General features: G+C 32.1%; 1 protein-coding gene across 1 annotated transcript; it reads left to right on the forward strand.

The window, feature by feature from the left end:
* The first annotated feature begins 124,642 nt into the window (after window positions 1-124,642).
* Window positions 124,643-125,170, forward strand: LOC145276637 (uncharacterized). The gene has a single exon (XM_080127827.1). The coding sequence runs from the start codon at window positions 124,643-124,645 to the stop codon at window positions 125,168-125,170; it is 528 nt and encodes a 175-aa protein (XP_079983953.1).
* The last annotated feature ends 19,009 nt before the right edge of the window (window positions 125,171-144,179 follow it).

Raw genomic sequence — 144,179 nt, forward strand, 5'->3', positions numbered from 1 at the left:
AATTGTTACTTCTTTATATTTTATTATGACGCCTTCTGAATTCCATTTTCCACGAGCGACTTAGTAATTTTGTGGTATGTTTTTTTTTTAAATAACCAGTTAAGTCATGGCCTGTGGTCATAATAACTACAAAACAAAATTTTACGAATAAGTTAAAGAGTTAGGCCGATTTAAGTGAGTATATAAAATATATAGGGTAAATGGTATGGGAAATGTAAACATTTTCAAGGAAGGAAAACATGATCGATGTGTTTTTGCCCGCGTCTCTGTATCTCGGGAGTGCGATGAGAGTATATGATACAAACAGGTACAAGGAATATACGTGTATATATATATATATATATATATAATTTAAAGGAGATTAGAATAATAGTCTAAAGAGCTAAGTGTATTTTAATGTAATAGTGAAATTACTAGTTTAATTAAAATACAGGAAATGCTCGTTGTAATTTAGATATATAATAAGCTCTATAGTTAAATTTCCTAGAGCTAATTCAATATTAAGTAATGTGATTTATAATTTAAAAATTTTTAAATTTTTTTTTTAAATTTAAAAATCAAAATTTAATTAAATTAAAAATCAGTTTCATAAGAAGGAACAACAACAAAGTCAATTATCTGTACGATCGTTTCGGAAATCCGTGCTTTTTATTTGTGGTATACATGAAGTCACGTAGAACAATTATACATAGTTTTTTTGGTAAGCACGGTCTCCTCATCAGCAAATTTAGGAGGATTTCTATTGAATTGAAAAGACACCAATTCAATAGAAATCCTCCTAAATTTGCTGATGAGGAGACCGTGCTTACCAAAAAACTATGTATAATTGTTCTACGTGACTTTATGTATACCACAAATAAAAAGCACGGATTTCCGAAACGATCGTACAGATAATTGACTTTGTTGTTGTTCCTTCTTATGAAACTGATTTTTAATTTAATAAAATTTTGATTTTTAAATTGTAAAAAATGTTAAAAAAAATTTTAAATTATAAATCACATTACTTAATATATATATATATATATATATATATATATATATATATAAATCCCAAAACATAACAAACAATAAAATGGTGAAGTATATAAGAAAAAGCCACAATTAAAATAATAGAGATAAAAACGAAAGTAAGGTAAACACAAAACTGGTTGTCTCTCTATTACACATATATAAATAATTGCTATACATTATCTACCAAGACAAAAATAAATATAAAAAAGGTTTGATAGTATTGCAACGAAATGTTTAAAAAGGAGATTAGACTAATGTCTTCACAAATGTTGCTTTAAAGATAAAATGTAAATCCGTCATCAATTCGGTAATTAAACTCAAATAAGAAGACAGCAATAGTTAACAAATTATATAATTACAAAAATAAAAATTACAAATTTCTAAAGTCCTTCTTTTAGAGTTCATGTAAATTCGCAAACAATTAAATATAATAAAACAAATAAACATTAGGAATTCTGATAAATAGTCACGTAAAATGACATACGCACACTTAATAGTTTACCTCATTATCCTTTTGCTTGTTAACAACTTACATAAACACAACAAATTATATAAATACTAGCAGACACTTTCCCGTTTCTATTACAGAGATGGTTTTCTGTTTACTACGTTATATGCTGTTTATATTTAAATTGTTTTGCTTATGGCAAATACATGTTTCATTACATATTTGTTCATTAACATACCAGTATATGTACTCTTAATATATATATATATATATATATATATATATATATATATATATATATGATGAAAATAATAGAAATAGTATTCCGACAGAATAAGGAGATACAAAAGAACAAACCAATTATGTGTTGATCATTGGAACTTTCTTATTTAATACAGAGAAAATCTCAAAATATAGACGTAACTTTGATGAACACATAACTTACTTTTTCCATATATATATATATATATATATATATATATATATATATATATATATATTAACATTATAGACGCTTTGTCTATAAATTCTCTTTTTTTATTTTTTTATCTTAATTGTTGAACACCACTTTTATTCCTCCATCCCTGACGATGAATAAATATATGACTGGATAGTAGTATGGCTTACGACAAATATAGCGATTACCCAAACAAATTCCTGCAATAAGTTCAGCCCATTAAAAAGAAAACAAATAGAATTAATAGATTTAAACGTCTATTAAATTAAATTCACGGTCTACACGCATATACATATATATATATATATATATATATATATATATATATATATATATATTAGAGATAAGAATATATAATTATAATAATTAATATATATATATATATATATATATATATATAATTTGTCATGTTTCATTAGAATATCAAACAAGCACATATATTTTCGCAAAGTTGTCTTGATTATTAATGTACAAGATCCAATAATTTTAGTATTTTAACTCACGGAATGTCTTTATTTTTATGAATTTGTGAATTAAAGATGTAATTTATTTGATAACTGTTATTAATAAATTACGTCTATTCAATTTATTCTTTGTTATATATTAGAAGTTGTATATTAATTTGATAATATTTTATTAATTAAAGATGTATTGTTAGTTTAGTTAATTAAAGATGTATTGTTTTTCAATACATGTTTATAATTAAAGAACACCCTTAATTTATAAACATGTTTATAATTAAAGATATCTATGAATTGTATAGTAATGGCTTAATTAAAGATGGCTGTTTATTTTACTACATGTTATTAATTAAATATGTTTTTAGATAGCATCTTATTATTTAAAGATGCATTTTTATTTGATTACATGTTATTAATAAAATGGGTCATTTATTTAGCAGCGTTTTATTAATTAATGAGGTTTTTCCATTTGGTAACATATTAATTTTTATATATGTATTTTTTTATTTTACTACATGTATCTTACTTGGTGACATGTTATTTGTTAAAAGTTCTTATACTTTGACCCCATGTTATTATTTAAAGAGGTCTAGTTATTTGATAAAATTTATTTTAACTTAATATATCTTTTTTATTTGATAACATGCCATTAAGTACAACTATTTCTGTTTGGTGTCATGTTAGTAATTGCAGATTTCTTTTTATTTTATTACATGCTATTCATGTAACATGTATTTAGTTTTATTACATGTTATTTATAAAAGATATGTTAATAGATACCATATTAATAATTAAAGATGTGTATATTTGTTAACATGTTTTTAATGAATAATGTGTTTATTTCATAACAGGTTAATAACAAAATATGTATTTTATTTGATAACATGTTCACAATTAGAGATGTCTTTTAATTTGATTGCATGTTTATAATTTAATATGTCTTTTTTGGTTAGATATCATGTTATCAATTCAGAGGTCTTTTTATTTCATAACATGTTATTTATAAAAGGTAGCATCTTATGTAAAGACATGTTATTAATCAACGATTTCTCTCTATTTGATTACATGTTATTTATTAAAATCCCCTTCGTATTTGATGATATGATCAAAATTTATGATATATTTTTCTTGGATGAAATGTGATTATTTAACGATTCCTTATAATTTGATAATATGTTATAGATTAAAGATGTCCTTTGATTTGATAACCTATTATTTGAAGATAGTTTTTATTTTATAACATGTTTATAATAAAAAAGTATATTTTAATTAACGTGTTATTTATAACTTATGCCATTTTATAAGATATTATTAATAAAAAAATCGTTTTATTGTATAACATGTCATTACTTAAAGATGTCGTTTCATCTGTTTGCATGTTATAAATAAATTAATATAAATAAAATATATATTTCATTTGTAATGACACTCTATAATAAAATGTGTTTTTGTTACATAAGATGTTATTAATAAAACGTGTCTTTTTTTAATAATATGATATTAATCATTGATTTCCTATAATTAAATTACATATTATTTATTAAAGATGCATTTCTATTTGATAACGTTTCTTATTAAAAATATCAGTTTCTTTGAAAACTTGTTATTTTTGTAAGATGTCTTTTATGTGATAACATGATATACATTTAAATTGGGTTTTATTGGATTTAATGCAATCTAGCATAAATGTATTACGTTTGATTACTTGGTATTAATAAAAATGTCTTTCTGTTCGATATTCTATTATCATATTGAGATGCATGTTTGTTAGATTACATGTTATTAATTAAAACTGTGTCTGAATTTGATAACATGTTAGTACTAAAAGATACATTTTTATTTAGAAACGTGTTTATTATTTAAAATGTGTTTTTTAATTTAAAACATGTTCTGTATAAAGGATTTATTTTTATTTGGTGACATACTATTAAAATATGCTTTTTGATTTGATAACGTGTTATTACTTACAAGTCTATTTTAATTTAGTAACATGTCATTGATTAAAGATGTATTTTATTTCATAACATGTTTATCATTATAATTGACATTTTATTTAACTACATGTTATTAATTTAAGACGTCTTTTTATTTGATTACATATTATTAATTCAAGATTTTTTCATTATTTGATGACATGTTTTTATAAAATACTTTCAATAAAAAATATGCAATATTTTTTTAATCATAAGCATGTTATCAAATTTTAAGGCATCTTGGATGAAATAAATCGAAGATATTTTTAATTTGATGATATGTTTATAATTAAAATGTATTTTTATTTAAAAATCATTATTTTAATTTGAATCTCTTTTTATTCGATAACATGTTATAAATAAAATGTGTTTTTTTTCTATTTTATAACATTTTATTAATATAAGATGTAATTCACTTTGATACAATTTTCTTTATTAAAGGGGTATTTTATTTCATAACATATTATTCATATAAAATGTATTTTGATGGCATCTTTTTAATGCAACGTGCATTTTTATTTGACTATATGTAATTAATATCGATATCTTTATATTTGATAAAATATAATAATTTATAATCCTCATAATTTGATAAGATGTGTTTAATTAAAGATATATTTTTAGTTGATAAATGGTTATTAATTTTTTAAATAACATGACATGATGAAAGGTGTTTTTTGATTTGTATTACACGGCATTAAGCATGTCAGTTTTGAGAAAAGCCATCTATTTAATATGTGGTTTTGTTGATAAAATATTTATTATTAAATGTGAACTTTTTAATGAAATGCTTTTACAAAAGAGTATATTTTGTTTGATAACATGTTAATAATTTAGAAATATTTTTACTTGAAATAATATTAACTTAATAACACGTTGTAAATGAAGGGTGCTTTATAACATGTTAGTAATTAAATATGTATTTATTAGATTACATGTTATCAAGTAAAGATGTTTATATATTTGATAAGAGGTTTCTAATTATATGTGTATTTTATTTGGATTACATTATATAGTATAGTATTCATGGAGGAGAATTTAGTCACAACAACGATTATTTATTTCATCATTTGTTCAAAACTGACTCTAGCGGATTGTTAATAGTTTTAAATTATATTTGGAGTGAATGTGAGTAAATTTGAGCATAATTTGCCATAGAGAAGTGGGGACTGCTGCATGTTATGGGACCTGTTGCACAACCTTTAATGTTTGTAATAAAGGCTCTAAAAGGTAGTTTATTATGGTGCAAAGAGTAACCCCATCTGTAGAAAACATATATCCTAAAATTGCAACTATTTACCCTCCATATTCTGCATTCGCATTAGTCTTGTCAACAAGTATACCCCTGGCAGTGTTCCTATTGTTAGAATACATACAGAACAGTCATTTCTCTTGTGGAACAGACACTCTTGCACCACTACAATGCTGAGGTATATGTTTCAGATATTCACTTTATATGTGATTTCTTCTTTATAAATAAAATTGAGTACGGTCTCTTAATTTTTGCATAATTTCTGTTCCTTTCCTCCACATACGTCTAAAAATTCAGTGTGTCCATATCACTTCCGCCATCAACTCTAATACATATAAGATGTTCAACAATCGTACCATGTTTTTATTTGGCAGTTGTTTACACTTAAGATTTTGCTCTTTCAATTTATAATTTATTAAAAATAATATCGCTTATATTAATATTAGGTATAACAAAACGCGAGCCATTCAAACCCAAGAGGAAGGCATTTTTATTTAATAGTGAACATCGACCGGATAATATTATTACATTTTTACTGCGAGTTTGAATTGCTGATTTTCTTGATATTTTTTAATATTTTTAAAAATAAAATACATGAACTAACATCTACTAACAATAAGTAAATTACACATTGTTTTTAACCCTCAGGTTACCCTAATTAATACAAATTTATCTTTTACAACATCCTTTTCATAAGATTTTTAAATGTCAGTACAGCGTAGTTACAAAAAATATTCTCCTCCTCATGTAAGTAAGGGGCTTAATTTAATAACATTAATATTCAGCGCGGTAACATAAGCGCAGAAGATAGCATATTTTAAAAATATTCTTCAGTACATTTGATAAAATTTCAAATAAATATATGAATTTAAAATAATGTATACTATAATTACGATATTAACACGCAAACTATTTTAATGGGTGAACACTTTACTGTTATATATAACACTATCTAAGGGCATTTATTATAAATATATAAATAATGAGAATAATAATTTAAATTGTCTGTTGAATATTTAAGTCTATGTTAAACACACTATATATTCTTGAGAATAAAAAGGCGGACTTAAGATAAACACAATTGTTTCGTTCGTAAACATTTTGTAATAAATAAACACTTACTTAAGAATATAATCAATCACAAAACTGAATTTATTTGTATTTGTAAAAGGTAAGTCTATTCCTCTAAATTGGTATGCATTTTTGAATAATCTTTTTATGGTGTTATTCTTTTTAATGCTCTTTTGTAAGATATCGACAGACATTTCTGCTCGTCCGTTAGATTGATGGTTATAAGTTGGTGTTGTGATAGTCTAATGAAAAACCCAGCCATTATTCGTGATAATTAAAAAGTAATCAATAGATACATAATAGAAGCGCTTGGTTAAATTGATATCTACGAAATAAATTGACGTTTGTAAATAGTTATTTGCATATAAATATAATACAGATTTTATTCTCTTTTAATTTTATATTTTCATTTAATTTCTTAGGAAGAGTAATAATAACGGAATTAATATCTATTGTAATGTAATGTATTATTTGATTTTTTTATTAAAACTGGCTTTTATCTAAGCCGCATGTGTCGCCGGTGACACGTATACCGTAATAAGGATCTCGATGCATTTCTTATGTATTATGTTATCAAATTAGATTGGCAAATAAATACATCGTTTTTAAGATAAATACTTTTTGTATCACTTTACCTTATTTTAAAACTTTTATTAAATGCCATTATTTAGAGATTTCAAAACGAAATACTCTATTATATTGTTATAGTGGAATGAACTAGCCCCCCCTCCGGACAATAAGATAGACATTGTAGATATATTCCTCCGGTATTAGAGAGTTCAGCCTCTCGTATTGTACCATTTATAAATACACCTTTGAATTTACGCTATGCTGATAACCTTTGTTGTGATTATCTTATAACGATATATCATTTCGGGAAAGGTGAGCGTGTAATATTTTGGCGACAAAAAATGTTCTTTCTTAGAACTCAAAAAGAAAATAAAAAAGTAAAACTGCCTTCCGGAACGCACGCGCTCGAATGGAAAAAACACGGAAATCTGAAAAGAAATTAGCCCTAAAACTTAAATGATAAAATAATTCAACCAACTTAAAATAATTTTTTTAGAGAATACGACACGAAAAGACAACACAAAGCCAGGACACACAAAAAGTAAATAAAATTTTTTCCAAAAGACAAAAAAACGTAACTCAGAAGAAACAGAAAGAAAAATATTTGTATATATATATATATATATATATATATATATATATATATATATATATATTTATATATATATATATATTTATATATATACATATATATATGCATATATATATAGAAAGAGCGATATAGATAGATAGATAGATAGATAGATAGAGAGAGAGAGAGAGAGAGAGAGAGAGAGAGAGAGAGAGAGAGAGAGAGAGAGAGAACGCGTATGCAGGACAACGGATACCCCATAGCTACAAACACTAAACGGCATGAGGCGAGGTATTTGGTCGTTTTGGAGAAACAAAAACAATAATTAGTGACAATTTTACAATTTTTACAGGACAATAATTTAAGGACTACTGTGAGTCACTTGCCATGAAGCATATCACAACACCAACTTATAACCATCAATCTAACGGGCGAGCAGAAATGTCTGTCGATATCTTACAAAAGAGCATTAAAAAAGAATAACACCACGAAAAGATTATTGAAAAATGCATACCAATTTAGAGGATACCACTAAACCAGAATAATAATGTACATTTTTCATCAGCTAAAGCAATGTTTGCCAGAAAAGGACGTTTGTGTACGACATATTAATTACAAGAAAAAAAGAAAAAGAACTTTATTAAAGATAATTCAAAGTACAGGACGGTGATGAAGTTTTCTTTAAAAACTATCGGACAGGAAAGAATTTTGGGAAAGATGAAATTGTCTAAAATGAGGCGGAAACTCGAGTTTTAGACTTCCGGTTCGTTGAATGTTATTGCTCTTGTGGGCTGCGACGTTGTTTGGATGTACACTTTATTATATATAATTACTTAAATTCTTAAAATCCTATCATTAATTGCTCGCTAGGTTAGGATTGATGGGTTGCATCGTGCTTTTGTGTAGAAACACCTACTTGTGGGACATCAACTTGTGATTATTAGCTGGTTGGATGACCGCGCTCCTTATCGAGACGAATTAGGTCCATTTCACAATCAAATCTAAGCGTGCCTTGCTTGATCTTAGTTGGTTAATAGAATTTCTTGTAGGCGGGTTGTTTCAAATATAAAATGGAAAGTCTTTGTTATTGTTATTCTAGTATTATTATTATTATTATTATTATTATTATTATTATTATTATTATTATTTAAAACATTTTATGTCCTGCTCTTTCGCGTGAGGACTAATATATATATATATATATATATATATATATATATATATATATGTGTGTATATATATATATATATATATATATATATATATATGGAAAGTGCGTCGATAAATATCAAAAACAAAAGGCGTCTTAGAAAATACTGACAGTTCAATAAAAATCTTCGTACAAATAAATATACACTGTATGTATATATATATATATATATATATATATATATACATATGTATGTGTGCGTGTGTGTGTGTGTGTATTATAAAGGGAGCAATCACTTGTACTACCCCGGACACAACTGGAGGTTAAAAGTTAAGGACTGTACCGTAGTGAACGGGATAACAGAGTGTTAAGCCTTAATAATGGAAAACAAATTAAATTTGAATATTTATGGCGATAACTCAGCAATTTGTTGAATATGAGCTTAGAGACAACCATATGTAATCAGCTTGAAAGCAGTCCAGCAGAACAGAATATAACGGGGAGCAGTCTTAGGAAAAAGCTTGAATTTGCGTTTAAATTAAGATGCAGGGAGAGATTAATGAGATTGTTAATCGTGGCTGTAGCTAGACGAGTATCTCTTTAAAAAACGAGGGCATAGATGAAATCTCAGATAAGTAGTTGTAATGAAAATTACGATCGAGCAGATACAAGCTTGCAAACGACTCTGTGAGAAAGAGGTAAGCAGGAGGAAATTGGTCTGCACTTACAGAGTTTTGAAAGCTTTTTTTAGTTTGCCAAGGCGGGATAGGGCGCATTGACCATTACGTGTGATTATGTGGCTTTAATACTAAATTTTGCGACATATTTATCTCCTTATATATAGATTAAATGTGTCGGTAATAAGATTATCTCTAGAGTGTTCGAATGACGTAATTATTTTTTCGGCGACATTTGATATAAGTTTGATGTAAGTTTTCTACTTCTGTTCGGGATTCAATGTCAGACAAAAAAATCATAGAAAAGCGGAGATATAGTGCCAGAAGAACCACATTTATATCTAAGGGTCTAAGCATTCATATGGAAAATATAAAAACTTGATTTTGAATGCGTTAAAACAGACCAAATATGTTTGGCCCATTGCACCAAGTCTTTAAAGTCGATGGAGAGAGGCTAAGAGAGATATTTATCGTTGTTTGCTTATGGAGTTTTAGCATAAATTATAGCGTCATTTGCGTATGTCTCGACAAATAAACTTAGAATGCCATTTGAGAAGTCATTGATAATAATTTGGATGAAATTCCGGCCGAGAATGGATGATTGTGGTATGTAAGTGTTGAAAGTTTTAGCTTGCGACTTATGTCCATCGGTGAATAAAAATAAATCTTTAAAGAGAGGAACGATTTTATTGTTGTGAAGGAATTTCAAGATATTCCATTCCTTTTGGAATTTCATAAAGTAAACCATTAAGCTAAACTCTATTAATTTTCTTTGATAGTTCAAGGGGTATATTTCTGGAGAGTGAATTTTGGTCGACAGATGCATTCATCTTTTATAGACTCCCAGTCTGTACAGTAGCTGGTGATTTCTGGCTGCAAAGGTCTCTTTTGGCTGAGTTAGTTGTAAATTTTCTGTTTAAACTTGATACAAACCTTTCATTCATAACGCACACAGTATTAGTTTATCTGGATGGAGATGTAAAAGTCTTCATTTAAATACAAGGGAAACTATAAAAGCTTTTCAAGTGTTTTGGAAGAATGTGTGTTAAATATAGTAACAGATTTTGCGTACATGAATACTATCAGGGCAAGCATTTTTTTTTTAATTCGTGGTTGTTTAAGCATGAGACACACATAAAAACAAACATATATACATATATATATGCATATATATATAATTATATGTATATGTACTACATATATACATACAATATATAAATATATGTACTAGCAATAGTACTCGTCGTTGACTGGGTTCAAAAGCAGCCTGCAGAAAATGGACTCCGATTTTTGAAAGTATGATAGGTTATGAAAAGGAAGGGCTGTAAAGAGATAGCTTCGAATTTTGGGGTATCAAAACAAAAGCAAAATATGATGAAAGTAAAAATAAAATAGATAAACCCCATAATTTATTATACCATACCTGTTCACACTGAAACACTTATCACAATATTCTGTGGATTTATATTAAAACACCTTGTTAAACTTTGTTAAATATTTCCATTCTATTGTGGTCAGGCGCGAACGAACATCCCATAATTGTATTATACCATATTTCTTCAGACCGAAACATAAATATCAAAGTATACTTACGCAGATAGATATAAAAAAGTCTTTATTAAAGTATGTGCCTATTTCCATTCTATGGAGGCCAGGCGCGAACGCAGACCCCACAATCTTATTATACCATTCCTATTTAGGTTGAAACATACTTATCAAAGTATTATTATGTACATCTATATCAAAAACAATTGTAAACGTTTTTTTTTTTATTTAATATTATATTTCCATACTTTGTGGACAAGGCGCGAACGCAGATTCCACAATTTGAATGAACCACCGTTCTGCCAGATCAAATATACGCCTTCCTGTGTCTCGACGCATCTTCTATCATTATATGTAATAAGTTTTTTTTAATAGTCACCCATATAGGAACCTATTCGTGACAAGACACACACACAGATAAGCACACTTATATATATATATATATATATATATATATATATATATATGTATATATGTGTGTATATATATAAAGACGTTCAAGAAAGAGAATAAAATATATTATTTAAGAGGAGATTTGTCGGTATAATCAAAGTTCAAATTGTTTCGGAGCTTATATATAAGTGAATAAAGAGAGAAAATGAAGGTATGATATATACGTCTCATACATATATATATATATATATATATATATATATGTATGTATAATATATATACATGTATGATATATATATATATATGTGTCTCATATATATAATATATGCATGTATGATATATATATATATATATATATTAAGTAATGTGATTGATAATTTAAAATTTGAAAAGCAAATTATAATTAAATTAAAAATCCGTTTCATAAAAAGGAACAACAACAAAATCAATTATCTGTACGATCGTTTCGGAAAAACATGCTTTTTATTGTGGTAGACATCAAGTTACGTACAATAATTACATATAGTTTTTTTATAAGCAAGGTCTCCTCGTCAGCAAATTTTGAAGGGTTTTTATTAAATTTAAAAGACACCATAAATAAACCTAGCATTAAAAGTAAGGCAGATGTACCTGAAAAAAATTGAAATAAAAGGTCTGGATTTAAAATTTATAAGAAAATTAATATGGGTTAGATATAGAAAAGAAATAGAGTGAAATATAGATTTAAATTTAAATTATAAGTTTGCTTCAAGTACCACATTTCAAATATATATATGCATATATATGAAAAAATAGACACACATATATATATATATATATATATATATATATATATATATATATATATATAAATAGGCATACAGGTATATATAAATATAGAGAGAAATTTTCCTTTTAATTTTTCGCTTTTTGATATCAGGAACTATGGTTAAAATACTCATTTAGAGCTTTGCTATAGCTTTTTACCTTATTGAATGATGAATTTTAAACGGGGGGGGGACGCTCGTACAATAAATTATTTCCGTTAGCGTACTTTTGATTTAAAGACGCTACGGTTTATATTTCGAATGTTGTTTATGTAATCACATGTTGTAAGGGGAGATAATTCCATATTTTCTTTACTTTTATATTGAATTAGCTCTAGGATATTTACCTATCGAGCTTATTATATATCTAAATTACAACGAGCACTTTCTCTTTCCTGTATTTTAATTAAACTAGTAATTTCACTGTTACATTGAAATTCACTCAGCTCTTTAGAATATTGTTCTAATCTCCTTTAAATTATATATATATATATATATATATAATGGATGTATGTGTAAACATATGTATGTATTTAACTTATCATTCCTCTCGATATCTTAGCTTCCTTTAATGAATTATGCAGATAATGTAATTCTTAAGTATTAAATTGTATATTACAGTTAACCCTTTTTTTGCTTTTAATTTGGAACCATTTCAACGTCATCCTATCTCGGTCATTTTGACATTGTCTTTCCTATTTTACAATTTACTCAATCAACATTCAATTTCTTTTTTCATCTTCACTCATTTTTCTTAAATTGCTCCAGCCTTGACACTCGTGTTTTAAAGTCTCCCATGTCTTTTTCTATGCTCCTCTTATCTTTCTTTTAATAGTATTATTTGAACACATTCCCTTTTTCCTTGTGAATTTGTGAATTATTCCATGGATTCTGCCTTTTGGATTATTTGGGACCATCTCTCAATTACGCGATTCCCTTGGATTATACTTGTTGAAATGGAAATTAAATCGACTTTTCTGGATTTTAGCGCTATTGGCTATTTTACCTTCACCAGACTGTTCATTCACGGGAAATCACCATTTTCTTCACCCTATTCCCTCTGTTGTACTAATTGTCTCTAAGTAAGCTAATTAATTGTAGCTTTATTAAATACTTTTGTTAAGCACAATCCGACCCCGCATTGTTCTAAATCCTCACCTCTGATGAGAAGGAAAATATTTTTTCGAACCTTCGCTGATTAAAGACTATCCACTTATTTTGTGCTTCCATTTTTAAAATTAAATATGTTTTTAACTCTTTTTAAAAGTGTTGTTTAACATGTTTTATAAACTACTTGTTCGTATATATATATATATATATATATATATATATATATATATATAGTGATTATTCAATATATAAGCACACTGAATATTCCGCGTTTCAGCAACTCTAGTACACATCATGCTTATACGCGAATTTTGTGGTTGTCTGTCGTTTTTATATAAGCACCTTCTATTGAGATTTTAGTTAGCCAATCAACTTTCTAGTATCCACTGGGCCTTCCTATCCGCCAATGTACATGCACTTACCGGACAACGTCTATTTGATCTCTGGTTGACCTGTTCCTTTGTGTGTGCTTGATTTAGCTTAGATATCTAGTTTCTTGAACTGTTTTAAATCTAGGTTAGGGTGTCTTTATGTTAGTTTATATATATATATATACACACACACACACATATATATATATGTACATATGTATACATACATACATACATATATGTGTGATAGTTTATGTATATTGATGTTTATTTAATTCATTTATTTGTTTTTTTTTTCTATTGTTTGACAAATGACAAATTCGTTTGATTTGGCGATGCGTCCAAGGGATTCTGCAGAGGCATCAGATCTTGTGGGATTATACATTCTATATATCCTCACAAGCATATTTGATACTACAGATATCAGCATATAGAGATGATGGACTGGCTATAAATAAAGACTCCGACAAAGTCAAGGTAGATAACTTTAAGGAAATCATACACAAGGAAATGAAAGAAATAGGCCTAAAAGCAGACGTATCAGCTAACATAAAAATAATAAACTTCCTGAACGTCACGTTAATTTTAGATAAAATTCATGGTGGATGATTGAACTTAAAGTCTACGTGTATTGGAGTAGCGGTGTCTTTTAAGTAGGGTTTATATGATAAAAAGGCATATGAACCCTACTTAAAAGACACCGCTAGTCCAATACACGTAAACCCTAAGTTCAATCACCCACCATCAATTATAAAACAGATTCCTAACTCGGTCGTAAGTAGACTCAGCAATAACTCACGCGATGAAAATGCATTTAACAGGTCAACCAATATCTATGAAACAGCCCTAAAAAATAGTGGATACAAAAATATCGATATCAAATATAAGCAAAAAAACACCAATAACTATAATACAATTTAAAATTGAAGAAACAGAACTATAATTTTACATATGACCCCATACAATCAAATGTTAAATACAAAACTTGGCAAGAAATTCCTAGATCTTATTGAAAAACATTTTCCAGGAACCACCCCTTACACAAATGTTTCAATAAAAATGCATTAAAGTTATCCTACAGCTACTGCGAAAATTTAGAGATGATAATTAAAGCACATAATAACAAAATATGAAATAAAAGCAATGTAAACAACAACAAAATAAAAAATAGACACCATATAAAAAATAAAACCAACACGAGCAAGACTAATAATAATAATAATAATAATAATAATAATAATAATAATAATAATAATAATAATAATAATAATAATAAACCAACCCCGGACAATAACAACCATACATGAAATAAAAATAAAAATACTAATAACGAACAAGATAAATGCAACTGTAGACACCGCACACTTTGCCCAGTTCAAAATAAATGTCTAACCAAAAGCGTAGTTTACCAGGCCACAATATTTACGAAAGAAAACGCGAATAGCAAGAAATATTACGTAGGTATGACTTCCTTAGATTTCAAAACTCGAAATTATGACAACAAAAGTACATTCAACAATAAAACACTTTATGAAAACAACGGTAGCAAATAAATATTGTGGGCCCAAGGGAAGGGAACTTTCGCCGGTAGTCGAATGAAAAATAATAAGACGAGCTACGACATGTATAGACCTAGACAACCCATGTAGATTATGACTTCATGAAAAATTTGCTATCCTGTACTTTAAAGAACCCCAACATCTATTAAACTGTAGAAGAGAAATAGCGAACAACTGTGTTTACAGGATAAAATTTACTCTAGGATAGCGATACAAAATAATTTTAAAACTAAAAAAAAACAATAGAAACAATACAAATAAATAAATAAATGAATTAAACATGAATATCCATAAACTATCACACATATATGTATGTATATATATATATGTATATATATACATATATATATATATATACATATATATAAACTAACATATAAAAACACCTAACCTAGATTTAAAACCAGATATCCAGGCTAACTAGAGCACACACAAAGAAACAGGTCAACCAGATGTCAAAGAGGCCTTTGTCCGGTAAGTGAATGCACATTGGATGTTAGGAAGGGCGCGGTGGCTACTAGAAAGTTGATTGGCTAACTGAAATCTCAATAGAAGGTGCGTATATAAAAACGACAGACAACCACATAATTTGCGCATAAGCCTGAAGAGTCCTACAGTTGATGAAACGCGGCCTATTCAGTTTAGCTCAATCGCCATATATATTTTATAACTTACTAACTAGCTATACTTACGTATTGAGCACATTAGAAGTAAATACTTAAAGTTTACTCATAAATTTAAACGTTCGTATAATGATTTTTTTGTGAGTAAATGAAGTTGGTATATATATATATATACATATACATATACATATATATATATATATATATATATATATATATATATATATATATATATATATATATATGCATATATATATTAGTAATGCGACGATGCCAATATTTTTCCCGATACAGGTACAATTACCGATTCGGATTTGTTATAAATCTTAAAATATTTAACTATAAATGTTTTTTTTTTTGTTGTCTAGATTACCGTAAAACACATAATAAATGTGCCTCTATTTTCTCAAACGTAAAAACACACTTGTTAGTGTTTGATCACCAGATGTTAGTCTTAATGAAAAGTAAATCAATGAATATTTATTGTTTTATTAATAAACAAAATTTAAATTTAAAAAAAGATAATTAAATGAATCCGTTTAGGCATCGGAAAATAGGCTTAAAAGTTTTGGATTCCGATACCCCCAAAAGCTCCGAAATTTCCGTTTCAAGATTCCGATTCTGATTAATTCTCACAACATATATATATATATATATATATATATATATATATAGAGAGAGAGAGAGAGAGAGAGAGAAAGGGAGAGAAAGACAGAGACAGAGACAGAGGCAGAGAGATAAATATTTACTCATTTATATAGATTTATTAATTTTTATAATAAGTGTTTACCGCTATAAGGGGTGTTGGATAGATAGGAACTCTTTAAACCATAGTATTTCAAATGCTTATGCTTCTCATCAGACGAATAAAGAAGATGGCAGGTAACAATATAGGCGTCCGACGTCTAGCTATAGTTACATTAGGAGCGTAATTAGTTACTGGGACAGTTTAGTGTGAACTATATTAGTCTCTGTCGTTTAAGATGAGTGCAGTTTTTATTATATAATGCAGGTTGATATATAACTATCCTGTCATAGCTGATTTAATTGTATGTTGACACTATGATTTTTAAACCCCCGCGGAGAATATACAGAGAGTGGAATAAGGAGGTTAATTGCAATGTGTTGAGTGCAATGTGAAAAAATGGATAATTAATCTTACGATTCGAAAGGTAAGCTTATATGTTTTACAAGGAAACGCTCTGATTCCCATTAAATACAACTGATACTAATGGCCCTTGTCTCAAGAATGTCCTTGCTTTGAAAAGCTTGTGGCTCTGAACTTTACTTTTGAGGCGAAATGAAAGATTTACATCAAATCACTTGCCATCTTCGTTTGAAAACTACTTGCGACATTTTACCGCTCTACTCTCACTCTCGACGCGATCCTGCGCAGGGAGAAGAGCGTAATACGTCTTAAAATAGAGTACTATTGATACATCTCAGGTAGAACTGCTCGGAAAGCCGTACCCGATCTTGACATCTTCCAAAACCGGCTTAAAAACTTAGTAGTTTATGAACGTTTCTCTTACACGCTTACCTCTTCTCCACTGGAGAGACGCATGAACTGTTCTCTGCTCTATCGTTTCTTTCACGATCAATTTTCATCTGAGATTTAATTTATGGCAACCACTTTGCCAAAAACTCGTCTAACTAAAACAACTATGAATACTTACCCCACTCGCTATGTATATACTTTAATCTAAAGGCAAATTCTATAAACAACACTTTCTTAACCAGTCCGCCTGATGTAATCTGTTCGGTTCGCCTGTATCTCAACCTTATTATAATACATTGTTCTTCATGTCAAGGTAAACAAGGTTTTGTGGATCCGCCACCGACAATTATCTAGCATACTTTACGACTTCTATGTTGCTTACTTACTGCCCAGCAATCACTCATTAACACTTATCCTCAAGTGATCTTCGCACCTAAATAAGTGGTACTTTCTTTATTTAAAAAATACAAACAAAATGACTGATCCTATAATAGAAATCGCACTTCCTACTGTGTTTATATGGTATGGCTTACGAATATGTTCTTTCATACATCAAGAGGATTACAGCATTTTATTATACAATCGATTAATTTCGTTATCATCTTATCTATTTCTCGTTTCCTTATTAAAACCTTATTATTAGTTATCACAATAACTGCAAAGATTAATTGCTTATTAACAAGTATATTTTATAATTAAGTAATCTTTATCACGTAATCAACTCATTTTGACGGATAACAGTTGAATCAGGAGCATCTAATAAGCATTCTATAAGCATTCATGTGTATTATTATTCATGGGCAATATTATTCATGTATAATCCTAATTTTATTGATTTCTGGTGGTAATTCTCTTTAATAATGATTTGTTGATATCGACAAGATGATAAGTAGAGTTGTGAGAGTTAATGAATTGACCACACTTTATTAATATTTATATCGTTTCGGTATGTTGTCTATGTCGAAGGTCTAACTTTCAGAATATAATTAATCTTCTTAAGTTACAGATTTGTAAAATATATGTAACCCTGAAATTTTACTTTGAAACGCATGAAATATATAGAGGTAATAATATAGTTTATTATCGTTCTTACTTTTTAGCATGTTGTCGCTTCGCTGATTTCATGACAATAAGTAGATAGATTGTTCAAGTCAGGTTTTAGGTTGAGTTTATTGAGAACACTGACGGACGGAGTATTAATAAACACGAAAAATTGTTGTTTTAATAATATTAAAATTAATACGTTGTAATGTATTTATTGTTTTGTAAACGGAAATAAGCCAAGAAGCATTAGACTAGTTGCTATGAATAATTTAAATAATTAAAGTTGAGAAACAAGTGTTAGTTAGATATTATAATTAGATATTAATACGAGAGCGTGTGTGTTATTTTCTGTGTGACACTTACACCCGAGTGGTTAAATTATTACGTACTTCTACTTCTTGTCATAATTAATTTTAGCAAGAATTCTTCATAAGTTTCGGTTTCGATTACAGATGATGGCACTTATGTCATCTATTTTTTTTTTTGTTTTATGAGCAGGATTAGTTTTTTTTTTGCCGCATGATCAGAATAGCCATATAAAATCTACATGAGGATCTTATATAAGACAGCAGCAGGTTCGAAAAAAGTTTACATTTAGAGTACGATTTAACCATTATACTTCATTTTTAATTTTTTATATTTAACTAAATCCATTATAACAAATGATTTTATGAAGTTAGCAGTAGATTCTTTACGGTGTAATGTAGAATGTATTTTGGAGTAAGACCTTACGCAAAGGCATATGAAGTCTACTTTGATTGCACCTCCTTTTTCACGATCAAAGCAGAAAATTAATCGATGGTAGTGATAGATTTAACGATCGTGATTACAAATAAAACACTAAAAGTGTGGACGCAATATATAAAATCTTACTACATCCTTAAATCTTAATAGGTGTTATCCTCTCAATATTTCGGCTGATGTAACCTCGACTAATTTTCAAATGTATTTTCTCTGATTTTGAAGACTTTTCCCACTCCGTAATATGCATTGAATTCTGGACAAAACACGTTTCTTTACTGACGGGACAATACTAAGAATACAATTGCGATTTACATAAAATATCTACACGCTTATATTTGGCGAATGGGGACACGATACAGTTGGCGATCAAATAGTGAGTTTTATCATAATTTTGTACTGGTTTATAAATTCCGAAAGATCCTCATCTTTGGCCACATACATTTTAAATGATTGATGTTTACATCGGTCAAACGTTTATAGGGGTATGCTGTATATAAAACAATAATTAAAACAGTGCAAATAAGAGCAATAGTAAAGCTTGTCTTAAAAAATAAGTAAATACTGCTTGACACAGATTAAACGTTTGAACGAATGAGCTTTTAATTCGTATTAAATTGTTTCATAGACATGCAATCTCGTTACTTGTATAATACGTCATAATTTTTGAAGTTAACAAATAAACATTCTCATTGATAGTAAAACATCAAAAACGTTTCGGTGATCAAATCCACGTACATTAAAACCTCTTATATATCTCATGTCTTATATATTAGGGGGTGCGACTGCAGAAGGCAAAACATGTTAAGATGTAAATATTTATACCTAAAATAATAAACCATGAATCATGTGATACTCTACTTGCATACGACAATAGAATACGATTATATCTATTGTAGCACGTTTTTTTTCTGAAAATAATTGATCATCTTAACTTCCAGTATCATAACTCACTAGTGTCGACACCCCCTGACATTTAATAATACTTATGTTCGAACGAGAATTATGGCATAAAATTGATTTATCTCAATTTTGAAAAAAAAATGAAAGTAAGCTTCAAGTGGCCTTATTACTCTTGTAAGAAATAAAATTGTCAAATATAAACAAGCTGACTTCCAATCATGTAGTGCTTTATAGCATACCATTTGTAAAACGAACGCTACAGTCTATTTTCTAAATGCTGAGAAGCAATCAAATACTTTATATGCCAATAACATTGATAGTAACCATTCTTCCGGTCACACTCACTCGTCTTTTTTTTGCGGCATTTTTCCCATCAATTCATTCTCGTAGAAGTGAAAACGAATTTTCCCGGTTTTATCACGATCCTTCTTTGACACGCGTTTCACGAGTTGACGGCTGAGGGTCAGAACATGAAACACTAATAAGCCACCCATGAAACGTCGAATGTCATCAATTCACTTAATATGCTTCTTCAATGACTGCTTCATTCATTTACTCTTTTTGTCCTCTGCCAAAGCTTACCAAAGAGAACATGCCAAGTAATCGTGAAACGAGAAGAAAGACATTTCAATTCATCGTGCTTTATTAAATGCAACTTCTTCTTATGCAAAGGAGCTTCGTCGGTCGATTGAAAGATCGGTCTTATTATAATTGGTTAATAACATATTCATTGCTATTTCACCGAATAAATAAACATGTGTTATACATTATATCATTTCGTGAAAGCAATTTGTCAATCGTTCGGTTAAGCACGCATCATTGTTACATTGTTTGATTATGAAAGCAACAAATATAAATTGGACGTATATCATTTTAGATATCAAGGTGTCGCTACACTAAGTTTGTTATGACATTATCGTTGACAGATATATTTTAATAGCAATTATTTAGTGTGTCACTGTAAAGTTTAAAATAGTATTTGTACTGACTTGAACACGTTATGCAAAAAACTCCAAAGAAAATACTCGTCTACGTCTGACAATAATCAATATTCCGATTTACTCTCTACATGCGATGCAACAAAACAGAAAGTTCCATAAGCAAATTCTTTCTTAGAACTGTCTGTCTGTGCAAGACAATACTTTATGACTACTACAAAGATAACTGTAATATGTTCATTCTCAAGTGTAATATAAACCAGTTCATGTTGAGCTGTTCTCTTAAATAAGTAAACTCTCCCAAAGTAAAAATGCTACCGATAATAATGATGTTGTCTCTATAAGATATCCCTTAAACTTTTTTACTGGGGTTGATACTCGACCTTTATATATAGTAACCCCTCTAGTTACAAATATGAATGCATGCCTTTAAATAGCTATGCCGAATTCTTGTTTATGCATGTGTCAATTTTATATACTATTTTACTAAATAGCAACTTTGTGAAATATGCGCATACTATTTTAGATCGCGATGCGTGTCTGAAAAAATAATTACCATCGATGGATATATACTTGAAATAACAATTTTGTTGTTCGGCCACTGCAAAGTTTCAAATCACATTTTAATTTATCTGTCGCGCTAAATTTACGAACCGCATATCTGCCGCTAATTGAATACATGTATCACAAGAATAACCGTCCTCGTAGACCTTTAACCTCAATATAATTTTCGTGATAACAATTTATTCATCGTGTTATGCTACTAAGCATGGTCGACCGTTTCTCTATTTTAAATTTCGAACGCCGATTATTTCCTCGAAGAAGGCGAGCACGACTTTTCAATGCTGGAAAATCTGATTATGGCCGCGCTAGTAATAACACAATTTAATAACTCAGTATAGAATTACTCAATGTAGGTGAAAGGTTAGCGAACAGTATTGCCCAGTCTAAATAAGCGACGTTTATTAACAACGGAATATGCTTCAGCTAATATTGATTAACAGACTGATTATAAAAGCGTCAGTACCTAATGTTCTTAAATTGAAAACGCGATTTTAGATGAAGCTATTATAATCCTAGTAAACATAGTACTTATTGCATTAAATGTCTTCATAAAAATTGCTTACTGCCAACAGGTAGTAGTGTTCCCTGGATTCTATATGTAAATATGTCCCCTAAGATGCCCAGTGCCCCATTGTTCCCTGATCAATATGCATGATTATACTTGTTTTCTGCCGTTAAATACATTAAATATTGATGTTATCTTTTGTTTTTCCTTTGAAAAAAAACCTATCATGTTTTGTAAAGTAATAAAGAAAAAAAATACGTTTGACTTACAGAACAATCAAAACAAGCAGCATTAGTAGATGCTTGAAAATATAAGGTATGAAGTATTTTTTTATAGCAGTGTCTTCAGAATAAGATATACTGAAAAGGATTGATATGCTGCAAAATAATACAAAAAAAACAATAAAAAGGGTAGATATTTTGTTTACATCAGCAGAGACGGTTGCTTAACTCTTCGATATAAGAATACACTTCGCATCTTTTCAGCGCTCCGTACTTCTAATATATATTTCAATAATAATAATAATAATAATAATAATAATAATAATAATAATAATAGGTATTTTTATTATTATTATTATTATTATTATTATTATTATTATTATTATTATTATTATTATTATTATTGGCTCACATGCAGCTTTCACACAGGTCATACAATATCTCAACTTGAAAACAGGCTGTGGTGTAACTTGGAAGCTGAGTGACACAATGCCTCCCCAAATTTTCAGTACTCTTCACCGCTATCGAAAACATTTACAAACAAATTTACATTATCGCAACAGCAACTTACCATTGATTTCCCGCTCGCAGCGGCCTTTGGTCTTCACTGGACTTGAGTAACAATAAGTATTCCCAATTGTCCCAGTTCTCTTGGCACTTGTCCAGAGGAGGTGTGGTCTACACTGTCTCCTCGGTCTTTTAATCCTTCTTGATCCTTCTCAGCTATTTGGCATCATTCTTTTTTGAAAGGTGGTGATCGGGTAATGAGATAGGATGGGGGAGGCGACAGAAGACACATAGATACACAGCTTCGATGTTCTTCGTTCCAAGTAACGCTTTACCTGTTTTGTCTCTGCAGATGCCTGTCTAGCCAGCGCATGTTGCTAATTTGTATTCATCTCCGCATTCAAGTGCTTTCCTTTATAGTTTATCTGCTCTCATTGTTGTCATTCGTCGTATCTTTCCAGCCCTTCGTTTGATTCAAACGTCTCCCATTATTTTGTCAAAGTTTTTAAGAAAATTTCCTAGTGCTCCTATCACTACAGGTAATATCGTTATATTTTTATTGCCATTAATATTCCTTTTCAGTTCTCTGGCTAGCTCGGTGTATTCGCTCAGTTTCTCTTTGTCTTTCATAATTATTCTGTGGTTGGAAAAGCAAACTTTACGATTTAGCAGGACTTTTATTTCTTATTAATTATTACGCCATCTGGTCTTCTTGCTTGGGTGGGTTTATCCGTTTGTCTGTAACAATATTGTATGTAACAATTCACACATTCAAGGGGTTCTTTAATATTTCGCTTGCCAGCCGTCTCTTTTGAAACCAACAACTCCCATTTTTTTCAAATTTTGTTGGTATTGTTCCTAGCGCTTCTGCTCTTATTAGTGTTATCCTTACACTTGCATCTTCCATAATCATTTGAGTTCTCTAACCAGTCCAGTTTATTTGCTGGAACAGTAAAATCTACAATCTGACAGGTCTTTTATTTCTTGTTAATTACTATAACATTCCTTCGTCTTGCTTGGATGGATTTTCCGTTTGTCTATTAATATTCCGTAGGATTATTATTATTATTATTATTATTATTATTATTATTATTATTATTATTATTATTATTATTATTATTATTATTATTATTGTTGTTGTTGTTGTTGTTGTTATTATTATTATTATTATTATTATTATTATATTATTATTAGCAGCTGACATGGAGCTTTCACACAAGTCAACAGACGATCTGATTAGAAACCTGTGGTGTTCTCTGGAGGCTGAGTGACAACAAGTCTCCCCAGACGTCCAGTTCTCTCCACCTCCTCCGATAGCAATTGCAAATGAATTTGCATCATCGCAACAACCTCTTACCATTGATTTCTCACCGGCAGTGGCCATTGGTTAATACTGGAATTTGAGTGGCACTCAGCCTCCCCAAAGTCCAAGTTCTCTTTGTGCTTGTCCAACCGAGGTCTGGCTGGCGCTCTCTCCTCGGTCTTTCAATCCTTCTTGACCCTTCTCAACTCTTTGGTGTCACTTTTTTATTGGGAGGAGCGGTGGGGAAACTATGGGGGGATGAATGATGGGGGTGTAGAACTCGTAGGTATGCAGCTTCGGTGTTCTTCATTTCCTGTAACGCTTATTCGTTATATTGTCTTCTTGTATTATTCTCCACATTCTAGGGTTTTCCTTAATATTCAGTCGTTTTCAGTATCGTTAGTCGTTGTACCTCTGATTCCAATTTGTGACATTCTTTTTTCGAAGTTTTTCGGAATTGTTCCTAGTGCTCCTACTATTATCGGTACTATTTTGATTTTCTTCATCATCCAAATCCGTTTTAACTCTCTGGATATCTCTGTGTATTTGTTTCGTTTATCCTTTTCTGTCATACTCAACCTGTGGTCAGCTGGGGCAGCAAAGTCTACGATTTGACAGGCTTTTTTTTTTCTTGTTAATTATTACGACATCTGGTCTTCTTGCTTGGATGGGGTTTCCGTCTGTATGTCCATGTCCCATAGGATTTTGTGGTTCTGGTTCTCGAGTGCTGTTGCGGGTTTATGCTTGTACCATTAATCTGTACGTTCCAAATGCAGTCGTTTTCACAATTCCCAGTGCACCGCCCTCCACACTTGGTCATGATGCTTTTTGTATCCCTTTTGGGCCAGTTTGCTGCATTCACTCTCTATATGGTTTATCGTTACGTCTCTTTGTCTTATCGAGTTATCTTGTGATGCAGTTATTAGAGATTAAGTTTCTCGGTTTATATGTCCTTTTCGCATTCATGTCCAAGTGTTTTTGTTATTCTCATCTTTTGTCATTCTTATGAATCTTTTGTGGAGTTGTTTCTCTTCCCACTTCTCTTTTCTCGTTTTGTCATTTGTCTCTCCGTTTTCTATTTATTTTTTTTGTTGCTCTCGCTGCCATTCAGTCTTTTGCATTATGCATTTTTCTAGTTCTTTTTTCGTGTCCGTCACACAATCTTCTATACAGATCAGTCCTCTCCCGCCGTCTTTCCTTTTCACGTAGTGCTTGTCAATATCGTTTTTTCGGTGTAGTGCATTATGCATAGTAATGAGTTTCCTGGTTTTCTGGTCGAGTTGTCTCAGTTCTTCTTTTGTCTACCCTATAAACGGTCCAGAGTATCTTACTAGTGATACTGCCCATGCATTTATACCCTTTATTAGGTTTCTGCTATATATTTTTGTTTCGAGGAGTTTTCTTGTTCTACTGAGGTATTCATTTCCATTTTTTCTTTTATTTCTGTTGCTCTGATTGTGTCCGCTTCCAGAATCCCCAAGTATTTATAGCCACTTGTTCCTCTAGTGCCCTCATTTCTGTTTGGTTGGGTGGTTCCATACCTTCTGTCGTTTCCAGTTTTCCCTTTTTATAACTAGTTTTGCGCACTTTTCCATTCCAAATTCCATTTGGATATCTTGGCTGAAGATCCAGGTAGTGTTTATTAGTGTCTCTAGATCCTTTTCGGTCCTTGCAAAAAGTTTCAGATCGTCCATGCACATCAGGTGGTTCATTTTTTCCTCTGTATTGGAGAACTTGTATCTGGCTTAGCACTTTCTCAGAATACTATTCAAGGGCATCATGGCTATGATGAACACTAGTGGTGATAATGAGTCTCCTTGGAAGATGCCTCTTTGTATGTTAATTTCTGTTACGTGTTGTCCATCAGCTGTCGATTCTAGTCTACATGTTTTCATTGCATTTTCTATTACGTTGGTGATCCTGCTTGGTATGTTATACATTTGTAGGCATTCTATTATCCATGCTTGGGGGATCCTGTCGTGCGCTTTTTTGTAGTCGATCCATGCCATGGCTAAATTCTTTTTCCTCCTTTTTACCTCCTTTAGGATCTTTTGATCTATACATAGCAGGTCATGCGTTCCTCTTTTTTCGTTTTTGTATCATTTCTGTTCCTCGGGGATGAGTCCAGGGTTATTCAGGGAGTGGTAGATTTGTTCCCTCAGTTGTGTGTCAGTATTTCCACATAGTTGGTAAGCACGTGATTAGCTTATAGTTGCTAGGGACGGTTCCTTACTCCGTGTCCTTTTGTAGCAGTGTGGGTCTACCTTTTGTCATCCAATCTGGTACGCTTGCTTCCTGTATACATCTTCTCAGGTTTTGGACTAGTCTTTCGTGTAAGGTTGTTAATTTTTTTAAGCAGTATGCATGTATCCTGTTGTGCCCTGGTGCTCTAGAGTTTGCTATTTTTCCTATGGTTTTCTTTAGGGTTTCCTTGCTGATTTCCTTCACTGTTCCTTCTTCTATTTGTTGTAACTCTTTCATGTATTTCAGCCATTCGGAATTTCTATTGTGATCTCGTCGCTCTTCCCATATTTTACTCCAGTAGAATTTTGTTTTTGTTTCTGTCGGATTTGGTTCTTCTGTTTTTGTTTTTCCTCTGGTCACATTTTGGTGATTTGGCTTTCATTAGTTTTAAATGTTCTGTTTTGTTTGCAATGTCCAGATTTATATCTATATCGCCTCAATCTCGATTCTTTTGCTTTTATTTTTGTGTCCACATCTTCATGTTTCTTGTTTAGCCTCTCCCTGCCAGTTATATTTCCAATATTCCGTTTTCTCCACATTGCTTTCTTCCTGTTCATAATTTTGGTTTCTTTTTTATGCTTGTTTATTTGATTTTCTAGGCTTATTTCCCATCCAGGTTTTGTAAGTTCGCTTGTCCTCGGTTGTTTTTCTAATTTGAGATTCATACTTACCATTTTGGCGCCTGCATAAATGAGGTTGTTTAAGTCTGTGATTGTATTTGTTATGAGGAGTTTGTTAACCTTCTCTGTTTCTGTTTTTAGTTTTTCTGCTCTTGGTTCCTTAACGATGGGAGCTTTGTTTTTTCTCATTCATCAGCTGTATTATTGTATTTATTTCATTTGCTTAATTTTCTGTTAATTCTGTTTCATTGTTCTCGGTGTCCACACTTGTAGACTTCGTTCCTTGTTGGTTCTCGGCCTTTGGTGTTTTTACTTGTGAGGCTTCAACTTGTGAGTTTCTCTACGTGCGATTTCGTTGGGGGATGCTTCTTGTTCAGTTTCGATATTTTTTTTCGCTGAATTTCTATCAGTTAAAGTTTAGAGAGCCAACATTTCTTGAGTATCAGTCTTGCTTGGTCCGCAATTCTTTATTCCGTCGTATGCTAGTCACTGGATAGGCCCCATAGTTCTTTCATTCGTTTCCGATAACCTCCATATCTATATTTAGGATGATATCTATAATAGCATTCCATTACGCGTCTATTCTCTTTTGTTGTCCATTTCTTTCTTCGTTTTTTTTCATTTTGATGATTATCATGGTTATGCTGTGTTTGTTCGGTATCATTTGGTTCCCTGAAATTAGAGTTTATACTTACCTGTTAAGCGTCCATATTATTTGAGTTTCTGAAACTAGAAAGTTGGCCAACATTCGCAGGATGACGACCGGGTCCCCTATGCTGGCTACCGAAGGAGCACCTGCTATCATGACACCCAGATCTTTCTTCTGGGTCCCATGGTTTGGATAATTTGTAATTTACATTTTTCATATTTTTGTTGTTTGTGGCAGCACCGGGCCCAGACGCAGGGATAGTGTAAAGCTCCCATGCATACAAGAAGTATTGTGCACTATCACACATACATATGGAACATGAACAAAAAATATTTTTATTATTATTATTATTATTATTATTATTATTATTATTATTATTTTTATTAACAATTTTATAATTAATTAGGCGTTCACACAGAGACCAAAGAACCCTTTTTGAGATCAACGCGAGGTGTTCCCTGAAGTATCGGTGACAAACGGCCTCCCCAGATTTCAAATATTTGCCACCTCATTCGATATTCTGCTATTTTCCGTATTGTTATACATCGCCTTTCCTCAATCATCGTTTTGATTTCAATCTTTAACGGATTTTTCATAGAGCTAAATTACTATTAGTGACCTTATCTTGATTTTCTTCATATCTGATACTCTTTTTAGTTCTCTGGCAGTTCCCTGTATTTGCTGTGCTTCTCTGGCTCCTTTGTATTCACTTGGTATTCACTGTGTGGTTTGATGGAACGGCTAAACATACGAACTTGCATGAGATTCTGTTTGTTAACTATTAAGGCATATGATATACTTGCTTGATAGTTAAAATGTGTGTATATTCATGCTTATATGAGTTTGGACTTCTGTTTTCAAGTACTGCTATCGGTTAGTGATTGTAATAATTGTCCGTGCATTCAAGATGCAGTTTTTTTGCCTGATCTCTAGAATACAGTCATCGTTTGTATAATTATATTCTTGTTTTGTTTTGTGCTATATTTTTAAAAATCATTTTGTTCATTTTCTTGTCTTGTCCCTTGCGTGTGTTGATTTAGTCTTCTTTGTTTTTGCAGCAGATCTGACTATTTTTTATTTCGCTGCTCAAATTATGCATTTTTATTATTTTGTTGCGTGTTATTTACAATCTTTTATACAAACGAATACTTTTCTCCCGACTTTCTTTTTCACATAAACACAATCAGAATCATCATATACCAGTGTAGTGTGCATAATAATGCGTTTGTTGGTCTCTTTGTCGAGATGCCTGTTCGTCTTTGCTCAAATCTATATACGGCATGGAGTGTCTTGCTATGCGCATTATTATTATTTTTTTTCTTACTCACTAAAAGGAGTTCCGCAGGCTATCATCGAAAATGTCTTTGCGAGAACAGCTTGCAGCGATCTCCGGAGTGTTAATATCAACAAGTCTCCCTAAATATTAAGTGCATTCCACCTCTTTCGATAAACTTTGCCGATAAATTAGCGTTATTACATCAGCAGTTTACTATTGGATGCTCGTAGGTAGCGACCATTGGTCTTCACTGGAATTTTGATGGCAATAAGCCTCTTTAAGTTCCTTAAGTTCCCAGTTCTCTTTGCACTCATACGGCGGGTGTCTGGCTAGTGCTTTCTTTCTTTATTCTTTCCACTCTCACTTATTTGGTGTGGCGCTAGTTTATGGTAACACACACGCGCGAGCGCACACGTGCGCGCGCACCCACACACACACACAGCAAAATACCTAGTGGCACGGAGGGGCTAATTTACAACCATACACTTCCTTCATTCATGATTACACGAGATGCTATTTTTCGTTGCACATCTGTAGAAGTTTCTATATGTCCGGCTTCTGCCTGTGGTTTGTGTGTTGCTCTCTGCATCCAAGACTTTTCTTTAATATTTCAGTTGTTTTTCTTATTGTTATCCGTTGTATATTTTCAGTTATTCCTCTGATTCCAATCTCTTCCATTCGTTTTTCAGCATTTTCTTGGATTGTACCTAGTTCTACTATTCCCGCTCTCATCTTAATTTTTCATATCTTACATATCCTGTTAGGCGATCTGGCCAGCTCAGTGCATTTGCATCAATTCTCTGTATCTTTGATCGTCCCTCAGTGTCTGCTGGAACGGCAAAATATACAATTTGGAAGGACTTTCCTTTTTCTTATCTATTATGATATTCCTTCAGTTTGCTTTAAAGGATTTATCCATTCGTATATACATGTACCGTTGAGTTTGTAACTTTCAATTTCAAACATTGCTGCTGGTTTGTGTTTGTATCATTTGTCAGAGTTTTTTAAGATGCAGTTGTCTGCATAATTAACAGTGTAGTGCCTTTCATTGTTGATCAGACCTAATTTTATGTGTTTCAGCTAGTTTGCTTAATTCACTGATTACGTGGTTTATTGTTTCGTCTTTTTATTTCTGTTTTCTCGTGTCTTGCCAATCCTTCCTTTGATGGTGTTTGCTCTATTTGGGTTATGTTGTGTGGCTCTTATAAGCGATTCAGTTTCTCTGCTTAGGTTGCCTTTCTATAGTTATGTCAGAGTGTTTTCGTTAGTCTCATCTTTTATCATGTTTATTAATCGTTCATGTAACTCTTTCTCTTCCTATTTTTCTGTTATCATTTTTGCTTCGTTTCATTTTTTTGTTTTACGACCATTAATTTTAATAAAATGCTGGGGCAGATAACTTTCAGGATTCAAACATTTTATATACAGATGCAATGGCGTTGTAAGTAGTGAGCTGTTTTTCATGCACTTTAACGTATTATGTTTTGTACCTAAATTTTTCGCTGTTACTTCCTGTGATTTGGTTTTACAATTCTGTGTTCTTATATGGACTTTAGTACACTTTCCTAACTATCGTTACGTGCATTTTAAATAAAATAAAATACCTCCCCTAAAAATCTCTGCATATATCTTAAATACTATTCTGGAATTAGATTGACTCTCTTTATGTTCCCTAACAGCTCATTACTAGACATGTATTGGTGCAATGAAACGTTTTACCAGTGATGTTATTATTCTTTTCATCAATCAATCGCAATATTTACATAAATTTAAATTTTTATGAATTGTATTTCCCTGTTAAACTTTGTTTAAAAGATAGCTATTATTTTCGTAGTTGTATGTCAAGTTCAAGAGTGTGTTTGTAAAATCCATGAATAATTTGTCGGAATAAAAAGAGCATAACATACTTTCACGTCTTATAATGATAATTTGTAGTTATTTCTTTCCAAGGTTGATGTTTCTGACAAAAGAAAAATTATTGGTCTTTACTAAGCCAGAATTTAACCATAGAAAATTATATGTTTACTTTGAAGTAGTATTTTAATTCCTTATACTAAGTGTTAGTATGATTTTTCTGGGGTGATTTCTATAAACATACAACGGTATGTATTCCGTCAATTATTTTTCAATTATTTTAGTCTCCGTATATTTATATTTATGAAGTATTTTATAACTTAGTTGTGGCATAATTGTATCATCACTTATTATTACTAACTGTAGAAACTTAATCTTCTATGCGGGCATCAGTTTAATGATAGAGCTGTTACCTTGAGACTCGTCCCTTTTTTGTAATCAGTATAAAAATATATATGTCTATTCACATCACTCAGTTTTCTTCGAATTTCTGCTTGACAATTTTTGCTTAAAGTTGTTTATATCTTCAAATATATATTCCTAGTGTTTTGTGAAAAAGTTTTTCAGCTTTAGCAAAGTATGGTTGATTTGTGCACACCGAAAGGAAAAACAATGGAATAAATATTTAATCGATTAAAGTGAGTTATTAGCTGTCTTTAAATAGTTTCATCAAGTATGAGCAGGCACTAACTAGCGGCTGATCATGAGCATATAGAAAATCTGAGAAAGCACCTGTTCATTTTTATTTATTCTTTTTATAAGGTGGTCACCGCTTGTCAACGCCCGGAAGCCACTCGGGGATAAGGGTTATTGCGTGTACAGTACGTTAGTATTGGTGATATGATAAAGAGTCTTACTTAAGGAGGCAGCTCATCAGGATTATTTTTATGTTGGACGTGAAGATATCCAGGTTGTAGTCAGGTGGGAACCAGGCAAACGGAACAGAGTTCCACAAGCGTGCGCTTCTAAGAAAGAAACTTTGTTCATGGAATCTACGTTTCGGTTTTGACACAGATAAAGATCATTATAAGGCTAGAATCATCTTAAATGTTCTTGTAATGAAACAAGAATTGTGACATGAATATTGCCAACCGATAAGCAGCATTTTATATAAATGGATATATAAATGAAATGAATAAAACATCTGTTCTGATTTATCTTGCTTATATAATTAAGTGCAACTTGAATTAAAAAATGCCTCATTTCTTTCAAAGTTTTGTCGGTCCAATTTCGGTTCGTGTATTTTCCTGCTGTAGACTTTATATTTAGTGTATTGACACTAGTGTCATTTAAGTTCTTTAAATCTGTAATAGTCTCTACTTGAATATATAACATTTGTTTCATCTTTTTTTTCTTTGAATTTCTTAAACCATTTGTTATTTAAAGATCAGAGATTTATTTTCGCTTCGTTTATAAGTCGTATGATGCTTTATACTTCAGGGATTTATCTCGTTAAGTTCCTTTGTTTCATATATTTCGGTCTGGGTGTTGCTTTTGTCTGAGTTAGCAGGTATTTTATGTCTGACTGTCAATGAGAGTGGTTTCTGTGGAGGGCGGTTATTCGTTTGTTGCATCATTAGTCTGCTATTTACATTAAATTAGTTTTTCATCTGTAAGATAACCTCTCTTGAGAATAAGTTTCACTTGGTCCACAATAGATGGTTCCGCGTATAATGTTCGCTGCGATTTTCCCATAACTTTTCATCCGTTTCTCATACCGTTGTTTCGGGTGGCTTCCCTCATAGCGTTCCTTTACTAGCCTATTCGCATGTGTTTTTAAGACAATTTGCACTTAATTATATAAACAGGAAAATATTGAAAAAAGGTGTATAAATTAATGAATATATGCATTCAGTGTACAAAAGATGTTTAAAATATTGACAGTTGGGCAACACATGAAAGAGATTGAATGTCATTTAACAACATAAAGAAACCACATGTTTTTTTGCATTATTTCAATATGTACAAATATGCATTTTTATATTTTAACATTTCTCAAATTATTTTTTATTTCCTTTGCCTAGCGATGCATCGATTCTCCTTTTGATACAGTTGTAAACTTATAAGGCTAGTTTTTATCATGGGGTAGAAATGAAAGACTTCCAGGAAAGCTGTTGTAAATATAACTGGGTAAAGTCTGAGTTACTTTCAAATTATAATGATATCGAATTTGAAGTTTGAGAGTTAGCCTTACTAAACATTGTGTAGCGATGTAATTACTACAGACATCTGAATACTACAACATCCTTTCTTGCATTTAACATTCGAGCGGGGACGGGTTACCACTTTTATTTCTCTACTATATCTTTATTTTAATATTTACAACCAGAGACTAGTGTGCGCGTACGTTACCGTGGTTATCTTTCTAATTAGTAAAACTGTACTAGCAATGGAAAGAAAGGTTAGGTGTTGTGTGCAGGTAACACATATATTATTTAGGATGAGTTATGACTTTATTTTAGATAGCAGATTTGAACTTCCGTCAGTTTGTCTGAGGTCACGTTTTCAAAAAGTTTATTTCATTTATTTTTATCTATATTTTGAAATTTTTACTTTATATTACTTTTAGTATTTTTGAAATTATATTAATCTGACATTTAATAATTTCGCCATTCATGAAGTGTATAAAAGAGCACTAGCATCACTGAAACATAAATACATCTCCGTGGATATTTTATGTTCAAAAAAGTTTACACAATAAGTATGTTTGTTTGTGTCGGTTATTATGTGTGTGTCTGTGTGTGTTCGTTTTCTACTCATACATGTTTGATCATAGAAGAATTACAATAATTTAATCATTTGTTGATCCAGTCGACACACCAATTAATGTGAGGTTTTAGTTATTCCGACATACTTGCAAACGCTTTTCTGGAACATGAGTTGTAGTTAGGAACGGAATTATATTAAAATCTCGCCGAACGCGTAAGCAGGCGTTGCCCGGTTGAAACCTGCTCCCCCTCGCAAAAACCTAAACAACGGTTGAAATAATCTGGTTTTCATTGGAGATAAGTGCTTGTTTGGGAGGATAACATGCAGGAACTGAATGAATTAAAAACAAAACAATTAATGGAACGCGTTAATTGGTATGAATGTATAAAATTACGAAAAAATAGTCAATTAGATTAATAAAAGTAAAAACAGAAATTTTAGAATGCAGGAGTTCTCATTATATATGAACTGTTTAGATTAATCGAAATCAGCGACAACAATTCTTGATGGTTCCGTTTATTGTTCAGAGCCTTTTCTTCTTTTCAACTCTTTTCCTCAATACCTCGTCATTTTTTAACGTGTAAAACAAAACAATTTTGACTTTTTCACTTTACTTCTTTGAGTATTGTCTGTTAGGAACGGCGCTTGTAATATACCTCCGAAACTCCCCATGTTAAGAAAAGCTTTCGGAATAGACACCACCAGCCTCCCCAACTTAATAACGGCTTTCTGGGAAGACACCCCTTTTTCGGGATGTGGAATAATAATTTCCCCAACGTACACCATGATAATCTTTGTCAGCATCCTTACACGCAAATGTTAAAAGAAAATTACTGCTTGCCAGTGTCGGTAGGAGAGAAGTTGATCGGTTCATCGCACGTGCGTACAAATCTGGTAGCAAGTGAATTACAGTGCATAATACGTTACTTTATATTTCTATAAGGACGAATCCCCGAAATATTTGAATAATATTTTCTTTTTCAGCATAGTCGAAAATCTTAAAAGGTAATTCTTAAATGAATTGTGGGGGGGGGTAATTTAATAGACAAATTTATCCCCCGCCCAAATTACCAAAACGTTAACGTGTGCGCAATCTCGAGAATAAGTTTAGAAAATAAAATTAAATAAAATGAAATGAAATACTCCACAGAATTCAAAATAGGTGAAAACATTAGTATATAACAAAGAATTGTTTGTCTATGTAATAACATTTACGTATAAAATATAGCGTAACTAATCGGTGTAAAACTTCGGTAATTTTGCAGAAAGCCAGACTCTAAATTTCAACCACGCCAACAGGTCTGACAATTGAGGTATGGCAGCACGAAATTGATACAATACTTTAGCTATTCTACAAAACTGCTTAATTATATATTTGGACAAAAGATTAAGATTTTACATATATATTTTCAAATATATTTACGTTTTTTTTGTTCTAGTTTTTTTATTAAAATATAATTACTGTTTTGTAAAAGTTACATTATTTAAATATAATTTATTTAAATATACTTTATTTATATCTGCTCAATCTGTTACGATCGTTGCCGATTAAAAAATTAAAGTTTCAGCAATATAACTACCAAATTGATATTTATTATGTTGTTTGAATTTGTGTTTAATGAAAAAATGTAAAATGTGAGCGAGAGAGCAAGAAAAAGAGAGGGTTGGGAATAATTGATAGAGAGAAATAGCGAGGTAGAGAGACAGAGCGAATACAAACTAGAGCAGATATCATTGATGCCGTAAAATGTAAGAAAATGAACGCAGCAAATTACTCAGAGAACAAAACTAGGTAATATTGCGACACCATATCTGAATGAAACATGAGCGTTCGTTTTGCATGCACATGCCGTTAATCCGAAATGTAGGAATTATCAGAACTCAGTTATCAGAATGAGCCAAATTAGTCTGAGGATTCTATATTATTTTTGAACCGGAAAAAAGGTAAGATTATGTTATGTTTATGGGTTTATTATCCAGTTACGATGCTTGCTAGAACAATATATGTGAAATATGTATATTTTCTAGCGGTGTTGATTGCGGCGGTAAGAAGACTTGATATTTACAGGGAAATTATGAACTATTTTCTCTAAAGATGGTTGCGATTGTGATGCTGCCGCTGCTATTAGGAAATGTATAATTTTATTATAATGACTAATTGCCTAAAATGGCGCTGTTTAGTTACATATAACAGTGGCTACTAGTCCAAATATAATACAGTTGTATGTGGCATCTGTTGTTGAAACAAATGCTACTTTGGTCCAGAAAGGAATTTCTTCAATCAAACTATTATATATGAAGATAAAAATTGTTAAATTTATTTATACACTAAAATAATGGTTTTTAAATCATTTTAATCTTTTTCATCATCCTCTACGTATGACTTTTACAAGATTAATTATATCCCAACGGAACACATTGATATACATTTTCGTAAAAATGTAGACTTCATTCCTGCTCGTTGACACGTGACTTATTGGCCAACTTAAACATTTACCGCTCAACTTGATATAAGTGAGAAACGGAATACTAAAATGGTTATGAAGCGTTTATGACCGACATTTTTAAAAAAAATCCATCAATATTTCTACATAACATCATTACGTGCCTGGGAACCATGCACCAGACTCAATCGCATTTGAAATTATTGCGAGTTCGTTTTTGGAGAAGAACCATCGGGTTGTTGTGTTTCCAATAGGAAACAATGAGAATAATGGAATTAGCAGAGGATTTTGCCTTTGTTTTTGATAATAGCATCAATCAATATCATAAAATACTGTAGATACTTCAGGCGTGTAACTAACTAATAGTGTTTATCACTATATGGTTTTCTCTCTTCTCTCTCAACTGTTCTCTTTCTCTTTATATATATATATATATATATATATATATATATATATATATATATATATATATATGTATAAAGAGAAAGAGAACAGTAGAAAGAGACTAGAGCTTTCTGGATAAAGATTAAACACAAAGAAGACCGTAGTGTCCATAGAATTACAAGTGCAGTCCTAAGCGATTCAACACGACCATTTACGAAACTCTTGCGACAGTCTTAGCCGTTTTCTCGAAGACAGGGTTAAAATGACTCGGGGTTCATAAGTTTGACAGTTAACCCTCTCATCTTCTCTCGCTGAAAAAGATAGTTCAACTTGGTTGTTTCTCTTTAAATTCACTTTCAAATGATAATAATAATAATAATAATAATAATAATAATAATAATAATAATAAAAATAAAAATAATAATAGCAATCGACGCTAACGCTTATTGTATTTTTCATATAAAATACATTTTTCCCACGAAGAGAAAAACAATAATGTACATTTTTCCACAGGAGCAACAAAATCAAAAGAATAAATATGCCCATTATAATTTATATTTCTGGAAGTTCCATTGTATTAAAACGGAGTTCTTTTTTATGTTTCACAGTCGATTCCTTTCTTATCTGACGGATGCTTTTACTGGTGTAGTGTGGGTCGTGGACAGTATATCTACGTACTCAGCAGACTGCGAAACTTGAACTCCAAACTTTTTTTTTCTGCCACACATCACCTTTATATATGAATGGGTAGTGTACTTCGAAAAGTACACGGAGTTTTCATTCAACCAATCCTTGCCCGCCAGTCACACTCTAGGTAGTCCTGATTTTATAATCAACCCCTACCCCATACTTATACAGGTAACTTTCCACAGAACAAAAAAGGTTCTCAACAACAACTTTATCATGTATATGATTATTTCCGCCTTGACCCCAGGTCCAATATTTTGCCCAAACAATCGACTAGATAGATACAAATAATCACTTTTACAGCAATATTGTTTCAATTTTCGATTTTGTTTTTTTTCTGTTACAAAGAAAATACAACCTTTGTTTCTAGCTACTTAGGGTTACCTGCTGTCCTCAGGGATCTGCCATTAAAATAAAAAGGCTCTCAGTGGCCCTATTAATTACACTATCAACCATAGTTCTAATTCAGCACTCTTAATTTTCCTCTGGGTTAATCTATTATCATCGTGGCTGGTTCGATCAGATTCCTCTACTTAGCTCATCCAGCTTGCAAATGAAATGGTTGAGTCTAACTCGTCTACACGCCTCTCATCCGTCCTTAACTGACCGGTTATCGGTTTCAAATCTTATTATGCCCCCGATATTCAATGTGTAGCGATACTTCATACTAGCTGGTTCGTACAAACGATCCTTTTAAGAAACAGTTCACTTCCAATAGAATCCAAATTATGCCACAGGCCCTCATTCTACTTCATGCAAGAAAGTTGATATACGTCCTTGGGTAGAATTCAGTAACAAAGCACAAAAAGATATGTCCATTTTTACAAACCGGAAAAGTTATGTGTCCTATAACGTTCATCATAAAGCTGAATAAAAAAATTCAGTTCTAATAAAAGCCTTCTACTATGTTTATAGATTATTTCCCCATGGACCAGTGCCGCTTTTGAAGTTGACACGGTTTCATTATCAAAAGTTCTTCCAATTTATATTCCCCAAAAAGGGAATATGCAATCTGATTAACTATATTTATTCAATTATCTCCCCTGAATTATTGTCTCCTATAGAGTTAACACACTTTTTTCAAATCTTAAAAGTTTTAAATAATTAATTTATATTGAAAACAATCATGCAACTTGACTAACTATATATTTTTATTTAGTTATCTCCCCTAGACCATTACTTTCTAATTGGTTTTCACACATTATTTTCAAATCAAAAAGTTCTAATTAATTTATTCACTATGGAGTCGTGTATTCGCCTTGTCTTTATATTTTATTATCTTTATTTTTTGTCTTTGTTTTAATTTCCTTAAATTGGTTCTATGTTCGCCTTCTGTAGTCACGGATCACGCCGGACTGGCTCTCGATTTCTTCGCTTATTAAAGAAATCATGAAGATTTTAAAGTCAATTACATCATAAATTCATCTCTAAGTCTTCGTTCATCAGCGTACCTTCTTCCACTTGGGTGGCATTACCGTCCGCACATCATTAACATTGTTCCCATCGATTTAAGGTAAGATTTGACGATAGTCCCCACCCTCATCATCGGTACGGGCAACCTTCATATGTTTTTTATTAACAAACCTTCTCATTCGCTACTTTACACACCACACCACTGCTACCAACATCGCGATCAGAACTGTTACATGTTTATCCAACTTCCCACCATGATTTTACTTATGGAAGTTGGCTTCCGATTTCTTGTCGGCCAGGCCTTCCAACCGGGTCTGCAATTACCTCAGGTCCACCTTAGGCACGTTATGTAAATCTAGGTTTGCTCGGAGAGAATGTCGTCGAACAATTGGGCCTCTACGTCCAATGTGGTTACTCCAATTCAGACGTCTTCAATAAATGCCTTTCCTCGGATTGATAGTTCGCTGGGAGTCCTATAGTCTTCCCACACGCCCTGAAACACGCATCCATCTCCCCCAGGGTCAAAAGTGGCGTCAAACTGATAGTATAGACGGCAGTATCACCGCAGGTTCACAACAATTCTTGTTCGCTTTGAGCAGATATTATCCAAGTAACCTTCGCCACATGCACAACCAGAGGTAGCACCCCCCTACATGGTACTTCCATTCGATACAATTTGTTTGCTATTTTCTCGTCCTGTCGTTGTGGATCTAATATGCACAGATCGTGATCTCCTGTCACATTCATTATGCTTTCGGATCGACAGATCTCCATACAACTGCTCCGTCTTTTCTTTGTCTCTCACCGGCTTACTAATATAAACCTACCCCTAGCAATGTTAAAGGTTATATTGCCCGCTGCTTCCTGATACGTGGCCATCACACCCAATTTAGATGTATCCAATGGGTAGAGGACCGGTATTGTAATACCCTGATTCACTTCGTAACAGCTCCACGGATCCTAGAAGCGTACAGACAGAAATACCAATATTTTCCAACTGTCTAGCTACAAGCTACGCCCGAATGTGTTATAGTACTTATGTTACAGTAGTTTTTTTTTTCAAAATACATTGCAAGCTGAAAATGCGACGCAGTTTCCACTTTACGCCCTCTTACACTTCCCCTAACTGATTGGGATGTATTACAATTAAAGACAAGTGCCCCAACGCTAAGGCATCCAGTTGCGCCCTAATATATTCAGTCTACATAACCGACAATTGCTCTGTCTGTCTCAACCGGCTTAAAATATGTAGTACAAGATGTGTAATTATACAATTATAGAACTAACACTTTATTGAATTCCCTCTGTAAAATAAAATAGTAAAATTTAATATCTAGTAAAATTAAAAAAAAATAATCTAGTAAAATTTAATATCGAAATGCCTTCCTCGCTTTCTTGGACCCAGGTTTTCTGTCTCCTTTCTAATTCGTTTACTCGTTGTTTAATTAATTCAATATTTTCTTTGGCTACCACGCCTAACAGAGCTCCCAAGGCTTTGCCTGTGATAAGAATTATTGCCCTTTTAAGTCTGCCTTCCAACTCTTACAACCTCTTTTTATGATTACGTTGTTTGGGCAATCGGTGTCGGAATAACTGCAACTCATCGTCTAGTGGTTTAATATTAACGCGGATTCCTCTACATTCGTAGAAGTTCTCGTAAAATCCTGCCTCATTGAACTAATCGATTTCTTTCCAATAGCCTACCAAGATTCCAAACAGTTACTGAGGTCCCTAACCGATTTGACTACATGATTAGAACTTAATTGGTTTTCTTAAAGACAGCACCTATTCCCATTCGTAGGGCTCTCCTTATCTGGACGAGCCCCATTAGGTGCACCAGCAGGACCAGGTCCATATCTGCAATTACATGAGAAAATAACTCAATTAACTTCATAATTTATCCGTGTATATCACAAGTAAACAATCACTTTTTATTCTTCACGTAAGGGTACACGAACAGCTCAAAAGTTTTTACCTCTGTCTCGATTCCGAGAAAATGTTTTTAGCGACATTCCTCCAGCCAAGAACTACTTAGAAGTTGATTAACTTACACACCTCAGGGATGCTCGACAGTAGAGACCTCCAGAATTCGACTCGCCCCGACACCAGCGTTGGCGGCACAATCGAACAGGGACCTTGCCCGAAAATGCTCCAATCGGCCGACGCAAGGGACCGCCCAAACTCCAGCCTTCCAACGAGCAAGCATTGATCCGATCGTATGCCATTCTCCTTAGTATATAATGATACCTATACACTTAGAGTTTGAACTCATCGAAACTCACTTACTTTCGCTTAAAACTTATTTAACTGACGGTACCCAGTTTCTCCTAATATATATGTAACCCTTCTTTAAAATGAGCCAAAACTCAAAATATAGTACGAACACAACAGAATTCGCTATAATTCGCACTATCGGAGCTAGGCAACACCGTATGGTCTGTTTTCCACTGCTGTCCCGTATAATTGACCGGGTAAAAGCGATTCTTGACGAGCGTACAGAACAGCGATTATTGACTTGGTGCCAACAGGTGCTTGCCCATTCTGATTTATTCTTTATTTCGTCCTCTGTTTTATAAGCAAACATGTCCAGCTTAATCGCGTCAGTGTTTTCAAAGACAGATTTCACGACTCCTCTGACAGTAAGAGTATACTCTTTTTTATTAAAATCCGTAATTTTTTTGTTTTTTTCCAGAGGAGCCACCACTTATTAGGCCCGGAGGCCCGGCGGCCACTCGGTGTTAAGGGTTTATGGGTATACATAAGCAGTGGAAATTTTGTAAATTCGATTAATTAGAGGGATTGTTAATCAAGAACTTGTTTACGTTGGGCTTGAAGACAAACAAACTGTAGTCAGCTGGAAAGCAAGCAAGTGGAAGAGAGTTCCACAGACGTGCAGTTCTAAGAAAGAAGCTTTGATCGTGGAATCAAAGTTTAGGTTTGGGCACAGATAAAGAGTGTGAGAAATTCTTGATAGGGGTTTGGCTAAACGAGTGTTTTCCGTGAAAGTTTGACGAGGGACGGCCAGAGATTGAAGCTCAGACAAGCACTTACCGTGAAAATAACGATACAATAGGGACATGCTCGCAACTCTCTTTTGTGGGAAAGAGATTGCGGGGAGGAGAACATCGTACCCCCACTAAGCTACGAAGTCTATTTTGAACTCTCTCAAGGTAGGATGAGCTGTTTCTAGTAGCTCCTGCACAGATGGGGCAACAGTATTCCATCATTGGCCATAGCTGGATATTATATAGGCAGGAGTGAGATATCTACAGGAGTGGTAGAAGGATCCCACAATTTTTGCAGGAGCATTGGAAACAGATTTAATGTATATGTTCCATTTCAGATCAGGAATAAAGGTAAAGCCAAAAAGTTTGTCCAAACATGCAGCCTTTTTTAAACGAGATCTATGCCAGATGAGGATCAGAGCGGTGATGATGTAAAGATAGGAGCTTGGTTTTAGATGCATTAAAATTAACCAGCCACCGTTTTCCCCATTGTACAACGTACTCAAGATCAGAGAGGAGAGTGAGTCAGAGAGAATTTTGTCATTTACGGTCTTTGATGTGTTGCCATACATGGTAGTCTCGTCAGCATAAATGTCAACAAATGATCTAACATGTTATTTACAAGATTATTGAGGCAGATCAGGAACAGAATTGGGTGCAGGATTGACCCCTGAGGGACTCCCTCATTAATACTAGGAGCTTCTGCTTTCTGCATATCAACTACTACTCTTATGAATCTATCTGACAGAAATGATTTAATAATTGAGAAAACATTTCCAGCTATACCTTTGCTGGGTATCAAAGTACAATTGATGCCGGCACTTGAAGTTCACTACAGACCCGTTTAATCATTTCTCTTACATTTTTCTATTTAAAGTCCATTGAATTATCAATTTTAAATTTTCAACATTCTTTAATCAATTTAAAAATAATTTTACAGAACACACATTTAAAATTCTCAATTTTTCTTCACAGTACATGAGGGCACAATGTTTGCCCCTAAGTATCGATTTGAATTTCTCTATCTCCTTTAAACATTATTTTCACTTTAATTCACAGAATATAAATCTGAAATGTCCAATTCCTGTTTTAACAACATCAGTACGCATTTTTCCTGCAGAAGTATCGATTGAAATCTTTCAAAGAAAATTTTAATTTTAATATTCAAGTAAATTCACAGAAATATCAGTTAAAATTTCACCTAGTTTTCAAATAATTGCTAAGAGCGGAATGGCTAAGGACGTGTCTATTATATATTCATCAATATATATATATATATATATATATATATATATATATATATTGATATATATATATATATATATATGTGTGTGTGTGTGTGTCTGTGTGTGTGTGTGTGTGTAGATAAATAGATGGATAGATGTATCATTTTATTCCTGTTTTCTTTTCTTTCTGAAGAGGACACGATTTGTCAGCCATCCAATTAATGTTTAATATTAGCACACTCACACAAGTACTATTTTTTTGCTCAATAAAATTATTTAAGTTCACGGTAGCGTTACTATAAAAAAAAATTAATCGAAAACTAAATTTAACTCCTTTTAACGATGTAAATATCAAACCATTTGTTTTAAATGCGTACACTATATTCTTAAGCATAATCTAAAAAATTACAAATACACACTTCAAATGGATTTAATTTATTATCGAACACATGTTTTAAATAAGAATTATTTACCTGAAATCTTCCGAACACAATTTCAAAACTAAGAGCATTCTTTTAAATATCGTGTTAATTATCAAACGCAATCTGTACTTCAGAAATATTCACTTAAATCTTTCGAACACAACTTCAAAATCGAAAACATACATCTTAAACTCTTGTAAATCATCGTACATAAATTACACGGTTGGCAGTTTAACTCACTCTACCTCCCTGCTCTTTTTCTGTCGCCCCCAATCTCAATACTCCTTATAATATATGAGTCTTACCTCGTTTTTTCGAGTTTTACTATTTGGAGGATAATGGGGAACCATGTCATTCCATTTTCCCAATCCTCAGTAAGCAACCTGTTACATTAATGAACCGCTCAAATTTTTGTGTAGAATTGCCACACTTCAGACAGATTGCTCTCAGGCTCCCAGGAATTTTCTCTCAATTTCCTTCTGGTTTCGATGGAGTGTAATGCTGAATTTTTCTGACTCGTGTCGATTGGATCCATGTTAGCGATGTTTCGCAACATTCACCGGGGCCAATCAAGCGGTTGAGCTTCTTGCCATTTCAGCGGACTGCGCTAAGCGAAATCTGCTCCAATTTTTCCGTCTATTAACAGCATATTTAACGCCAGAAGAGGTCATCACTGCTAACATCGCAATCCTTATTGCCAGTACGGCCATCTCCTCTCCAACTAGCTGTCCGACTCCGCATAAGTCTTTCGCGGCGCCCAAATCTTTTTCCCCACTGGGCAATTATTCTACCAGTGACGAGCAGAGCTACTTTCAGAAAAATCGAGAATTTTCCTTTAGTCTTCAATTGATATATCGTGATTTCTCTTGATATATCGTCATCGCTGCGTATGCAAATAAAACAACCCGAATTTATCTGCGCCTTTGGGACTTTCATCTTACTCTCTCGAACTTGTGTCGAAAAACCATGTCCCCTCTTGAGACTCATTCCTATCTTATTCTATTACCTTTTAACAAACATTTCATCCCTCAAGCCGATTGCATTAATTTCTTATTTCTTATTTCTGTTTAGTCTGTATTTAATCTCTTAAAATTATTTTTGTTCACCTTTGGATAACAATAATAATTAAAACAAGAAAATTAACAGTTAATCACCAACCACTTCTCAATGGACTTTTGCAACACGTTACAATACTCAGCTCGAAATTCAATCTACGTAACAACCGTTTCTTCACAAAACAACGTTTAACGAATTTCAATATCCTCTCGCATCCTTGCTGTATTCAAGAATCTACATTTTCTCTTGCTTGTGTGCTCGCACACGAAGATAATTCGTTAGAAGTCGGGGCCTGTTTGGAAAGCAACCATATTTCTCTCGTTATTTTGTTTCAGCCTCGTTCTCTTTTCTCTCTTACTATTGACACAAATGCGATTCTGACAATTAACGACAAATTAACCCGTTTCTCTTTTTTGTTTATCTTTAACATAAACAATGTATTCAATTCAACTCTCCCTTTTCTTTTTATCAAAACTCGCACGAGTTTCAAAGCTGCCCCACCGGGGAAAATAACTCAAGCCCCCCACAAAAAAAAATCCGACCTGTAGTGATATTATCTCGGGATACAAAATCTTACGTCACTGGGTCAGTCACAATAGGCGCAACTTGACGTGTCTCAGCAGGTAAAATCGAACCACAATTGATGTACGGGTTACCCAATAGCGACCAAAAATGTCGTAAGTTCAAAGAAGGAATGTCTTTGTTGTGTCCATAATTTTTGTTCTTTCAGTATATTTTCCTGGGTGATTTTTCTTTATTTTTTCACTTAACTTAGAACACACTTTCTTAAGCAAAATAACCAATCTGAGATTTTGTTAACTCTGGAAATAATTATATTCTCTAAAATTCTGAACATTCTATTACTGATTGCTCGCTAGATAAGCGTGTCGTGATGTCATCGTCTTTACGAGTATAAAATGCCTACTTTTGAGACGTCAGCTTGGATTATAGCTGGTTGGATGACCACGTCCTTTGTTCAGTATTAGGTAGGTTGATTCCAATGTCGGATCTAGGCTCGCGCGATCTGTGTAAGTAAATAGGTATTTTGTGTGTGTGTGTGTGTGTGTGTGTGTGTGTGTGTGTGTGTGTGTGTGTGGTGTGTTTGCACAGTTCGCAGAATCCTCGCCTAGCATGAAAGAGGCTCGAGTTTAAAATCCTGAGTTCGGATGTGTCTAACTGATAAGCCCAGATGAGCGCGAAACTCGAATATTGGACTTCCGGTTTGTTGGCTTTTCTTTTTACCTCTTCTTAGGTTCGACGTTGTCTGGCCGTGGAAAATATTATAGTCTTTCACATTCTGAATATATATATATATATATATATATATATACATATATACATATATATATATACATATATATACATACACACACACACACACACACATATATATATATATATATATATTAGCAAAATACCCGTCGTTGACTGGGTTAAAAAAGAGTCTACAGAAAATGGACTCTGATTTATGAAAGTGTGATAGGTTATGAAAAGGAAGGGTTGTAAAGAGATAGCTTCGAATTTGGGTGTATCAAAACCAAAGCAAAATATAATGAAAGTAAAAATAAAATAGATAAACCCCATAATTTATTATACCATACCTGTTCACACTGAAACACTTATCACAATATTCTGTGGATCTATATTAAAAAAAAAAAAACTTGTAAAACTTTGTGTTTTTTTTTAAATTTTTAAATTCTTTATTTCCATACTTTGTGGATCAGGCGCATACGCATACTCCACAATTTTAATGAATCATCATCATGCAAGATCAAACATACCCATTCTTGCGTCTCGATACATCATCTATCATTATATGTGATCAGTTTTCTATAATATATATATATATATATATATATATATATATATATATATATATATAACTTACATCCTAAATTATATTTGGGATTAAGTTCTCGAAATGAATGCTAGTATACATTTGAGTCATAAAGCATGCACACATATTTTAACACTTTTAGACTTTACAATCCAAGCTAGTATTTCAATAAGATATATATGACGCACCGGTTCCCACCAGAAAACCGAAGTTAAGCAACATTGAGCCTGCTCATTACTAAAATGGGTGAACAATTTGGGAATTCCAGGTGCTGTATGTAGGAGGACGTCGACATCTACCTGCAAAAAAGTGAAAACATCTAAAGTTGGCATCTCCCCTAACGGGGGTATACATGCGACTGGGGACCGCTTGTGAGTTTCATACTCTCATGAAACTTCCTCCTTCGGAGAAAGCCGGCTAAACCTTGAATAGAGTTGGTGCTGACTGCACACACAGTATTTCATGAAGTGAATTCGGATACTGAGCAATAATATCGGGATCTGTGAATCTTTCTCTAACAACCACGATATGGGTAATTGATCTTGTATGCAGTAATCATTTACTTGTAATTTTTACTACATATTTAGTTATATAATACTAATTAGCTCATCGGCAATGTGTATTCTAGCATTTTGCAGGACGAGTTTGCCGCACTCGACTTTTCCACACTCGATGCGGTATAATTTTGAACGGCATAATTTATTTATATTACATTTATATTTTGGAGGTTATTCAGATGATGTTGCCCTATGGTATACGTAATAATCATATAAGAATACGTAGGGTCTAAATCATAGCGTTTAGTAGTTAGATTGTACATACAAAAATATGATTATGCGACCCTAAACTCATATCAACGTTGCCTGAATCGTGAAATGAAGTTGTAACTTAGACTCTACTAGAGGGAGAAAAGGTTCACTCTTAAATGTGGAGGATATTAAAAATGTAACTTCTATTTACATGAGATTTCATCTCGGTTATAGCAGTCCCGATGACAACACGCTATTCAATTAATGAAATAAAGATTCTTGTTCGAGTTCTATGCGAATTTCGGGGTTCGAAACAAAGATCGAAAGGACTAATTTGAAAACAATTCGAGAATACTTCAGATAACAGTACTTTTAATAAAATGTATACTACAAATCGCAACGGACAATTTGCAATAAACGAGTTGGGATACACATTATGACATTATTACATCCATTAGAAAAGCTAAAGCTTTAAAAACATCCAAAAGTTGTAGTACGTGGAGAGACTGAAAGTTAGGTATAGCTGACCGTATGTGGAAGAAAAGGGGAAACGATCTACCATTATGGGACGAAGTAAAAATTGTAGACAGAGAGGAATGGTGGAGAGTAAGACGACTGAAAGATGCAGCACATAAGCTGGGAAATACCAACTATTATGTAGACCTGGTTTAGAATTTAATACGATATGGGAACCAGTAATTATATACAATTATATACAATACAATCGATAAAATATACACATAATAAGTATTAAAAATATATATTAATATATATATATATATATATATATATATATATATATAGCCAAAATTGGTATGAGAAAATTTACTGAATTACACGAACTCAGTATATTACATATATGTCTCTCTCTCTCTCTCTCTCTCTCTCTCTCTCTCTCTCTCTCTCTGTATATATATATATATATATATATATACAGAGAAGGAGAGAGAGAATGAGAGAGGGCAAGAGAGAGAAAGAGAGAATAATACGTCAATATATAGTAATAATTAATAGGAAAATAGTGATATTTATAACTAAACATAAGAAAACAGGTTTAAACCTCATAAAATTCATACTAGAATTGTCCGCAAGGACTCGTGGCGTGTTCTTGGAAAAATAAATGGCAAAAAGTGATATTCTCATAAAGGTTAAAGGTTCAAACCTCAGTCTGGCTGGCCGGAGAAATACAATTGCGAATTACTTAGGACCTCTGCACAGTCCTGGCTGACAGAACAAGAGCACGCTCCCCCATTGATGAAATAAAGAGTTCAGCCAGAAATTCCGTCCAAATTCCCGAATTCGATAGAAACAAACCCGAGTTCGACAAGATACACTTGAAGAAGGTCAGAGGTTACATCGAACAAAACGTTGTGAAAATCACACTCAAGAAAAGAACAGTAATCCCATGAATCGAAAGATTACGAATAACTAATCCTCATCTCAATAATTAAGAAACGCTAAAACTTTACGAATATTCAAAAACGACCTTCATCCTAACTTATTTCCATTTAGTGGGAAGTTTTGCTTGTTGTAAGAAAATATGTCGGAACGTTATTTATTTAATATTACCCGCACTCTTTTTCTCCTCGGTTTCATTTCTCTCCTCTTGTCTACAATCAAATTCCCCCATATGTATATATATATATATATATATATATATATATATATATATATATATATATATATATATATATATATATATATATAATATTTACATACTTACAGTCACAACTGTTTCATCCTTTTGGGAATCTTCAGTGCAGGGTGTCACGATTCACACCAATCGATAGATTCGAACCCTGCAACAAAAGCCATATGTAGATTGATTAGCAAAGACCCTACCTTTCGGCTATCATTGACCGCGTGAAATAACGTTAAATTTAAACATTATATTTTAAAATGTTTTTTTACATCAGTTCAGTGATCTAATCGTTCTACGATATTCCATGCATAATATATATATATATATACATATTTATATATATATATATATATATATATATATATATATATATATATATATATATATAAGACATATCTTATTCGTCATCTCGACAAACCAACGATATTTTCTCATCTATAAATTAAATTCCTAATTATTCGTCTGTCAGTATCTTTAATAAACAAGTTATATGTTCTAATTGGTTTGATAACATCCCGAATATGTTATTTTTCATGATTAAACTCTTTTCTCTCATCTTTCCTTCCATTTTAACAGGTGAAAAAACAAACAATTAAAATTTGTACCTAGGATGACCAACGGAAATTATACACATATACCAATGCAATCGAAATTCCTGATCAAATCCGAAATCGACATATAAAATAACAGCTGGAAAACAACCACTAAAACAAAACCAGGACTCCATCGATTAAACAATGGCACACCCTTTAAAATTTTGAAATATTGACAATAGAATTATTTTTGATCTTCACCATAAAATTCTCCAAAAATAATTTTAATTCACTGTTTATTAATGCAAATATAAATTGGTTATCTTTATGTTTTAATCTGATTTTTATTAATTTGTTGAAGTACTGCTGCCTGTAAAAATTGAAAAAAAAAACATAATCTGATGAAACCAATTCCAAATGTCCATTAAAAACTATATTCGTTGTATACAATCGTTTGTTTGTACTATTGTTTGTCTAAGTATATACAATGACACTTGAATCAATGTTGCAATTGTTAATGTACCATGCGAAATAAATATATGCTATTAACATTAATATCAGCTTGATAATATATATATATATATATATATATAACTAATGAAAAACTTGCAAATATATTCATATATATAATATAAAGAAAAACAATGCGCATAAAAGTAAACGCTGATGATGTGTAATTATTTCCCATCATAAAAAATAAAACAAAATCAGTTAACACTGCTTATATATGGGAGAGCTATTTAAACAAATCAAGACAAAATGAAACGAACATCGCGCATTTTAGAGTAAATGCGCAAGTAAGAAGCATTTCCCAACATATAAGAAGATTTTAAAATACCTGAGAAGATAAGAGCTAAAAACAATGAATACATAAGCTAATGAATGTAATATTTGCGAGAAACGCATCTATTCGAAGAGAAGCGATTGTAATACTATTACATTGATAACATCTTTATAACAAATGCTTACATTACAGTTTAGCTTACTGACATATAATGATCGTTTTTATCAACAATTTCAGTTCATTTAAAATGATCGATTTTATTTGCGTCTTACCCTGCTTCTGAAACACTCTCGCGATCGATCAGAGAATTGTACTTTAAATTTAGATATTTTTCCATCTCTAAACGCGCACTTAAATTGAGTCTCTGTCTGTCTGTCTGTCTGTCTTTCTCTATCTCTCTCTCTATATATATATATGTATATATATGTATACATATATATGATTTATATATATATATACATGTGCGCATCGTATATATGTATATGTATATATATATAAACAATGCATATATATATATATATATATATATATATATATATATATATATATATATATATATATATATATATATATAATGGATCCGCTCGTCTCAGTTCGTCAGTAAGTCTCTCATATTTAGTTTAAAATGGGACAATAATTTATGTGCACCAACTAAAGTTTGAATAAGGCGTCCATTACAAACGACACAGATCTAATGCCTGGCTCCTTTAAATAGGTGACCCAAAATCTAAAACTCTACGCACAGTTTAAAGAGTATGAGCTGGTTTTGTATCATAATGCTGATCAATATGGAAATATGCAAACATGATTCTTGATTTATAGATGTATTCTGTATCCCATATTTCACTCTATGGGCATGAATAAGTATTCGCAAGTGTAAGTAAATCTGGAGACCTGTAATATGCGCAGAATATCTATTGTCTGCCAGTCATTATTAATTTTAAATGTGGCCATAGTTTAAAACAGTTATTTTGTGATTCTACATTAAAAAAAAAATATTGCTATATCACTTATCTTAGACTCAGATACTTGAGTATGAAATTGAGTTTCGGTGTTCTACTACGCTTAAGCTAAAAGTATAACTTTAGTTGGCTTGTCAGGATTCATTTCAACAGAGGATGTTATAGAAATGTGTATAAATCGACACATACATTTGTTTTTGTTACTCACATTTTCCCACATTGTTTTAGTTCTCCCTTCTCTCAGCATCGTGTAATTCTAGACATGTAAAAACAATGGTATTCACAAGAATCTTATAAATCAATAGACGATTATATATAAACATGTTATGATAGGAAAGAGTGGATGCGATTAGAGTTTCTTTTTCCTTATTGGAAACTCGCATTTTACCTGCATCGTAAAACACTGTAAAGAACAATAAATAACCTATCAGTATAGAAGACCCAGGTATGAACTTCATAATTTGTCAGGATACATATTCTTAGAGAGTTCAATGAGGGTACATCCAGAAAATATGTTCGAACGTAAAAAAAAAAAAAATATTACATTATGGCAGTCAATCTTAATATCCGACTCCATCTTATTTTTACATGCAAACTGTTTGGTAAATATCATGAACTCTCATATAAAGAAGACATATTCTTTTGGTAGAATGTAAGAATTTGAGCTAGATGTGATATATATTTTAGGGCCTATCTCAGACCTTTATTTAGCCTCAAAGAATTTAACTTAAATAAAAATTAAGTTATTCAGGAGAACAGCTCACATAATCTTGCATAGCTCCATGCATGTAATTCTATGCACTTTACATATATCTACTTTAATCTCGCTTAGGTTAAAGGGGGCAATGACTGTAATATGTAAATTCGAATAAGCAATCGTATGAAATATATATATATATATATATATATATATATATATATATATATATATATATAATATACAAGGTGACCCAAAAAACCGGGCCCCAAATCTAATTAGGACCTGTTTTTAGTGCTTTGTCCCAATGAAATTAAACTTTGGGCATAACTAGTTTATATTCAACACATCACATAAAACCACTAGGAGTTTTGCCTTTTTTTCACTGTTCTACAGCATATTTTCTAGATGACCTCCAATTAGCTTTTGTTTTTTAGGGGTCACCCTGTATATCTATCTATATATCTATAAAAGTGAACGTGTCTGTGTGTCTGTGTGTGTGTCTGTCTGGCTGTGTGGCTTTGTACATTTTCCCTCGCAATAACTCTGTTAATTTTCAGTCTACAAATTCGAAAATTGATATGACGGGTACTGAGATTTGGGCAAATCTATGTGATCGGTTTTCGGCCAGAAATTTGGCTATTAATAGGTCAAAGTTCAACGATTTGACCTTTGAGAACTCTATCAAACTTCTCCGACAATTTTGGGTCTAAGCACTTAAAATTTTGGATATAAGTTCCTTGGACATAGATCTAACTTAAGAACTCGATTTTAACCCAAAACAATGAATGTTAAGGGTTCATAATAGGGGTCGAATTAAAAAAATATATATATACCTTTTTTTCTCAGCATACACCTCCAAACACCCGGCAGCTCCGGGCTGAAATACTAGTATATATATATATATTTATATATATATATATATATATATATATATATATATATATATATATATATATGAAGTTATAAAAATATATATAGCAATTACGCTACGCATAATATGTCCCGTTTCATTCTTGTGAAAATTCGTCAGACATAAGCAGGCGAATGTTTGTACCGGTATTACAATGTGTTATTTTTTTAATTAAATATTAGCGTATATATGTTGGTAAATTTTATTAGAAGTTATATGTTTACAATTACATGATTTCCACGACAATACGCCTGCCTAGAACAGAAAAGTGGGCAATAGTTTTTGTATGAGGAAAATAACCAAACTCTTTTTATATATCGCCGTTTAACAGTCATTCGTGCAGTCGGGTGCAAACTGGGAAAGCTAATAGAAAATATTTAAGTGGGGGGTTACCATCCTACAACATTTCGCAATAAAATGTTTTGAAAAAAGTAGCAATTTGTAATAGTGAATGCAATTATATAGTAAAAGCCGCAAAATATGCATCGAGTACTGTCATATTGTGTTAACTGTAGCAGCGTTTGTAAGGCTAAAGGCGATAAATCATGTAATTTTATTATATATATATATATATATATATACATACACGAGGGGCGTGCAATAAGTAACGCCCCTTGCCCACCTCCAGTTGTCTGATCTAGTTGAAATTTTGCATGTGCTATTATTTGTATCTCTACAGGTTATGAGGCAAATTACAGCACTGAACTGATTGTGATTTCTGTTTTACAGATGTTTGAACTGAGTCAGGTGTGAAATGGAGACTGTTGAATGTCGAGTATTGATCCGGTGTTTGTATTTGAAAGGACGTACACCACAGGAGACTTTTGATGAAATGAAAGAAACTTATGGTGATAATGCCCCATCATGTGACCTTGTAAAACGCTGGCATCGTGAATTCAAACATGGCCGAAAGTTTGTGGAAACAGCTCCCAGACCTGGCCGACCCCTTTCTGCCATTGATGAGGCATCTGTCCGTCAAGGTGAGGCTGCCATTTTGGAAGATCGGCGCATTACTATTCGCCAAATAGCCCAAGATGTCAAGATTAGTACAGGGTGTGTGGAAACTATAATTCATGACCATTTGCATATGAATAAGGTGTCTGTCAGATGGATTCCTCGGTAGCTCACACCATTGCAGAAGCGAGAACGCGTCGAGTGCTCGAGGAGAGATTTGGAGATGTGCCAAGAAGATGAGTCAAAGTTTTTCAAAATACTGATTACACAGGATGAAACCTGGGTCCATCACTATGATCCAGAGACAAAATCCCAATCAATGCAGTGGAAGCACGTGGACTCACCACCCCCAAAGGGTGCAGCCCTCCGCTGGCAAGATCATGCTCACAGTCTTCTGGGACCAGGACGGAGTTATGATGGGAGATGTCCTGGCAAAGGTTACCACGATTACAGGAGCCCATTATGCTTCACTTTTGAGGAAATTAAGGGAGGCTATCAAAATCAAGAGGCGGAGTAAGCGCAGTAAAGGTACCCTCCTCCTGCAGGAAAACGCCCCGGTCCATAACTCGCATGTCGCCAGATCAGAAGCACGGACGTGTGGTTATGAAATTCTCCCCATCCTCCCTACTCTCCTGACTTCGCCCCCTATGACTTTCACCTCTTCCCAGCCATGAAGTTGTTTTTGAAAGGAAAGGGTTTCCCAGATGATGCAGCCTTGATTTCTGAAGTCACGTCGTGGTTTGAGGACCAACCTGGTGTGTTCTCCAAAAACGATCTCCAGAGCTGCATCAAACGATTGGAGAAATGTATTACTCTGGGTGGTTCCTACGCAGAGAAAGACTAATAACTGTGCCAAGTTTTGTTGCTCTACTTCTATGTGAAGTGGATCAGGGGCGTTACTTATTGCACGCCCCTTGTATATATGGTTGGTTAAAAAACAATATCATTGTCTAAATATGTTTATTTTATATGTGATTTTTTTAATTCATTCGTTAATATATGTATATAACTATGCTATATATCATTTTGTAAACGCGTTTTTCTTTCTATCGATTCCGTGCTGTTACCATTATCAATCTCTTCATTCATTTCTGAAGGGTTTTTGACAGTACTGGCAAAATTCAAATTCTCGCGATTTTTTTTCTTCCAATTACAACTAGGCCGAAAAGCTGCCGAGACACCTCGTAATATCAATGTTTGACGAAAGAACAACTAATCAACGTGTTGCATAACGTTTGTTCAAGAAATAACGCTTTGGAAACGAGGACCTCGAAAATGATGAGGGCCGCGGTCGGCCCGTTGCGTTAGATAACGAACACTGGAAAGCTTTAATTAAAGTAACTCATCGCAAAACCACACGAGAATTGCTGTTGAACTCGAGGTCGTCCACTCAACAATCGTTCGCCATTTAAAGAAAATAGGTAAGTCAAAATGTTGGATAAATTGGTGCCGCATAAACCGAAAAACATTTTTTTTTAATAGTCTTTTGATGTGACATCTACGCTCCGTCTAAAAAAATGTAATGGAGATTGTTTGGTCTGCGCCCAGTCTTATTCATCACAGCTTCTTGAATCCGGGCGAAACTATTACGTCGGAAAAGTACTATCGGCAAATTGACGAAATGAACCAGAATCTTCAACGTATGTGCCCGAGATTGGTTAATATGAAAAGACAACTTCTTCTCTATGAACACGCTCGCCTGCATGTTATCAATTCACCCTGCGGAAGCTGCACTAATTGGACTACGAGACATATTGGGCATCCAGAATATTCACCGGCTATGTCGCCCAACGCTGATCACTTCTGAAGCATCTCGACAACCCCCTACGAGAAAAATGCTTCAAAAATCCTGATGAGGCTGAATCGGCCTTCAATGACTTCATCGCTTCCAGAAATTCGGATTACTATGCTAAATGAATAAATAAACTTTCCCGTTGGTAAAAATGTGTCTATTCTAACGATTCTTATTTCGATTAATAAAGTTTATTATGAAAGGAGTTATGATCTTTTGAAGTTGAATGTCAAGCAACGACACTGATTTCACCGATGCGTCTGTGTATTTGTACATAATTTTATACTATACCTTAGCATTTTTAAATCTTATATAAAGGAAACATTGAATCAATTGAAAATGTAATAATGTAATATAATTTTTCGTTGATTGCATGACAGAAAATCTACGAGAAACTAAAGTAATACTGTTCTTCGTATATAGTTTTTTAACAATCTATCTTGGAAGCGCTAACACCAATTATACTTAAAGAATCACTCTAATTTTAAAAGCTTACGGTAAATGTGAGAAACACAATATGAAGGCAGGTAGATATGTTTAAATGGAATTGAGGAAAATAATGAGTAAAAAGAATAATAGTAAAACAAAAAGACGACGGATCAAAAATCAACTGGATTTTCGATTAATTGCAATCATGAATAAGGGATTTTCCCCATTGTCCTAGTCATTTGTGCATTCCTTTGTAAGCTTCATTATTCGAGATACTGTCAGCACTTTTTCGTTAAATAGGCTGAGTGTGAAATCGCTTAAAAGCTTCTTTACAGAATTGTAATGAAACATAAATGTGATTAAACATAACATCCCATTTGTTTTAAAATAGAGAATCCTACAAAAATATAACAGAAGCAATATGTTCCCGTTACACACCTTAACTTACATTCAGAATTAAGTATAATAAATGATATTAGTGTTTTGTTTACTATTGATTTAAAGGATGTTAGCGTTTTGCATAGTATAGTTTTTTTTTTAACTGGCATCTAAGCTTCAGCCTCTGCTCCATCGACGAAGCGTTGCATCCCTCTGTCTGTTCTACAAGTATTTTAATAGTTAATGCTCTAACGAACTGCAAGCACTTGTGCCCCCACGACGTGAACACCCTCGACAGACCCGACAGGCTGCAAAATCCCACCCCCACACAGTAGAGATCCCTAGATGTAAAAGATCTTTCTACTCCAGTAGTTTCTTCCCCAGAACTGTTAGACTTTGGAATTCCATTCCAGGTCCCTGCTTCCCCAACTTTACTGACGTGCAGAACTTCAAGTGCAACGTGAACATAGATCTTGCTGCCTAAATCCCTACTTAGTGCCCCAGTAGTTGTTACCCCTGATAGTAGCCCCCTACACCAAAGTTGCAATGTGCCTTGTTTGGGGTGAAAATGTAATTAAAAAAACATTGCTGAATAGGGCTGTATGTTATCCATTCCATTTTTTTTCTTAGTCTTTTTTGTTGGGGAAAAGATAATGTATATTAATACGTTTCGAATAACAACTCAACGTACGTTCCCATTTATTTTACTGAATCTTACTTTAACTTAACATAAAAATGTTTAATTAACGAATATTTTATTATATCTCTAACTATATGCATATATTAACATGCAGCATACAATTAATGTATACAGATTTACCAATATGTGTAGCTACATAATGATAATAATATATCTCCCTAATCGTTAAGATGCATATGTTTTTCGACTGAGATTGTTGTATCATAAATATGAAAGTTACGGAGCCGCCGTCGTTCTCTTATTTAATAGAATAGATCATGACTGAGCATCGTATCCTAAATTATAAAAAAAAAAACAGATACGACATTACCCCTCGTGTTACAAATGTAAATTAATAGGATTATATACCGTGATTTTCAATCATGATTACAGTATAATACAATGATATAATTACCAGAATAATATTATTGTAACTATACATTAGCTTTCTACTATGAGCAAATAGAAACCAAAATCTTATCCTTATGTTCAGATCAACTAATAAATAACATGGAAGTAAGAGAAGTGGAGAAGTTTAAAATTCACCCCAAAATAAAATCAATTTATATTTGGAACGAAAAATGTAGTATTTTACGAAATATATGTAATATTACAGTCACGGCGTCAGAATCGGAAATAAAAATATCATTTAGTAATATCTATTCATTATAAAATGCATATTCTTTATATTAGGTATTTTTGTGTTACGTTCAATACTATTATTATAGTTTACAATTCCTTATATCATTATGGTGTTATTTTGCTCATTAACATTTATATGTTATGATATATTTTGTTCCTTTATTCTTCAACAAACACAGGCAAACATAAATCGAAGTGGCGATGTGGACGATCAAATTGTATTTTATGCAAACAAGGTATTAAACTTTTTCGTGAAATTTGCGAAATAAATTCTGACCTGCATTTCAAAATGTTGCTGCCAAACACATTGAATTGGATCTTAATAATCAATTCTCCTTTTTTTTTGTTTTATTTTAATCGTAATAGTTTCCCAACATTTCATCATATGAACCTTATTGTAAATTTCCTTTCATTATTGTTATTGCATTTTTTCATTTTTAGTCCACAAGCAAAACAATACCATGGAATAAATGTTTACAGGAACAGTGCATGCTGTTTCTATCATTGGCATAAACAAACTGATTGCGTATAACGAGTCAAATAAGCTAACAACTTTCAAAAGCACGATTTATAAACAAACAAATCGATATAATTTGCTTTAGTATAAATTCAATTTCTACATACAATTATAAGTTTATATACACTAGCGTTCATAGAATATGCAGCAGGCAAAGCATGGGTGATCTGAATATCACGCTTATAATAAATAAATATATCCCAACAGAATATTAAACACAACTATCTATAGCAAACAAATGTAATATTTTTCGACGAACTAATATATTCCATATACTAGATTAAGACATAGGGCAAACCTGGTTTTATTGGATACACTGCATACAGCATTATGATATATATATATATATATATATATATATATATATATATATATATATATATATGCGTGGGGGGTTGTGTGTGGGTGTGTATACTATTATATTAAAATGTTCAGACATTATAATATTATTTATGCAAATGGAATACAGGCTTGGTTGGTTGGTTGTTTTGTTTTACGGCATATCAACCATTTTCAGGTTATTTAATGCCGAATCTGGTGATTTTGAAGAACGATTTTTTAATATAGTGTATTTGTTTTTTAAGTCGTATTCTATTTTACCCATAGTAGGGGCCCTAACAGGTGCTACCACTCCGGGTCAGAGTGGACCTGGGAGCAATGGCAATTAAAGGGTGGCTCAACACTCCCTAAGGCCTGCAAGCTGGGGCCCTCACCATCGGATATAGTTTAAGGTCATATCCAGGACCGGAATACAGGCTATTTATAAAAACTCCAGTAAGAATATTGTGTTGCTCACTGCAAACGCATGTGTGTTTACAACTGCAATATTAATTGGTTTATTTCCGATCTGGGACGACATATTTGACTAAAAACAGAATTCGATGTTTTTAAATCGGGGACTTAGGTTTGCAGACTTTAAATGTTTACGGCTATCTTTCTCTTTTCTCATACTAACGAGCAATTCAACACTCTTACGGGATAAATGTGTGTTTTTTTCTATCCAGGATCTGGTTATACACATATGATTTACACGTACCCGTAGGTAATAATGCCACATTTCTGAAAGGGGTTCCACGCTATCACGCAAATATTTCCTTAATCTATTTTAGGGGCTAGCTTATATCAATACGTTTCGAATTACAACCTAATAATCTAATTTATTGAATCTGACTTTAATTTAAAATTAAAATGGTTAAATTAACGAATACTTTATTATGTCTCTAACTATAGGCATATATGAACATGCATCATACGATTAATATTTGAAGATTTACCAATGTGTGTAGCTAGGTAATCATAAAATATATCTACCAAATACTCAAGACGAGTAGGCAACCCCACTATCAATGCTCCTCTCTCTCTCTCTCTCTCTCTCTCTCTCTCTCTCTATATATATATATATATATATATATATATATATACATATATATACATATATATATAGAGAGAGATATGCATTGCTTACTAATCTTTATATTACTTACAAGCTATACCCACTTACCGTCGTTGCCTAGTGGAAGCGTGCCGCCTGGAAAATAAATTAAAGTACAGTTGTTGTTGCTGCCCAACCTCCAACCGCTTCATATTACGATCGGCTTTAGAAACAAATCCTTACTAAAATGGCTATCATCATGGTTACTCCCATCCTTCCCTCGATCAAGTACGGGTAAAGATAGGTGGTGTAGTAAGGATATTAAGCAAACCCCTAGCCGTAAATAAAAAAAAAATAAAATTTGACAGCGAAGAGGACAATGAAAAAAATTAGCAGTAGAAATGGGTAGAGAGGGGTAAGAACATGAAGTAGGCATGCAGGAGGGCAGGCATGTCAACCTGTAAAGCAAAGGTATAAAAGAAGATGAAAAATGCCATCTATTTAGCCGTAGCGGCCACGGCGACTTCGCCATCGATGGAGGTCAAAATAAGGCTAGTCATCGCCAGGCTTGTGATGACTTTGGAGAAGGATCTAGTGAGTAGGCGAGGAAGAGATAGATAGATATATAGATATATAGATAGATAGATAGATAGATAGATAGATAAAGAGAGAGAGAGACTTAATTTTGACGGACTGAATTCGTTGTGTTTTCCATTAAAAATAGGAACCACTTGACTGGACGGTGTTTAATATAGAAACCCCTCTATTAAAAGAAAATGTGGTTCATTAATTTTGTCTTGTGACGTAGTTTTAATGCTTTTTAGTTGATAAAAACAAGTTACGCGAGCGGTTCACAGAAACATTTTTAATGTTTTCTTTCACACTTGTTTGATTTTTGGTAGGTGTTAATCAACTATAGAACGGGTATTGTTTAATAGGTGTTTCTGCAATTTTAGTAACTTTTGTTTCGCTATTGACGCGCTGACATTTACTGTTTAACATTTAAAAAGTTGTGTTTATATTTTGCGAATGATTGGCAGCGAACATAACACCCAATTGAAACTGTGGTAATTTTTATTGGATACTCACAGGCCTCCCCGACTAAAACTACTTTGTCTCAAATTTGTACTAGGGAGCAGAAATTTATTTAAGAACGAAAACATGGAATCCTATCCGAAAGAAATGAAACGAAACTTCTTCCGAGTATTTATTTATTATTAATAGTAGTATATTATTATTAAATATTTTACTCTTCACTGCAATAATAAATAACGTAGGAAAATAAATTGTAATATAAGAAGTTAGCTGCATTCAAAATAATGAAAAATGGCATCGTTTTAGTGAGGTCTGTTAAACGAAACCAACAAACAAAAACGTGATAAAGTCAATATTCTTCTACGTATCCGGTATAGTTTTGTGTTTTGAACATTTATAACCTTATAACATGTAACATTTGCATTGCTTAATATCCGAAAAACTGCTTATTTGGGAAAAGTTTAAATGCGGTATGGTTGCAACATAGCCGACAATCTTTAAAGGTCGCTAAGTTGGAAACCAAGTAAGATTTTTTTTTAATGTCGACAACTATTTCTGCCTGTTGGTTGGTGTTGTGTTGGTCTATACTAATGACTAAATAAACCACCCTATAAAAATTACTAGCCCTCCCTAAAAATGTTTCCATTAATTGGGTACTCATTTCACATTAAATTAATATAGAAAAGTGTCCCCCACTTTCTAAAACTACAATTTCTTCATATCTTAGAAACTATATGTATCCTGTAATTTTAAGAGTTAATATTGTTTTCAGCGCCCCTAATAGTAATAATTTAAAGACTGCTCCTAAAAAGTAAAATAAACGAAATAAAACAAAAACAAGCAAAAAAAACCAAAACAAACAAAAGAAAACACTTCAAAGATGAAGCCTTTCATTTAATTTCGATAATAAAAAAAAAACAAATAAGAAGGAAAAACAAACAAATATGTTTGAATTTTATAAACAGAGAATAATAAAAAGAAACGTAAGGCATATGATTATTTTTGACAGGTAAGGGAGAGTGTATGTGTATAAGTTGTGACAGGCTGGGTTCGTTGTGTTTTCAATAATGAAAATTACGAAACCAGTCATCGGGCATTTATAAATATAGAATCCCTCCTAAAAATCTAAAAATAAAAGAAATGTAGATTCTGTTTTTTGTTGTACATAATTTTAAATGATTTTTAGTTGATAAAAAAGAGTGAGGTTATCACCGGCGATTCACAGAAACAATTTTTCATGTTTTCTTACTTCTTTATTGTTGTTTTTTTTTGTGGTCAGGTGTATTCCATTATAGGATTTGTATATTTTACGCACTGATATTTACCGTTTAATATTTCACATATATTATTTACTATTTTGTTTGAGGGAGGTACGACAGTGTGGCAAAAAAATAGAAGGATGTGCGCTTCATAACGATAATATTCCTGTGAAAATCTGCATTAAAATATAAATATATGGGCGCTGAATATGGTAGTATTTAGTTACATTTCTCTAGTGGTAAGCGAAGACAATAATTTAAAGTTTTGGAATTGTTCGTTTAATACCAGTATTAGTTTCATTCTGGTATATGAGTATGTGAAGTATACTCCAATTAGAAAGGCAGGAACATGTCTAGGATGATAAATTTTGAAAAGTGAACGCTATGTCTAAGAGTAAACGGATAAGTTACGAAGGGTGGGGGTCTCAGTATTATTACACTGTGTGTTAATTTACGCGGTGGAGAAGAGGGAGAGTAGGAGGACTTATTAGTTAGAAGGAAAATTGGGAACTGTATAGTCTGTAAATGATTGCGATTATATCACTCCTAAGATAAAATCCAGGGTGGCGTCTGTCAAGTAAGTATGCCATTATTTTTACTCATTAGTAGCTATTTTGTCAGAATAAATACACAAAAATAATGTCCACAAAGATAAATCATAAGACCCGTTTCACACCGTATTTCTATTTAGTGCCTCTAGGGATATGTTGTTTGAACAAAAGGGGAAAGGTAGTATTATGAGTTTATATATATATATATATATATATATATATATATATATATATATATATATATATATATATAAGATAAAGCTGAATGTGCGTGTGTTTGTGTGTGTGTGTGTGTGTGGGTGGGTCTGGTCACGAATAGGTTCCTATATAGTTGACTATTTTAAAAAACTGATTACATATAATGATAGAAAATGTATCGGCACACTGGAATGGGTATGTTTGATCTGGCAGAACGGTGGTTAAGATAAATTGTGGGGTCTGCGTTCGCGCCTGGTCCGCAAAGTATGAAAATTAAAAAAAATTAAAAATTGGAAAAAAAAACGTTTACAAGTGTTTACGATAAAGATGAACATAAGAATACTTTCATAAGTATGTTTTAACTTAAAAAGTGTACAATAAAATTTTGGGGTGTGCGTTCGCGCCTGGCCCCCATAGAATGGAAATATGTCACAATGTTTAACAAGTTTTTTTAATATAGAGCCACAGATATTGTGATCAGTGTTTTAGTGTTAACAGGTATGGTATAATAAATTATGGGGTTTATATATTTTATTTTTACATTCATCATATTTTGCTTTGCTTTTGATACCTCCAAATTCAACTCAAATTTACAACCATATCTTTTCATAACCTATCAAACTTTCATAAATGTAGGCTGTTTTGAACCCAGTCAACGAAGGGTACTTTTGCTAGTATATATATATATATATATATATATATATATATATATATATATATATAAACTCATACATATATATGTGTGTAGAGCGAGAGAGAAAGAAAAACATAGATGCATGCATATATATAATGTAAACCTTTCATAAAAATAAGAAAAGATATGCCTAAATACTATCCACTAGGAATATTTATATAATAAAACACTTCTTAACGATTATTTATATCATAAGAAATTCTTAATCAATTAAGTTAAAAAATACAGACCAAATAATTATATGTCTAAAAAGAAAAAGGAAGATTACTAAAAGTACGCAACATCTAATTATTAAAAATAGTATGAAGGATTTATTTCCGAATTCATTTCCGATGTCACGGGTTATCTGAAATGTCTATTCACTTTCTTCATTTTTATAAATATTTTTTATTATATAAGGCGCTAAGTTTTCAATCAGGTGAGGCGAATAAAGTACATTTATCAATATTTGTACTGATATATATATATATATGTATATATATATATATATATGTATATATATTTATATATACATATATATATAAATATATATATATATATATTTATATATATATATATATATATATATATATATATATATATATATATATATATATACATATCTCATATAGCGGGGCATCAAGACGGTTTTATATATCATAAAGGAGATTTGAAATGGTACTTAACGGTTATATGTAATATATTTGGTATGTATGTTAACAGCGTAGCTTTATAACAAGCGTGAATACGTTTGCCCGGTATATATATATATATATATATATATATATATATATATATATATATATATATATATATATATGTGTGTGTGTGTGTGTGTGTGTGTGTGCATCTGTATATATATGTATATATGCATACATATATATATATATATATATAAGAGAAAACAGTTAATAAAACATGTTAAAAACACTTTGAGAAAGAGTTAAAAGCATTTAATCTGAAAAAGGAAACAGTTGATAAGTGGATTGCCCTTAAGCCGCGGAGTTTCGAAGAAATGCTTTACTATCCACTATTTGGTATTATCGAGCTTTTACATCTGGTTGAGATTACTTATAAATATTAATTCTTTAATATTTATAATATACTTTAGTTTTACCATCTTGGATCATTTAGGTGAATTTAATGATAATTTTTATTTTTATTTTATATATATACTAGCATCGGTGCCCGGCGTTGCCCGGGTGATTTGAGGTGTATGCTGAGCAAAACAAACAAACAAAATACGGTCACTTTTTTTACTTTGACCCCCCATTATGACCCCTGAAAAATTATTGTTCAAATAAAGTTATTAAGTTAAATCCACCTCCAAGGAATCTATAACTAAAATTTCGCCTGTTTAGACCCAAAATTGTAGGAGTTTTGTAGAGTTCTCAAAAGTCAAATCGTTGCAGTTTGACGCTTTAATCACCAAATTTCTGTCCTATAACCAATCACATCGATTTTACCAAATCTCAATAACCTGTGTATCAAATTTCGAATCTGTAGGCTTAAAATTGACAGAGTTATTGCGTAGGGAAATGTACAGAGACACACAAACACAGACCCTTTCACTTTTATATATATATATATATATATATATATATATATATATATATATATATATATATATATATATTCGCTGATGAGCCAGAGATGTGTGGGGTGGCGGGGTTCGAATCGTCCGACTGGTGTTAATCGTGGCACCCTGTACTGAAGATTCCCGAAAGGATGACCCACTAGTGTCTGTAGGTATTTATTTATTCTAGTAAAAAATAATTATGACAGCCCCTTTAAGAAATTCGTTAGATTCAGATCAAGTTTTCTATCCCTTTTTGTAAACCGTTTTTTTTTTGTAGTTTGGGTCCTCGTTCTTTTTATACTTTCGTATCTACAATACGAGAGACGTTCCAACATTTTTCGGATACTTTCGTCACTACAATACCAAAGACGTTAGAACATTTACTTCAGTTTGTAGAGTACCGTAGACGTTTCGACATTTCTTTTGATATTTCCCTTTTTCCGGTGGCGGAGACGTTCCAGATTTCTTCACATTGAACTTCTTCAACGATATTCTTCTCTGAATATATCTGTCTCTACCTTGCAAGAGAAGTTTCGTATTTCTATACGGATTTTTTACAAGAATACTCCTCTACTTTACAGTAGACGTTCCGTATTGCTTCATAATGGATTTCCTCGACGATACTTTTCTGAATAGTTCCCCATGAAGGACCTGGAAAGGGCAAATGATAGAATCAACAGTCTCCGACTTTTCATGCATTCAAACCTCGCACTTTTCTAGCAACGAGCAGCCCTCACTCTTGTAGTATTAAATATCGAGAACCTCAAAGGTCTTCCTCATTATATGGATCAACGCCCACTCCGGTCTGTTTTCCAAACTTTCCAAACTACGTAGACAATTACGTTGTACGACCCACCGATGTCATAATAACCGCAAATCCTCCTCCTACCAGTTTAATATTCAGGCATATTCCTCTAAACTCTTGATTACTAGTTTAATGTTGTCTAGCCTCACCGAACTTGATTCTTTCTTGATATTCTCTGATCAATATTTCACAGATCAAAAATCACTCACTTAGGCCACTAACTGGTGGGACTGCGTGATTATCACCTCGCTGGTTTTCTGTGAGAACAACCTCATTTTAATTCCCAGGGCTCCGGTAACTTTTATGAGCTTTATTAGGTACACTAGCGTGATATGAATTATTTCTTTTATTATCTTCATGCGTTACTGTTTCATTTCAATACTTAACAGTCAATTGCCATTACCTAGATTGTCTTATGAATAAAAAATTAAAGACTTCAAGATATCATTTCTAATTTATCGACAGCATTTCAACTAACGACGAACAGAATGAATGTGGTACTCTCGCGATAACAGTGGTTTCCAACGGTACGTGACACTGTTAGGATTATCCTCTCCCTAATCATACAGTACCGCACGCCATATCTGCTTCTTCTTATCTCTTTCACTACGGTTAAATGTCCTTAGTTTATGGTCTCTACTTCACACACATTTACTGGAGACACATCTACTACAAGGATGATCGTCTGCGGAACATTCAGATTACGAATCACTTCCTATCACCGGAGGCGACTGGGATGGACTAGGACCCTTTTCCGAGCATGTTACCTCGGCAAATGCAGGCAGACTGCCTAACTCTATAACCTCAAGCCTCGACCAACGTTCTAGCCTTGTCGTTAGCGTGTAGTGCTATCTTTCCAATTAAAACTTCGAAACTAATTCATGAAATGATTTCTCTTAATAATCAATAACACGCACAACCCGGAGATCAAAACAAAGCGGAATTCGCTATAATCATCGTTATCGGAATCCGAAAACCTTGAGTCACTACCCGCTGCGAATTCCTGAAAATAACGCTGCTTACAAATTGACAGGGTTATGTGAGATTTGACTTGCACTACTGTTTTAAACAGCGACTAATACTGACGTTTGCTCATGCACCTCAGGACACTATGCCTATCATGTCTCCCTTTGTTCCGCTGCCTTTTTTTCTATTTTAATCGGATAATAACGGCGTGTATCGCTTACATTTTTAAATTACAAATCATAACAATCTCCTACCTTTATGTTTTTTTCTTATTATCATTAAATCCATTCCTTACAAAGCATTAAATACAATGCCCATCCATAACGGCAGTTTTATTTTTCGAATAATTGACTAATTGATGTATTTATTTATTCTATCTTTTATTAGATTCTTTTCGTTTTAGTGTACATCGACAATCTAATCATATATAATATACCACTCACGTGCCCTCCGTACGGGCGGTTTCTAATCAAGCCATGCGCTGAGTACATCTACGTTTAGATCAGAGCTCAGTGTACGGACTTGTCTCCAAAAAATCCAACAAAATTAAAGTTCTAACCTTAACTCGATGCGTTATATAAAAAAAAAACCCAGAACAACATTCGTATCAGGGTTTTTCTTTGTTCTAATTATCAATGTAAAGTATCTTCTCCTTTGTATGCGTATGATAAAAATCTCTTTACCAACTCTTTATTTAGAGTTCAAAATATGTATATCCCTCAATTTAAATGACTGCTGATGATCTACGATAAATCCTCATTTTAATTTCTAAGAAAACTGGTGTGAATTTTTCACATTTCTTTCAACGTTCTTGAATTTAATTTTCAACGTATCAGGTTAAATACTTGAAAATTGAACTTGTAATTTAATTTTTCTTTGTATCAGTGTTAACACCTTCAATTAAGCGCCCACACCGAAACAGCATGAGAACGCATCATAACTATGTAGCTTTATTTACTACTAGCAGTTCAGCCCGCCTTACCTCAAACCTTATATATTGGTCATAATTTTATGTGCTTATATATATATATATATATATATATATATATATATATATATATATATATATACACGAGCAAATATTTAATAAAACATGTTAAAAAACACTTTGAAAAAGAGTTAAAAACATATTTAATCTGAAATTAATCGTATTATAAGCTCTATCTCCTATTTGCTTTTATCGAGCTTTTACATCTGGCTGAGATAACTTTATAAATATTAATTCTTTAATATTTTTAGTAAACTTAAATTTTACCATCTTGGATCATTTTGGTAAATTTAATTGTAATTTTTATTATATATGTATGTATATATATATATATATATATATATATATATATATATATATATATATAATTTGGACTCATATCCAGGAAACCTAAATCTAAAATTTAAAGTTTTTAGACCCAGCATTAGAGGAGAAGTTTAGGTCAACTTCTTCCGTATTGGATTTCTTGGCAGCCAAATTTGCGCCCCAAAACTGAGTAAAAAGGTTGCTGCATGTCTGGATACCTTTTATGTAAAATTTCAAATGTGTAGACTTAAAATCAGTTGAAAAGTTTGTTAGAGACCACAAAGGGTAAATCTCAAGAGCTTTGGTATATTACAAGTCAGATTTCAGGTTAAAAATAGATTAAAATATTGCTCTATACGTAATTAACTTTATGTAAAATTTCAAATTTTTAGACAAAAAATTCGCTTATGGATTTGGTAGAGACCGCAGATGTAAATTTTTTAACTTTGTTTCCAATCTTGACCCTCTAAAATGTATGGTTTATGGTCAAATCAAATTAGTAAGTCTGATCCATGTCCACGTAACCTATATCTATAATTTGAAATGTTTAGACCGAAAATTAGCTGAGGAGTTTTGTCGAGTTTTAAAGGCTAAATCGTTTAAGTTTGACCCCTAGTTTCTCACCAAAAACCGATTAAAAAGATTTACCCAAATATCAATAACCCTTATGTGAAATATCCAGTCTGTAGACTGAAAATTGATTAAGAAGTTTGATAGGAAAATATGCACACACAGAGAGGATCTTTACTTTTCTAGATATGTAGATGATGTTTCCTCTCTAGAGGAGTCAATTTGTCGACCAACAAATTATGGTTCCAAATCAGAACAATATTAACGCAAGGCGACTACATTTTTTTTTTAAATCAGAATAATTAGTTTGTAGACTTCCTGGTGAGCGTTAAGAATGAAATTAAAATACAACATGATGAATACTCATTTTATATGCTTGCAAGTTATCAAACGCGATTTCTAAACCCACAACAATTCCGTTAAACGCTTACAAGTTATTATTAAACACAACCTCAAAATGAGAAATTATCATTTTAAATGCATACCAGTTATTATTAAACACAACCTCCAAATGAAAAATTATCATTTTAAATGCTTACCAGTTATTATTAAACAAAACCGCAAAATGAGAAATTGTCATTTTAAATGCTTACCAGTTATTATGAAACAAAACCGCAAAATGAGAAATGATCATTTATAATGCATACAAGTTATTATGAAACACAACCTCAAAATGAGAAATTATCATTTTAAATACATACAAGTTATTATTAAACACAACCTCAAAATGAGAAATTATCATTAAAATGCATACAAGTTATTATCGAACACAGATTCAAAATCAGAAATAGTCACTTCAAATTCTTACAAGTTATTATCAAATACATCTCGAAATCTGAAATAATCATTTAAAATGCTTACTAGATATTATAAAACATAAATTACAGGGTCGGCAGTTTTACTAATTCTCGTCCCCTGCTCCATCAATCTCTCCTCCAGTATCAATATCTCCTTTCTAGGACAGGACCTTTAACAGAACATCCTTGTCTCTTTATATCTTTGTACCGGGAACTGACCTGGGCCACTGCATATTGTGTTTTCCCCGGGTATCTTGGTATTACATATTTTAACCTCCAGTCGGAAGCTTGTGGCAGCATTAAACCACTTAGATTTCTGGCAATTCGCTTGCCATTTTATGGGGAAGTATTTGGCACGATTCCGCTCACACTAACAATTAAGCCCATCAGACCTGGTCTCCCCGGGAATTTAATTCGCAGACTTCTCATTCTGTCTGATTTTTCTCAAGAGTCTTCTGCACGTTCTGCTTGCCGACGCGGCGGTGTCCTCCTAACGGGCCTAGGTCGATGCCCTCCGATAGATTACTGATTTCACACAGCATCTTCCTGCAACCGCGAGCTCCGGATTCACATCCATACCCGGTTGCTTCCTTGAGCTAAATCTAAATCCTCCTGTAATTTAACCGGGTTGCGCTTAAGGACATCTGACCGGATGTCTTTGTTCACCTGCGCTTCTCCAACACATCTGCCACAGGGCTTGGATGGCTCTACTGTCACTTACCGTACTGTCAGAGAGAACCTTTATAGCTAACACTGAAATTCGCTCTGCAAGTGCGGTTATCTCCCCTGAGTGTTTTTCTGAGTCGGAACAGCTGTTTCATGGCGTCGATGGCTGTCCTATTACTGAAATGTTCCCTTACCAGCGCCAATCGCGGCTGGCTCCATGTTAGTCAGGTGTGTTTCTTTTAACTGCCACCCGATTAATTACAACAACGGCCACAATGCAGTCTTATAGGTTAGCAGGATCACCTTCGCATCCTATAATCCACACACTACTTCTTTGTGGTCACTTCCCGCATTCAATGATCCAACTCTCCAGACGAGCCCTTAAATCTATAAATTCTTGAAATCTTCTGGAGCATTAAGAAGGCGTCGGTCATCTTCGGCTACCCCAATTCAACCTCCATCCTCTCTTGATCCGTTCTTGCATTCTGCCCACCTAGTCCCAGGGACATTTCAACGGCTTACCGCTCTCTATTTTCACCACCCCGCCATTCAGTTTTATCTTCCCTCGTATAACTTATTTCATTTTCTCTTTGGATTTAATCTAAACAAATTAACAACAATGAACGACTAAAAAGCAACGTTTCAACGGTTCACTTGTGTAAAACAATAATAATTAAAAGAAACGTTAAGCACTAACCACTACACAATGTGCCTCCCTAATTTTACAAAACCTTACCATTCTTATATTCGAAAATACGATTCACGTTAGCCGACCGTCTCTGTTTTCTATTAATTAGTCTCTGTCCCTATTTTGTTCAGCCCTTTAGTTTTAAAATACGATCCACGCTTAAAATAAAAAAAAATCGTCACAGCTTGTATCAATATTTATCTTTAATGCCCAACTATCGTCCAGAAATGCAAGGGCATCAATCAAACAAAGACAAAAATAATATACGACAAATTACGTCCATTTTCTTTTTCAAAATATGATTGACACTTTAAAATTGTAATGACAAAAATTAATAGTTTATATTTCATACATAAATTATATCGTTCAATCGTTCAAGGGCAATTACAAACACTAATCATTTATCTTTAATATATGACTGGTATCATTCAGCAATTCAAATGCATCAACATTATCCACTTAAAGCACAATTCCCATTCAACCACCTCCACTAGTGATCAGGGAAATATATAACTCAAGCTGAGGAAAGACTTTAACTCGCCGAAGCCTATAGTTTAACACAATTTTCAGAGGCGAAATCTTGAAGGATTGACGCCAACAACTTCTGTATCAATGGATACAATCGAACCGCTATTCTGTGTACCAAGAGTTCGCGATCTTTCAAAACATAAATATGTTTTTCTGGGGATTTTTTTTCTACTAAAGATATTTCCTAATCAATTTTAGGTTTGTTTTTAATTTTTATTCATTAATTTCGGAAGATCATTCCTAACAGGGCGAGACCAGAAGTTACACAGTTTTGTTTTTACTTTACAAACCGTTGCATCAATATTTTGATTTCAGGAATTCAAAGGCATGTACACAACAAAAACAATGATATAACTGACGTATTCTTTTTGGATTACTAAGAATATGAATCACAATTGGATTTCGATTGGATGAAATTGAAATCATTATTTCATTTTTTAAATTTACATAAATAACTAAAACTTGTATGCCCATAGCAATACTAGGGAATGAGAAAAATCTTTAGTCAACAAACATTTTTGGATAAAGCTTACAATTTTCTTGGATAGCGCAGAAAGTATTTTTGGGGAAAAAATATCTTGCGGCAAATATGAGTTTTTTACTAATTCTATGAAAATATTATCCAATGTATTTAAACATAAAACTTACCCACATAATCGGAATTAATAAGAACTAATAAAAACCCAGAAAGTCGTATTGTATTACACTTTCAATACTCATAATATCATATTGTGCTACATTGTTCAATACAGTCACATTGTAAAAGACAATGTGTAATTTACTCGTTTCAGTCTAGCTCCTATAAAAAATAAAATGTTCTTATTTTGGCCCTGTTTCTTTAGATTAGTCGATCTTTTTATTTAACGTTTCGCTTATATACTCGGTGTAGAATTTGCACGAGTTTCTGTCTAAAACTATTACAACAATAATTGTATATTATAATTAGTATATCGAAAATGAGGTTACACCCAAGGAAGGTCAACCTTTTAATGAAAACTGTCAGATTAGTCAGATTAATTAGAATCAAATCCAAATATCCGCATTTTTATATTGGCATGCAAAAATTGTATTTAGTCTATTAAAAGCGAACAATACGAACTAACTAAGTAGAAAAGAAGCAACATATTATATCGATAAAATAATATATAATGTTGGATTCTAAATCAAGTAGCACAAGAACAGGAAATTTATAATGAAACTGGATACTCTACTGAAACAATTGCGCTAGGAGAAACGAGTATAGATTAAAACGTATGAGGAAAATGTAAGGTATATTAGTGATAAATATACATGAATAAAACAGAATTTGCTTTTTCTGCTTGTCACATGCTAACAGTTTACAGTGCATCGTCGCCAATAGATATATAACTGGTGGATATTCCTCTCACCGAGAATATAACCTTACTACAATCATAGAAATTAATATTGACATAGGTGACCAATCGTTGATAAATGTTTAAAGAATATTACATATACTAGATGTCTTGATTGTTTAACCCCGGTAAGAGTCAAAGAATAAACATGAAAACATATATATTGTATGTATGGCTTTATCATTTAGTATTTGGTTCAGTTTTCTCATTACAAGAGCGATCTAAATGTACATTCAGTACTTGAGAAAATTCAACTATACACGAAGTAATAAATTAACAGTCTTCAATTATTACGGAATCACATGTTTCTGAATTCATATTAAGGCATCAAAGTGTTTCTGTGTGGTTTATATTATTACGAATAACTGTCAGCTATATAAAAATGTTGATGAGATCCTCATTATTATCTCATCAGATATATTTATGCGTTGATAATCAATGGGATTTGATAATGGTTTGTTAAGCAATACAATATTTATCATGCGATCGGACAGAAGTAAAAGCAAAAGGCCTCGACCAGTTAAAATATATGTTAAGTTTTGTTAAATTTTTAGATCTTTAGTATTACACCTCCTTCAGTTAACGTTTACTCCACTCTGTATTCTTAATACTTACATAATACAGGCTCTCTTCTTGATCACTGAAAATCGGAAATGATTTAAGAAGTATATTTAAATCGCTATCAAAATATGTATAAAATAAGTTTAAGATCTCTGGATACCACCTGATTAAATAAGTATAATATATATATATATATATATATATATATATATATATATATATATATTGTGCATATGCATATATACGTATATGATATTTAGTGTATATAAAATATTTATATATGAATCTAAATGCAGATTCACATATATCAATATATAAAATTATGCATTTATATATGTGAATATGAATATGTATTGCTTTTTAGTATGTATATACATAAACACACACATATATATATTTGTATATATATATATATATATATATATATATATATATATATATATATATATATAAAGCAAGGAAATATAATCGATCTGCCCTGTATGTTGTTTATCATTGTATATTGCAAGCAGATAAGATTGATGAAATTTTGGCCTGCGTACTATTGATGTCAAATATTTGTATATCGGTAGGGCCAAATTATGGCTTTAAAAGAACCGGTAAATGCCGTCCTAAGACTGGTTTTCAAACGGTGTCTACATCGAATCATGAATAAAACTCTTAAAATAAGTCTAGTTTCCGATAAAGCTATCGCTTATTCAACGGAAAATGTCCGGGCTCTTAAATATGAATATAAATCGTGCTTTTTTTACATGCGAATCTATTGCAGCAAAGGAGATTAATGTCGTTGGCAGATTTATTATTCAGGCTATTATTTATGCTTACATAAAAGCTAGTGGCAATTCTAAAAACATCAGTAACGTATTTTAATGATACTATTTTTTCTGTATTATTAACAGACGGAAAAACACACACACACAAAAAAAAAACAGAAATGTAAATGTTCAGTTTATTGAGCATAACGACAAGTTTTATTTGAGAATTAATCTGGCACCGTCTTAAGAAATAAACCAACAATCCATATATTTTGTTGGAGTATAAATGTCTATCAGAGTGGAATTCACTAGCAGCTACGACATGCTTGCCTTAGAGTATATAAAGAAGATATTAAATTGGATGTCGCCGATTATATTAACAAATCAATTTATTATATGTCAGCAACAAAAAATAAAAAAAAACTATTAACACATAACAAATTAGTTTGCAGATGGCGAATTGTAAACAAACATGTTGTATTGAAGTTGGTTGGTTGGTTGTTTTGTTTTACGGCATATCAACCCTTTTTAGGATATTTAATTCCGAATCTGGTGATTTTGAAGAACGATTTTTTAATATAGTATATTTGTTTTTAAGTCGTATTCTATTTAACCCATAGTTGGGACCCTAACAGGTGCTACCACTCCGGGTCAGAGTGGACCTGGGAGCAATGGCAATTAAAGGGTGGATCAACACTCCCTAAGGCCTGCAAGCTGGGGCCCTCACCATCGGATTTAGTTTTAGGTCATATCCAGGACCGTTGTATTGAAGTAAATCCTAGTTGTAGAAAAAAGTGTAAAATATTTGTCCTACATAGTCCTAGTCAAGTTCTATTTTGTAATTGTGTACCTTATTCTCTATGTTATTACTTTTGTTTACAAGGAAATCACCACTGCCCAAGGCCCGGAGGCCACTAGGGGATAAGGCTTATTGCGTGTACAGTAATCAATGGGATAATATTGTAGTAATCGCTAGTAATGGAGATCTGATAAAGTGTCTTACTTAAGGGGGCGGTTCAACAGGAACTTGTTTATGTTGGACTTGAATACATCCAAGTTGTAGTCAGTTGGGAAACAGGCAAACGGAACAGAGTTCCACAGGCGTCCACTTCTAAGAAAGAAGTTTTGTTCATGGAATCTACGTTTTGATTTAGGCATAAATAAAGAGTGGGGAGAATTACTTATAGAGGTTTCAGCTATTGGCGAGGGGGGACCAGAGATTGGAGCTCAAACGAGAACTTGCCATGGAAATAACGATAAAACAAGGATAGGCTCGCAACGTCCCTACTGTGGGAGAGAGGTTGCCGGGAAGAGAAAAGGGCATCCCCCACTAGGCTACGAAGTCTATTTTGTAATGTCAAGGCAGGATAGGCTGTTTTTAGCAGCTCCTGCCCAGATATGGCAGTACTCCATTCTTGGACGTACTTAGCTTTTACATAGATAGAGAATTGCATCATCAGTGAGATATCTACTGGAGTGATAGAAGGATCCCACAAGTGCTCCAGCGACCTTGGCAACAGTTTTGATGTCCGTGTTTTATTTCCCGCCTGTCGATCGATGAGCCCGTCTTTTCCATTACTGTTAAAGTTAACATTTTCTGAAAGTCCATTACAATTATTTCTGTAATAGTTCATAACCATCTTTTAAGATTTTTTCTGGCTTACCTTGCTCAGCACGAAGACAAAGTTAGACACATGGTCGCTTTTTTACGTGGGCGAGAAAACCAGCTCCCCAAGCACTGGCATTCTGATAAGTAACCAAACTAAAAAAATGTATCAGTCATGAAGGAGGTTTTCTCCACTAAACCAGACTAAAAAAGTGAAGTGAAAAAAGTTAATTACAGCAGCAGAAAATATACTACATTTTGAGTAATAAGTAAGAAATAAAAACCATTGGCACCAGGCCACTCAAATATTTGGGGAGGGGGGTCTATGGTCATCCTCCGCACTGTAACTTTGCTAATGTATACTTGATTCTACTTTAGTTGTCATTAACCACAATACATGAAGCACCCCGGCGATCGTCTTACCTAAGATTCCCAAATAATTTGGTGTGGGTTTTATTATTTTTTTTGTAATTTTATTTTATTTTATTATTTTGAATAAGCAAATAAATAAATAAATTGGTAAACATAAAATTTTATTTAAAAAATCGTTCGTTTAATGTTATTACATTGGATTTGCATGGGGAAAAAGTCCATAAATTATAAAAATATTAGTGAGACCTTCCCAACCCTCCCCAGATGGTAGACTGTCGACTGTTTCGTGCATGGTGTTGGCCGTAACCAAACAATTCGTTCTCTATATGGGACTGAAATTCTAGGCAGGATAAAAAACCCAAAAAACTGGGGTTTGGTGAGGCGTATGTGAAGTTTTTCCAAGATTGCTTATTGAGCTAGCCGTGAACGAAAAAGAAAGGATCGAGCTATAGGCATCTTGGAGTTTTCATCTCGGGATGGGGGGTATTCAGTCGTTTAGTTAATCCCCTACTCTAGCCAATTGTTTTAGGGGTCTGTCGTCCTACAGAATCTGGAACCGTGTGCGCCATCCTTAGGCGGGGAGGACGAACTCCAACTTGGCACCTCTACGCATGCACATACTCACTATCTTTATACACAGAGCTTCCAATATCTAAGGAAACACATATAAGACGTACTAGATAAACATATAAGTAAAATAATATGATATTGAAATAAGTATATAATTTGGAAATTATAACTGATCATATCACGAATTACATAAAATAGGCATTTGGTATGTTCGGGTGTTCGTTTCCATTTGTGTTTGTATATGTCAGTTAATTCCCTTGTAGACTAAGGAACGGTTGGGCCAATTTTAATGGAAGTTCACACAACTATCTAGGAGTGATTTTACATGGGTTTGTTATCAGATTATCTATACATCTATAAAAGTGAACACGTCTGTGCGTCTCTGTGTCTGTGTGTGTACAATTTCCTACACAATAACTGTCAATTACAAGTCTACTAACTCGAAATTTGATATACAGGGGTCTAAGATTTGGGAAAATCTATGTAATCCGTTTTCGGCCAGAAATTTGGCTGTTAAGGGGTCAAAGTTCAACGATGTTACATTTGGGTATACACAATTGAAATTTTAGATATAGGTGTATTGGACATGCATCGAACTTAATAACTTTATTTGAGCCCAAAACAATAAATGTATGTATGTTTCCATGTCTGCTTAAGACTTTCGGCAGAGGCGACAGATTTTTACAAGATCAGTATTGTTTTAAAGTTCGACCTTTCAGAAGACAAATATCGAAAAATTGGCTAAAAGCATTTATATCTTCATCTTAAACCGGCCACTTTTCTAAAGGGGTGTTGCTTTTTTTCGCCGATATTTTTAAAAGTAATCCTCTCCTTTCGATTGTCTAGCCTTAATAAAAACCTACGCCACTTCCGGTTTGGCGGTGGTCGTAACAACAAAGACGTCAGGTTTTCCCCCCTTCCTTTCCTCCTTTGCGTTACGGGTTCGAGCATGTCATCCTATCACCATTTTTTTATTTTTGCTCAAAACACACATCCAAACACCCAGGCAACGCCGGGCTGAAATGCTAGGGTTAGATGAGAAGAGAAAATCAATCTTTGAAAAAATTCTATTAACGCTGGAAAATTTGGAATTTGAGAAAAGTTTACACGTTTATACAGACTAACATTATGTAAGAGAAGTAAGTAAGAGAGGCTTTATCGCCTACAAAGGCAAACTGTTTAAAATCAACAGTAGGAGTTTTCGTAAGGTAGAAGCGCGTTCGAAATGAATGTTTACTTTTTTAAGTACCATCCGACAATAGAAATTTTCTTTTACATTTTAAATCTTTCTTCAAATAATTTTACATTTTTCTTCAAATAATGACACACACAATTAATAACATAGACAAGGATTTCTCCAGAGTGCAATTTATATTTGATTATGTCATTGCATAGAGACGCGTAGGCTTGTTCCCGGTTCAAAGCGATGGGTTGCTAACTACTGTAGGCTATCAATCAATTTGAATAACGAATAAGCGACTCTTCTGATTCCTATGATAATAAAAGTATTGAAAACGTGAAACATCAGTTGATTAAAATTTAATCATTGAAAACATTAGGTGTACCTCCTAGTATATATATATATATATATATATATATATATATATATATATATATATATATATACTAGCAAAAGTACCCTTCGTTGATTGGGTTCAAAAACAGCCTATAGAAAATTGACTCCCATTTATGAAGTTATGATAGGTTATGAAAAGGAAGGGTTGTAAAGAGATAGCTTCGAATTTGGGGGTATCAAAACCAAAGCAAAATACGATGAAAGGGAAAATAAAATAAATAAACCCCATAATTTATTATAATATACCTGTTCACACTGAAACACTTATCACAACACCTTGTGGATCTATCTTAAAAAAAAAAACTTGTTAAACTTTGTGACATATTTCCATTCTATGGAGGTAAGATTCGAACAAACCTCCCATAATTTTATTATACCATATTTCATCAAACTGAAACATAATTATCAAAGTATACTAACGTAGATAGATATGAAACGTATATATAAAAGTATGTGCCTATTTCCTGTCTATGGAGGCCAGGCGCGAACGCAGACCACACACTTATCTATACCATCGCTATTAAAGTTAAAACCTACTTATCAAAGTATTATTATGTACATCTATATAAAAACACTTGCAAACGTTTTTTTTATTTTTTTATTTTCATACTTTGTGGACCAGGTACGTACACAGACCCCATAATTTGAATGAATCATCATTATGCCAGATAAACCATACCAATTCTTGTATCTTGATACATCTTCTATCATTATATGTGATCAGTTTTCTATAATAATTAACCATATAGGAACCTATTCCTGACGAGACACACAACAGACTATAGAACTATATATATATATATATATATATATATATATATATATATATATATATTGCATTTTTTATACAGAAATAAAATGTTTCAACCACAGCCATCTGTTTCACTAGTTTTGCATATGAATAAAACATAACGATATTTCAACCAAACCTCAGGCCTTAATGGATGGAAGACTAAAACTTATTGCTATATTTTCAAATGATCTGAAATAACATCAAGGGGGAAGTTCATTCCAAATATTTTTCACTATCTTAGATTAAGCATATTCGGAAGTAATATGTAAATTACCATTAACATGTTAAGCGATGGTATTTGTGTAAAAAAATGAGCTTAGGTATATGGACAGATTCACTAGTACGTATAGCCCAATGGTTAGAAGCTCCAACTATCGTTTGGGCGCTGAGGTTTCGATCCTGGTTTGAGGTAGTTGCTTGTCTAGCCGAGCTGAAAGAGCGAAACAGTACTGTACGTTGATGAATCTATATATCTATAAAAGTGAATATGTTTGTATGTCTGTCTGTTTGTGTCTACATTTCACTACGCAATAAATCTGTGAAATTTTAGTCTACAGACTCGAAATTTGATATACAGGGTACTGAGATGTGAGAAAATTTTTGTGATCCTTTTTCGGCCAGAAATTTGGCTGTTACGTAGTCAAAGTTCAACGAGTTGCCATTTGAGAGCCTTACCAAAATCCTCCAACAATTTTGAGTGTAAACACTTAAAATTTATATATAGGTTCCTGGGACATGGATCTAACTTGACTTGATTTGAGCCCAGACTCGGAATTTAATATACGGGGTACTGAGATTTGAGAAAATCTTTGTAATCGGTTGTCGGCCAGACATTTGGCTGGTAAGGGATCAAAGTTCAACGGGTTACCTTTAAAGACTCTACCAAGCTCCTACGACAATTTTGAGTCCGAACACTTGAAATCTTAGATATAGGTTCATTAAACATGGATCTAACTTAATAACTTGATTTGAGCCGCAAATATTTAATGGTAAGGGGCCATAATAGGGGTCAAATTAAAAAAAAATGTCCTCTTTTTTATTTTGCTCACCATACACCTCCGAACACCCGGGCCACGCCTGGCTAAATGCTAGTATACATATATATATATATATATATATATATATATATATATATATATATATATATATATATATATATATATATATATATATATAGTACTATTGGATAATATATATTTCAATTGTAATATCTAGTTTAATAGCTGTCTACCTCGCTGTGTTGAAGTATCGAACATTGTCGAAGTAATACTGTACGCATTAAATTAGGACGTATTTTGGCTTAAAATAATACAATGCCGTCGTCCAAGTTGACTACTTTGTTTGGTTAAACAGCATTAATATTGGATTTTAAACATTCCGGAAGAAAAAAAACAACACTAATAACTGTTTATAGTCCAGACGAGGAGGCCAATTGACAGATTGATTTTGAGAAAAGAGAACAGATGAAATTATACGGTCATCAAATGTTACTTCCAGTAAATATATTATGTTTTTCCTTGTAATCATATAACAAAAAAAAAAACTAATAATATTTACAACAAAACTACTTTCCTAAAGTTTATAGAAACTTTGAATGGCATCCTATTTTTAAATGATGTCTCACTTTAGTTTAAATTAAAAATAATCAAATTAAAACATATGTTGACATCAATTGACTACCATTTGTTTACGTTCTTTCATTAGTTTTGACATACTTCCTCTTTGGTTTTAATGCATAATGGTCACAGTGCATAAGAATAATGTCATACTGGAAATATTCATAATCCTACCCACTCCCCCCCCAAAAAAAAGGATATATAACTCATAAAGAATAGTTGGAAACAAATCTCGCTATTACTGTATTTCAGTTCATGTGAATCCATGGCAATAAGACTCCCATCAATTAAGACCACAGGTATTGAGGAAATATCAGATATTTTGTAATTCATATGCAAAACTAGTGAAACAAAGTCTATGATTGAAACATTTTATTGCTGTAAAAAAGTGTCAAAATTAGGGGCTGGATGATAGATGATCCCATTAATGCATGAGCTTTACGTGTGTATACACCCCCCCACATATATATATATATATATATATATATATATATATATATATATATGTATATATATACCGTGTATGTGGCGCAAGAAAGTGAAGTCCCTAGAGAGACAGGAGTTAAACTTTACTGAGAATCGCGGCTCGTAAAGAATGCGAGTTAACACAGATGTGTATTAAAGCGAAAACAGGTAGAGAAAGATAACCACGCACAAGAACCAACACATTGACTCAGATATAGAATTACATGAAATGGCATAGCATCACTTATAGCTAACGTCATACACGTAGATAATTTTGAAAATAAATGAACACTTAAAATAACTGAATAAATTACACTCGGATTATTGGTAATGTAAAGTGAGTACAATATCCATAGTTCTTCATAAGTGGGCAATAGGGAAAAAATTGGAAGAAGCTCGAAATATTTTTTTTACAGCCAGAGGCAAATAAAAATGATTAGTTTCATAAGAGGAGTACATGCCCTACAGCAGGAAATGCTGAATCACTCGAGCAAAATTATTTTATTCGAGCGCAATCGAAAAATTGGCAAAAATATGTGTCTATGAAATAAATTGCAGATATGAGTACAAACATACATACATGAACATGTTATGTTTAAATATGTATATATTGTATTGGATTACATTATATTATATTGCTCATATACAAAAATGTTTCATTACATTATATTTTTTATGCATAATAGCAAGCAACTCAGCGATGCCCGGACGAAAAATACTGCGCCCTGCGACTTGTATCACATAAAAATATATACATATTAGATACCATGGAGCAGGCTGTGAAGACAATTGAATTACCTACGTCGTCTCAAACAAGACATGTAGTCATTCAAGTATTCCAATCCGATATCTAAAAAATGAAAAAGGATATTTACGCGGGCAGGAGGATATAATTCAATAAGCTACCTAGCAGATAATTATTATTAAGATTTTTTTAATGTGAAAGTTGATATAAGTATTTCCACTGTAAAAAATAATTATAAAATCTCGGACATAATATATATATATATATATATATATATATATATATATATATATGCATATATATATGTATATATATATATATAACTATATATATTTATATATATATATATATATATATATATATAGTTAGACAAATATTATTGAATAGCATGGAATTTTTCTGTTTTACAATTTTCCTTTTTATATATTTTTTTCTAGTCACGTGATAATTTGTTACAAGTTAAGTGGGCGATTTGTTTTTGCATATATTAAACAGATTTACATATATAAAAACACATATATACATTAATAAACATTTATGCCAAAAATGTCAAAATGTTCCGGCTGCACTCATAATTAATATTATTTATTTGAGGCTTCTTTGTTCTAATGTACAATTCTTCGAGTATTCTTAGCCTATTTACATTTCTCTCACTCTGCAATACTCTTGTATTTTCTACCATAATTCTTCGAAATTCCGAATGTTGGTAGCCATGTCCCTTCAAATGTTGTGATATGGAGCTAGAGTCAGAGAGGTGGAAGGTCAATCTTCGCGACAATGTGTTAGTTGTTGAACCAACATAGCTACTAATATTGGAGATACACAGAATAATTCCGTGCTCTTCAATAATATTTTTCTAAATGAGAAAATGCTGCCTAAATATACACAATATATATATATATATACATATATATATACATATATATATATATATATATATATATATATAACTATGTATGAATAAGAAATCAGTACGATAAAATATATGAATGATTTTATCTTTTCTGTATTTATTTCCTGTGTGTTGACGTGTAGGAATATAAAAAGTATTTGAAAAAAAACTAGAATGTTTCCTTCAAAAGCCTATAATTTTCGACCGATGATTCGATTTTCCTCAGTGTGAATGATAGAAAACATGAGTGAGCGGGCAGAGTTAACAGCGGGGGGAGGGGCACGGGTATAACCATTAAGGTAAAGATCCATCTGAATATGACCCTTCCAGCATTTTCGACTTGGAATGGTAACCAACTGGTGTGGCATGTATTCATAATCAAGTCCTATATATATATATATATATATATATATATATATATATATATATATATGTATATATATATATATATATATACACGAGCAAACAGTTAATAAAACATGTTAAAAACACTTTGAAATGAGTTAAAAACATATTTAATCTGAAAAGGAACCACTAGATAAGTGGATAGTCCTTAATCCGCGGAGTTTCGAAGAAATTCTTTCCTTCTCAGCAGAGGGTAGGAATTAGCAAAAGTATTTGATGAAACAACAAATAAGTCAAAGATCTTACTTGATAAGAAAAAAGTGAAGCAGAGGGAATATGGTGAAGAAAAGGTGATTACACGTGAATGGATTGTATGGTGGAAGATAAATAATCCAGTGAGGTAAAATCCAAATATATAACTTCAAGAAAGTTAATTGAATTTCCATTTTCACAAGTAAAATCTAAGGAAATCCAGTAATTGGAAGATGGTCCAAAATAATCTAAAGACAACAATCACTGGAATCAATCACAAAAATGTGTACAAGTGAAGAAAAAACGAAAAAATTCCAGTAATATTAATAAAAGAAAGATAAGAGATGCTTTTCACTCTAGTGCCGAGACATAAATATAAATAAGAAAGATCTGGGAAGAAAAAGAGGAGAAAAAATAAATCGTGATAAAGTTTAATATAAAATAGAGAAACTAATGTCAAAATAACCCAGACAGGAAATGTTAAAGGCGCGAAAATATATATGGGGCAAAATAATATAGGCCAACTGAAATGTACAGGTCATCACTTAAAAATGTCAGCAAGAGTTGTTAGAAGACACCAAATGGAAAATAAATAAGCAAATAGAAAATAAATAATAAATAAACAATAAATAAATATATAAATAAAAAATAAAATATGAAATAAAAATAAAAATTATTTAAAGGGAAACGATGGCCAGTATCTGCAAATTTAGAAAATAGCAAGAAAAAAAGAAAGTAAATGCATATAGTAAAATATAAGTAAATTTACAAACAAGATATGAAAGTGTAGGTAGATTGATATATTAGATAGTTAGGAAAGTTTAAAGAATAAAGCAGAAAATGCAGATAAAAAACCGGCCATGCATAGAAGAAATAAAGAATTAAAATAAAGGATTATTAAATTATAAAGTATTAAGATGTATGTAGAATAAACGATAAAATGAAAGAAAAAAATTATATATATATATATATATATATATATATATATATAAGTTAAAAGTAATAACTATGTAATTTCAAAATTGTAAGAATTAAATTTGGAATTATGTTTACAGAAAGAGATCTGTTCATTTTTAGAATTTATTATATTGTTACTTTGAGGCGAAGTAATTATAGTTATAGATTGGGTTGTGAAGAGGCGACATGACTTAGAGCCTGGAGTATAAAACTTAACTTTTTATGATAGTCCATTTGATTGAGAAGGGGGTATTGTTAGAGTAATTTTTAAATTAAAGTGGTTAGAGAAGTTCATTGGTTATTATTAGAATTATGGTTGGTAAAAGAAGAAATGTGGTTTGATATTCTTTTCTTAATTAATGTTGAAGCAGCGCTGATATATGTACGCACTTTATTAAAAGCTCGAGGTCAGGTATTAGTATTAATTTGTTGATTTGTATTAGGTAAATGGTTTGAATATTGTTCATAGTGTTCAACAAATGGTGGGACAATGTCTGTATGAGGACTATTTTGGAGGGGATAATGAGTGTTGCTAGTGTTAGGATGTCTGTTAGGAGAAATATTATTATTTCCATTATTATTATTATTGTTATTATTATTATTATTATTCCTACTACTAGTTGTATGATTGTAGATGGAGGGGCGGCACGAGTGGTGTATTGGATTAGTAACTATATCAGATGGAGGATGGGAAGAAGAATAACTTAAAGACAAAATATTAGTGTCTGTTATGGGAGGATTGCGTGGGAGCTCAGTAATAATGCAAGAATATATAACATCTTTATGGATGCAATCATAATTGAGTGGGCATGGATGTTTGTTATTACAATTACAGTTAGTTTTGTGTTTAATTGGGAAAGCGACTTTTTGAACTGGTTTAATTTTTTGTTATTAGATGTTAAAATTCTTTGTGTTTAATTAGACATTGTTGAATAAGAAATCCTGATTGATTTTTTTATTGAAAATAGAACTATATATGTGTGGGTATTTGAAAGACTTGTGTACAATGTTGAAGAATTCCTTAGGTATATTAGTTATATACCTATATATATATATATATATATATATATATATATATATATATATATAGGTATATATATATATATTCATGCGTGTGTGTGTGTTTATGTGTGTGTGTATACATTACACTGAGTGGGTCAAAAGTGTTTTCAAAACGTTTATACTAATAAATTTATGCTTCAATATTTTCCAATATAATAGCTATGTTACGCATTGTGTGTGTGTGTTTTTTTGCAAGTATATGAAGTAAATTACTGAAAACGGAAATCAAATTATGTTATTCTCGGGGAAAATATGTATTAAAAAAATCAGGAAGAGATCCTGGCCATAAGAATCTGCAAGACTCATTTATTTCCAAATAAATAACTTTTTCAACATAATTTTATTTGAAATATTATGTTACTATGGTAATAGTAGCGTATAACATATTACAAGAAAACACAGTTTTCACTCAAATAGAAATCAACAAAATAATAAAATTCTTAAAACAGTGTTATTTCTGTATGAACTTTCTTCCAGTCTTAATCACATCCACCAACCTCCTATCAACAGAGGATAATAATGTACGCACTTGTTGAGGTGTGATTTCAGAAGATATCGCTTAACCCTCTCCTAAATGTCTTTTTTACTGCTTAATTGATGCCCGTTTTCGTAAACTTTCTTCTTCAGAATCGAATAAAATTCTCTATCGGATTCAAATCTGGGCTCTTAGGTGACCAATCCATCGGATGTTTACCAGAGATCACCTGGGCTGAACGCCAAGCTTTTGTTAACCGGGAAGCCTAGCTTGCACCTTTTTTTTGTTGAACACTGATATTCTGGTTAATAGCATCATTTTGTGATTTCAACCAGGGCAGTAAACGCTGTTCCAAAAACATGCAGTTGTTCACATAATTCATTTTGACACCTTCAGGGGGTAGATAATGGTCAAGAATAGCACTAACAATAATTTCAGTCCAAATCATCATTCCCCTCCTCCCTGTTGACGTCGCAATCAAAAGCGTAGGTTTTTGCCTTAAAGAGGTCTCTCTTGATGCAACCGGCGGGGCCGTCGAGAGTTGGCTTAGCCCTGTCAATCCAGAGAACATTTTGAAAATTGCTAGTCGCTTCTGACAGTTGATATCATTCAAACAAACGAATTTTTTTCGGTGTTCCTCGGTCCGCTATCTGTTTCAGAATCCAGTTTCGAATCCTTTTAGAGATACCAAATACTCCTGCATGGTCGAAAATAGCTTTGCTTTTACTGTGGGGTTTTCCTAGCAGACGCCTCTTGATTTTTCTCAAATCTCGTGGTAAAGTCAGATTTTGTCTACAACTTTTCTGCTTTTTTTCTTTCATCTTTTACGTCAATGACGAAACGTTTCATAGTTCGATGTTCTCGCTTTCAAATTTTTAAAATTTCTAATGTACACTCCTTTGCAGCAACTAATTAAACAATTTCACCTTTCTCACTATTTTTCAACATCTTTCCTTTAGCTATTATTAATAATTAAGGTTACCTGCAGTTATTCGTGAAGCACCCGGCTTTAATCACAAGTCAGAAACCGGTCAAGAAACTGCTCGTTCTTGTTATTATTAAGATTTAAAATGTTAAAAGAAGAGAAGATGGCACTTTAAAACGGCGTTTTTTTTTTTTTTTTTTTTGTTTAATTCGTGAGGCACCCAATAATCATTTTTTTTCTTCACAAGCTTTATCAAATTGTTGGAAAGCGCTGTATACATTTCGTCTTTTTTTACATAAAAACCACCACTCATCAATGCTCAGATGCCACTCGAGGATAAGGGTTAATGAGTGTGCAGTATCAGAATCATAGTAATCGGCTGTAGTGGAAATACGGTAATTTTTTTAACTTAAGTGGAACGGCTCATCAAGAACTTGTTTACAATTTACTTGAGGACGGTCATATTGTAGTCAGCTGGAAAGCAAGAAAACGGGAGACAGAACTGCACGCTTGTGGAACTAAGAAAGAAACGTTGTTCATGAAATGCACATTTAGGTTTAGGTAACGATAAAGAGTAAGAGAAATTATTAAGAATATTTTCAGCTAGACGAGTATTTCTCGTGAATGGTTGGCGAGGGGGGAACCATAGATTGGGGCTAAGACAACCACTTGCCATAAAAATGATAAATCAGAGACAAGCTCGCAACGTCTCTTATGTGAGAAAGAGGTTGCAGGGAAGAAGAAAGGGCATCTCCATTAGGCAACGAAGTCTATTTTGAGCACTATCAAGACAAGATAAGCTTTTTTCTAGTGACTCCTGCCCAGATGTGGATACTGGCATCCATCCTTAGACGTATCTGGCTCTTATATATGTAGAGAATTGCATCAGCAATGAGATATCTACTGGATCGATAGAACGAATATTTTTTTCAGCGATCTTGGCAACAGATTTTAATAACGAGTTCTATTTCAAATCAGGAGTAAAGATCAAGCCAGAAGCGTGATGATGTAAAGATAGAAGTTTGGTTTTTGATGCATTAAATGTATCCAGCCACTCCCCCCCATTGTAACGCTGAAGATCAGAGGAGATATTATAACAAGAACTTATTGAAAATGAATCATCTGACATAAAAATTAAATATTTCGCAAGTACCTACATGACACATTAAAAGCTGAATCTATTAAAATGTTTATGAGTTAATGCGCGTGCATGGTATTCAATAGGAATCTTAAAATTAAAGAAACGATTAACAGAAAATTTAAATCAAATTGAGATAAAAATAAATTATTAGTGATATTTAGATTTTTTTTTAGTGCAGTCTCATATAAATGTGATCGCACAAATACATGAGTCATACTCCTGAATAATTAAGAGTAAAGTTTTTTTTATTTAAAATGAAATATATATTTATGAGCATATATATGTTCAATTTGCGAGATACTGTCATATAAATTATATAAAATTCTATTCCTTTATAGCCGTCCGAGATTCATCATTACTATTGTTTTGTAAACATTTAAATGATTACGTATAGTGTGTGAATATACAGAGACAAAAAGGAGCAATGGGCATTAAAAGTTCTTATTAATATCATTTGGCCTGGATTAGTGTTTACCTTTGAAGCTATCAAGTGATACATACAACTAAAAAGATTCATAAAATTACATAAAATGAATATACTTACAATATTTCATATTAGTAATTATAAGACTAGTAGAACAGACATATGCTTACAGTTTTGTATAAAGAACAGAATATAGCAAATCTCTGATAAAACCGCATACTCCATAATTGAAATCAAATAATATTGACTAAGGTTAATATAAGAAAATATAAAATGGAAACTGTTCTTAATGTTTAAATGCTAAAATATGAATAGTCTACAAAATTAATAGATGTACTGTTGTTAGATTTCTTATTAAGGATAGGGAGTACATTAGAAATTCTACGCTTGAAGCGGCGTCTAAAATGCTAGAGATAGAATGTTCTAGCTTATAAGATAGTATGATGATTAAAGACACAATCCTGTATCAATAACTTATTACTCAGTTGAAGTGTACTTTATACCTATTAATATTAACGTAATTTTAATTCGAGTGGAAATATGTTTGAATTGCTTTTAACCTTAATTTTCATTCTGCGGATGAGGATAGGTTATATATATATATATGCATATATCTATGAATTGAAATTGTGAATATCTGTGTGTATATTTCCCTTCCAAACAATTTGTCAATTTTTAGTCTAAAGACCTGAAATTGTAAATAAGAGGTATTGAGATTTGGAAAAATAATTTTAGTTGGTTTTCGGTAAGATATTTGATTGTCAAGAGGTCAAAGTTCAACGATCGGACCTTGGAAAACTCATCCGTTAATTTCAGGTCTTAAAACTTGAAATTTAAGATGTAGGTTACTTGGACATGCACCAAACTTTAATTTTATTTGAGCCCGAAACAATAAATATTAGGGGTCCATATTAGTGTCAAAGTTGATAAAGTTGACTTCTGCAGTCCTTACCAAATTGTTGGTCTAAACATGTGAAATTTTACATAAAGTGTATTCAGACATACAGAATATTTGACCTTTGCGGTCTCTAGCAAACTATTCAGCCAATTTGGGGTTCAAAATTTTTCAATTTTACATAAACGGTATTCAGACGTGCAGCAAGCTTTTTAATCAGTGTTTGGGCGAGAATTTGTTTGCCAATATGGCAAAGATGAAAGTGTCGCCACTTACAGCTTTTAACAAACACCTTCGCCTATTTTGGATCAAACCACTTGAAATGCAGGTTACATGGAAATGAGTAACACTTTTTAATATATATATATATATATATATATATATATATATATATATATATATATATATATATATATATATATATACACACATGCACGTATATAAAGTTGTGAACAGTACATATGGCCCGAGCAAATCCGGACTGAACTGCTAGTATATATATATATATATATATATATATATATATATATATATATATATAACCTTGGATTGTCCATTGATGCCGATGTATGAGGGTCTTATAACTTTGTGGATTTATACTTATGTATGAGTAGCAGTTAACAGTTCAGTCCTACCAATGATCTACAAAGCATTGCACAAATTGTTGGAGTGTGTGACGGCGGACGGTACTTTAATCGTTTCAACTTGTTTGATGCAGTTTGATAATGTTTGTTTTTGCTGCCAAGTTTATAATGTCATTAAAGCTTGTAGACCTCCATTCATTATGCTCCAGCACAGAGTCTTTGAGAGCAGCAGGCTTTATTTAAACAGGTATGAGAGTGCTTGTTAATTTTCATTGTACGTAAGTAATGGTCGGTCTACCGTCCTTTGATCACTGTGAATTTGAATGTACGTACATATTTTTTTATTGTACGTAAGTAATGGTCGGTCTACATATATATATGGCGATTAAGTTACACTGAATATTCCGCGTTCATCCACTCAAGACTCTTCAGGCTTATGCGCGAATTTTGTGGTTGTTTGTCATTATTATATACGCATCTTCTATTGAGATTTTAGATAGATAGAATATGCGTATATAAAAACGACAAACAACCACAAAATTCGCGCATAAGCCTAGAGAGTCCTAGAGTGGATTAACTGCGGAATATTCAGTGTAGCTTAATCGCCATATATATTTTATAACTTACTAACTAGTTATACCTACGTATTGAGCACTTTTGAAGTAAATACTTCAAATTTACGCATGAATTTATACCTTCGTATCCTAAGTTTATGTCAGTAAATTAAGTAGTTATATATGCATATATATATATATATATACATATATATATATATATATATATACATATATATATATATATATATACATATATTATCTTTATTTTATTTTATTTGTTATTTCTTTGTTTCTATTTTTTTACTATTTACTCACTTCATATTCCCTCTCTTATTCTTTCCTCAACTCTGCCAATCTCGCATCTTTTTTCTGATTTTATTATTATTTGTTATCCTTTTATTATTTATATTGATCTAATACCTAGATATACATATTTTATTTATTTCTTTACTTTCTAGTTTCTTTCAATACTTTTCCTTCATCCTCCCTTTCATCGTCTCATGATTTCTCTATTTATCCTCATTCTAACCCCGTAAATTCTTAAGTCTCTATGGTTTAATTTCGTTCCTATGTAAATTAAAATAAAGTTAAAAATCTTTAATGAAATTATTTTGTCGTGTTATCAATGCATAATATGTGTATATTCGCTGCATGTGTCCTTCTATCTACCTTTTATCACCTATTTTACTCTTTAATCTCTCTAGTAATATATTCTTATTATAATCGCATCTTTTAATTCGCATCTATGCTTCATACTTAGACTATTTCCATATCTTTGTACAGAACTCTTTCTTTTTATTTTTATTATTATTTGTTCTATTTTTATTTGTAGATGTAGAGAGTTATCAGTCCAAGTGTGTTATGAAAGGAAGCTTTGTGTTTAAGGATAAAGGGGTGTTTTTGCAATTCTGATGTTTCCTTGGTTTCTGATTGAGGCAATCATGTTTACGCCGATGCTACGTTTTGTGCTGTGGAAGGAGGAGATTTTAGTTTCCAGATGTTTTTCTTTGCTGCGTTAATGTAGCGGTATATATAGCGTTCATGTAGCAGTCCTGTAGTACAAACTATATAGGAGTTGTATTTTATGCAATTTGAAGATCATATAATACGTGGGTATCACAACATAAGGATATATCTTCGATAGGGCAGTTGATTAGGGAGCAAAAGTCCGGTGTTGCCAAGTTAGTTGTTGTCGCAAAGTGGTACCAATGTCAATAAGTTTTGATGGCTCTACATGTACAGAGTTAAAGAGGAAACCAGCCCGTAGGCGTCTGTTCGTACATTTTAGGTCTACCTTACTCCTCAAAAATAAACTGAGCTACGCACATCTGGAGATCTAGCGTATACGCAACAGATGCACTAACACATCAGACCAAAGCCTGCACACTAATGACTTCCTACACACTCACTCCATGAACGGATATCCGAACTTTATTTTATCTTTAATAAGAAAGAAAAAAAAGCATCAAATCCACACTGTCTCAAATACATGTTTTCTTAAACTCCGCTTCTTCAATGATGAGGTTAGGGTTATATATATATATATATATATATATATATATATATATATATATATATATATATATATATATATATATATATATTTGAACTTTCTCTAAGAAATTATATAAATATGTTCTTCGTTGGAAAATTATTTTGTCACTAAGTCAATTAATTTCCTGTATTATTGAATCATTTTACTTACATGAACTAACAATAGTATTAATATAATTAAACGGATCATCAGTCGTTTACCATGAATTTCCGTTTGAGGATGTAAAAACAAAACAATATATTAAACCATGACTCCACAGTGGTGTTGACCAAACCACCTCTAATGAAAACATAGGAATAATAATATTTTCGAGACTAGATCGAGTTGTTTCCTCCAGTTAAATTAAACTAGCCGATTAATATCATTTAAATCGTATTTCTCTCCTGTGTCATCCATATTTGTGTATGTATGCATGTATGTATGTATGTATGTATATATATATATATATATATGTGTGTGTGTGCATATATATATATTTATATATGGGTCTGTGTGTTTATATGTGTATCTGTGTGTTCGTATTATATATATATATATATATATATATATATATATACAATGCATGTGTTCCGACTATATAAACAATTCAGTTAATAATGAATACTTTTTATGTGTTGTTTTATGCTTTTATTGAAATAATTATTATTAATCAGTTATTGAGGCAGAAGCTTATAAGCAATGTATGATAAAAAATGTAATTTATTATTTGTGTATACTCTTATATATATATATTTGTACTGAAATTTGTTTATATTTAGTTTTACTGGGCCATCCAAATTAAAAAAAAGGGCAATTAGCCGGTTAGACTATAACACTTCGATTTTGTTTATTCGTGTGTGCTAGTTTCTGTCGCTTGGTCGCAGTACGTGTCAGATATCATTATTTTTATTTTTTTTTTTGTAATTTTAAATAAGATGAGAGCCAGCCTCTCGAGGTATGTTGTAGTAATATTTTATTTATTCCGTTGATAATAAAGATAATTAAATACGAGTTTATACGGATATTTTCCTGAGTACATTTCTTAGGAAAGGAATTGACATTAGCTGAGCATGTTTAATTTAAATGAGTTCATTTTCATGTGTGTATGTTTTATCTTTGTCTTTATCAGATAGATTCGATTTACAAGGGAGTTTACTCTATGGTTTGTAATAATATACAATTATTTATCACCAATTAATATTTGTTTTGGGGCAAATCAGACTGGTCTCGTTATAACAAGTGTAGCCATTTTACTAAAATTGCTTGAGGCAACTTTACAAAATTTAACGGATATTTCTGAATTATTTGTATCGATTATATTCTGTTCTCGTTGCTTTTTACCCTGCAGCGATTTGGCCGAGAATAACAGTATTTATTTTCTAACGTATATTTTGTGATTTTAAAAACAATTTTATATATTCTATGATGCTAAATCTCTATGGATTAAAATAAAATCAAACATTATGGAATCACTAAGAATAACATTGATAATACATAACTCGGTGGTGTTGGTTTAAAGAACTTACCGTTTAACAAAGTAAAAACAACTCAGTGATGAGGATAAATGGAATGTTCAGTTAAGCGATAGACTAGTACTATAATAAACATTGACCTATTATTAAATCAATATATTGTTTGGGAAATATTTGTTTACAAATAAATCACCATTTATCAGGGCCAAGAGGCCACTCGAGGATAAGGGTAAAAGAGGGTACCGTAGTCAAAAGTACCGTATCATAGTAATGGTTGGAAGTGTAAATTTGGTAAATTGGATGGCTTGAATGGAACGGTTCATCAAGAACTTTTTTACATTGGACTTGTAGACGGCCATATTTTAGTCAGCTTGAAAGCAGATAAACGGAAAAAAGTTCCACATGTGTGCAGTTCTAAGAAAGAAACGTTGTTCATGGAATCTACGTTTAAGTCTCGGCACAGATAAAGACTGGGGGATGTTTTGATAGTGTTTACAGCTAAATGAGTGTTTCTCGTGAATGTTTGGCGAGTGGAGACCATAAACTGGAGCTCAGACGAGCACTTAGCATAAATATTACCCTAAACCAGAGGAACGCTCGCAATGTCTCGTCTGTGAGAAAGACGTTGCAGGGAAGAGAAAAGGGCACTCCCACTAGGCTACGAAGTCTATTCTGAACTCTGTCAAGGCAGGATAAGGCCTTCCTAGTAGTGGCTGCTCAGATGTGACAACAGTGCTCCGCCTATTTGACATAACTAGCTCTTATATAGATAGAGAATTGCATCAGCAGGTAGATATCTACTGGAACGATAGAAGGATACCATCATTTATCCGGCGACTTTGATGTCTGTGTTCCATTTCAGATCAAGAGTATAGGTCAAGCCCAGAAGCTTGTCGTTTATATTTGATTTTAAAACAATCGTATTATACAAGTTAAAAGCACCCCACTTTCTTGGATTTTAGGAGTCTTCGCTTAGAAAATAAAACAGGTCTTTCATAAACAGCGTATAATGCGTATAGATTATAATTAATGTAAATATTATGGTTTATAGTTAAAACTTCGATAAAATTAAAAATGAAATGTAAATGTATATATATTTAATAGTGCAGTGAATTTAGGTTTTCGTTTATGTTAGGGTCAACAAAAATAATCTATAATTCGCAACCAGCAATTTTTCTTGCGAGGATATTGTCTTTGGAAAAGTACGTCTAATGTCACTGTGCAATGAATTTAGGTCTTTCTTTAATAGTTCAGTGAATTTAGGTCTTCGTTTATGTTAGGGTCAACAAAAATAATCTATAATTCGCTACCAGCATTTTTTCTTGCTAGGATATTGTCTTTGGAAAAGTACGTCTAGTGTCACTGTGCATGATTGTTTTATATGCGCGTAAAAGCGCATTAGTGAAATAAATGGATATTATATGAGTCATAATGTTAATGAGGATTCTATCGCTGACGCACTTCGTTTTCATGCATGTGGCGCAGATATTTTAATTAACTGTCCAAATTTTTCCGCCGATACTGAATTAGTTTTAGTCAAAAAAACTTACACGTTTCTCCTATTTTTCTTTTTTGATGAGTTTCTTATCGTAATAATAGAAATCTATGCGAAGTTACATTTATCGCCATTTTTATCCCTCACAGAATTAATTTATTCTATTGGATTCTTGTATGAAAAGCAGAAAATTTATTCTGATGCATTTTTGGTTAGAAACAAAAAAAAAAATAAAATAAATAAATAAAAAATAATGATAGAGGAAGATCGGTAACAAATACGATGCGATCATTTGGATATAACAGAAATATTATTTTGATTTAACTGTACCAGAACAATGATTTTGTTAACTCTCCGGTGTGACCTATCGTAAATATCGAAAATAAAGGCTCGTCTGAAGTTAGCACACAATCGTTAAGTTTGCTGACAGATTGGATCATTATTTTAAAATCGACCTCATCAACTGACTGGATTATTATAACAATATATGCAGGGTAGATCGATCAGCGTAGATGGACAATGCAAGAAAGGTTTAGATACATTTAGCACGTTATAACCGCATTCAATATCTGTTTATAGCGGCAAGAATCCGGCATAATCAATTGTAATCAACTTATTGACATATATAGCTACTTACACGGATGATTTAAACTTGTACATGTCATACAAATCAGAAATCTATGTTTAGAGATTCAGCGTCACATACAGACCAAATCTATTATCGAAGTTTTGCCGATCCGTTGCACGATAAAACTTATTCATAAGTAAATTTGAAATAAATTACATTCTATGCAATTTACATGTGTAGCAAATCAAAATGTCTTTTCAACGTGGAGTATGATTGCCAGACAGAACATTTTTATTGAGCACTGTACACAAATATAAACTAAAATATTTCTATTTAATGTCTATCTATAACCCGTTTAATTATATTACATTGAAACCTGTCTAGACAAAAAAGGGCCAACCAAAGATTAGACGTAGTGTCTTATACATCCAAGAAAAGGATTGACTTAAAAAAAAAACGTACTATTTGATAAACAGAAAGGTTTTAATTACCGATAATAAAAAAATCGAATGATATTACAAATATATTGAAAATTAGGCAGGTGAATAAATCAGCCAAGACCAAATTAAACATACGATATTATAATATAAAAGGAATTAAAATCGTAAAGATTGATTTATGAATTAACGTATTCTGAAGGCTTTCAGGCGAGCTCAAAATGATGCCAAGTCTAATAGAGAACTGCCGAGGGACTGGAGACGGAAATGGAGCCATGATTGTATGCTATCACAAGACTAACGTACACATTTAACCAAGCCGCCTGCGTGTATATAAATGGATGCATATAAAAAGGTACACAGGCACACGCACGGACACACACACACACACATATATATATATACATATATATATATATATACATATATATATTAATTACAGTTTATATACAATATATATTTCATAGAATCAATCGCTTTGTAGTTCCTTTAAAGTTTTTTTTAAAAAAATGTTTAATAAGTTTATGTGTCGACTTCAGCCCACATAATGATTAGTTGTGTCACAAAAGACAAATAATCAGTTAACAATTCAAATATTAATTTATTTTTGTTTAGTAAATGCCAATATTTTCTTACAATCAAGATACATTTCTGAATATCCAGCGGAAACATTGGATTTGGATTCGGGCAGTCAATTATTTATTAGGTAACATCATGCCGTATTTGATTTTCGGCTTCTCATACTATTCTCCACTTTCCCAAAAACTGCCCATCCCAATGCTATCCACTTTATCTCAGGGAGGAGATCTCTATCTTTCGTAATTTTCTGTCCCAAGTAGATTTAGCTTTCAACTTCCTCAATGGTTTTTTCATCAACAATTATTGGCGACTTGGCAGCGTGCTGGTTTAACATCAGCTTGGTGCACATATGTCAATAAAATGGACGATCTTCAATGCATATATACTGTCAGTGATGATCTACGGTAGTTAAACATAGGTCCTGACAACTCGCCAAAGTGACATCCTGGCAGCGAAACGAAGAAGCATGAAAAGGATAATGTTAGGCATCGCTCTAAAAGACAGAAATAAAAAAAACATCTGAATTCACAAACAAACAAAAGTTATTTACATCAATGTTGCCATAAAAAACATCCAACCACAAACGGGCAAAGCACCTTGGACGAAAAGTTGACAGCAGATGGTCCACCAGGACAACGGAATAGACGCCTCATGAACATATGGGACCAAAGGAATACCATGAACGAGATGGAGGGGCAACCTGAGACAACACATGGGTCCCACACGGCAACGGATAGCTCAGCAGAGAGATAGATGGCTAAAATCTAGGGAAGGGTTCATCATTGAGTAATAAAACTATTATTGATTTATTGGTATTGATGCGCTGTTGCAAAAAACAAACTACAATTATTATCATCTTTATCAATCTTGGAAAAAGTTTCCAATCAAAATCCAAGATAGAATAAGGGTTCGTACCATGGATTTGCACGCTTATAATTAATAGATAAAATAATTTTGGTTTCTAATGTATGTATTCTACAATTTTAAATAGAAGAAACGTGAATATTTAGTATATTATATAGTATAGTTTCTCTACCCGGTTTGTAAAACAATTATTCTAGATTGAGAAAATATGTTTAATAATGTATGTATTTTTTGTTGAAATAAAAATATAACTGAGCATAACATATTCGCTTGGCACTCTAATATTTATTTGCTGAACGTTCAGTTATTCTTTTTGATTCACTCCTTCACAACGTTGGGGCATATGTCCTGTAAATAGGATATAACATAAACAAAATATATTTTAGTCAATGGAAGTTAAAAGATGTGATTCGCTGCCAAAGCTAGGAACCGACCTGCGGGTCTGTGGACATTGTTGTTTGTTTTTTATTGTTTCTTTTTGTTTTTAGATTGAACAGGATTCTATTTAAAATTCGTAAGATTAAACGACTAACAAAAGAAATCAACGAAAGAACAGAAGAAAAGTTGTTCAGAAAATAGACCACACATTTTATACAAAAATGAGAAAAAGTTTATATTTTCTTCAGAAATACTACAAATATAAACGTCATTGGCTGGTATCGACTTTGCAAAATCTATATAAATCTGAAAGAAAGAGAGGCGACTTAAAAGAAAACTAGTATCATATGATTTTCCTCTTACTTTCAGACATCTCCTCTCTTTTTGTCGCTGTCCATTCCTTTGCATCCATTTCACATCACTCTTGCTCTATTACTCATTCTCTCTTGCTGCATATATCACTTGGCCTTTGGTCTATACGTTTGTTCTTAGCTAATAGGTTCCACTGCAAAATCTAATTCCCAACAGTAATTTTGAATCAATAGAAAATTAGAGAAATTCGATCATATCAAGTCACTTTGCTTGATAGAAATCGACGCCACATAGCCAGAATAAATTGCCCATTTAATTCTGCGATAGCACATGACAATTGATTTCTTTTGCCCTTGCTTCCTGGCAATGTATCATTCAGAAACTGGAAGTATATATATATATATATATATATATATATATATATATATATATATATATATATATATATATATATATGAGAGAGAGAAAAATAGGGATATATACATACACACACGTACATACATACACACACATATATACATATATATATATATATATATATATATATACGTGTTTGTCTCTCGCATACACCTGTTTCGCTTCATAACGAATAATCAATGGGGCTATATGCAGCTTACTTTTAACTCTGAAATATAAAATTCGAAACTAAAATAATTAGCAATTACAATAATTCCTACCTTAACTACTGAGCGAATTTACTGCAAATGGAAAATGATTATATCGCTTAAATACTTTTGTTTTCAGTTAATCACAAATATTAAGATACCGGTATTGCAGAGGGGCTCAGTGCATTTTAGAATGTGTATTGCATTAGGCTGCAAGGAAACTCTCATTACCCCATGCAGGTATTTCAATAGCACAAGAAGTTAGTGGGAAATATAAAAACATCTAACTGGAAAAATGCCAGCGATATATAATCTTAATATTAAAGTGCAAGTCAATGAGAAAGGATTATATGCAAATGTTTAACTAATAATTTTATTTCCTTTCTATGGTATTTAATAGTTTAGGTGTCTGTTCTGATCGTATACATGTATACCCATGTATGAATTTGAATGCAAACTTCCACCAGTAAGCGTCGAATTTGAACTTTAAATTCAAAAGTTTTTAAAAATTTTATTTATCATCATATAAACTTACAAAGTCATTTATAAGTTATAAAGATCAACGTCATAGACTATCTCTGTAATTAAGTGTTAAAATGTAGCATGCAAACAATTTCTTAACACCTTAATTAATAGCATAATATACCGTGGAGATTTTACTTTTGATCTATATTTTATTATATATTAGATATTTGTTGTCCAGGAATCTGAAGGCAAAAATATTAATTTTTTATCTATAAATCTCTTACATCAACTAAGTTAAATATACGAATTATGCATAATGAACAATCTTTAAATAATTACATGTTTATCGTGATGTCGTGTTATGAGGTTATCTAATACTAGCTCTTCTTTGTTTGCTGAGGAAGTACGGGTGTGTTTGATTTTTGAAATAGAATACTGGCCTGCATTACATCTAATTTTTAATTTTTAGGGGAGTCTATTATCTTTTACAACTTAATGAAAACTCTCTCGATATATTTCTCGCCTATTTTTTTAATATGTATTTTATTTCCATGATATCATTTCCGAGGCAATACATCTTTGTTTTGAGGGATATATAATATATGAAATCAGCGGCACGATATGTATATATATATATATATATATATATATATATATATATATATATATATATATATATATATATACGTGAACCGGTCTGTGTGTGTGTCTGTGTACATTTCCCTACGTAATAACTCTGTCAATTTTCAGTCTACAGACTCGAAATTTGATATACAGAGTGCCGAGATTTGGGGAAATCAATATGATCGATTTTTACCTTTGAGAACTCTACCAAAATCCTCCGAGAATTGTTGGTCTAAAAACTTGAAATTTTATGTATAGATTTCTTTAACATGAATCTAACTTAATAACTTGGTTTAACCCAAAACAATAAATATTAAGGGGCCATAATAGGGGTCAAATTTTTAAAAGATTGACCTTTTTTTTTTGCTCAACATACACCTCCAAACACCCGGGCAACGCCGGGCACCCATACTAGTATATATATATATATATATATATATATATATATATATATATATATATATATATAAATATATATATATATATATATATATATATATATATATATATAAAGAGGGAGAGACGAGAGTTAAAAATACACAGATAGGTAGATAATAAATATATAGAGAGATAGAAAGATAGAGAAATAGAAAGGTATACATATACACATTTATCCAGTTTGCTTAAGTAAAAAAAAAGTATGTATATTTCTAAATAAACAAAGCCGAATTTAGCATTGTTTTCTGAAATACATATTAAATAATACGAAACATGAAAGTCGGCTGATGAAAGAGTGTAATCGTAAAATACTATATCCAACAAAATAAGAAACAAAGCCACAAAATAAGTGATTGCCGCATATTTGTTTTGTGGAAGTTAAGAAATATTATTTATAGGAAAAAATAATGTAGCAAAAATGGCTATGTGAAAATATGTAGGAAAGATATAAATTTAACTCAGTTAATTAAGCTTCAGAAAACAATACGCGTTGATTATCATCAGTCTAATAACCACTGAATTATTTCCGGTTATTATTAAAGTACTGCAATTTTGGTGAGGAAAACATAATAGTCCGTATATAAACGTATGAGTAAAACCAATCAAAATGCTCAAAAATATATAGCATAGGTGATGGTTGCGTTCTTATTCACGTGTTAAACCCATGTTTACTAACAGAAGATCGGCAGTTCGAAAAAATAAATAATCAAGAGGGGCTTCCGTGAAATCGAACTTCATTAAAAAGACATCACGATTTAAGACTGTGAAAGTAGTGATAAGCATAATGTGTTATATATACTTTGTTTCTACTACATGTACATACATATATATATATATATATATATATATATATATATATATATATATATATGTGTGTGTGTGTGTGTGTGTGTTTGTGTGTGGGTGTGTGAGAAGAATATGTCAGCTGTTGCAAATGTTATAATTGAAATATATGAGAACAATGAAAAATATAGTTTCTGATATCTTAGGGATAATTAACCTTATTTTGTTTTAACCTTATCTGGTAACCTGTTATACAGCTTCTTATTGGCTAATTTTATCTTAGTTATTATATATATATATATTAATGCAAGAGCGTGTGTATTATTCAATGTGTCACGCTTACATCCGGGGCATGTCATAAATAATTTTACCAAGAATTCTGCATAATTTTGGGTTCGGTTTCGATTTAGGCTGATGGCAATTAGATCATCTTCATTTATATAAATAATTTTACAATAATTCTTCATAGATTTTGGTTTCAGTTTCGATTATGGCTGCATAAACTTAAGTTACATATATATATATATATATATATATATATATTTCATAGGTTTTTGTTTGATTTTGATTAAAGCTAACGCACATAAGTAATATGGATATATTTTTTTATTTTTGAAAGGGCAGCTTTATAATATAGAAAAATCGATAGAACATTAACTGTATAAAAATATATACAAAATCTGTAAGAATTAAAATATGATATTTAAGTCTACTAAACGAATAGGCTTTGCCTGACGTTCGTGCTAGTTTAGATAAATACTAATACAGTTTTAACAAAAAGGCTAGAATAATATCAGAGGGTCTCAATTTACACTGAACATCTACAGAATGCAAACATCAATATATTACATATGAATGAGTCTCCTGAGGAATTTCCGTAGGTCCTGCTTGCATACACACCCACACGCAAACACCCACACACACACCCACACACACACACACACACACACACATATATATATATATTTAACAATTGCGTAAAATTATTGTTTCTTACTCTTTTCACATATATATATATATATATATATATATATATATATCCTACTTTGCAATATATAATTTGATATTATAAACGACCATAAATATTTTACAACTTTAAGTTTAGCATACATTCGCACAATCCAAATTTAACTTTATTCTGCATGATATTCTGATTAGCAAAGACAACGTGTCATAGATAAGAGACGTGACCTGTTCCGCTAAGATTGCGAAGCAGGTCGATGCAAAAGAATTCTCTTATATTCGATGCCATTGTGCCAGTTGTTTCACTCACGCGACACCCTTCCATGCGTATTACACTTTCTGTCTAACGGAAGCGCACAGGGTTTTAAGTACAACGCATGACAACCAAGACGCTCTTGCCACTCGTGGTGTTCACAATAAATGCAGAGTGAGGATGATTTTCCGCCTCGTCAACCCAGAAAATATTAAATACAGGACTTCACTGAATCGGTGATTTATCACTGGTCAGAGGGAAATACCAAATGAGACAGGCTTTATTGATTATAACTTATAGTATCATGGTTTTATGTATATATATATATATATATATATATATATATATATATATATATATATATATATACATGTATATTTTATATATATTTATATATACACATGCACTTATATGATTTCGCATATCTATTATATATATGCAGAAGCATATAATTACACTATATATATATATATATATATATATATATATATATATATATAAGGCGAATTATTTGCTTTCAAAAAGTGATGGTGTAAATAATAATTAATAGTAAGTAATACACACTAGGGCCGTTATATTATCTACTTTTTACGGGCAACATATTATAGTCAGCATGATATTATACAACGGCGACAGTGAAGCTGCTATAAGCGCAACCAAAAAATTAGGGTCTCTGTACTGTAAATCAGTATTCGGCAACCAGAAAAGGAAAGCTGTCAGTCAAAGTGTTGTCCAGTTAAACAGCACGGGCATATATGACAATCAAGTACCTAATGGATACCATGTAATCAGATTGAATGGAATAAATAACGTGCAGAGAATTTATCCATTGCTTTAGACGGCGACATTAGGTCGAACATTGCGTGTTTTTGCTGCGTCCTTGTAATCGCACCTCTGAACTTTGCAAATTAGGAAATAAATAGTATGGTGATAGCCATAGAATATCTACTCATCAGACAAATAAGTATATTAGTTTGAATCAAGAGCTCTAGGCCTGTGGTCGATCATTCCTTAGCAGACTTCATTCTGATTTGTTCTGCGCAAAAAATGCATGAAATCCGTAGCACAGGCTTAGCATTAGGTGTCCTTCTCCTCGATAGATACTGCCAGCAGATCATCGTATCCATAAGTACAGAGAGGTGTTGTCCCGCAGCTGGGTATTAAATTATGGAGTTTCCCTTCCACGCTATATAGATATTTAACATTTATTGTGCTACTCATTAGAATATATATATATATATATATATATATATACATATATATATATATAAATATATATATATATGTATATATATATATATATATATACTCAATACTCTCATTCTTATTTATAAAATAAAATTTAATTGAAAATTATCCTGCAATCTCTAATCTTACAGTAACCAATATTCATCAATAATTGCTATCATGTCGGATTATTGCCAAGGCAATGCTGCCAATAATTGTTAAGCACCGAATCAGATATAAAATGAAACCCTTTGGACAGACCATATCAACACAGATAATCCATGCGTAAACGACTCTCGATTTTTTCCAGCCAGTGATTTGGTTATGATTTCCTAATTGCTTAAAGCGTTACTTGTAGACAACACTTATTTTGCTTCTCGTGAAACTTAGTAAAACAAACAAAGATAAAACACACTAAGTATTTCTTATCTATGTGTGTATATATGAAGGGATTTATTCGAGTTTTCTCTCGGTATAATTATTTATGATTGATATACATATATTTTGACTCTTTCCTTCTCTCTTTCTCTCTCCATATTTGTCCATATGTGTATGTGTCTGTTTGTTTGGGTGTGTATGCATTACATATGTATGTATTTATATTTACATAATGTATGAATTGCTATTATATTCCCAATTCGTATAAATCTTTGTAAACTGCAGGATCAATTAAAATAAATGCAGTATAGGACCCTAGAATGATTACGTGTCTTACACATGTATATTGTTTTTTGTTTATATATGAATATCAATCATATGTTATCGTGAATAAAACAAGCTTCTAGGTTTGTAAAAGTAAACATCTATACTAAGGTAAAAATTACTACTGATACGTTATTCTTCAAGAAATTAATAAATCAAGAATAGCATGAGGTATTATTTAAAACTCAATCTGTGTATCAGGGTTTGATCGTAGCTTTTAAGGATTGCTAGAAAACTCATAAATTGAGAAGGAAGTGTATTATTAGTCTCTTTTTTTAATTACGCATCAGCAATTATCCTGTCTACAACTAAGAGATAATCATATACATTGTGTTGGATAATTGGGGGGGGGGGTTAATCTACAGAAACCTCCAACTCTAGCTAGGGCTTACGCAGAAAATATCATCTTCAATGGTTCGAATAATTAATCAACGTGTGTAAGAATTTAAAATAATAGTAAGCAATTTCAAATAAGAATATCTTACTTAGTAAAAACCAATGGAATTATTTGTGACATTTATAAATAACAATGGAATATATCAAGATATTTATTACCGGCCAAAACGTCAGTTAAAATGCATATCATCTACTGATAGATTAACTGAATAAGCGTCAGTAACATTTTCACATGATTTACGTAAATATATATTCCTCTACAAATTACCAGTGTTTAAAGTAGGTACTCTTAGAATAAAATCGCGTTAGTTTTTCAAAACATTCTGTAAAATTACCTATCCCATTGAAATACACTTGTAGAAAATAAATATTCGAAATGTGCCAGTTTTTTTTTTGTAAAGACACACCACGAGGAAAAAACATGATCTCTTTAAACGTATGCACATATTATGAGACAATAAATTAAACTCTCTCTCTCTTTCTCTCTCTCTCTCTCTCTCTCTCTGTATACATACATACACATATATATGCATACATATATAAACAAATATATACATTTATACAACAATATACATATCTATATTTATACATATATATATATGCGTTAGTATATAGATACAAATATGGTATATATATATATATATATATATATATATATATATATATATATATATATATGCGATATTATTAAGTTGACTCACCGGTTTCCGTGGATCACTGACGTTAGGCAATTTTGAACCAAGTCAGTACTAAATAAAGGACCATTTGATACTTCTATGTGCTGTATCTGCTATCCGCTTATCTCGGTCTTGTTTTTAATTGTACTTGACTTCTTCTTGCTGCTGAACTTAAACAGTTCCGATGAAGGATACGTGTGGTTGGTGATTGCGCAAACCTTGTCTCACAATTACACACGAAGCTGCCCTTTTCGGGAGTATCCTCTGTCTTTCGAGAGTAAACGGAGAGATCGCATATATATATATATATATATATATATATATATATATATATATAATTTATATATACAAAGATTGATGGCTACATATGTGCATACATGTTTCTGTAATCACCCGCGTTGGGGGATTACGTCTTCAGGCCAAGAATTATCGTCGATAACTGATATTTCAAACAAAAACATATTCTTATTCCGTTTACAAATTTAGAATGTAACATGGGTGGGGGTTATGAGCCGGGAGAGGATAAGTGAGGTCTTTGAAGATTATTCTTTTTTTATACTCCCGTTTTAGTTTATCTATCCCATCTTTTGTTCTTTACGGCCTAAGGTACTTGAGAATTTAATATTTTTGTCTCGCGGTCAGTAAGTTAAAAACATTCATTAAACTCACCATGTCCATTATGCTTATCAGAAAAACTTGAGATAACTAGGTTTAAGGATAGTGATAAACTGTTAAATATAAAACAAGAAACTGCTATATCCTGCAAACATTTCAGAATACATGCACTTAAAGAACTCTAAGTTAAGAAGATCAGAACAACTACGATTACAACTATCTCCCATCCAACAACCTCCTCAAAAAAGGATGGGTGAGGTCGTAAATATGATGCTACCTGTGTGGATTACATAAGTCGCCTAATATTCTATTTCCTCAAGCAGTTATAACATTACTAACCTAAATAAATACATGTATGATAGTATACATGCACCAAACGACTAATAGATTGTTGGGTGAACCTCGAAATAATGTATGCATGTGGATATTTTTTGGGGTGTATATGTGTGTGTATATGATCTGAATGTATATGCATATATACGTGGGTAGGAAAAATAAAAAAAACAAAGGGGAATGAATAAAGACAAAGGAAAGTACTAACATATATACGCCTTTATACTCCGTTTGTATAACCTAAAAGCTCTGATTTTTTTTCATATGTTATTATATATTATTATTATATCGTTATATATCTTATGTATATCTGTGTAACCCTCGAAGGAGTGCTTGCTAAATCTAAGGATAGACCGATGGACTTCAAGCTGAATTCACTATTAATTTTTACGTAGTAAAAAAAAAACGCACAACTCATGAAAAAATAACAAGCGAGTAGGGGGGTAATATAACTATGCGTGAGGGGTTTGATAAAAGAATTACGTAGTGAATGAGTTCATTCCTATTTCTATTTTAGATGTATCATTTGGTGGCAATGTACATATATATGTCTGTATTTTGTGTAAATATGTATTATATGTGTATTTATGTATGTATGTGTGTATGTATGTGGATGTATGTGTGTATATATATATATATATATATTATAATAATGATTATAATAATGCATATTACAAGAATGTATGAGTGTCTAGGTATATATGTATGTTATGTTTGTATATATACGCCGAGTAAACTATACTAATACGCTGTTTCATATAAAAGGGTTACGACATTACAGAACCTTATTATTATAAAAGGTTTTTGTATTAGTGCATGTATTGCTGGGCTTTTATACGTTGTGAGTGAGTGGGTATCTGTGTGTCCATGTGTGTATATATATGTAAGTATATACCTGAGTCTATATTGGTATCCATATGTATATGTGTCTCGTATATATTTGTGGAGATTTGGGGGCACGTATGGATGCGGATGTGTGTGTGTGCACCTGCGGATAGTCTGACTGTGTGTGTATATATTGTGTGTATGCTGTAATGCGTGTGCATGTATATGTATACGTATATGTATGTATATATGCATATATATATATATATATATATATTATCGAGACCTGTATCCGGTTAGGGTCCATAGGTTTTAAAGTTCCCAATCGACAGTCTTATTATTGTTACTACTATTGATATTGTTGTTGTTATTAATATTATCAATATTATGGAAATTATTATTATTAGAATTGTTAGTGGGATTAACGTTATTAGTTTTGGTATAATAACAGTCATAATATATGATATCCAGGTGTGTGTACGGATGTATGTGTTTGAGGGTCGGTGTATTGATATAACTGCGTATGTGAGTATAAATATAAACATGTTATAACTGTATGTGAGCATTATGTATCTATGCATGTGTATGTGTGTATATGTTTGTATATATACACGGGTGTATCAAAGTGTGGGTGTTTATACGTGTATTTATATATATGTATGCATGATGAGGTTGATAACTTCCGGGATTTTATTTTTATTTTTATTTTTTATTTTTTTTATTTTAATTTGTTTATTTGTTTATTTAGTTTTTATTTATTTAATTAATTTTAATTTTAATTTTATTCTTGTGTGTCGTTATAGTTATTGTCTGTTGTCAGTGCGTGTGTGTGAGAAAAATACAGTGAACAATGTATATAAACTCCTGAGTATAGGCATAAGCGTATGGTTGATTCTAGTGTGTGTGTGTTTGTATGGGTGTGTGTGTGTGTGTGTGTGTGGGTGTGTGTGTGTGCGTGCGTGTGGATTGAAAGACGCCGGTCAGTACTCAATAACCACAAGGAATGTTTTTAATTTATTGACTGAGAGACAAAAATACTAAATTCACAAGTAATTTATGCCGTAAAAACCAAAAGATGGGATAGATAAACTTAAAAAGGGAATATGAAAAAGGGGAAATAAAAAAGAAGATGTTTATTATCCTCTCCCGGCTCATAACCCCCACCCATGTTACATTCTAACTTTGTAAACGAAATAAGATTATGTTTTTGTTTGAAATATCAGTTATCGACGATAATTCTTGGCCTGAAGACGTAATACCCTTACGCGAGTGACTACATAAACATGTATGCACAAATGTAGCCATCAATCTTTGTATAAATAATTTTAATATACCTGCTCTGTTCACTCATTAAGCACTCTTTGGTAGACACATGTTGTTTCATTGGATTTACTTCTAGGAAACTAAACTCTACTGGTTATATATATATCTATATATATCTGTCTATATCTATATCTACCTATCTATCTATCTATCTATCTATCTCTCTCTCTCTCTCTCTCTCTATATATATATATATATATATATATATATATATATATATATATATATATATATAAATTGCATTCCACACTTTCGGACGATAGATTTATCTCTATCCGTTATAAAAATAATATCTAAGGCTTTGATTTTTTTTAAAATAATATCGATCAGATATCCTAAACCATGTTGTTTCTTTCTGATTTCAAGCAATCAAAGTTCTTCCATCACTTAAGGGATACGTTAATAGCAACAATTCTTAAATATTTATTATCTTTTTAATCCGTCTATTAATTTTCTGGATCCGTAATAAACGAATGTTAATATAACAAAATAATATATACGAAATCTGTTTTTGTTAGAAAGACTTCATTGTTTTTTGTCTGTTTGTTTTCTTGTTTTTTAAATAGAAGTTATACATAACCTTGATTCAAAGAGCATCCGAATTGAAAATTCCGACGTTTATATTTACTTTAACCTATGCAATAAATATAAAGTAAATTTTTCTGAGTTTTTTAATGTGTTCTCTAAATTAATAGTGCCATTCTAAATTCATGCAATATTTATTAAACTTGATTTCCATCACTCAATTGATTAATTCAATCAGACCTCCGGTAGGGAACTCTCTCCATTCAAAAGAAGACAACGCTATTCATTTTCAATTCTATTGCGTTGCCTTTCAGTGAGTTTGCTCGCTTTTGTTCCTCGGAAGGAATGTTGACCTCATCGGAAGTTTCATAGTTGCCCGAGCGCATTCCATGTTTTAATTAATGTTACCAGACAAGAATATTAGCTGCATAAATATGGATTATTTTAGTTCAAATTATGGTTTATTCAAATGAGAATTCGTGTTATTCTTACGCCCGAGGTCAAAATAATGTTATTAGTTTATTATGTAATATTTCCACAACTAAAAATTACAATTATTTTTAATAGAAGGAAATATTAATTCGATTAAAATGAGATATTACAGAGAAGACATATGTAATATCTGCATTCTGCGTGCTGCTCAATCAAATATTTTTTTTTGTTTTTTTTTATGGCATTTCACTCAATGTGCAGCGTCACTTTGTATGTTGGGGCTCATATTTTGGATATCACTTGTATAGGTCCTATGTTGAGCAGCAAGAGGCCTGTTTACATTACAATTGACCTTTTTAGTACAAGAACCCAGAAGGGAATTCCAAAACTAGCAGTCGTATGAAAAATCTACTAGAGATGTCTAATCTGTAGGGGTTACGATTTGTTGCTTGTCGATAATGTTTGGGTTTATTTCCGTCGAGGGGGCACACGTGCTTGTAGTTCATCGGAGTGCCCCCTCATTACAACACTTTAAAACAGGCAGAAGGATGCAACATTTCGTCGATGAGACAGCGGATGTAATCTAGCTCATAATGCAGTACCTATTAGGTTGGTACCTCTCTTTTGAATTCTTTCTAATTAGGATTATCTAGCAGCAGATGTACCGACACGAATGGTGCAACAATGCTTTATACATGGGTGAATATCTGCCTTGTAGAGGTACAGGATGTTCCCAGACGTAAGTAACATTCTAGCCCGGTAGAAAGAGGCCTCCCTCTTTGCAGCAGCGATAGCAATGCCCTCAATATATCTGTTTCAACATATGTTCCCCGTCAATGTTAAGCCGAGAAGTTCAAACAAAGTACTTCAGCTATTGTACCATTAGCCATGGCTATTAGTGATTGAGCAGTTTTCTTAAAGTTATTAAAGCAAACAAGCTTTGTTTTGGCAGTCTTGAATGTGACCATTAATTATTGTCCCCATTCCACTACAGACTGGAGGTCTTCCTCCAGTGTTTCTGCCATTACACCGCAGATTATCTTTATAAACGTGCATGCATCTTTTTTATAATGATATTACATCACAGTTGATCATAGTCTGCCAATTTTCCGAGAATTAATATGTCTGGATAGTTATTTTCTGTTCAGGAGTAAATATTTGTAATTGAATGCAAGAATAAGTAAATATCATCTCCATAGTATTTCATTTCATGCTGGTTAAAATTTGCCGGACTTCGGCAAAACCCATCAGTTATTGACAGAAAATATTTAGATAAAATCGGATGTTTTACATTTTTGCGAAGGTTACTTATTGTCAGATAAAAATAGCTTGAAAGGGGGTCCGCACATGCTAAACTGTATTAATGTATTTATTTTACTTGAATCTGAACAGAATTATATTGTGCGTACTCTGGTTAGATAATATATTTGAGAATAGTTTAGCTCCAGAGGAATATGTAACGTCGATAGGGATTTATAGTCCCAACCGTTCTTCGTATTCGATAAACGCAGTACATCAATTTCATCGATAAACACATATCAATATTTTTGCTTGCGATGTAAAAAGAAAAACACCAAAACGTTTTTATAAATAGTTGGGCTATGACAAAAAATATTTAAATGCAAATGGGTTAAAATCAAAGTACGTATATGCGTTGTGTTTTTTTGTTTTTGAAAATGTTCTATGTAATTTTTTGGTTGCGATTCGAAAAAAAATTCGGTTTTATCGGACGAATAAGGCCGTTGTACAGGGATAAAAGAGAACATGTTCATTTTGTTACGTTATATGTTGAAGATTCTGAAGAATATACTTTGAAAATGAAATTGAGTCTGTGTTAATTTAATTTTTCGAGAGGGGACAAGAAGTACAGGTTTTTGTTACGATATAAGGCGTGGTAAACGTCATGTTAACATCATCTGATATCTGCGTTTTCTCTTGTCCTCAATATACAACAAGGATATCACAGTGTTTATGTTTCGTCGTGATAGAAACAGCCGTCATTTATCGAAACGAATAAGGACGGATGCTATCTTGAAAATAATTCTAAAACTGTTCGAATAATAATGCTGTTTAAAGCGGAACGAATTTAAGCAACCAATCAAACTTACTTATGTGACGGAAACTTTCATTCAAAGAAGCGATAATTATTTCCATTCTGAATGAGCAATATATAACTGTTAATAAAGTGGAATGATGAAAATAAGTAATCACGGACGCGTGTAAGAATTGAACTATTTTGAACTATTTGGTAAGGTGTACACGGCCTGAATAGAGGGGTATAACAAATCATGATAAAATATCCTTGTATATAATCTGTAATTAACACTGTTTTTCCAAGGGTTCCTCCGTTTAATCGATATATAAAAGTATTATATTAGATTAAATATATTAATAAAAACGAAAACACGTATCTTGTATAAGCGTAGAGCGTGGTTACTTCTTTAAAAAGATTCAGGTCATGAATGGGAATGGAAAAATCAAATAACTGAAATATCGCAAATTACAAAACGGCCAGGTTGTTACATATTGGAAAAACCACAACAAAAAGAGAACATGAATACGGTATAGAAAGGAGAATCAAACAGGAAAAATGAAAGAATCTAGGGAAAGGAAAGCAATAGGACGTATACATACATAACTACATAAATAAGCTGGCAAGACTAGAAATATATTTATATAAGGAAAGACAAATAGGTTATTGGAGATCGTAATGCTACAGAAACCTATTTGACATGGAACTCCTTCGTAGAAGGAGGAGGCGGTTCCTATAGTAGAGAAGGTTGTGTTAATATTGTATTTTTAGCATTAAGTATTAAATTTTATTTATTAATTTGAATTTAATATCTTTAATATTTATTTTTAACTATTGATTTTTGATTAATTTAAGAGCTTTAACTTAGAAACGAAATTATAAATAAATAAACGTTTTTAAGGCAAACAGTAATAAAAAATAAAGATTATAAATTTAATACAAGTGAAAAATTAAAATAAATAAATTGAAATGAATATGATTTTGATTACGATTAACAACTATAATGGTGATATTTATGGAAGCAATTTGTAATGTTTAATATAATCTAGTGACTTATTATTGTTGGGATTATATATATACATGTATATATATATATATATATATATATATATATATATATATATATTAGCAAAAATAGCATTATTATGTTCTAAAATAGAAAGAGTGAAGTCATAGTCAATGCATACATATATATAATATATATGTATATGTAAATATATACATGTAGTCATACGAAAATAATATTAAACATACACACATCTATATATATATATAAATATATATAAATGTATATGCACACATTAATGTGTATGTACTAATACTAAAGTAGATCAAATAATTATTTTACTATATCAAAATTACATTGAATAAAAATATAATGAATATAGAGGTAGATATACATGCATATAGAACAAGTAATTTAATGGTAGACATGATCAGAAAGAAGAAACATGATAAAACGCGTAACGCAATAGCATAGATAAACGTACATTAAATGAATTATAATAGTAACTTGATTAGAGAAAAAATCTAATATTATATTGACTTTACAATTACCATATTCACAACGCACACAACAATGATGCAACAATAACAATAAGAGTATCGTGTCACAAATTGTCAATAACTAAAAATTATTGAAACACAAGTAAAAGAAGGAAGTGCAAAGAGTACAGGGAAGCCTATATGTAGGGCGGCATAGGGAAATGCTAATTTGGTGTAAACTAAAGAAAAATGCTTAAAATAGGTAATAACCTTAATTAATCAGTAATTGTTATATGAGAAATGGGAATAGAAATAAGGAAGATAAAGCAAAAATTATGAATCCGAAACATATAATATACAAAATACAAGAGTTACATAATCAATGGAATCGTTTATAAAATGTGTATGCAAATTTAAAAATAGTGGTGATTTATAATGCCTATAATGGAGTAATGTTTCATGTGAACCTTTTTAAATTTATATTAAGGCGGTATCGCTGTCATTAAATCTAGTATTATATATTATTTATTAATGCAAAAATGGCAAGGCTAATTTAAAATCGAAAAGTACTAGGTTTTTTTTAAAGATCCCATTTTACATTTAGTGTAAACATTTGATTAGCTACTTTCCTGTAGTATATAAATGTAATGTTACAATTTTGTATGATGATAGATATATCTGGTTTTGAAGGTACGGGTTAGCAACAGCAGTATAATAATTTTATTGATACTCGGTGTTTCTTTAATTATTATTATGTATTTGTACACGATGCATGTTGATAAACACGTCTGTTTAACAGGCGCATTTTGATGTATTCATAACGCTACTCGTGTATTGTCTTTTTTAAATTAAATTATAGTTAGTTAATTGTTATCATTTAAACCGTTATTTTTAAGCTTTTATTTTTTTTCAAAGTAATCACTGCAATTATAACTAAAGTTGATTGCGTTTTTATGAAATAGTTTATATAGGATATTTTTATAGTTTATATAGATTATTTGTAGGTTAGAAATGTAGCTAAATAATTTACCAAGATGTGTTAGCTATTACGTTGTAAGGAGGGATAAACTATTTATATTTACATATATATATGTATATATATTCATATATATATATAATTATATATATAATCCAAACACCTTCCAAATTGTTCATATAGAAAGATTATTAGTGCATCACTTTATCCAATGTGGGTATTTTTGTACAATCCTCCTATTTAATTAATTTATAGAATAGTTCTATATTTTTAGTAATATTATGTCTATCATTAGAAACTTCAAAGACAGGGTTGCAAGTTCAAGTTGTTGGTAACCAGATCGGTGTTATAAATACAAAAAGTAATAATGGGACGTTTCTGTTTGTTTTCGATATTAGTGAAGAATCTACATGCGTCAGCCGTAGTTATGTTTGTAAGAAGATTTAATAATACTGATTATTGTTTCGAAAATGTATTTTGCTAATTTTTGCTGTTGCCGCCATCGTACGATTTAGGAATCTAGCAGAGTGTTGATTTAGAAAACCGGGTTTATAGTTCTTAAGAAGAAGCTATCCTTTACTAACACCATTTCACATCTCGAATCTGTCTATACTTTTGCATACCAGAGTAAATATGCTTCACTTAATCTAAATTTGTTGCTTATAATTTTCATCTATATTTTGTTAAAGTAATATATACTACTCTTGTTTGGTAACTTTGGAACAGTTGTTGTTATTTGTTTTCTAAGCTTTTTACAATATGTGTTTGGAGATGTTAATTTTTTTTTAAATGAAACATACTGAATGGTATTCATAAAACCTTTCAAAGTTGCTATTTTTTTTCAACACGAATTGCATGATCTATTAATTCTAGTTAACCACGTCAATTATTATTATATTTAGACAGAAAAATCTCACTTTGTTTTTTCATACATCCAAGATGAACTTCCATCTCCATCGCACGGACAAGAAATTAATACGACTGCTATACCGCTCTTGTATATTTTCTATTTTCATTATTTAAAAAAAATGTTACTCGTTCTTTTACTTTTTCTAATAATGTATATATGTAGTTATATTATTTTTCTATAACCGTTTAGACACTTTCCCGTAGTATATACTTCGTTTCCAGGCTTCTTGTCATTTAACTATTTTACTTAAATTCCAATCTCTAAATGAATAAAAAAAATATAACGATACGAAATAATATTTATTTTTAGACTGTTTTAAAATCAGATTTTTCTACATACAAAGAATACACCTATTTCAATTTTTTTTTAATTTGGATCTATTTGTCAACCTTTATATCTGAATTTTTCTTAGGACAACATTGATCAATGTCGCTTGCGAACGACCTTACTAATCGATATCATTTCATCTGGATTTTTAATTTTTAGTTTTTTTTACTTATATTATGTTCCATTTTTTCCATTTCATGAACTCTTCACACTTTTCATATAATGCAGTTTCAGTTTATCTCAGTAATAGTTAATTCATAGCTTTACTATGATTTTTTTTTAATGTAATATTCTTCCTCTGATGAGAATAAGGCTGTTCTTTGAAACTCGGAGCATTTAGGAAAACTTAATTTTTGTAAGTAAAATTTACAGTCTAAAATTGTGTTCATATGCATATATATATACATACATATATATATATATAAAGATATATATATATATATATTTGATGTTTTCAAAAGTCACAACTAATGAAGACAACGAGGTTTTACAATAGTGCTCAATAAAAAGAGTAAAATATTTTTTTTTTATTATTTGGGGTAAACAGTAACATATGGTCGCTACAAATAGACATCTGTTTCAGTCAAATAGACTTTATCAGGCGACATGGAACCTCTCGACGCCAAAAAGAAAAAACAAATTCTTTTGTGACATAGTCGGTGTGTGTACGAAAAGTCTCTAACAATTTGATCTCTGTACATTTGGTGTACAGTGTTCAAATTTGACCTTGGCAGAAGTCGTCTACTACTCACGCTGGCCTGCACAAATCTACATTCATAGTCTAAACAGAGTTTTAATTCAACTATTATGGGCGTAGCTCCGAGCTGAATGAATGAGGATGAAGAGTTTTATGTTTTAATATCTATTCTAACTGATGGCTCTCAAGTCATTTTTTAAAGTATTTGATATCGCTAATATATATATTAGTTAGAATATTCATAGAGAATTAACTCAATAATAATACGTAGATAACCTATATTATGATGTAAAAAATTAAAAACATAGGACTAAATAGAAAATACAGAAGCATCCACCTTTAAGCCCAATATTAACTCTTCAGGCTAAAATATGAAATCCTGTTACTGACTCTTTTTATGACACGGTGGTTTTATTGCTACCAGATAATTAGCCGATGTTAGCTCATATCGCCATTGATTTCATTAATCAATGATAGAGATAAATCCAAGGTTCAATTTAGATATATTTGGTATTACACATTTTTTGGAGTATTTATAAGTAACTGTTAACGCCAGTTTTATACAAGCTTGTTAACGCAAGTTTTATACAAGCGTGGTGAAATATTTTTATCAAACGATTTAAAGCAGGCAGGAATAAAAATAAATATAGTAAATTTGATTCTCAACAAATATACATTTCTTAAAATATATTATAGATAACTATTACAACCTGAATAATTTGTAGCGCCTAACTTCGTGCTTTTTGCCATAAACTGCGAAACCGATCGCATCATATATTAGGAATGGAATAATATAGGGTCTATGTTATGGATTGAACAATTAATTAATTCCATTTTTTTATTATAACTCTGTCCCTAACTTCACTTTTGCACAGAACAAATTATCCCTTCTACATTTTCCTTTGCGGAAAGAAGGCACATTCGGGGATCTTATATTCACCCGGAAAGCCATTTAATCTGATGACATCCCAGGTAGAATAGTTTAAAAAATGATCCGCTAATCCTACTCCTGTACTCTACATAACATGTAAGAATATCGTCTACCGAATTGAGCTTTCCTGCTTGAAAATGGCTTCCGTGGTACCAATTTTCAAAAAATATGTTTAAAGAACTGACATATTAACCAATTTGTTTCTTTTCTCTCATCGACAAAACATTTGAATCTTCAATCAATTAAACAACAGTTCTTTATCTCACAGTTAATACTTTTTTATGATCGACAGTATTGATATGGGCAAGCCTGCTTAATTTCACATATTTTAAGTGTAATCTATGAATGTATGTATCACGCCCTGTATAAGGAATGGTGGCTAGGGCAGTAGTCCCATATATATTTAAGATCTTTTGACAAGGTATATAACGATAGCCTTCTGATGAAATATAAATTGTGTGTTATTACTAGAGGAAAACGTAACATAATCAAATCCTCCTAACATAAAAAGAAAAAATCATCGAGGGTCGTACTGAAATCAAAATTATATATATTATGTAGGTGTACCACTATGGTCGATCCGTGGAAATTTAGTACACTGATATTTATAAATCGTTTCCCTGATAATATTTACCAACATATAGGCATATGTATTCGAAAAAACTAATAACAATATCTAAAGAAATGTCTATGTCCTTATAGAACATTAACAGTATGCAGTGGAATAAGACCTAAATAGATTGTAACATACAATGCTGTCAAGACTAAGTTTTTTTCTTTAATACGCATGAAAAACTTCCATAATAACTGATAGCGATGCCAAATGAAGCACTACTCAAAAGCTCTTCGTTCAACCATTTGGCTTAACATTCACCGGTAACATGGAGCCTGATTCGAAGAAATTTGGCTGTCACGAATCAAAATAGATATTCACCACTCAGAGTTTCTAAACTGTACAAGACAACTTCGCCCATGCATGAGGTATTGTTGCTATGCCTGTGTTTGTGCATCTGCCACTAGTCTCTTACTCTTTGACAAGGCTCAAAAAGTGTTGCCAGCCTTGTTGCCAAAAAAGTTGCTAGTAAAAATGATTGGTTTTCTTCACTATATTAATAACTAAAATATATGTAAAAAACATTTGAATAACAACTGCAATAACAGAATGTTTTACAGGGTTGAGATCAAGTGTGTAATCTGGGCGCGAACAGCGTACACGAAATAAACGGGCACAATATTAAACTTATTTCATATTATTATTGATATAAATGTACGCGTGAGGTTATGTGTGCGGAGAACGTTCATGTGTATGTGTGTTGCTTTTTGTGTGTAATCCAACATAATTTATGCTAGAACATGACCTTTGTAACGAATTTCATTATGAACAGACAGAGAGGGAAAAGGTGTCGTGGATTGAGTATACGAATAAAACAAAAAATATAATAAAGAACTGAAAACGAGCAATACATTTTTTAATGGAAAAGACAAGTAGCGGCCAGATGTCAAAATTATAAATAAAAAGAATAACATTCATATAGCACGCACAAATATCAAAGCGAGTGAGTAATAACGAAAGGAGGAAGGGGAAAGAAACAGAGATACATTCTGAACAACATATAAAAACAACTACGATGAAAAATTTCAACAAATAACATTATGCAAACTTAATGAAGTAACAGTGAATATTTTTGCATCAAATTTTACAGCAGTATTTCTTCGTTTTTTTTATACGTTTATTTATTAAATGCTTCTTAGCATCTGAGATAAAAGGCTTTGTCTGTTGTTCGGTAGTTATCATTTAAGTGTATAGCTTCCGACCGAATCTATAGTAGTAAACGCAAGATATAAGTCAGTAGAACTGTCATGTATATACGTTTAATTGTACCTATAATAGGCGTATTTCGTCGTTAAATTTTAAATAGCATGCTCATAGGGCTGTCACGTTTGTTTGAAGTACAAGTTCCTATGAGTGTAACGTTTAGTAAAAAATACATCCGTAGGTATGCATCGCTCTGTTCAGAAACTGTGTGCTCAGAGTATGGCCACATTCTAGATAAAAATACTATGGCGATGGTCTGTCAGGTGGATGTATAAAATATCATATCTGCAGTAATGACACATTTTCGTGTGAAATATTATGTTAGTAAGTCTTTGAAGCTTATTTTTGAAAAAAGAATTTTCCGTATTTCTTTATGTTTGTTTGTAAACCATGTTGAGTTTTATGGTATACATACGTTTGACATTTCATGCCATATGTTATGTCAGACTTAAGTAATAAATGGTATGTTAGATTTCATTCCGTCTTCTAGTTCATGATAGTTAGTTATTGGATCTGTTATATTTATGATGGACATAAAATTGCTATTAATAAAAGCGCAGATTAAGTTGATACATTTAGAGACTATTACTCCTCCTCCTTTCATATACGGCAATGTTTCATGTACTAATTGAATACACGAAGAAGATATAAGAAAAATATAATAAAGCAAATAGATTGCGAAAATACAGAGAAAAAGTAGTAGAAGAAGAAGAAAAAGAAGTAGAAGTAGAAGAAGAAGAGGAGGAAGGAGGAGAAAGTGAAAGAATAACAAAAGAAACATCGTTAAAATTCGAAGATGAAAAACAACAAGTAGATGATATACAAAACTGAAACACACACGGCGACGTTTTGCTGAGGATTTCGGTTTCTGAAAAATAAGACGACCATTGTGAGCGTTGTAATTTCATGACGTGTATATTTTTTTCAACGGGAGAGACGGATTATAAAAACCTCGAAAAAATGATCATCATTCGTCATTGTGTATAAATATTTATGAAGCAACATGAAAGATCGCATGAAAAGGTCAGAAATATCAGTTTGCATGAATATTCATGGAAAAGATTTAAACTTATTCGCAACTTGAAATACGTATGTCGGCAAATAAAATTCGTGTTGATGACAAATCGTTTACATGTGTAATAGCACATCGGAGTTTATATAAATGTGGTGTATTTTATCTTATTAGACATTTTGGTATACTTCCAGGCTTTTCCAACTTTCTTCTAAATACCGAGCAATATTTTATAAAAGGTCAGCTGATCCATATTTTCATACCAAATGCCATCGCATGCAGTCATGATATAATGTCGCTGATTAGTGTCCAATATTTGTTAATGTGCATTTTTCACTGTACGTTGACTCGTGTTTAACCATCCTCGAAGGCGAAAAAATTAGAGGAACACATAATTTTGACGAAACGTTATTCTATTATAGAATTTGATGCTTTCTTGCACATATGTAAACCTGGAATATTGTAACTAAGCCTGCCCTAATCAGCAACTTAAATTTTGGTCTGAATGACGTAAGTTTTTACTCACATTTAAAGCATATCAAGTTGCTCCTGGATAAAATTGATTACATCGGTCCCTAACAATGCCTTTCCCATATAATGTCAAGGGGTCCTATCAAAGGTTGTTTTTTATTTAAGATATGGTAGACGCTATTGTAAAAGAGCAAATTCATTTGCGTTTATTCAGATACACAAGAAAATATTCTAGTTATCTCGATATAAATACGTCGCGTTAATGTTTAGAGTAGAATGCACACAAAAACACACACACACACAAACACGCACACAAACACACACACACACACACACACATATATATATATATATATATATATATAATTCCAAATGTTAATTTATTAAGCATGTTTAAGTGCAAATTCAAAATGTAAGTTAAGTAAGTTTATTCAATGCAGTTTTTTTAAAAAAAAACAAACATGCATTTATTAGTTTATAAATCGAATTTTTCGTTCAGACTCTGAATGACATTTTCACACCGTTTCGGTCAATGTGACCTCTCATCTTCTTCCTGGTGTTTCCTACCGGATTCGGGAATGTTTCTGCTGAACTAAAACTATTGGACAGAATTTCGAACGGAACCATTTATTTACTTTAGGACATGACTGGATTACAACCTCAGTAACTTGCAATCTTATTTTCGGATCGCTCGCACTAAAAATTAAACCATCATCTTCAGGAAAGTACTACATTTACAATCGTTTATTTCAAGTACTTTAACCACTGCCCCATATTGAGCAAGAATTGAAGCGAAGTTTTTAGAGTATTTGGAAAATTTACAACCAAGAACCTCGATTTCGTGTCGCTTTAAATTAAAAATATTTTTATAAACGGTATTTAACTGTTTTTTTTATTTACTTTCCTAAGTGCTGGAAAAAGGAAACGTTATTTCTCCTTTACGTTAAGACTTTGTTCCTTAGAAGCGCTGGTTGAATTTGAATAAAAATGAATACGTATTATATACGTTGGAAGCCAAATCAACGCATTATTACAAAATAAACACACATTTATTTTGTTTGGCATTTATATTGAAACTCACAAATATATTTCCAAGGCCTTCATCTTCGGTACGCCATATTTTGCCATGTTGTTGCTGGGGCAGAGAATAAGCAAGTATAAGTCCGTTTGGTGTTTATACAGTAGTTTTTTTTTAAATCTCGGAACGGTGCCGTTGGTCACGCGGAATTCACGTTAAGATTGTGTTCCTTAGAAGCGCTGGTTGAGTTTGAATAAAAATGAATACAGATTATATACGTTTGAAGCAAAAACACTGCATTATTACAAAATAAACATACATTTATTTTGTTTGGGATTCATATTGAAATTCACAAATACATTTCGAAAGAAACCTTCATCTTCAGTATATATACCCATTCGAGCGTGAATACTGCGGCTATTTTTTTATCGAGAGAGGGCGCTCTCACAGATACTCACTGCTATTTGCGTTTTTAAAAAGGGGATCTTAATTCTTTTTTTTCGTACGTCTTGTACTCGTAATAACTATTATTAAATGTTTGTTTTATTTTTAAACGGAAATAGTTCACTAAGCAAAATAAATTGTTTTTGCCTAATTACCCCAAAGTGTATGTTCTTTTACGTATATATATATATATATATATATATATATATATATATATATATATATATATATATATGTGTGTGTGTGTGTGTATATACATATACATATAACATAATGCATATATATGGGTGTGTGTGTGTAAATATATATATATATATATGTATTAAAATGTTTGTGCGTACTGTAAACACTTATAACAAATATAAATATTCATTTATTTTCAAACGAAAATACGTCACAAAACAAAGTCATTTTTTACCAATGCCCTTGAATTTCATTTTGTAAGTAAATATATTAAAAAATGCGTGTGAACGATGTTTTATTATAAAAATATGAAAAAAATCTCTTTCTGTCCTCTACAATTAAAATGAATTTTTTTCAAATTGTTTTATATTATAAAGTGTTCTATGAATATTGTTTATAATATAAACACCATTCTGTATTTATCGTTCAAAATAAATACTAATTATCTATTATTAAAACACGTTCTGTGTATATTGCTTCTTTTTTTCTGCTTAGTTTCAACTCTCACTTTCTGAAACACCGTTTTCATTTTTACATGGTAATGTACTAGTGAGTACAGGAATTTAGTCCCTTTTCAGTTATCTTGACACGTAAAATAGCATACTCTAAAACATATACTGATCGACAGAAAGTCCATACGGTACGACCGACACGGCACCTTCAAATTTTGTTGTTTGTTCATAATATTCGCGCATTACAGCGATTATCAAAGTTACATTTCAGGCTTATTTTTGAATAACCCCGCTTCCACTCACAAAATGGGGTGTCTCTTCCTATAGCCAATCAAAACATTAAGATGTTGAGGACGTCGATTCTGAAAGGCGTCCGAAACAGGAGAATGGTAAAGGGTGTCTATTTCAAAATCCATTCTTAACATGGGGATACTGGGGGTTGGGAAACAACAACATGAGCTGTACTTTTTTTTTACGCGGGGGAGCAATACCGGATAACGCGTCCTGCTAGTACATTACAATAATGATAATAGATAAATTGTATTTTTACGGTATATAAATCGGAACGATTTATTGGAGAATCTGTAGAGTATGTTTGCAAGTTAGATTGTTAAGTTTCATTATAAATTTGCCCTTGTATTTAATTGACCGTCCCTTTTTTCTAGTCATATTAATTTGTAAACAAGGATTCTTGTGAGCGTGAAACATTAATCTGTATGATATCACTTTTTTAATCATCTAGTTACTCTTATAATCGGTGCGTGTTTATTATGTGGGTATTTGCTTTCGTTTGCGATTGCATGTTTACTAGTAAATATTTTTATTAAATGACGCATCTTATTTCAACTGCGTGCAAGTACATTTTTTGATGCGAATATTTGTATTATCAGGCTGACCTGCTTCACTTCAAGAATAACATTTTTATTGTGCATATTAATCTCTATAATATGTTCTTCGGCCGGTATATGATTCAAGTATACATTCTCCGCGGAAAACGCACAGATAAGATATATTCCCATTAACAATCTTCATTGTTATCTGTTTTAGTGCTTTTTGTGCTTGATCTGTTTAAAATTCACACCAGCAATCAAAGTAGTTAATAGACTGCCAATGTTAGGTTAATAATAGTTGTTAGTCCAATGCCGTGGCCGACCAAAATTAAATCAATAAATGTTACTGCCCTCTTCGCAGCATGTTTTAAGCACTGGCTATAAATCACACCAGGCCGTGCAAAAGGTTTGTACCCTATTAAAAAAGCAAAAACAAAAACATGCCTGATATTTTATATTATGTATTTTTTTAACTTTATTTGTGGCACGTACAAAATATTTTAAATTTAGTCTACAAAATGTATGTCGCTATTAAACAAAGCCATGACGTTCTATGCATACAAATTAACGTAACATAATAGTTGACTCTTATGGTAAATACTTCTCTCACTCTGTCCCCCTCTCTCTCTCCATCTATCTATCTATCTATCTATCTATCAATGTATATATATATATATATATATATATATATATATATATATATATCCATGTATGTATGTAGTACTGATTCCACTCTAGAAAAAAAGAACACTCAGCCAGAATTGACAACTTGTAGTTACGATTTAAGTTGTACATGACAAAACTAACAGAAATAGATTGAACATTATATATTGTATTTTAATTTACTGACATATTTGTTTACATGGTATTACTTTAGCCAAACAAAGATGTTTATCATTATAAACTATACTTGGCGTATGGTTACTATTTCGTGTTTATTTTACTGTTATGTTTCCAGTAGTTGAAGGGGTTATCGGCCAATTATTTACCCATACACATACATACGTGTATTATTTTATTTTAATAAGTCATGCGGCCTAAATATATAAGGCAAATTCCTACGAAATATCAACTTTTCTTTTATCGTACTTAAATAACAATACACACAGAGGTACGTAGTAAGAGAAAAGATAGGCATTAGTGTATATATATATATATATATATATATATATATATATATATATATATATATACTATTAATATTTATTACACAGACATGAACTTATCAGTAAAATATGTGATTAGATGTCACTATTTGAGCGGTTTGAAGTTCACATTATTTAAAACTGCTAATTCTAAAATATCCGCGTATAGTTTAATCGCTGTACAAGAGGCATTTAGTCTATATTAATTTTTTTTTTTTAAATCTATTTGCATACAAAGTGATCTTTCAAAAACACACCAATTAAATTGTATAACCGAATAACAAAAAAAAAACACGTAAAAACGTCCTCATTACGATAATAAAATAAAAGTAAGGCATTAAATTATTTGGAATATTTTATCGGGTTATTCGTACTCCTCAGTTTGAAGTTTTTATAAAAGAACGTGTGGACAAAAACAGAACCTAATTATATTTAATAAAACGTTTGCATCGTAAACATGGTAAGATGCGACTTTTGCAAAAGCAATAAACATTTGTCTGAAGACTGTGGCAACTATACGACCCATGAAGCCAAGATAACCCGGTGTAGAGAGCTGCGTCTTTGTTTTCAGTGCCTAAAGAGATCTCACTTGGAGAATATGTGTCCATTAAGGGCATCAAGAAAAATTGTTGCCATAGTTGTAATTCTAAAGGACACATGAATGCTATGTGGTCAACGGTTACGAGTAGTATGCAGGTTGATACCTGCCTGCATACAAAAGACGATAATGAATTCCTTTCTCCCATAAAAGAAATAATAGTGCAAAGAAGAGATAAAAACAAGTGAAGGTAAACTGCCTGTTAGACACTGGCAGCCAAAGCACTTATTTGGACTCTTTAATTTTAAAGAGGCTAAATTGCCTCTCCTTCGCAAAGGATAAAATAATGGAAGTAAAGACCTTTTTAGGAACGAGTCCTAAAACCTTTAAGGAAATCTCGTTGGGATTGAATTTCATGCCCGGCAAAACACATACACTTCAGATTCTTGCGACCAAGTTGAACTTGTCTTACAGCCTTGGAGGACTTACTTTTTTGAAAATTTAAAGAATCACAGACTGGCTGCAAAGTGTAATGCAAAGAACGATTTGGTTACTATAGATGGGTTACTAGTACTCGACGCAATCCAGTACCTTGAACCTTTAAAGATATTCTTTTACATGTATGGAGCATCATTCGAGGCCAAAAAAGGACTACTCCCCTGTGGAAACAGGTGTTCCTTTCTATATAAACACTAGATTAAAAACCGAAAAAGAACACAGGTTAATTATGCAGAGGTGTTGGCGAAAACTCTACCACTTCCATCTTCCAGAATCAACTACGTGGTTCACCCAGAGGAATCCTACTTAGACCCTCTAAAATTGATTTGAAGAGAGTAATGCCCATCGAGGGTTGGAAAACATGTTCAACCTTGAATCTATTGGATTACCCATTGACGAGAAATTGTCCACCTTGAATGAAGAGAAGGTTAAGCAGTTTAGAGATTCCATCACATACAAAGATGATCTCTATCATGTACAACTTCACTGGTATGAAGATAAATTAAAATCGGTACCTTATAATTACAATACTGCTGTTCGGGCGGGAGAAAAGGTTAATAATAATCCGGAGAAGACAAAATCGTATAATCAGTATCTGCAAGTTTTTCAACAACAAGAAGACGAGGGCATTATTGAAGAAATAAGTGTGCGTCCTGAACAACTTAAAGACTATATATGGATTCCCCATGGGTCAGTGCTAAAACTAACAGACCAGACTACTACCAAGGTGAGACCGGTATTTAATTGTTCTTATAAACATAAGCGCTTAGTATCATGGAACGAAGCAGCATATCCTGGAGTGAACCTGATGAGCGACATGTTAAAATTGATGATCCAATTCCGAACAAACGATACGTCTTGTTGGCTGACACCAGAAAAACATTTCTGATGATTCGTCTGGCATCGGAAAAGGATAGTAATCGGTTTTGCTTTTTTCTGAAGAAAGGTGATAAATTACATTGCTACAGGTACAAAACCCTAATTTTTGGTCCCTATGTGAAGTTCTACAGTTCATCCAAGGAAGTAATGGATTGCTGCGCATGGTGAAGGTGAGGAAAAGGAAATGGAGCTATAGACACATACTCTATCAAGCATCTCTTTCCTCTGGAAATCTCTCAATAGCCTTACCCGATAGGCATGGAACCATCGAGTTCACATGATATAAGCCAGGACCCTCAACGGAGAGAGATTATTATAATTTGGATCTGTCCTAGCTGTAACATACCTGAGAATACCAGACCTATTATAGCCTGCGATAGATGCAATGACTGGTTTCACTTCAGCTGGGTGGGTCTAACTGAAGCACCACCAGAAGATGAACAATGGTTCTGTTCGACTTGCAACCCTCAAGGAGTTGTGACTGGTAGACCTAGTTTATCAGGAGTCTAAACAAACTGTTTTATTCTCTTAAAGATTTTTTTTTCTCTTTTGTGGGGAATGTGTCAGAATTTTGAATTGGTTGACTTATCGATGGTAGGTCGGTGGGGAAGATAGGAGTGCTGGTAGCTGTGACCAACACGGCCGGTGGTCCGTTAATCAAAGAACCTGAGGGATTATTCCTTACAAGGTAAATAGACATTCCAGTCACTCATGAATCTCGTTGACTAAGAGTTGTAGTAGATGAAAAAGGGGTGGCCGCTCTACTGTTGTTGTAGTAGATTTTGCTGTCTTTTAGACAAATTACACTTCGACCATCGTTACTCATGTGTTACTTTTACAAGGAAAGACTGCTTATAAGCAACGTTGACATTTCATTGCAAGACTTAAACCGTCTTTTCTTCCCCTCTCCCCTACTCGTCGGTATGCTAATTCCGACATATGATTACTCTTTCGTTTTCTTTATTGCTTGGATATTGGTCGCTATGACTTTTTTTATTTACAATTCGAAATTCCGTCTCATTGAGTCTATTTTTGCTTCCATTCTTAGGTGGACACTAAGTGCCAGATCCAGGTTTATCGAAGTGTGTTTGTTTTTTACTGAATTAAATATACAAGAGGTATTACAGAAATATTAAGAACCAAATCTGAAACGTTTTTTTTTTTTTTTACTTACACCAAACATTGAAGATGGTAATAAAGAGTAAGGAACTACTGAGAAATAGGAACATAGTAATTGAGATGTTGTGTAGTGAGATGATTGATCGCATTATAGAAAGTATCTGCATGATATACGTCTTGGAAAACGAAAACAAAAGCAAAATGCAATGATTTACAGTTTAAGAAATTACGCTAATCGGTGGGGAGTATATTATTAGGGGTCGTAACGCAGATGATCTTACTGACCGACGGGTTAATTATTTTGTAGAGTGACATCGCTGCAGTGCATTGGTTGGGACATATTTCGTTAACATGCATGTAAAGCATGCTTAAGTATAAAAAATTGTGGCTAAGAAACAGTGTCAAATAATGTTTGATATTATGGAATTCTTATTTAGACATTGTACAATAGTTAGAAGAAAATGATTTGTACAGCGATCTAGATCTGCCTGCTAAAACCTATATATAAGGGAATCGTTGTTTTCTCGAGATATAAAACAGTGACAAATGTGAAAAGCTTCCTAGACGGATGGAAATTAATCACCGACCTTGCCGCAACTTATATATATATATATATATATATATATATATATATATATATATATATATGTGTGTGTGTGTGTGTGTGTGTGTGTGGGTGTGTGTAGTAGTGAAATAGACAGTGTTGTATATGTATCTACACTACAAATGCCCTGACTAAAGTAATTACAAAGTTAACTGCTTCTGGTTAATCTTTCTCTCATGTGTTTTGTAGTCCAATCTCGTTGTATATATTTCCTGTGTTCTTTGTTTTTTCCTTCTTCATATCTCGAATACTTCCCTATTTTCACCGTATATTAATTATTTCGATTATCCCATTGAGATAAAAAAATCATTGCCTAAAGTGAAAATGCTAAAATATATGTGTGTATGTCGTCGGTGTATGTAAATTATTTTCAAAATGATTACTTCAATATTACTTTTGATATAGTTCCTTGATATCGGGAAAATACCTGAAATTCACCATATTTCTGTTTTATTGATGTGATTCCCTGAAATGCAAATTCATTCACATTCGGAAGATGGAAAGAAAACTTGTACATAGTAATGTGGTTCTGCTGTTGATGAACTGTGACTAACTTTGTCGGATATATACTCTAGTGTCAAAACAATGACCAGAATATTCTGTTATTGTAGCATTAGTTATAACATGCTTCTTTTAGGATATCTCAGTATATTTTCCCGCAGTTGATTGTATTTAATCCTTGCAATGTATATAGTGGTTAATACAAAATAAATAATTACAAATAATTACAAAACCACTCTTGATGTATTTATAAAATCGCACGGGTTGTTACAATATATATATATATATATATATATATATATATATATATATATATATATATATATATATATATATATATAAATAGGCATCTATCTATCTATATATCTATCTATCTATCTGTGTATCTATATCTATATATACATACATATACCCATATATATACATATATATATATATATATATATATATATATATATATATATATATATATATAAACAAGTATTTAAGTGTCGCATACCAATATGAGGACGTACCACGCAATATTGGCTGTGCTTGTATCAAGGGATGCCTTTCTCATGATAACTGATAATCTATTTACGTCATTGAACTAAAATGATTATAACATAAATACAGTTTCAAAACAAAGTCTGTCGACCTGTTCAACAGATCCCATATCCTCAACATGAAATATTTCCAGAAAAAAATCACGAATAAACCTAGAACCCCATCCTCCAATGTAGGCCCCTATTACCATGTCTCCTTTTCCAACATCAGGGTTCTACGTTCCAACCTTCCAGATGTTGAAACCCAGTTATAGCAGACGAAACTGGGATATTCTTCCTAAGCGAAGCTGGCATAGTGCCGACCACTTCCCTAGACGAGTTCATAATTAACGGATACTAAACTTAATATCTAAATCTGACCCCCAAGTTCGCCATGGGCATGGAATATGTGCTTACATTAAAGATGGTTTTCTGTGTGGTAGGGATATCTCCAGTAAATACCCTAATCTACCTTATATGTGCTTCTCGTTTTCACTTGATTACACCACTGCATTTATATTTGTTTTGTATTGACCCTACAACAGCGGAGTTGCTCTCTTTAAGATCATATCTGAGAAAATTAACCACCTCCTGTCTGCTTAAACTTCAGCTAACATCCACATTTGTGGTGACTTGAATGCTCACAATGTGGAATGGCTGGCCCACTCGAAGAAGACAGATTATGAGGGGAGGTTCTGTCATGATTTCGCCATTGCCTATGACCTCACCCAGATTGTTCACGAAGCCAGCCTGTGTCCAATACTTCCGATCAGTACGTTAGCCTTCTAGACTTTTTTCTCACAGCTTCCCCTGAGCTATGTTCATGTTTCGTTCTATCTCCTCTGGGATCTTCCGACCACTATGTTGTATCAGATAAGATAAAAACGAAATGCAATAAGTCTTCAGACGTATCTCTGAACCGTACTGTATATCGATACTCTACGCCTGACTGGGATAGCTTCCGTACATTTATACCTACCTGTGTATTCCATGATTGAAAAGGATGTGTCCTCTATAGTATCAGACCTGACCGAATGGTTAATTGTAGGCATATACCGATTCATTCCATCCAAAAACACAAAACTATAAGTAAGCCATGATAGTCCTGAAAATGTGCTGCTGCCATCGTGCACAGAAATCCCTTTTTCCATAGCTACCAACGTAATAGATGTACTTATACAAAAGCTGATTTAAGGGCTGTCAGCACCCACGGTAATATAATAATAAAAATGCAAGAGAGCTCTATAGTCAGTCCGTTAAATACAAAATAGCTTAGCAGCGGCTTGATTCCAACCAGTTCTGGCAGATGGCAAATAGGATCCCGAACAGAAGCGTGCGTTCTATCCCAACCATAATCAACGGATTAGAGGTCATCTCGTCATCATCAGAAAAAGGCCAAAATATTTGCCAAGAACTTTACAGCTAATTCTACCCTATGCGACGAAGGCCATCAACTCCCCGTATTTCCCCCTATAACAGACAACACGCTATGCAACATACAAATATCAGTGCGTGAGGTCCCCAAGCTAATCAAGAACCTTGATTCCAGTAAAGTAACTGGCCCTGATGGCATTCCAATTATAGTGCTGAAAACAGAATTTGCCCCTATACTTACAAAACTGTTTAAGCGTTGCCTTAAGGAGAAGTGCTTCCCAACACCCTGGAAAACCTCATCAGTATACCCTCTATTTAAGAATTCAGGTGATAAGTCGTCTTCCTCTCAGTACAGACCAATAATTCTCCTGTGTGTCATGAGTAAGTTGCTGGAATACATATTAAATAGAGAAGTAGTCAACCACCTCAGTAGAAATAACCTTTTTAGTTACATTCGATATGATTCCCGTTCTGCCAGATTGTAGATGTGTTAACGGTTATATATCATAAGATTAGTGAATCTCTTGAAAAAGCCTTCCTCTCTAGTACAATTGCTCTTGACATATCGAAGGCTGTCGATAAGGTATGGCATAAGAGCCTACTTCACAACATTTCCAGCTAGGGTATAACTGGAAATATTTTCTCAATCATTAAATCATTTCCCTCTGATAGGTTCATAAGAGTAGTCGTTGATGGACAGATATCAAACGCCCTCTGTATTAATGCTGGAGTCTCTCAGGGATCAATCCTGTGCCCAACTCTCTTCCTGATCTACATCAATGATCTCATAAAACACATACTTAAATCATTCGATGACATCTATGCTGATGACGCGACCATCTATGGCAACACATCAAAGGCCGTAAATGAAAAGGTTCTCTCTGATACTCTCTCCTCTGATCTCGACCGCGTGGTATAGTGGTGGAAGAGGTGGCTAGTTACCTTTAATGCATCTAATACCAAGCTCCTATTTTTATATTACCAACGCTCTGATCCCCATCTAGCATCAATTGAAATGGATGGCTCTTGTCGAGGGAAATAACCATGTTTTGATATGCTTCTGGGCTTGACCTTTACTCCTGACCTGAAATGGAATACGTACAGTTAGTCTGTTGCTAAGGTCGCTGGAAAAATGGTATGACCCTTCTAACGCTCCAGAAGATACTTCACTCCTGATACAATACTCTATCTATATAAAAGCCAAATACGTCCTAGGATGTAGTACTGCTGCTACATCTGGACAGGAGCTGCTAAGAACAGCCTATCTGGCCTTGATATAGTAAAAATAGGCTTAGTAGGTGATGCTTTTTTCTCTTCCCTGCAACCTCTCTTCCACAGGAGAGACGCAGCGGGACTATCTTTATTTTATCGTTACTTCCATTGCAACTGCTCGTCTTAGCTCCAATTCCTGGCTCCCCTCGCCGATCTTTCACGAGAAACACCCGTCTAGTTGAAACCACTGTTAAAAATCTCCCCAATCTTTATCTGTGTTAAAATCAAAACGTAGATTCTATGAACAAAGCTTCTTTCTTAGAAGTGCGCGCCTGTGGAACTCTGTTCCGTTTGCTTGTTTCCCACCTGACTACAATCAGGATGTGTTCAAGTCCAACATGAACAAATTTCTGATGAACCGCCCCCTTAATAAGACACTTTATCAAATATCAACAATAATGTACTGTGCACGCAATAACCCTTATCCTCGAGTGGTTTCCGGGCCTTGATAATTGGTTACCACATTGTAAAAAGAAACACAGACTGGTAATATTTCAAGCATTTTGGGTCCCTGAGGTGGAGGAGAAATCATTCACGATTGAGACCATTTTTATTTTTGTTTCTTTTCACCACGTTAAAAAACGATTTTGGTGTCAAACACTGACCCGTGAGGACGAAATGTAAATAGCAATAATTAAATAAATATGCATAAACCAAAACGCATGAAAGAGGTAATTGAGTAATATCTTTACCCACTTTTGGACTAATGGTGACGACCATACTCTCCCTGTGTCTGTCTACTCCTTTGGTAAACCGGTTCCGTTACCCGTAACTTACATCAAAGAAAAAAGTGACATCAGATGTCGTTCATATTCCAAGTAGTATGGGTTCTTCCCAAACATAGTTATATAGATGTCATTGGCCTGGCAAGGCTTAAAGAGAGATAACCTAGCAAAACAAACCCCAAACAAAATTAAACCAAAAGCAGAAAACACTTAACTCCCATGAAATAAACGGTAATAAAACGCATATTTGCTCTACAACAGTATTGAGTACGTTTTTCAGGTTTTTATTAATTACCACTTCTACTAAAATTAAATTTTGAAAATCAAAATATAGACACATATATTCGAGTTAAGAATTTCTTGTTTGACAAAAGGAATATATAGAAAGGGTTATATAAATTTCCTTAATCCCTGGATTTTCAATAATGGCTCATTATCAGAGGAAATGAAATGCGGTTATCAAAATGTTCAACTGTCAGAAGGCATGTATTTTTATTTTTAGCACAAATATTGAAAATAGTTTTTTGGGTTGTGAATGATAGTTATATAAAAATAATTATTGAAAGATGGAATTTCCAACAACGTGGGCAGTCCATTATCGGGAGAAGTATAATACTCCCCGGGGTTTTATTTCCAAGTAGGCAGAATATTGATCCAGGGAAGAAAGCAGTAATTCCATAAAAGAAAGATGTGTGGTTGCCCCTTATTGATATTCCGAAAGGTATACGGGGCGGTCGTATTCGTTGGTGTGTTGAATGCGTTTTGGTATATGTAATTCAGATTATTTTTTGGTGTTGGCACAGTATATCAAATATTTGATGGGTATACCAATCCATTGATTATATTCCCATGAGTGATGTAATTATATATGCATGTCTATGGTGCAATGGACCTCGAAAATCAACGGTCTAGGTAGCAAAATATTCCGAGAGATTATTTTTAGAAGCGATGTGTTGGGCGAATAGCTTCTAATATGAAATTGATACTTGGTGAACTATCGGTCAGTTTTCTTGTTGAGTAGGCGTAAGGGAAGCCATTATTAGAAATCCATGGATTAAGAAAATTAATATAACCTCTTCTATATATTCCTTTTGTCAAACAATAATTTCGTAATTCGAATATATGTGTCTATATTTTGATTTGCAGAATTTAATTTTAACAACTAAATTTATATATTGCGCTATTCTTAAATATTGAGATTTTCCTATTTGGCTAGGATCATCCTGAAAGTATTGCCTCTAGTAATATCTATCAGGATTTACCAACGGATTTAATCTGCGTCTTATCTTGCTCATAACTCTCTCTCTCTCTCTCTCTATATATATATATATATATATATATATATATATATATATATATATATATATATATACAAGCCCCCTGTTTTAAAATATTATAAGTTCAAAATATCAGCGACTAATAATAAGAACTAAATAAAGTGTTGGAACAAATGACCTGGCCTTGTGATATTTCCCTTAATGTCGCACATTAAAAGGGCCATTCATCATCTAGAGCCTAAGTGTAGCACATTTTAACAACCATATTATTTTTGGTAAAGGTGCAATATCCTTCCATCCTCAAAGAACTTGTTAAAATTATCACTATTACACTTCTTAAATCTAAGAAAACAAGTAGCCAAGATATGAATATGGATTCAGACATAGAGGACCACTTTTTATATCAATTTAACGTAAAATGAATACCCACTTTATGACCACCCTTTTTGAGGTGTATGTTATTTTTTAGGGGTAGTTCTTATTAATATATAAGCCAATACAAAACCAACTTAAAAAATAAAACGTGTTTTCCATACATTTTCGAGTTTGCTGAAAACAAATATCGCATTTAAATTCTTCTAAAATATATTTTTTTCTGGGTATCCAGCAAAAATATGCGCGTACTACTTTAGCCATAACTTTTTACATAAAGAGTTACATTGCTTAATACTCGAAAAAACTAATTGTTTTCGAAAAATTGAAATGTGATATTGCTTTAACACATCCGATACCCTATAGAAAACAAGTTTTAAAGGTAGGCTTTGTATTGGTCTACCAAACTACAATAACCAAATAAACACCACCTCTAAAAAGAAAGCAAAACATACACTCTCCCTCCGCCCTCCCCCCCCAAAAAAAAAAGTGGCTTTGAATAGGAATCCATTCTACGGTGAATTTACATATAATATTTATTCCACATGTTTTTAAATTAATAATTTGTCCATATTTCGGAAACTACTCGTTTTCTGGAATTTTAACGTTAGTTTCCTTTTCAGCACTCTCCCAATCCTATAATATTAGTAAACTTAAAAAATTTGGAAGATGGAAAGATACTACACATTTAACAATGTTTTAATCACCGTCATTTGTGTCCTAGTATTTCATATCATCAACAGAATATCTGATATTTCCATCAACCATTTGGCCTTGATAAAGGAAAACATAACATTGCTGCTATGATTTCAAATAATCTGCAATAAAACCAAAAGGAGAGACTTGATTCCAAATATTCTTCATATGTGATATATCCCTTCTTTTGGAAACAAGGTACGGTTATGAATATCTCCAGTATCGAATAATCATTATACACTGTGAAATATACTTTATGTATGAAAACCAAAGAGGGACGATATAACATATTGAAACTATATTTTGAATGAAGTATTCCCTTTTAGTTATTTAAGATCAGAGCAGATTATAGTCTTCCCTCCACGAAGGCCAGAGGTTGGGGCATATATATATATATATATATATATATATATATATATATATATATATATATATATATATATATATATATATATGTATATATATATATACATATGTATACGTGTGTGTGTTTGTTTATATATATATATATATATATATATATATATATCGACACTTGCACTAATTGTATGTATATATAACAGATAGTACATACTGGCTACCGATGCCAGGATATGAATGAAGGTAAAAATGAAAATATCAATAAGCTGTCTTTAAATGTGAGAAATAAAAGCGACAAATGAAATTAGTAAATACATAGCTTTGCGTATGGCTTCCCTGACTTCTATAGAATTTTTGAAAAAGAACGACTGTTAGAAATTCTTAGATATCTAATTAAATGCGATGTATGTGAAGCAGGTATACATGTATATATGCGCCTGTGTATGCGTTCTCGGTCAATATTTACAATCTTGAATTTCAAAGTAATTCGGCAATTTTTTACAACTTAATATAGAAGAGAGCTACAATTACGGTCTGATAATTATGTAGGTTTTGATTACGAATCATTGTACAAAATATTGCATTTAAAATTGATATTTGCAAAAATGTTATCGGCCATTACTATAACTAATATTCCAACATACTAATGATACAACCAGTATATACAGGCGCAACACGGTCGGTAAATAGCCGGAAAGATTCAACTCATAAAATGTTTCCAATTACGAGACCATTTACGATAGATAAGCTTATTCAAATGAAAACACTTACAACTACAAATGTCAACTGGAATATTTTCAACTAAGTAGTAATACACGCCTTTAAGATATGTTTTTTTATTTTCTTACTTGCTTTCGCATGCTTCAAATCGGAGGGTCTCTTTTAAACCCGATTATTTCCATTAATTTGCGTAGCTGCAATTGTAGAAAGTCAGCATTCGCTTTGTCGATTGCTCAGACATACTTTGAGTACAAATAGGCAAACATTTACAGATGGGAGTAATAATTGTAAAAGTGAAATAAATGCAGCAAACATCATAAGAATACGCATTACGTAACAGAAATTAGTAACTTAGAAATTCTAAGAACATTACAAAAGTATAGTAATGAATGGTAAATTTACAATTAATCCATTATCCCAAAACATAAGATTGCTTGTACAGAAAACATAATTTTTCCAGCAATTCCACTTAGACTCTCCCTTAGTTCCCACGAATTACATGCCGAAGAATTACTTTGCAAGGATAGAAGCCACACCTGATTATCTTAAATTACCCCATTCTCTGTCTTTGATATAGTGAATTAACTAACTAGACACTTCCAAAGCATGTGCACCTGATAATTCTAGGTCGATCCATGTAAATACTGCTAATCTGGTTGACGGGCGGCAAAATACACCCCTTTACTGTGGAGATTCCTGAACGTTATCTACTCTCATACTTTTCTCCGTGAAACTACTCGACTTTTGAATTTTCATGATCTTTTCTGCTTTTTTTGATTAACATACAAGGTTGATATCTCACTTTTCATCGAACCAAAATGTGTTCCTGTACAACACATAATGCTTAATCGTATCGACTCACAAGAAAATGGCAATGTACACTTTTAATCTAAACACATGTTAAAAATATGACACGTGTAGCTTCTCCCCTTTACATAATCCTCCCCCGCTCACATTTCTATTAGTTTTTGAAATCATAATAATACAGCCGCAGTCTTTTTATAATAACCAAATCTCTCGTCTTATAATTCCACTGGTGTTACATGTTTTATTTTGTATTAGCCAGAGATTCTCGACAAACCTAACTGCGCATTTATCATGGGTATTTTTTTTACATAAATTAACTTAGTCTCCATAACATTTTAAATAATTAATAATCTACTAGAGTGAACCTCTTGTATTCCTATATATAATTATGTTCTTAGCTTTTTCTTTTATTTCTATTATTTGACTGCTATGCATATATACATGTAACTACACACACACACACACACACATATATATATATACACACATTTATATATGTACATGCTTATATTTATTTGCACACATATGCACAAATGCATAGGAAAAGAAACACCCACAGACGCAAAACACACAGACACACCCCATATATATATATATATATATATATATATATATATATATATATATATATACGAACTAAAACTACTTTACACATTTATTTATATTATAACCGTTTCCTCCTTTCGTTTTGAACTCGTAAGTATATATATTTAATCTAAATGCTTTCATCATCAATTCTTAATAAGATTTTTCAAGCATCTTTTATTATGCATTACATTGCCAGATTGCTTAAGCCTGTTTACAAATCGCGTATCATACTGACTAGAAAATCCTATATACTATTGTCTGTGTTACTACATTACAATTTGTCAAGAAATATTTATTTGATAAACATTGTATATCCTGCGAGAAAAATATTCCCCCAAAAGTTAGATTGTATGAAAATTTAAATTCTGTTATAGAAATAATAGATTGCAATATGTGTGTGTTCCCTTTTTCGTCTATCGTCATTTTATTTTAAACAAAAAAAAACAAAACAAAAAAAAACACTGACATTTTACGTCATTATTTCTAAGTAATTTTATTGATTATGCAGTTTTGTCAATTTTACATTGCTTGATAATCATGATTCTAAATATGTTAAAAATAAATGATTTCAGAATATGAGAAAACTGTTTGTGAACTCATCGCTCACTGCTTCGTATTAATTTTTCTCTTTCTTGTGTGTTTTGTAGTTCCATCTCGTTGTATTTATTTCCTGTTTTCTTTGCCTTTTCCTTTCGCATACCTCAACTACTTCCCTATTTTCACCGTATATTAATTATTTCGATTATCCCATTGAGATTTTAAAAAAATCATTGCCTAAAATCAGAATACACTGTTACAATATATGTGTGCATGTAAATTATTTTCAAAATGATTACTTCAATATTAATTTTGATATAGTTTCTTGTTATCGGGAAAATAACTGAAATACACCATATCGCTATTTTATAGATGTGATTCGCTTTAATGCAAACCCATTCACATTCGGAAGATGGACAGAAAACTAACCTTCATTATGGAAGTAATGTAACACCTGATCCATTTCACTACACTCTAAGAGATAAGCAGAAACGGACACCACCTGATGCCATCAACAACTGGCATAGATGAGCAATACAGTGGCACACTTCCTTGATAATTAACCTCAGCTAAATTACTCACGACTGAAGTAGTACATATTCAGTGTAAAGAACAGGCAGGCCTAAGTTAAAATCAAGGTGTTTTTACAGAAAAAAACAAAAGGGTATACATAAGTTTTGCATAAGAGATTTTAAGAAAAAACGAAAATGGGGGTTTATTAAAGAATTGAAGTACCGGATAACCGGCGTTACCCGCTGGAAGCACCACCCCCACCTCGAAAACATAAAAGAAGGGTTGTTGTTGTTGTTGTTTATTTTTTGTTATTGTTGCTGTTGCCTAACCCTAAACCCTCATGTAATGAACAGTATTCGGACTAGATTTCCAAAGTCTCATTGTAAGAACGGCTATCGAAAAGTCAAGAACGGGTTAAGAGAGTTATTGATCAACCGCCAGCGGTAACAAAAAAATAGCAGCGAAAGGGGAAAAAGAAAAACAAATAGACCCAATAGGCAGCCAGGATTGAGAGAGGAAAACATAAATATCCCTTTAGCCGTTGAAGTCGTGGTAATGTGAAGGGGTTACTTACCGGTCTCATCGACTAAAATTAGTGAGTCTCGAAGTTCTAGTAAAAAGCAGAAATTTATTTAAGAACGAAAAAGTCGAATCATATATTAAGGAAATGAAATGAAATTTCTTCCGTGTATTTATCATTCATTATTTGTTAAAATAAGAGCTGCAATATTTGAATTCAATTATTTAAGTTATAACCAATAAAATAAAATACAATAAAAAATAAAACAGAATTATGAACTTAAATATAAGCGAAAAAAAAAACAAATATAAAGAAAACACGCTACCAAAAATAAAGGTGTTTTGTTTTATTACGATAATAAAAAGAAAAAAAATCTAATAAAACCGTTCGAATTCGATAATAGAAAAACTGAGGCAAATGAAAAAATAAACAGAGTTGTGACGGTCTGAATTCGTTGTGTTTTTAATATCTAAATTCAGGAAACACATTACCTAGTGGGGTTACACGATGTTTCGGCGATGTGGAGAGGTTGTGTAGAAAGGTTATTGAGCAAGGGCGAGGAATAAAAACGAGCATGAAAAAAATTTTAAAAGAGAAAAAAAAAACAGGAAAATAAAAAAGAAGCGTATGAAACAATCACATAAATCACCCTGTTTAATTGATAAAAATTAAAAAAAAAAAAGGTAATCCGTTATATGAGTACAAAGATGGAACCCGTATGCTAGAACCTGGTTCCAATATCCATTGCTCTACAATGGCTTAATCATGTTTTTTAATCTATTGAACCAATTAAAGAAAGAACACCAAACGCGCATGCATGGTTGCCGGAGTCAGTTTAGGAGGAACGATTTCTTGCCACCCTTGTTGAATTCTTTGTGTTTTAAATAACAAAAATAAGGAAACACGTTATCGTGCATTTTTAAATAATGAATACTCTTCACCTTCGCCTAAAAAAGGAAGCAAAACATAAAAGGAATGTGGATTATATTTTTTGTGTTGGTAAGTAATTGTTTGGTTTAAAATGCAAGTGTATTTATGTAGCGGTAAGCGTTAAGGCGTCAAAGCGTTAAGCGTTCGTTTAATACCGGGATCAGTTTCATCCTGAAATTGGAGAATGGCACATATCAGAAAATCATGTGACACAAATGTCGTTCTACAGTGACATTAGATATTGGCTTCTAGTGTAGATGTAATTAATTTTTAGGTGTCATTTGTTGTTGTAAACCTACAGTATTCTTCGTCATAGGGGATACACTGCGACGTTTGTATTGTAAATAGGAATAAAAGAAACAAATCTAAATTATACACAACACTGTTCAGATAGAAACAGACACAATATCCGTTGATACTACAATATGTTGAAAAAGATATGAAATGTATCATTGACTTACAATATTACACAAATGAGCCTGGCCACTGAACTCATAGTCTCTTTATATCTATATTTTGAGGATGAGCAAGTCCCATTTCTGGACGTACTTCTAACAACACTATCCGATGATTGTATAACAATATCAATAGTCTAATTGTAAACGCTGATTACCTTGAAATATCGGTAAATATCATAACTTTATTCTGAAACAAGTCTAAAGAAATGTTGCTAAATATTCCAAGGTATCGCGAATAGATAAATATGGACACCGCCAGCGTAGAGATTAGCGATGTCTCAATAATTCATACATCTTCTATTCTGTCAGAATAGGGTAAAATGAGACAGGTCAATAGGTCCACTCTATTGTATCAAAGCAAATGTTGCCTCACGGAGGTAATATAGCAAACACTATTCTTCCTAATAGGCAACTCCACAATTAAGCCACAATTACACGAATGCCGCCTGACCGTTTCATAATCAAGTAACACTGGCGACAGCTCAGATAATCTAAGCCGAAATCAGTAGAAAACACATAGAATCAAAGAAAATAGGAGCTTGCGATTATTAGAGAACTTTTTAATAGTGCAGGACATAATAAGTAATTTTTCTATACGCAAAACAATGAGATATTATAAAATACAAATAACATGCCTCTAGAAGTGTAAGCCATGTTAAGTTTCAGAACAGTTTCCGATTGTTAGTTCTACACAAGCCCTGGAGGTAACTCAAGAAACCGTATACGAAGTTGCCAGAGAAAGGTTTACTAATGATGGAGCAATTCTGGTTTCTGAGTGGTTGGTAGCAGAACGTCAATTAATACAATTCGTCAATTCTTAGCACCATCATTTATAAATAGAATCTCCCGACTGTGCGGGATCGTACCCTATTATAGGGCAAAAATATTAAAACACCCTTATTTTTTATAATGGGGAATCCCCTTTTGTCTATTTTGCTCCAAAATAATATATATATATATATATTATCTATTATAGATATCTTTATATTTAATTGTACATACCAAAATCAGAAATCATTTGAATCTTAAAATTTTAGCATGTAAAAAGAAGCCATTTTTAATTTTGTTTAAATGCCAAATATACATATATATATATGGGTACAGAAAAGAGAACGAAATAAAAAATTAATTTGTATTTTTCCCTTAAAAAAAGGCGGGCATGTGAAAAAGAATACATTTCTTAAATTTGATTATGCAGTTCAAACACGCACACACATATACATATAAATAAATACACATATAAATAAATATACATATAAATGAATATGCACGAAATATGTAACCATTAAAAAGTGAGCTTTTTGTTTGTTTGTTTGTTTTTTTTGGTTCATGTATTTAACACAATGCATAAAATATGACATTTTTAATAAATAAGAAAGAATACTAATGCGCATAAAAAGTAAAAATAATTATAATTCATGCGCGCCTTAAAATATACATGTAAAAAGTATTTGTCAAAACGAATTTACAAAGAAAATGTTTTCAAAAATTGATGCAAAAATTATTTGTCTACAAGAAAATTCACAAAGAAAATCTTTTCAAAAAGTGATGCAAAATTTATTTGTAAAACAGAAAATTCACAAAGAAAATGTTTTCAAAAAGGGACATTTTACATTTTTTTTTTAAATTTCAGTAAAAGTATTAGTTACCCCTTAGTAGGTTAAAGTGTTAATACAAACAAAATTGATGCAATGAAACGTCTTGCCCAGGACATTTCTTTTTCAATATATTAAAATTTACTCTTGTTGCGGATTTCGTGAATATATCAGGGATATTTTGTTCTGATCATATGTAATTAAAAATATTTGATTTCTTTTTAACCTCGTTTTGTATGAAATAGTATTTTACGAGGAGTGCCCAATAAGTAATGCCCTTGACCCACTTTCCAGTTGTCTGATCTGACTGAAATTTGGCCTGTGTAATCATTTATATCTCTACGGGTGGTGTAGCAAATTACAGCTCTGAACAAATTGTGGTTTTTGTTTTACACGAGTTTGAACTGAGTCAGGTGTGAAATGGAGCCTGTTGAATGCTGAGCAGTGATCCGGTTTTTGTATTTGAAAGGACGCACACCACAGGAGACTTTTGATTAAATGAAAGAAACTTATGGCGATAATAATGTGAATATGACCTTGTAAAACGCTTGCATCGTGAATTCAAACCTGGCCGGAAGTCTGTGAAAACGGTACCCAGACCTGGTCGCCCCCTTCTGCCATTGATGAGGAATCTGTCCGTCAAGTTGAGGCTGCCATTTTGGAAGATCAGCGCATTACTATTCGCCAAATAGCCCTAGAAGTCAGGATTAGCACAGGGTGTGTGGAAACTACCATTCATGACCATTTGCATATGCATAATGTGTCTGTCAGATGGATTCCCAGGTTGCTCACACCATTGCAGATGGTTGATTATCGTGTTTCTGTAGTAAGATTATATAAGCTTGATTATCAGAATAAATTTCTTCGGAACTCTTAATAAATTCTGGCTCTAAAATAGTATTTAGGTTATTTTTAAGGTCGTGTGGGTGATCGCGATAAATTCTGCTTTTCACGGAGAGAGGGATACAATCTGTTGCTTTTTAGCATTCCATGAAATAATAGGCTCAATTTCTGATAGCCAGAATCAATATCCAGATATACTTTTTCGATCCTTGTCGTTTCTCCAATCTAGGTCTTAAAATCCTTCTAATTTAATTTTTTTTTTCTAAATACTAACGTCTGATTTTTAGTTCGTTTTAAATAACGAAGGACTTGCTTTGATCTGTTTATATCCTTCAATGCCGGTCTTGAAAATTTTATGATAGTTTTGTTACCGTATAACATATTTCAGGTCTTGTCGCAGTCATTAAATGTATAGGACTTCCTATGATTTCTCAGTATAATTTATCCTCTTTTATTGCAGATTATGTGTGTATATTTTTATTAATATCATCTTCAACCGGTGTAGAGAGTTTCTTGTACTCGCCCATCCACAATTTTAATAGTGTTTTATCGATGTATCTCGCTTGATTCATCGTAACAAGTCCTTTCTTTTGAGTAAATTGTGTCCCCCAAACAAGGGTAATTTGCCAAAATCAGTCATTTTAAATATTTTACTTAATATCGGTCCACATTATGTCAGAATTTGATGCGATTAAAATATCATACACCCATAAAACCAAAATCAGTAGTTAATTGTCTTCATGTTGGTTATATAAACAGGGGTCTGCTGGGTATTGTTTAAATTGTTGCTTAATCATGTAATCATGAAATACTATATTCCAACAAGGAGCACTCTGATTTAGAACGTACAATGACTTGCTTAGTCATAACACGCTATATTTAGTTTTTGCTCTTATCCTTCTGGAGGTGTAATATAAATTTTGAAGTCTATTGGCGCACTGAAATAAGCATTTTACGTCAATTTGATGGATGTTTAGGTCATATTGCGATGCGATGTGCAATAAAATTCTGATTGTCGTCAGGTTTGTGGTGGGTGAAAACGTAGACAAATATTATATACCGTAAATCTGCGAGAATCCTTTAGCAACAAATCTATGTTTGCGCTGTTCAACACCTAATGATGTAGTCTTTTTTGTAAAGACCTATATTGTCGAAATGACATGTGTATCTTTTGCGAGAAGTAGTGGTGTGGAGGTATTATTTTCGGTCAAATCATCTATTTTCTTTTTCATTGCAAATTTACATTGATCAAAATGTTTTGAATTAATTGCTTCGTTAAAGCATTTTGCCGTATTTTCCATGGAATAGCAATAGTCGATTTGATAAATTTTATACTGTCGACCACAAAAAAAACTCGGGCCGTTTTCTATTATGGGTGGGGTCTGTCGACTTAAGCATCATCATCATCATCATCATCATGGATCTTCTTGCCCCCGTCAATTTAATCGTCTTCATTGTGTTAATAATTTCTGGAAATATAATTTCATCCTCTTCAAGTGACGGGGTTTCGTCTTTAAAATTAAACGTGTCTGTGAATTTTACACAGAGGATTGTTTTATTTTATTTTTCTCTGGAATAAATACTAAATTGGCTGGACTGTTTTAATCGTATCCCAGAAATATTTCTTTATCGTTTTGATTATTTAATTTACTCTTTTCATCTATATATGCGAAGCAAGTTTAACCAAATACATACATTCGGCTTAAATTTTGTTTTCTACCGCATAAAAATTCATATTAAGTTTTAGATAGTGTTTTGTTAAAGCATCTAAATGGTAATCTATTAAATTCAACACACACACACATATATATATATATATATATATAATGTTCTCTGGCCATCGGTTCCACAGAATCGTTCAAGTCACAATGCACGAGTGATAGGATTTTGTTGGCCTTCTTGTCTGGTATTTTATTTTGATAGTTTGTCATTTTTCCCTGCGAATAAACGTCACAGTTAAAGTTTTTATATTTTTATTTTCATTCCATCAACTACGGCCGGCAACTTTTTAATATCCAGAGTATTGCAGTGCCCAAGAATTTAATTCCATGTCTGTAAAGCATGGCAGGCGGTGTTCGATGGGACTAACTGATTTCAATAATATAATCTTCCATTTCCTTTAATGTCGTATACAGTTCCATTCGGGTATACCAGTTTTGATTTATTGGGGGTAACGTTCATATTTACACTTTGCAAATGCCAGCCTGTACAGAAAATATATTTTGTTTGAATTTCGGGATTAGAAGAGCGTTTTCTGGAATACAGAACCATAGTTCACCTTTATTGTTCCTTAGCGCGATTTTGGCATCAGCTCTTTTCAAAACGATATCATTTACTCGACTCCCGTCAGCAAATTCTACAAAATTATTTCGTGGCTTAAAGTTGGGATCAAAATTGATAAAATCAGATTCTTTTGTAATCACATGTGCGGTTTCACCACACTCGACAAGATAATTATTATTGTTTGTTGAAGCGAAAATCGTAGATGAAAATAATGTATGTTCGCTAAGGGGACTCTCCACAGATTTTATTGATTCCACCTTGAACGTCATGTATCTACATTGGAGTCTCTTGTGATTAGGTTTTTCACAATTATAGAAAATAATTTTTGTATTTTTCTCAGGAGAAAAATTGTTTGGGGCAAAGTTGCGGTTTTATTCCCGGCGTGCGTATAATTTAATTTT

The sequence above is a fragment of the Euprymna scolopes genome, chromosome 5, assembly GCF_053919585.1.
Source record: "Euprymna scolopes isolate OS-2025 chromosome 5, ASM5391958v1, whole genome shotgun sequence".
Lineage (NCBI taxonomy): Eukaryota > Metazoa > Mollusca > Cephalopoda > Sepiida > Sepiolidae > Euprymna > Euprymna scolopes.

Bases quoted from the DNA above. Each gene is read 5' to 3' on its own strand.
- LOC145276637 (XM_080127827.1), top strand. From the start codon at position 124,643: ATGTTCAACCTTGAATCTATTGGATTACCCATTGACGAGAAATTGTCC.